General features: G+C 40.6%; 1 protein-coding gene and 1 non-coding gene across 6 annotated transcripts; both read left to right on the forward strand.

The window, feature by feature from the left end:
• Positions 1 to 32656: 32656 nt before the first annotated feature.
• Trnal-caa (transfer RNA leucine (anticodon CAA)) lies at positions 32657 to 32731 on the forward strand. The gene has a single exon. It is a non-coding gene; the product is annotated as a tRNA-Leu (tRNA).
• Positions 32732 to 47083: 14352 nt separating this feature from the next.
• LOC126213588 (zinc finger protein 235-like) lies at positions 47084 to 116137 on the forward strand. Of its 5 annotated transcripts, XM_049941443.1 has the most exons (6): positions 49017 to 49064; positions 64702 to 64791; positions 83283 to 83509; positions 93997 to 94034; positions 96621 to 97626; positions 113848 to 116137. In XM_049941443.1, the coding sequence occupies exons 5-6, from the start codon at positions 97562 to 97564 to the stop codon at positions 115067 to 115069; spliced, it is 1287 nt and encodes a 428-aa protein (XP_049797400.1). In that variant the 5' UTR covers positions 49017 to 49064; positions 64702 to 64791; positions 83283 to 83509; positions 93997 to 94034; positions 96621 to 97561; the 3' UTR covers positions 115070 to 116137. The 5 variants fall into 5 exon arrangements, with proteins under 5 accessions (XP_049797399.1, XP_049797403.1, XP_049797402.1 ...); XM_049941442.1 differs by lacking the exons at positions 83283 to 83509; positions 96621 to 97626 and adding an exon at positions 47084 to 47165 and having other exon boundaries at positions 48975 to 49064; XM_049941446.1 differs by lacking the exons at positions 83283 to 83509; positions 96621 to 97626; positions 113848 to 116137 and adding exons at positions 47084 to 47165; positions 113182 to 113627 and having other exon boundaries at positions 48975 to 49064.
• Positions 116138 to 144179: the final 28042 nt, after the last annotated feature.

Raw genomic sequence — 144179 nt, forward strand, 5'->3', positions numbered from 1 at the left:
GGAAATATGAACCGTAATAATGTGAGAATATTGGGTACGGAGCAACCACATGAAGTTGTACAACGTGAGCGGGACTCCCCAAAATGGTTCAAATGGCTCTGAGCACTATGGGACTCAACTTCTGAGGTCATCAGTCCCCTAGAACTTAGAACTACTTAAACGTAACTAACCTAAGGACATCATACACATCCATGCCCGAGGCAGGATTCGAACCTGCGACCGTAGCGGTCGCGCGGTTCCGGACTGAAGCGCCTAGAACCGCTCTGCCACTTCAGCCGGCCGGACTCCCCAAAATTTAATGTGTTTTGTGCAATTTGACAGGGAAAGGTATATTGTCCTTTTTTTGCGGGAACACTGTTACAGGAAGCACATACCTCGATATGCTTGAGAACTTTCTTTTCCCACAGCTGGAGACTGATTCGAACGACTTCATTTACCAACAGGATGGGGCACCACTACACTGACATCTGAATGTGCGGGAATTTTTAAATCAGAGGATTACTGAACAATGGATCGGTTGCACTGGACCGAATGATTCAGCATTACATTACTGTCCTTCAAGATCACTGGACCTGATTGTATGTGATTATTTCTTGTCGTGGTTTATAAAAGACTCTTTTTATGTGCCTCCATTACCAATGACAATGAATAAACTGAGACATCGCATAACAGCAGCTGTGGAAGCTGTAACTCAAGACATGCTCGCTCCAGTGTGGGAAGAACAACTTGAATACCGCATTGACATATGACATACATCTCAAGGGGGGCATATTGAACACCTATGAAAAGTTTTGAAAAATTAAACTTTTGTAGTCTCCCATTCATCAAGAAACATAATTCATTATATATGTTTATTAGTTTCAGAAATACAGATGTGCCAAATCGAATGATTCTTTTTGATGCACCCTGTGTATCTGTTGCTGCATTTGTTATATGATATGTAGGACCACCTTTTTTTGGCTTTCTTCTTCTCATTTCAAATGAGTTCCTTAAACTTACAGGAGCATCATTTATGCTACATACGTAGAAAAATAAAGTTTACAGGAACATATTTCGTTTTGAGAATTAGATTTTCACTCTACAGCGGAATGTGAGCTGATATGAAACTTCCTGGCAGATTAAAACTGTGTGCAGGACCGAGACTCGAACCCGTACGGGACCTTTGCCTCTCGCGGGCAAGTGCTCTACCATCTGAGCTACCCAAGCACTACTCACGCCCCGTCCTCACAGCTGCAGACGCGGTACTGGTAGAAGTAAACCTGTGAGGACGGAGTGTAAGTCGTGCTTGGGTAGCTCAGATGCTAGAGCACTCGCCCGCGAAAGGCAAAGGTCCCGAGTTCGAGTCTCGGTCCGGCACACAGTTTTAATCTGCCAGGAAGTTTCATATTTTGTTTTATTTATTTTGCTTTAGCATGATTTATTGACTCAGTCAACTATAAACGACGTTGTAGGTTTCAGGAATTGTTTATGTAATAAATGTAGGGATCCCACAGCACTGAATCTGAGGCCCTCTTAACTTCTGCCACTGGTCTGAAACATTAAATTATCTAACAGCCTCTTCTTACACTTCACAGCCTCTTTCATGACTGTATTCTTTTCACTAAAATGTAGACATTCACGGCCGGAAATATCATGTCCATTATAATTATCCGGGCTGTTATGCCGTGGTCGGTTGATGAATTCTGTGTCCATTCTTTTTCCCTAAGAATGGTTTCATGACTGTAATATTTTTCCTTAAGAATGGTTTCATGATATTTAGCAGCTCCGAAATACACTCCTGGAAATTGAAATAAGAACACCGTGAATTCATTGTCCCAGGAAGGGGAAACTTTATTGACACATTCCTGGGGTCAGATACATCACATGATCACACTGACAGAACCACAGGCACATAGACACAGGCAACAGAGCATGCACAATGTCGGCACTAGTACAGTGTATATCCACCTTTCGCAGCAATGCAGGCTGCTATTCTCCCATGGAGACGATCGTAGAGATGCTGGATGTAGTCCTGTGGAACGGCTTGCCATGCCATTTCCATCTGGCGCCTCAGTTGGACCAGCGTTCGTGCTGGACGTGCAGACCGCGTGAGACGACGCTTCATCCAGTCCCAAACATGCTCAATGGGGGACAGATCCGGAGATCTTGCTGGCCAGGGTAGTTGACTTACACCTTCTAGAGCACGTTGGGTGGCACGGGATACATGCGGACGTGCATTGTCCTGTTGGAACAGCAAGTTCCCTTGCCGGTCTAGGAATGGTAGAATGATGGGTTCGATGACGGTTTGGATGTACCGTGCACTATTCAGTGTCCCCTCGACGATCACCAGTGGTGTACGGCCAGTGTAGGAGATCGCTCCCCACACCATGATGCCGGGTGTTGGCCCTGTGTGCCTCGGTCGTATGCAGTCCTGATTGTGGCGCTCACCTGCACGGCGCCAAACACGCATACGACCATCATTGGCACCAAGGCAGAAGCGACTCTCATCGCTGAAGACGACACGTCTCCATTCGTCCCTCCATTCACGCCTGTCGCGACACCACTGGAGGCGGGCTGCACGATGTTGGGGCGTGAGCGGAAGACGGCCTAACGGTGTGCGGGACCGTAGCCCAGCTTCATGGAGACGGTTGCGAATGGTCCTCGCCGATACCCCAGGAGCAACAGTGTCCCTAATTTGCTGGGAAGTGGCGGTGCGGTCCCCTACGGCACTGCGTAGGATCCTACGGTCTTGGCGTGCATCCGTGCGTCGCTACGGTCCGGTCCCAGGTCGACGGGCACGTGCACCTTCCGCTGACCACTGGCGACAACATCGATGTACTGTGAAGACCTCACGCCCCACGTGTTGAGCAATTCGGCGGTACGTCCACCCGGCCTCCCGCATGCCCACTATACGCCCTCGCTCAAAGTCCGTCAACTGCACATACGGTTCACGTCCACGCTGTCGCGGCATGCTACCAGTGTTAAAGACTGCGATGGAGCTCCGTATGCCACGGCAAACTGGCTGACACTGACGGCGGCGGTGCACAAATGCTGCGCAGCTAGCGCCATTCGACGGCCAACACCTCGGTTCCTGGTGTGTCCGCTGTGCCGTGCGTGTGATCATTGCGTGTACAGCCCTCTCGCAGTGTCCGGAGCAAGTATGGTGGGTCTGACACACCGGTGTCAATGTGTTCTTTTTTCCATTTCCAGGAGTGTACATTTTTCATCCTTTGTTAGATAATTACGAAAATCATCGGCTCCCAGATCGTTAGGTAACAGAGAGCTTTAGTTATTTCTATGCCTGTAGCTTTCTCTCAGCTTCTTGGGCCTCGTTATCTCTAAAACAGCCAAGACTAATCCCAACTTTTGTTTCCATGTAAAACCAAAGGAGATCTCGTGAAACATAAAAAAAAAATGGAACGAAATGATCGTTGGCATTCGAGGGAGTTCGGCCGCCGTATTGCAAGTCCTTTTTAGTTGACGCCACTTCGGCGACCTGAGTGTCAATGACAATGAAAATGATGATGGACACACAACACACAGTCCCCTGCTGGGAATCAAACTCGGGCCCCCTGTGTGGTAGGCGGTAACGCTACCACTACGCTTTCTTTCTTTCTTTCGCTTACGCCATAGTCCTGCTGCGATTGCAGGGTCTGCGTGGTTACAACGGATTTGGCAATGTTAGTTGTAGGGATGGCCGGATGCCCTTCCTCCCCAGGACAGAATCAGTGGGCCCCAACTGTCTGCGTCTAGTGTAAATCGTGAAACAGTGCAGACGCGTTGCAAATGTCCACGACACGTGTAACTGAGGCAGAACGTGGGGACCAGCCCGGTATTCACCTAACGGGATGTGGAAAACCGCCTAAAAACCTCATCAGGCTGGCCGGTGTCGTTAATCCGCTGGGCGGATTCGATCTGGGGCCGGCGCACCTACCAGAGTCCAGGAAGCAGCGCGTTAGCGCTCTCGGCTACCCTGGGAAGGCTACCACTACATTATGGAGCGTAAAACATAGACTTAGATAAACAAATAACTGTACCGAGCGAGGTGGCGCAGTGGTTAGCACATTAGAGTCCCACTCGGGAGGACGATGTTTCAAACCCACATCCGGCCATCCTGATTTAGGTTTTACATGATTTCCCAAAATCACTTCAGGTAACTGCCAGCATGGTTCCTTTGAAAAGACGCTGCCGATTTCCTTCCCCATCCTTCCCTCATCCGACGAGACTGATGACCTCGCTGTGTGGTCGCCTTCCCCAAATAACCAACGACCGAGCGAGGTGGCGCAGTGGTTAGACACTGGACTCGCAATCGGGAGGACGACGGTTCAATCCCGCGTCCGGCCATCCTGATTTAGGTTTTCCGTGATTTCCCTAAATCGCTCCAGGCAAATACCAGGATGGTTCCTTTCAAAGGGCACGGCCGACTTCCTTCCCCGTCCTTCCCTAATCCGATGAGGCCTATCACCTCGCTGTCTGGTCTCCTTCCCCAAACAGCCCAACCAACCAACCAACGAAATCACAACAACAGTGTGGCACTGTAATCACCGAGTGCAGTCGGTGGAGACATGTGTGGGCTGACACGAAATTGGTCAGTCCGTTGGTCCGCCGATAAACTGGTGCGTGTGTAGGGGCCTTAAACATGCGTACTGTATCAATCGCTCCACACAATGCACATACTGCAAGCTCGACAGGCATGCACAATCAAGTATTCGGTGCAAGAATGCTTGACCACCTGTAGCGCAATTTTGCAAAGCTTTAGGAAAGTTCAGACTGTTTGAAGGACGATGGATTTCCAACGACGGAAATGTGTCAGGTCACCTCTGTAGCCGAGTGGTTAAGCCAGGAACGGTAGCTCAGAGTGTTCGGTCAGAGGACTGCCTGCCTGCCTTCTGTGATTGTAACGGAAAGAAAACTGCGTGAAAATATCGTCGACTGAATTCGAAAGATGGCATTCAGCATCAGCACAGAACCAATGACGACAAATCAGCGGAGAAACAGATCGAAAGAAAGAGGCAAAAAAAAGTGGTTAGCGTCTGTGCCATCTGTGTGGAGGGACCAGCGTTCGATTCCCGGTGTCTCTTGAAATTTATTCTGAGTTGGGGAGGTCTGGGGAGGAGGGTCCACTCAGCACGGTGAGATGGCTGAGTGCAGAAACAGCGCCATCTCCAGTCCAGGACCCACCTGCCGGCAGTGTTAGGCTGGGGTCGACTGTCGGGTTGATGTCCGCACTGTAATGCACCTCTTTCTCCGGGGGACAAATATTAATTATTATCAGTAGTCATATATTAAGCTACAAATTATCATTTTAAACCTGTGTGGTCTCCCTGGTGTGCCTAGTCGACCACAAGTCCCCGTCACGCTGTTCACTCTGACAACAGAGAACATACAGGGCTGAAGACATGGTGTCGTGAATAGTAGAAGATAGAATTAAAATCATGTAGGCTGTAGGCTGGAAAATTATTGCTACAGATCAAGCGAGGCGGACGTGACCAGACTATCTCATGTGTAATGTGTAATGTGTACTCGACTAACAAGAGCGGAATATGCAGTATCACGAGGCTCAAACACAGTTAGTGGCAACCCGTGGACACAGCAAACAGTGGAGAATGGCTAGTTCATCACGTAGGCATCACATGCCGCCGCGTGACTAGCCTACTCAGGGCTCAAAGTTCGGGGTGCTAGAACCTTCTAGAACCTTCTAGAACAAGTGGTGCCGGGTGCACTAACCCCTATAAAAGCGGACAGCCGCTAGATCGAGGGACAGTGATGGAGTGAGGTACTTAGGACGCCGGTCCACGTTAGTCGGCGTCGGGATGCTGCAAGAGTTGCAGGAGAGTATTGAGCACAGCAACAAGTAGGGACTTAGGCTGAATCGACGCAGCTGACAGTCTGGTGCGCTCGCCTCTGCTGTATTAGGACTTAGGTTTGGGAAGTTAGGAATGGCAACTGCAGAGCCAGATAGACAATCATTGGAGACTGTATATAGAATCTTATTTAAATCACAAGTGCCCGGGGTACTTCCAGTATAATCGTTCGATACATCAAGTGTTCATACATGAAAGCTTCCCTAAGATCCTATCCGAGTTCCGTACTCTAGCTCACCTTGCAGGCTTCTCTACAACGGAGCAGTGAGGAGTTGGCGGCGCACACCACCGAGACCTCATGCCAAGTAAGTTCTCTGACGCGCACCAACGCAGTCCTTCCACTCCCTCTCAGGACACGTCAGTGGGACACGACAACGGTGAAAGAAAGGCATCGTCACAATATGAGCTTAGAGTAATATAACTTTCTTACCTTTATTGGTCGTTGTTGCACGCTCGTGGTCCAGTGATGAATCTCGCCATCCGCTGTTTGTTAAATCAATTTGAGGTCCAGGGTGTGTATTCTGCTGCGTTAAGAACTGACTATTTAAACTTCCAACTTTTATTTTATAAATGCTGATCGAGACGATATTCAATAATTTTCAGTGTAACAGCTTTTCCATTACATCATTTCGTCCCCTCTATCCTTGACCTTCTCAAAGCAACCGTATTACAAGACGTCTCAACACCAACTGCCCATTGTCTCCACACCTGCCAACAACCGGCTCCTGTTCACAGAGCTTACAAACTGTGCAGTACTGCCAACCTTGGTGGTATATCGATATTTTACACATCGCACGTATACATATATGAAAACGTAGTATGAAAAATGAAAAGTGTTTATAATATAGTTCTGTGGCAATACACCTCACGATGGTCCTCATATTAACAGTTATGTAACAAAATAATAATATGTTTATGCTTACGTAGTTAAAGTTCACTTGCTCCTTCAAGTTGATTGACGGCACCGCACACCTCGCTAGCCGGTGGTATCGGTAGTTTCAGTAGTCCGTTACATTACAACATGCCCTAAAATCATAATCGATCCTCCCACCACCCTGTAGACAGCAGTCGGCCAGTGGTAACAGGCCTGAGGCCCAATCCCCGACTGGCGTTTACGTTTACTCAAGCATTAAGCACTGGATACACAGAGGTAAACAAACTGCCATTTTGACTCCCAATCTGAGGACAGTGTCGTATACTTCGCGTGGTGTAGGAAAGTGAATCAGCGAATTTCGCTTTATTTTATTGTTCCGCGACGTCAAATGGTGTTTCCTTGTGTGTATTACTCTCTTACAGTCTGGGTGATTGACGTAATGTTTATCAATTGCTCACCTATGTTCGAGAGTAACAGTTAAAAGCATTAGCCACTAGCGAGGGGTTACTTAGTTAATTGCTTTTTCAGTCAGTTTGATATTGCCTTGACTATCTGACCTAGCACCCAGTACTCTCTTTAATAACTTGCTAGGCTGCTTTAGCTTTATTCCCAGATTTGCGAAACAGTTTGTCATTTGAGAGTTTTTTTTTTTTAATAACCTCTGATAGATTTCTTTTAAAGCTTTTGAAACAGTCAGTAAAACTGCAAGTCCCACTTGTGCTGACATGCAATTTTTATGTCTGCTGTATTCCATTTTAACCTTATTCCGTAACTGCTTACGAATGCGACTCTTACTTACCGTAAACTTAAGTGGGTGCACCATACATAAACCAGAAAATACGCTACTGCTAACCCATTTTAACCGTGTTTGGTAAATATTTATAAGAGCAACGTATGGCTTACATGTAATGTAACTGAATGCATCATATTATAAATGCTCGTCTAATCACCTACTTTAATTTAACATTCAAGCAACAGAAATTAGAAAACAACATAACCAATTCGATTAGACAAAACATTTAACATGCCTGCACTTCGTCTCTTCAAGTCAATCGTAAGTCAATTCATTTACTACGCTGTGATATTACCTGTGCAACGAATGTACATTTGATGGCCTTAAGAGCATATGAAAAAGTGTACGTGTTCTGTATATTTTAAATCAGGGCCTTCAATGTGGGTTTCAAAATGGCGGATTGTTCAGCTTGTATATAGTGCTCCAGTGAGCATACCAAAGTTAGGCCTACCACTTCCTTATTCCATGAAAATATGAGACATCTAAAAAGACTGTGATCAGCTGACCAATAATTCCTGAAATACAAATACTGTGGTAACGGAACTTATGATGACGTGATACTGAATTAATACACTTTGCATCCGAATAATGTTTATTAACACTTTAAGTGAAGTACAGTAACAAATCGTGCTTATTACTTGCATTTTATTTGTATATTTCACCTGAGCTTCACACAGCTGCTTGTTATGTAGTAAAAGTCTACGCATGAAATAAATAGATTACACTTAAGAATCATTGCATTGGCAGTAGTACTATCCGAAACATTTGTTCGATCACATGACCAGTAATGATGTAAGACATTTAATTAATGTAGGCTTGAGGGTGTCTCTCCTATGGGTTGTCAGACACTTTTCCTTTGCTCTTTCGACAGAGGATTGCAATTTATTTTTTGCATCGTATAGCTGGAGTTTCCACAAACAAAAGACTACTCCTCAGGTCTTTCATGTGACGCCCAGTGATGACGGAAATAGTCGATTTGTTTCTCATTGTGAGGAAAATGATCTTTTAAAGCGCGATTTTATGTGACACTTTGGACTGAGCAGTTCGAGATTAGCCCAGTGCATTTATTTTGTCGATATGTATTAACAGGGTCGTTTATTATTTACTTTATTTATTTATTTATTTCATTAACAGTACAGAGTAACCAACCACCTTGGAATGTAAGCTGAGCCGGATGCTTCTGAATCTAATAGCAAAGACTTCTCATTGTTACAACCTTATTGGTATACAGTTGTTAATGCTGTTTTTAATAATATAAAGAACTTAATACACACTACTGGCCTTTAAAATTGCTACACCAAGAAGAAGTGCAGATGATAAATTGGTATTCATTGGACAAATATACTATTATACTATAACTGACATGTGATTACATCTGCACGCAATTTGGGTGCATAGATCCTGAGAAATCAGTACTCAGAACAACCACTTCTGGCCATAATAACGGCCTTGATACGCCTGGGCATTGAGTCAAACAGAGCTTGGATGGCGTGTACAGGTACAGCTGCCCATGCAGCTTCAGCACGATACCACAGCTCATCAAGAGTAGTGACTGGCGTATTGTGACAAGCCAGTTGCTCGGCCACCGTTGACCAGACGTTTTCAATTGATGGGAGATCTGAAGAATGAGCTGGAAAGGGCAGAAGTCGTTTTCTGTATCCAGAAAGGCCTGTACAGGACTTGTAACATGCGGTCGTGCATTATTCTGCTGAAATGTAGGGTTTCACAAGGATTGAATGAAGGGTAGACCCACGGGTCGTAACACATCTGAAATGTAACGTCCATTGTTCAAAGTGCCGTCAATGCGGACAAGAGGTGACCGAGACGTGTAACCAATGGTACACCATACCATCACGCCGGGTGATACGCCAGTATGGCGATGACGAATACACGCTTCCAATGTGCGTTCACTGTGATGTCGCCAAACATGGATGCGACCATTGTGATGCTGTAAACAGAACCTGGATTCATCCGAAAAAATTGACGTTTTGCCATTTGTGCACCCAGGTTCGTCGTCGAGTACACCATCGCAGGCACTCCTGTCTGTGATGCAGCGTCAAGGGTAACCGCAGCCATGGTCTCCCAGCTGATAGTCCATGCTGCTGCAAACATCATCGAACTGTTCGTGCAGATGGTTGTTGTCTTGCAAACGTCCTCGTCTGTTGACTCAGGGATCGAGACGTGGCTTCACGATTCGTTACAGCCATGCAGATAAGATGTCTGTCATGTCGACTGCTAGTGATACGAGGCCGCTGGGATTCAGCACGGTGTCCCGTATTACCCTCCTGAACCCACCGATTCCATATTCTGCTAACAGTCGTTGGATGTTGACCAATGCGAGCAGCAATGTCGCGATACGATAAACCGCAATCGCAATAGGCTACAATCCGACCTTTATCAAAGTTGGAAACGTGATGGTATGCATTTCTCCTCCTTACACAAGGTATCACAACAACGTTTCACCAGGCAACACCGGTCAACTGCTGTTTGTGTATGAGAAATCGGTTGGAAACTTGCCTCATGTCAGCACGTTGTAGGTGTCGCCACCGGCGCCAAGCTTGTGTGAATGCTCTGAAAAGCTAATCATTTGCATATCACAGCATCTTCTTCCTGTCGGTTAAATTTCGTGTCTGTAGCACGTCATCTTGGTGGTGTAGCAATTTTAATGGCCAGTAGTATGTAACAGTTTCTCTGAGGTTACAGCAAATTAAATGCTTAACAATTGTTAAAATGGTTCCATATAATTTGTTACTACCTAGTTGATGAGAATATAATTTGTATAATGCAAATGTCAAAGAAAAAAAAAGGAAATGTAACACAATGAGCGTGGAAAATAATTTGTAGCATGTAGAGAGAGGTGATATGCTATATTTGGATGTGTAATACAGTCTACATAGCATCTTGGTTAATAATGGCCTATTTCTACCTATTTCAGATGAGAAGGTCTCAGTACAACCTCGAGGTATTCTCATCTGAAATGGTCTGTGCTCCCCTCACCTTAACAGGGACAGTGAACCACGAACAAAAAGTCCTACTCCAGCAGTGACTGAGTTGCACTGCATGTTTGGCAGTACAGTGCACGCAAAACGTCATGGCCACTAGATGCGCTAGGGAAGTGAGGGGAGAGTGGCAGTGGTGGGGGGATCGCTCAGAGCGCTGTAGGGGAAATGCCGAGCTCTGAAGAGGAAAGTGCCGTTCTAGGTTGAAGCGTATGGCCAAATTTTTGTAAATATTAAGTGGTGTCCCTCCACGCCCACACTTGCATGGTAACCATTCAAAAAGTTGTGTCACCTGTACTTTTGTTAGAATCTACAATGAATTCCGCCGAAAATGCAGCGATTTATTTCCGCCTGGCTTCTTAATCATTTGTAACTTTCAGAGAAGCCTCATGAGTGATGAATTTTGAGTAAAACCTACACATTTCTCTGGCTGCCACCCCAAAATTTGTTTCTTTTGCCAAAACACAGTGGACTTTACGCAGTCTCACCTCACTAATGTGTTTTGCAGGCACAACTGTGAGAGAACTCCGAAACAGTGGTATATTAAGTTTATTACATGGGGAACTGAGAGAAAGTAAAGTCAGTAGCTTATGAAAAAGCACATTCTCGGTGCAAAAAAAACATGTTATTTCTTCATGTATGTTGTTCCAAAACACATCGCATTCCTCTTACCAGCTATCGATGGCCTTCAAAAATTTCATTGAAAAAGTCTGTGGTTAGTGGAATAACATGGTAGATAGTGTCGGAAGTCCCATGCGGCTTTTCGCGGATGATGCTGTAGTATACAGAGAAGTTGCAGCATTAGAAAATTATAGCGAAATGCAGGAAGATCTGCAGCGGATAGGCACTTGGTGCAGAGAGTGGCAACTGACCCTTAACATAGACAAATGTAATGTATTGGGAATACATAGAAAGAAGGGTCCTTTATTGTATGATTATATGATAGCGGAACAAACAGTGGTAGCAGTTACTTCTGTAAAATATCTGGTAGTATGCGTGCGGAACGATTTGAAGTGCAATGATCATATAAAATTAATTGTTGGTAAGGCGGGTACCAGGTTGAGATTCATTGGGAGAGTCCTTAGAAAATGTAGTCCATCAACAAAGGAGGTGGCTTACAAAACACTCGTTCGAATTATACTTGAGTCTTGCTCATCAGTGTGGGATCCGTACCAGATCGGGTTGACGGAGGAGATAGAGAAGATCCAAAGAAGAGCGGCGCGTTTCGTCACAGGGTTATTTGGTAACCGTGATAGCGTTACGGAGATGTTTAACAAACTCAAGTGGCGGACTCTGCAAGAGAGGCGCTCTGCATCGCGGTGTAGCTTGCTCGCCAGGTTTCGAGAGGGTGCGTTTCTGGATGAGGTATCGAATATATTGCCTCCCCCTACTTATACCTCCCAAGGAGATCACGAATGTAAAATTACAGAGATTCGAGCGCGCACGGAGGCTTTCAGACAGTCGTTCTTCCCGCGAACCATACGCGACTGGAACAGGAAAGGGAGGTAATGACAGTAGCACGTAAAGTGCCCTCCGCCACACACCGTTGAGTGGCTTGCGGAGTATAAATGTAGATGTAGATGTAGATGAACAAGGTTTTGTGTAGTACCTATATGGTGAACAAAATATTCTTTCTGTGCTATCATTTGCCAAAATCTCATTTCGACATCTCAAACTGTTTGTGAAATACGAGGAATGTTGTAGGTGTAGAGCCTTGTACCAAGGAAATAAGGGAGAGGATGTTATGGGTGGCCAGCATCCTCTTTCTACAACACAAATGCTCACGTAGATTAATGCCTTCTTTATTTACATGAATTATAAGCTTTTATTTAACCGGAATAGAGACCACACATTGTGGTACAAGCACTTCAGTCACTGTCCTCTGTTCTGGGGACGTAGTGCAGACCGCCGGTTCTGGCTTTAGCGTATTGCTCCATCGTTGCATTTGGTTTATCGAAAAGTGTTTGCTGCCAGACCTTCTCAGAGGTCGATTCCTGAAGCACCGTCTGTGGCCCCTTGGTTCTTGTAAGATATGTGTGTTCTAAAAGGAGGTCTAATGGCCAGTAGTTCAGTGTAACGCTCCTTCAGCCCATGCCTTCTGTGGGGATAATCTGCCTCAGTACCCTTGTGTTTTAATATTGTATTATTTATTAGAATACCTTGTAATGCCTACATTAATGGTTAATAGTTCTGGTCGCCTTTTGGAATAAATCTAGCAGTGTAGTGTTCAGTAGATGTTAAGAGTTGTGTTACAAAGTTTGCCATCATCTTATTTCACCCGTCTGGTGATCAGTTGCTTGTTATTAATTGACCTTTGCTATTGTATTTGCTGTTATACAGGAGGTTTCTAATTTTTTTAATTTATTACCATTCTTGGCGTGTAAGGCCTTCAGCCGTGATTGTGGTCATTTGCATTAAAATTCTAATTTGGTATTTGTATTTACGCAGTAAGCCTGTAAAACCTTATTTACTGCCATTCCTGGCGTCTGATGCCTTCTGCTGTGTTTGTGGCGACTTGCCTTTAATATTTCAGTACCTGTAATTTGTAAGTTGAAGCGAGTTTTCAACAATTCTTTGTTTATTTCCATTCCTGGCGAGTAAGGCCTTCTGCCCAGAACACAGTGGCTTGCTTTTAAAACATTATCTGCTGTCTCTGTATTTAATGGTGATTTGCTAAATTGTAACTCACTGAAAACAACTATTATTTACACAGTTGTTTATTCCTTCATCAATTATGTGTGCTATTTTTATGTATTGTTGAGTCTGGAATTACTGCTTTAAAATAAATTGTGTGTAACTGCAAAAGGCCCCATCCACAATGGTAACCTAATCTTGCCTTCCCTTGACCATCAGGTTTCACTTAAATTTACTCAGTTACGACATGAGTAACATTAAAACAACAAGTAGATCAGTTGTTGAAATCAGTACTTGATTCCAGCTGTAGATATTGTTGAAGCAAATCACAGACGCTGTAGAAATATTTCGTCACTACTCACTATGATGAGGACAATGTGAGCATCGAAGTTAAAAGTTTTGTTAAATTCTCAATACTTTGGCAATTGACTAATTAATACCGAGTCTGTAGGGTCACGTATGGTGCCCTATAATAGCGTGACACACACTTTTGTCACTAGATTTATTTATTTAATACCTTACTGGAGGACTTTTTGTAAAAAAAATGTTCAAATGTGTGTGAAATCTTACGGGACTTAACCGCTAAGGTCATCAGTCCCTAAGCTTACACACTACTTAACCTAAATTATCCTAAGGACAAACACACACACCCATGCCCGAGCGAGGACTCGAACCTCCGCCGGAACCAGCCGCACAGTCCACGACTGCAGCGCCTCAGACCGCTCGCCTAATCCCGCGCGGCGGCTTTTTGTAATCAAGAAATATATTTTACATCTTATTTCGTAGCGCCTTGGTCATACGAATCTCATTTCCTTTTGCATACCTATAGTCTACCGCCGCATTATGCCGTTTTTAGCACATCAAGCTGTCACTTCACGTCAGGCAAATATAATGGATGCTGCATGGCAAACCTCCCTCAACTACCATTGCTTACGTTATCCCTTTTCTGTTTACGTGCGCTACACATTTATCACCGAATATAACTCGCAGTAGGGTCGTCCGCTTGTGTTCCGCCACGTCACTGGAACGCCAGCACGTGACACAGAAAGTCACCCAACCAGCATCAGATGCGCATAATGACACTGCACTCATACTGAACACACTAAATCACAAATGCAGATCCCTGAAGTGCAAAGCCGAATTTATATCTCCATCAATTCTCCGTTTCCTGCAGTCGACACAGCTTTGTCACTGCCTTACCGACTGATTGCCACCATTAAGATTTCATGAACGACTTCGCTGTCACGACAACTCTATGATGGCAGACATCTATAGCTAAGTCTGTCTGTTTTGTGCTTGTTCATCGGTGTTGCCGCATTCATTCACAATATGCAGTACGTAATTCGATTCGTCCTTTTACTATATATTCAATTTATGAGTTTACATATGAATTACATGCGAGGGTAATTAAAAAATAATTTCTGTGTCGCAACAGGTAACGCTCTGGCTGGAGGAATTGTTTCCTGTATGATTCCATGCAAAACGCAAGACTGCTGTGTAGTGTGAGCTTTTTGCTCTTTCTTTACCTAAGAAAAACACGAGAGTAGTAACAGTAAGTCAACTTAGTCATGAATTAGAGCCATAGTTCATAAGAAATACACTACTGGTCATTAAAATTGCTACACCATGAAGATGACGCGCTACAGACATGAAATTTAACCGACAGAAAGAAGATGCTGTGATATGCAGATGATTAGCTTTTCAGAGCATTCACAAGGTTGGCGCCGGTGGCGACACCTACAATGTGCTGACATAAGGAAAGTTTCCAACCGATTTCTCATACACAAACAGCAGATGACCGGCGTTGCCTGGTGAAACGTTGTTTTGATGCCTCGTGTAAGGAGGAGGAATGCGTACCATCACGTTTCCGAATTTGATAAAGGTCGGATTGCAGCCTATCGCGATTGCGCTTTATCGTATCGCGGCACTGCTGCTCGCGTCGGTCGAGATCCAATGACTGTTAGCAGAATATGGAATCGGTGGGTTCAGGAGGGTAATACGGAACGCCGTGCTGGATCCCAACGGCCTCGTATCACTAGCAGTCGAGATGACAGGCATCTTATCCGCACGGCTGTAACGGATCGTGCAGCCACGTCTCGACCCCTGAGTCAACAGATGGGGACGTTTGCAAGTCAACAACCATCTGCACGTATAGTTCGACGACGTTTGCAGCAGCATGGACTATCAGCTTGGAGACCGTGGCTGCGGTTACCCTTGATGCTGCATCAGACAGGAGCGCCTGCGATGGTGTACTCAACGACGAATCTGAGTGCAGGAATGGCAAAACGTCATTTTTTCGAATGAATCCAGGTTCTGTTTACAGCATCATGATGTTCGCATCCGTGTTTGGCGACATCGCGGTGAACGCACCTTGGGAGCGTGTATTCGTCATGGCCATAGTGGCGTATCACCCATCGTGATGGTATGGGGTGCCATCGGTTACACGTCTCGGTCACCCGTTGTTCGCGTTGGCGGCACTTTGAACAGTGGACGTTACATTTCAGATGTGTTACGACCCGTGGCTCTACCCTTCATTCGATCCTTGCGAAACCCTACATTTCAGTAGGACAATGCACGAACGCATGTCGCAGGTCCTGTAAGGGCCCTTCTGGATACAGAAACTGTTCGACTGCTGCCCTGGCCAGCACATTCTCCAGATCTCTCACCAACTGAAAACGTCTGGTCAATGGTGGCCGAGCAACTAGCTTGTCACAATACGCCAGTCACTACTCTTGATGAACTGTGGTATCATGTTGAAGCTGCATGGGCAGCTGTACCTGTACACGCCATCCAAGCTCTGTTTGACTCAATGCCCAGGCGTATCAAGGCCGTTATAACGGCCAGAGGTGTTTGTTCTGGGTACTGATTTCTCAGGATCTATGCACCCAAATTGCATGCAAATGTAATCACATGTCAGTTCTAGTATAATATATTTGTCCAATGAATACCCGTTTATCATCTGCATTTCTTCTTGGTGTAGCAATTTTAGTGGGCGGTAGAGTAATTTGATTCTAAGTCAGTGACATAGCTTTGTGAGTTGCTCCAAATCGTGTGTGTTCAATTGCTTCACAGCTATGCTGTGCCTGGAGTTAGAGGATCATGCTGTGTAATTTCACATGTTAAATACCGCTGCTATGCATTTGTCTATTTCCTCACAACAGGCATTTTTCATTGCTGGCGATCATTTTATTAGGTTGATGCAAGCATACTATAATTTCTGAATCACAATCAGATGTAAACAGTGGGCACTATACACTTCCAAAGAGCTATATTGCGCATGTATTACAGAGAATCTACGTTTTTCTTTGGTGCAGAAGGAAGTAGTTTCATAATCTTAAAGTTTTTCACGGTAGGGAATAGTATAGAAAATTGCAGGATGGCTGTATGTCAAATGTTGGATGTATAGGTACTGCACTAGAGCATTAAGAGCGTTGCATTCTGCACAGCTAATATTTCAGAAACCACATGGCATTAACACTATAGTGCGTTTAAGTGAAAAACTGTGTAGCCTTAGGAGCTGGTGTGTTCATGTTCTACGATAAGTTTGCTCTTGCCAATACCTTCTTGGTACGCTCTCCAAGCTCTAGAACAGTACTCCAGAATTGAAATCACATTTTATTTATGTAAAATGTTTCAAAGTATGTCCTTTAGGTGCTCCATCATTCATAAACCATACATTTATTCTTGACTGTCTGTTATATCTCTGCAGCACTCTCATATCTACTATACACCAATAATGGGTGCTATCTTCCTGGAAATGAACACATCTGGAGAGATCTTGTGCCCTTGGACAGGTGCAATTAGTAAGGCTGGTGTGGAACAGCAGTTATGGACTCAGCTCGCTCTGTCCCTATATGAGATGTGGAATGTAGGGGGGGGGGGGGGGGGGTAGTACCCTCCTACTGATGATCTGTTGCAAATTAAATCGGTGACTTTGTTGCAGGGAGGGTTGGTCAAAGACAATGCGGGGATATCTTTCGATCTTCGACTTTATCCTACGAATGCGAGAATGCTTTGTGACTCCCATCCACATAGGAGGAGATGGCAAATCGTAATATAATATTACTGAATTGGTAAAGTCTTTCTTCCCTCCACCAGTGTGATTGACAACTGATGGTGCACACTACCCATGCTCTATGGGTTTAAATCCTGTAGAATACCTCCCTGTTCCACATATGGTTATGCATTGTAAGTAACAAAAATGAAAAACGCGGTGTCCAAAGATTTGGAGGTCAAGATGCTACCACGTAGGACGCCAGAACAGCTACCATATATCTGAGTGCAATATGCACCACGAACATGAGGAATTAATGCTCTAGGTCTCTTCGAAAATGGAACACAGAGACATCTGCTGCCCCATCACAGTGGAAGATCGCATTAAATGTAGAGGTGTTTGGACAGCTGTTTGGAAACGTTTCACAATGCCAAAAACTCTTCCAGTTGCCATATGCTTCAATAGCTTCCACATTTTTGTCAATAAGAAACACTGCCTCTGTATTTTATTTCAACCATCCTGTGTGTTGTGGGAGCAGCGTAGTTTACATGTGATGTCCAGCTTCCTGTGAGAGCCAATGGATCGGTACATAGCTGTAGTCATACACTACTTCGATGTGTTATTGCAAAAACCAATGTATCAAACTGCTTATGGAACAATAACACAAGAATCCTCTCTTCTGACTGATAGTCTGTGTGCTATGACCTTCCTTCAGTACAGGCGACCAAACCTTACACTGATCTGTGTCTGCAACTTTCGATCACTAGTCACCTACTCCAGTGGACCAATACATTTATATTTAATGGGATCACCACACTGGTCGATGTCAACAAGGTGACGATATTGTTTCCGATATTTCTGGAGAAAGAGGTACTGTAACATTTTATTGAGTTCCCTCCCACGTTAAGTTAGCGAAGTTTTTATAGTTCGTAGGTTTACTTAGTAGGGTGTTACATAAGAAAAAGCAAAGACAGGGAGAGACAGAGAGACTGTGCTGTCAACAAAAGCTTGGACACGATTACAGTGTCACATACCTACCACAGAAATCATAGGAATACGATAAAGGATATTTGGACAGTACAGGGAGATATTTATAGACAGTCATTCAGTATCGATGAACTCTAGATATTATGCTTCTGAATTTCTTTGTGCAGTCCATGTATACTCTGCATGGTTGTGTATTTCCTCCTGTACACCAGTCTGCTATTTTTCTTATTGTGATAGCCCTCCACTAGGCATGATAGATGGAGCACCAGATAGCCTTCTAATTAATGGAACAGTACTGTCGGAAGGTGATGGGATTTGGAGATAAATAGCAGGAATCTATAACCTGGTGTTTACATCTATTACTCTTAAAATCAGCGGATTCAAATGCTATATGTCAAAGACTGGAGGATTCGTGAGAATACATCAGGTAAGAGATATTCTGATGGAAAGAGAGTTGAGAAGTGAGCTCTATACCTTTTCTCCTAAGTATTGTTAGCATAGGTCTCGTGAAGTGACTGCAATAAGTAAAGACACATTCAGCAGCAGAATTCCGTCTTTGTTCTCTCAATAGATGAGAGACATCATTTTCCCATGAGTTTTGTCTGCCTTAAACAGGATGGACTGACATCTTGATAGGTAGACTAAATTTACATCTATATGCATACCTCACTAGCCATTGTACAGTGAAAAACGAATACACTGTGCCACTAATAGTCATTTCCTTTCCTATTCCACTCTTAAGTAGAGACATGGAGAAAGACACTGTCCAAATTTTTCTTATCTTCATTTTCTGTACATACAAACCGAGCGAGGTGGCGCAGTGTTTATCACACTGGACTCGCATTCGGGAGGACGACGGTTCAATCCCACATCTGGCCATCCTGATTTAGGTTTCCTGTGATTTCCCTAAATCGCTCCAGGCTGGGATGGTTTCTTTGAAAGGGCACGGCCGACATCCTTCCCTACTCTGATGAGACGCATGACCTCGCTGTTTGCTCTCTTCTCCGAAAACCACCTCCACCACCACTGTACATAAAGTGTATGTTGGTGATGGAAGAATTCTTCTGCAGTCAGCTTCAAATGTCTGTTCTCTACAGTGTTCTTGGAAAAGAACATCGCACTCCCTCTGTGAATTCCTATTTGTGATCTTCAAACATCTGATCACCAATTTGACAGAAGCCAATAGGAATGCTTCTATAGGACTGTATTCTTAGGGATGCCTTGGTCTGCAGACCCATATACATTTGGGATGTGATGGTCAGAAGATGTGTATTTCCCTGTTGGTCACTGGGTCAGCCTTTCTGGGATATATCGAAAACACATCTCAGAAAGATTAGATTTGCAGGACGGATGAGAGGGAGCATATTGTTTAACATCATGACATGTACCTCAGTGACATTTAAGTACCCACTCCTTCAGAGAAGGTTAGGACAACTTTTGAGAGTGTGGAATCTTTATCAGCTGTCCACTATGGTGAGTGGTGGGATGTTGGATGGGAGCAAAAGAGCCCTGATGTGAGGGCAGAGGTGGCGGTGGCAGATGTTCATATGCAACCCCATGGTGAAGCGCTGATGGGAGAGGAGGCGGTGCTGGGATGGAGAGGAGAATGAAGCATTTTACTGCCCCCATAGACTGATAGGTCTCAACAGGATTCGTTTGGCAGTGGTATACCAGAATTATAAGTGACTTGCCTCCACCAGCATGACAATTCAACCAATAGACAGAATGCAGTTAGTGTTGGATTTCTTCAGATACTTGACGACGCTTACCACCCATTTTGGTAATAGGAGAAGTGAATACCTAGCCTATGGGGAGCCTCCAGAGACGTCACGAAAGCATCTGTAATGGTTACCTGGTACATGCAATTTACTACAGGAAAAAAGTTATACACCATGCAAAGGGACTCCCATGATCAATTTAATTAATTAGTCAATCAGTTTGATATCAATGACGTGCAGGTGGAAGTGAGTGTGAGAGTACCACAGGTATGATGCGAGAGTTGAAGTGGTAATCATTGTGATGAATGGTTTAATGGAATTTCATTCTCCTACTTACAGAGAGAGAGAGAGAGAGAAGCTCATCCTGTAACAGAGGTAGAGTATGCTCTTAGCACTCCGCCATGAGGCAAAAGTGAGCTTAATATTCCAGTCCTGTGGTGCAGGACGTGGCAGATATTAAACTGATAATAACATATTTTCCTACCCGACGAGAGAATACTTAGAGGAAATGTGGCCTATGCCACATTGTAGCACATGATTTTCACAATAATTAATGATACTTAAGCGTTGCGAAACCACGTTTTTGGTCCGATTTCTTCTGTCTTCGAAAATAATTCGTATGAAATGGAAGAATCTACAATTTGCGTGGCAAATTCGAGGTGTATTAACAAAACAACATCTCCCTTTTGGATTGGGTAACGTGGATTTTTTAAACTGAGGAGTCTGTGTCAGTGGTGGAACTGCAATTTAGTCCATGTTTCGCCTGCTTGTCTCTCATTGTGCCACGGTCAGCGGCAGGAATGGTCACGAGGGTATGGCAACTGGAAGTCAAGGCTTAAAGGCGGTCGCCTCTTCAAGTAGCACGATACACTCAGTAGATGGCTCTCAACCACCGTGGAGGTGACTGGTTTCGTTCCCCATTGATGTTGCTACAGGAGTCCCATATATGGGGGCAGAGATGTATAGGCGTGCAGGGACAGTGGGTCACTCTTGTGATATTCTTACCCCTCCTGATGTTTCTTCCGGCAACTATTCACTTGCAATTTCTGAAAATATTTCTCTTGCGGAACAGTGGTTTTTTATTATTTATAAATAAACATGTCCCCCCCCCCCCTTTGAACCATGGACCTTGTTGGTCGGGAGGCTTGCGTGCCTCAGCGATACAGATGGCCGTACCGTAGGTGCAACCACAACGGAGGGGTATCTGTTGAGAGGCCAGACAAACGTGTGGTTCCTGAAGAGGGGCTGCAGCCTTTTCAGTAGTTGCAGGGGCAACAGTCTGGATGATTGATCTGGCCTTGTAACACTAACCAAAACGGTCTTGCTGTGCTGGTACTGTGAACGGCTGAAAGCAAGGGGAAACTATAGCCGTAATTTTTCCCGAGGGCATGCAGCTTTACTGTATGGTTAAATGATGATGGCGTCTTCTTGGGTAAAATATTCCGGAGGAAAATAGTCCCCAATTTGGATCACCAGGTGGGGACTACTCAGGAGGACGTTGTTATCAGGAGAAAGAAAACTGGCGTTCTACGGGTTGGAGTGTGAAATGTCAGATCCCTTAAACGGGCAAGTAGGTTAGAAAATTTAAAAAGGGAAATCGATAGGTAAAAGTTAGATATAGTGGGAATTAGTGAAGTTCGGTGGCAGGACGAACAAGACTTCCGAACAGGTAAATACAGGGTTATAAATACAAAATCAAATAGGGGTAATGAAGGAACAGGTTTAATAATGAATAAAAAATAGGAATGCCGGTAAGCTACTACGAACACCATAGTGAATGCATTATTGTGGCCAAGATAGATACGAAGCCCACGCCTACCACAGGAGTACAAGTTCATATGCCAACTAGCTCCTCAGATGACGAAGAGATTGATGAAATGTATGATGAAATAAAAGAAATTATTCAGATAGTGAAGGGAGACGAAAATTTAATAGTCACAGGTGAATGGAATTCGATATTAGGAAAAGGAAGAGAAGGAAAAGTAGTAGGTGAATATGGAATGAGGGTAAGGAATGAAAGACGAATCCGCCTGGTAGAATTTTGCACAGAGCATAACTTAATCTTAGCTAACACTTGATTCAATAATCATGAAAGAAGGTTGTATACGTGGAAGAAGCCTGGAGATACTGGAAAGTATCAGATAGATTACACAGGGTGGTCCATCGATAGTGACTGGGCCAAATATCATACAAAATAAGCACAAAACGAAAAAAACTACAAAGAACGAAACTCGTCTAGCTTGATGGGGGAAACCAGATGGCGCTATGGTTGGCCCGTTAGATGGCGCTGCCATAGGTCAAACGGATATCAACTGCGTTTACTTTTAAATAGGAACATCCATTTTTTGTTACATATTCGTGTAGTACGTAAAAAAATATGAATGTTTTAATTGGACCACTTTTTTCGCTTTGTGATAGATGGCGCTGTAATAGTCACAATCGTATAAGTACGTGGTATCACGTAACATTCCGCCAGTGCGGACGGTATTTGGTTCAAATGGCTCTGAGCACTATGGGACTCAACTGCTGAGGTCATTAGTCCCCTAGAACTTACAACTAGTTAAACCTAACTAACCTAAGGACATCACAAACATCCATGCCCGAGGCAGGATTCGAACCTGCGACCGTAGCGGTCTTGCGGTTCCAGACTGCAGCGCCTTTAACCGCACGGCCACTTCGGCCGGCGGACGGTATTTGCTTCGTGATACATTACCCGTGTTAAAACGGACCGTTTACCAATTGCGCAAAAGATCGATATCGTGTTGATGTATGGCTGTTGTGATCAAAATGCCCAACGGGCGTGTGCTATGTATGCTGCTCGGTATCCTGGACGACATCATCCAAGTGTCCGGACCGTTCGCCGCATAGTTACGTTATTTAAGGAAAAAGGAAGTGTTCAGCCACATGTGAAACGTCAACCACGACCTGAAACTAATGATGATGCCCAAGTAGGTGTTTTAGCTGCTGTGGCGGCTGATACGCACATCGGTAGCAGACAAATTGTGCGAGAATCGGGAATCTCAAAAACATCGGTTTGAGAATGCTACATCAACATCGATTGCACCCGTACCATATTTCTATGCACCAGGAATTGCATGGCGACGACTTTGCCACTGGGCACAAGAGAAATTACGGGACGATGACCGAATTTTTGCACGCGTTCTATTTAGCAACTAAGCGTCATTCACCAACAGCGGTAACGTAAACCGGCATAATATGCACTATTGGGCAACGGAAAATCAACGATGCCTGCGACAAGTGGAACATCAGCGACCTTGGCGGGTTAATGTATGGTGCGGCATTAAGGGAGGAAGGATAATTGGCCCCCATTTTATCGATTGCAATCTAAATGGTACAAAGTATGCTGATTTCCTACGTAATTTTCTACAGATGTTACTACAGGATGTTTCACTGCATGACAGAATAGCGATGTACTTCCAACATGATGGATGTCCGGCACACAGCTCACGTGCGGTTGAAGCGGTATTGAATGGCATATTTCATGACAGGTGGATTGGTCGTCGAAGCACCATACCATGGCCTGCACATTCACCAGATCAGACGTCCCCGGATTTCTTTTTGTGGGGAGAGTTGAAGGACATTTGCTATCGTGATCCACTGACAACGCCTGACAACATGTGTCAGCTGATTGTCAATGCACGTGCGGACATTACGGAAGGCGAACTACTCGCTGTTGAGTGGAATGTCGTTACACGTATTGCCAAATACACTGAGGTTGATGGACATCGTTTTGAGCATTTATTGCATTAATGTGGTATTTACAGGTAATCACGCTGTAACAGCATGCGTTCTCAGAAATGATAATTTCACAAAGGTATATGTATCACATTGGAACAACCGAAATAAAATGTTCAAACGTACCTATGTTCTGTATTTTAATTTAAAATACCTACCTGTAACCAACTGTTGGTCTAAAATTGTGAGCCATATGTTTGTGACTATTATAGCGCCATCTGTCACAAAGCAAAAAAAGTGGTCCAACTAAAACATTCATATTTCTTTATGTACTACACGAATATGTAATAAAAATGGGGATTCCTATTTAAAAAACGCAGTTGATATCCGTTTGACCTATGGCAGCGCATCTAGCAAGCCAACCATAGCGCCATCTGGTTTCCCCCTTCAAGCTATATAAGTTTCGTTTTTTGTAGTTTTTTCGTTTGATGCTTATTTCGTGAGATATTTGGCCCATATTTTTATACAATATAAGGCACCTATTTCTTTATCTGTTATTATCTTTCACGTGATCATTTTGTATGTACTCTATTGTAGCAACTGCTGGATATCCCGTGTGCCTGGTTGTCTATCGCTGATGTAGTTCGGTGTGCAGTGGGCAGAGCATCGCGTATTTAAGCAACAGCTGCATTGTTTTCCTCAGCAGTTAGCGTTCGTGGAGTGGCGCCTCTTGCTCCGTTCACAGCCACAGTCTACTGTCACGGGTATAATTTCTTCTTTTATTATTTGTCATGTAAGATGTATTTTGTGTATTATTACATCTCTCTAATACTGTTGTATGTACATATTTCAGTCTGAGTCCCGAAGATGGTGTAAATAGACCGAAACCGGTAACCTCACCAAAAAAAAGTTGCTTGCAGTTGTTAACGTTGGTGTTCATTTGTAAGTAATATTCACTAGTAGATCGGCAGGAAGCTTATCCCCCGCCCTCAGTGATTGCTTGCTGTTCTGTCATTATTACCCATCCTTCCCGCATAGGGCTTTTGGGTATACTCGCTGGAGCAACTGTCTAGTGCTAAACTAAGCAAAAATATCCTCTCTACACCCTGCAGTTACTGACGAAACTGGATAGAGCTACCGTATAGTGCTTGATCAATGTCAAGTACCGCTCCCCAACTCCTGTGCGTCACAGCCAGAGGAAAAAAATTGGATTTACCAGCCAATTTTAGAATATCCCGCCAGTAGGAATAGGGGCATTAGACTGCACCAGTATTCTAGGTCGGCCATCTTGATTTCGGGTCATAATTTGAATTTCCAGCCATTATTTTCAAAGTAGGGGGAGAGGAGGGACAGGGATTTCCTAGACAGGCAGTGGGGGAATTGACCACAAGGGAATATCTCATGATGTCATTAGGGTGGGTTGATTAATTGATCAATTTAATTAAATTGCATAATTAATTTGATATCAGTTTGATTTCAAAAGTTTCCTTGTATCATTATTATGCCACTACTATCAAATGGTTCAAATGACTCTGAGCACTATGGGACTCAACTGCTGTGGTCATCAGTCCCCTAGAACTTAGAACTACTTAAACCTAACTAACCTAAGGACATCACACACATCCATGCCCGAGGCAGGATTCGAACCTGCTGTGGTCATCAGTCCCCTAGAACTTAGAACTACTTAAACGTAAATAACCTAAGGACATCACACACATCCATGCCCGAGGCAGGATTCGAACCTACGACCGTAGCAGTCTCACGGTTCCTGACTGCGCGCCTAGAACCGCGAGACCACCGCGGCCGGCCCACTACTATCGTTCTTGGCTGCCACAGGCCCAGTCTACCCGACATAACATCACAAAAGAGCCCTGAGGTCTTCCATGGAGTCTGTGTAGATGCGTTTGCTGACTATTCAATGGGTCATTGTCGATGTCAGCACGTTTTTCCAGTGGAGACCAGCTTACATCACGAAGGAAAATTGCCACCTCTCTGGAACTATCGCAACTATTGTAGCTTCCTAACAAATACAGGATTATTCAGCCAATCCATATTCTGTTCAGGGTATGTAGTCCTGTGAATGTCTGACAGATTTGAATATAGTCCCATGCTGGTAGCAGCTGCATTCGATTTGTCATATCACATATTGATATCTCCTTACCGGCGCCCTTAAGCTGGCACCAGAATTGCAAGTTTCCATCAGACGCTGATAGCGGTTGAGCACCATTGGGCCTGAGGGAGCCTGCATAACTCCAGTGGGTCTGGACTACGTGCACCCTCTGCCACCATGACATAGGACAGCTGTTGGCATCCAGACAGCCAGTTGCACTTGGAGTCTCTTCACTACCTGATGCTACGTGGATGCTTCCTAGTCACAGCTCTGATACCGTCATTCGTGATTTTGTTCAGAGGGTCTTATCTGTGTCGACATTATGACAGCAGGACTCTGTTTCTTGCTACATTATTTGTAATGAGTGTTCGTATGCTTGGAGAAATGCAAGCTAAGTAAATCTTCTATTTACTATATGAACTTGTTTGCTAATCATCTCTGCTCCTATCGAGCTTTCCTGCAACGACAGCTGCTGCACCATTCTGCAGCCCACCTCGCGTTACCGCTGTGTGTGAAATTGTACACAACATACCTGGCGACAAGTCATCGTGCCTACTATAGCGCTCTTCAAGCCTTCAAGTTGACTTTACCTTGTTCTGTAGCGTTTTTGATTGGTTTTTGTTGTTCTTGATTGTCTTTTGTGTTTCCAGTGTTATCGTTTAGGTCCCGAGGTTCCTGCTTTTGTACCCTCTTTTTGCTTTCTATTTTCTTATGTGTCTTGTTACTTTGTGTGTTGCTTAATTGAATATGGATACTAAGCCACAATCACCTACTGCGTCACTTGCAATTGATCTAGTGCAGTTTATTCAGTTTCAGAGCCAACAAAAAGCGCAACCGCTTCACGTGTTGTGTCAATTCACAATGACGCAGACAACTTCACACAAGACAGCAGGCCCAATGGCAGCACCACTGCCTGCATTGCCTATGTATGTGCCTCCATTTTATGAGTTTGATGACGTGAAGGAAAACTGGACAGAGTACTTCGCACAGTTCAGCACACATATGAGGTATTGACAAACATTCTTATTTCTCGACCATGGTGGGAGTGATTATTTATCAGCTGGGCGCTGAGTTGTTTCCCCCGTCCCGCCTTGAACAAACGCAGTTGGAGAACTTATTGCAGGCGCTTACAAAGTGTAATCAGGACACGGTTCAAGTGGTGGCTACCCGTTACAAATTCTTTAGGTTGCATAAGCAACAAGGACAGACACACTGTAAGTGGGTGACTGTTACAAGGCCTTGCTAGTCAGTGTACATTCAAATATGACTGTCGCTATTATTACAGTGACACAATGGTTCGTGATACCATGATGCAGTATGTAGGAACAGATACTTAAACACCCATGTCCTTTCTTGCAACAGATTCTCCAGATTCTAGCCTGTCAAGAATCGTCTGAAAGCGCAGCAGACAGTTTTGAGGAAGCGACTGTCTGTTCTGTAGACTGCCATGGTAAATAGGCTTCACTACGAGCTCGCAAACAGTCATTTACAGTTATCCCTTGCTGAGCCCAGAAGAATTGAAGGATAAATTGGGTGCTGGTCGTCACTGTCAAAATTGACTTGAGTGACGCTTACTTGCAAATAATTCTGGATCAGCGCTCGCTGGAAGAAAAGATAGAAGCAGCTTAGAGCATGCTACGCCCTATCTACTTCTTAATAGTTACGATGTTTTTAGGGATGGTATATTTCTACTGGCGGAATTTACATGGAGAAGCTGCAATGCATGTGTGGCTGACAACAGCTTTGGCAGGCCAAACAACGTATTCACTGCCAATTGACAGAAACTAAGGAGATAGAGTGCACTTTGAGGTGGATAATGGCTAGGCAACGTAAGACGCTTCTTCTGACATACCAAGTGAACTCGCAATTGGTGATATACTACAAAAGTACGATAACAGTACATGTTAGTTGCTTTGTTCTTTTTTTTACTCAAAAACTAACTAATTCCCGAGGTGGGTGGAGTGCTTAGGATTGGGAGTTACAATGTACTAGGTAATAATTCTTTTCCACCCTAATGGGGAAGGAAGGCCCTTTGCATTTTATACAGACGAAAAGCCCATTCGCATTGCTTTTACGAGGCCTAAGGAAAACTTTCCCCAAAATAGTTTCGGCAGTTAGAATTTATTAGCCAATTTTCCGCAGATGTGATACACGTTAAAGGGGTTGACAATATGGTGCCCACTATATTTCAAAGCTCAACGAAGTTTTCTAAGAGGGCTGCCTAGAAGGTAATGCACCGCATTTTATTCACCGATAATTCTTTATTGAACATAATCAGAATTACACACGAAAGAATGGTATTATCTACACGCCCTACTTTTCCACGTAATCTCCATCCAGTTCCATGGCCTTCCCCCACAGCGAAACCAGGGCGTGTATGCCCTGTCGGCACCAGTCCTTCTCCTGGTGCAGGAGCCAGTGCTTTACTTTGTGAATCATCGCTTCATCGTCCTCAAAACGTCTTCTACGAATGGCATCCTTTAATGGCTCAAATAAGTGTAAGCCCGATGGGGTTAGGTCAGTATTGACAGGTGTGAGAGCCATGGGTGGTCTCACCGACCACTGCAAATCATGGGGCTCCACCGAACCGCCTTCTGATGACATCATCCTCCTTGCCCAGTGGCTAACTGTAGTTCTGTCGACAGCAGATGCACCAGCGTTTGCACAAGCGTTTGTCACTATTCCCCACAGTTTCTTTTCCTGCAGTGAGAAATTCAATGACGACGCATTGCTTGTAACGTACATCACATACAGACTCCATTTTGAAACAATCCTACAGCCTCACTATCTGTTGGAAGTGACAGAAACTTGATGTGCTCATTCAGGAGACTTCAGGTAATACATACGTGAAGTTTCACATTCGTAGCATTCTTTTCGGCTAAGAAAAAAAAATGCGGTTCATTGCTTTCTCGGCAACCCTCGTATGCCATTGACTGTGAAAAATTCATATCAGGACAAGCAGCAGACATGCATTTAGGGAAACTCATTTGAGCGAAGACATGGGAATTCAGCTGAAGAAACTGTATTCAAAGGGATCGGAAACTTCATTGCAGTGTAATGTCTCTAAACTACCTCCCACACCGTTTCATGCCTGCTGCTGTTTTTCACAAGCAAGTGATCATCCCAGTATACAATGATCCTGGAGCTGATACCACAATTCAACTTGTTAAAGACAAAAACTTTTGGCCAAGTACTGAAGAAGTCCGTTGCTTATGGACTAGAGCATGTGTGGTGCTCTAGGTTGCAAAAGAAACCACGATTTACTTTAGTCAATAGGTCATTTTTATGGCACCGCACAGCATAATTTGCCACCTGCCTCCAGCAGAAGGGTTCTGGTAAGTCTTCATTACAACTGAGTGATACACCTGTTGGGTTAATGCGAATCCATCTATGTACATTTCTGTGGGAAAACCAGTCAAAACTTTCCTTACTACATGACCCACTTGGCTTGACTGTCTGGTGCACATCACATAGGACCAAGGACAACAGTTCGAGTCACTGTTATTCAAAAAATGGTTCAAATGGCTTTGAGCACTATGGGACTTAACATCTGAGGTCATCAGTCCCCTACAACTTAGAACTACTTAAACCTAACTAATCGAAGGACACCACACACATCCATACCCAATGCGGGATTCGAACCTGGTTGTGTGGTTCCAGACTGAAGCGCCTAGAACTGCTCGGCCACCCCGGCCAGCCCACTGTTATTCCTTGAACTGGATAAGTTGTGTTGTTTTCACCATCATCACCCAATCAGCTGCCACCCAGATAGCTACGAGATGGTGGAGCACTGGCACAGGGCGCTAAAAGTTGCACTTACGTGCCACGATGCATTCTGGATGGTGCCACTAGCACTGATGTTACTTGACTTGCACATAAAATAGGATATTAATGAATCACCAGCCAAAGTGGTCTACAGGGATCACGACATCTCCTGACGGAATTCTTTGTGCCATGACAGTCACCATTACTATTACAATAGGTGAAACATCTAATCACCAAGATTTGCCCTACACAACGCACTAGCATCTTTACACAGAGAAACCAAGATTTTATCAGCAAAGTCTCACAAAAGTGTTCACACATAATGTTAACCCTTTGGCTGCTGCAACCGTGCATCCATTTAGCTGGGTCGAGCGCGCCATTCAGGCCGCCTAATCCTGGTACCTGCGCTAATGGCTTTCCCCACGGACCGTTTCCTGCAGCTGAGCTCGCCACTTAAGCTGTATTTACTCTAGCAAGTCCCTTGCAGAAGTTATTGCTGCAAGTTATTGCTAGCCGCTTGCAGCTGTGTTTTCACAGCAGTGCAAGAATTAAGCAAGATTCTTCCGCAAGTTCTTTGGCAAGAAGCTTGTGTCAACAACTTGGTGATACAGTTTACATATGCTTTCAGTACCACTACGAGTGTCAGCTGAAGTGTAAAATGACAAGTAGGTGGGTGAGATATGCTGCAGCTCTTGTAATTGTAATGCAAAACGTGAAAAAGAAAAAGAGAATTATTTGGGTTAGAGAATAGATAATGAGAAGATCGCAAAATGGTGCCTGTAATAACTTTTTGCAAGAACTTTGTATCGAGACAATGGATACTTTTGAAAACTTTTGCAGAATGTCCTCAAATGATCTGGAGTATTTGTTGATGTTATTAGCGCCTGTCATATCAAAACGAGACACAAACTTCGGTACTGCTATTTCAGCAAAGGAACGTTTGCTAGTCGCTCTATGATTTATAGCTACCGGTGAGCTAGGAATAAAATAGGCATTTCATTTATTTATGTGAAACATAGAAACAAAAAGAGTTTGAATTTTCAAATCTTTTCTTTGTAGGAGACTCATGCAAGTCCCTAATGTGCTTGTTTCATATTCCCGTCAGCACGATTTCTCTGATCGTACCTGATGTATGTAGAGGCATTTTTAACGTCTGGAAAACGGAAAATTATTTGAAGGTATGTAAAAACACAACAGTGAAATTAAATTTTTATTGAAATAAACTGCATTTTACAGAATGATATGCTTATAAAAATGTTTTTTTTCCAATGCTCTTAAAATGGAAAGTGACAAGCTAAGTAAATAGAACATATAATAATTACACATCATCTTTTTCTAGACTCCTAAAACAACAAGCGAGTGGATGCAGGTGGCAGGTGACAAAGGGGTTGTGTCTTCAAGTTATACTACTTTCTATGTACTTCTTTTATAGATGTGACGAATATCGACAACATTTCATTTAATGCGCTCATCTTCTTCACTCTATCATTAAAGTCTCGGTTATGCACGTTCCGTATTTCGGGGTAGCTCTCCATGGCTTCAATAAAATGTTCTGTATCCTGCTTCATACATTCCCGTTTCTCCTCCATTTCTGAAATTTGTTTGCATCTAATACGTAAGATGGTTGAATAAAATTAAGTCACCACATTAAGTAAAATGTTAAATATGAGTGTTCTGCAGACGTCATACTTACTATAACTTGCGCTTCCTACTTGCAGGAAATAGAAATAAATCCTAAAAGCTGCAAGTTACTTGCAGATACTTCTTGCGTGGTGTTCACACTGGAAGCGGAAAACGTGCAGCAAGCCACTTTCGCAATAAACTGCTACGGTCGCAAGTCGACTTGGCGATATGTTTACACTCGCAAATCGCGCGGCAAGTTCCTCCCCGCAAGTAACTTGCTGCAATAACTTGCGTGTGTAAACCGAGCATTGGTAGCCAAGCACGCCCTGTGCTGAATATTTCTCGAGACAGGGCGTTCGCGGGTGTCTCGCCTTCTGAGTGTGATCACTGACACACGATGTATCTCGATACTTTTTCCATGGCTTTGAATCTGCAGATGAATTAGTGGACGCACATGATGTGCATTGAAACTGCTTATGTTGCTAAGAATCACTGTAATAAACGATATGTAGAATTAATTATTGTTAGCTTTGCCGTCTTAAGCTTACTGCAGTTAATGAAAAAGAATTTCACACTAGAAGTGTGTCGATTTTATTTGCAAAACATCTTCTGTGTTCACTGGTTTTCCTGCTTCATATTTACATCTTTTGCACACCACTGTTTTCCCAGTCTTCATTAGCGGAGGTGGACATCTAAAGACGACAATAGCTGGCAGTCTTTTTTGCCATTTTGGGCTTTTTCTTCCGCTGCATTGGCACTGTCTCGACTTCCATAGGTGAGGTGAGCTACAGTGCCAATGCAGCGGAAGAAAAAACCGAAAACTTGAAAAAATTGTCAGCCAAATGTATACAAAGGAGTCATCTTGAGATGTCAACCTCCGCTAATGAAGAGAGGGAAAGCAGTGGTTTGCAAAGGATGTAAACATGAAGCAGGAATTCCAGTGGGCACAGAAGATGCTTTGTAAGCAAAAGCGAAACGCGTCTAGTGTGAAATTCTTCTTCATTAATTGCCGTAAGATGAAGATGGCAAAGCTAACAATAATTAATTGTTAGAGCTGCTGCGGAAGATGGCCATGCAAACAAATGTGATGTTTAAAACTTCCTGGTAGATTAAAACTGTGTGCCGGACCGAGTCTCGAACTCGGGACCTTTGCCTTTCGCAGGCAAGTGCTCTACCAACTGAGCTACCCACGCACGACTCACGCCCCGTCCTCACAGCTTCACTTCCGCCAGTACCTCGCCTCCTACCTTCCAAATTTTACAGAAGCTCTCCTGCGAACCTTGCAGAACTAGCACCCCTGAAAGAAAGGATATTGCGGAGACATGGCTTAGCCACAGCCTGGGGTATGTTTCCAGAATGAGATTTTCACTCTGCAGCGGAGTGTGCGCTCATATGAAACTTCCTGGCAGATTAAAACTGTGTGCTGGACCGAGACTCGAACTCGGGACCTTTGGCTTTCGCGGACAAGTGCTCTACCAACTGAGCTACCCAAGCACGACTCATGCCCTGTCCTCACAGCTTTACTTCCGCCAGTACCTCGCAGGAGAGCCTCTTTAAAGTTTGGAAGGTAGGAGGCGAGGTACTGGCGGAAGTAAAGCTCTGAGGACGGGGCACGAGTCGTGCTTGGGTAGCTCAGTTGGTAGAGCACTTGCCCGCAAAAGGCAAAGGTCCCGAGTTCGAGTCTCGGTCCGGCACACAGTTTTAATCTGCCAGGAAGTTTCATATCAGTGCACACTCCACTGCAGAGTGAAAATCTCATTCTGGAAAAAGTTTTTCAGTTGAATTTCCATGTCTCCATTCATGTGACCTCCTCTGTCTGCATGTTGGCTGCTTGTTCTGAAACGAGTTTTTGACTATCAGTGGTATCCCCCCATTGAGCTTTGAAAACTAGTTGGCCATCATGTTGTCAGCTCCTTTAAAGTGTTTCATATCTGTAGAAAGTTGACTAATAAATTCTATCTCCCAAAACAATGTTGGGGAAAGATTTCTTTAGGCCTTGTAAAAACAAAATAATAAGCTTGTTTTTTGTGTAAACTGCAAATAGTATACAACAATAACCCACAAACAGTGTCACTCAAAAGGGTAAAACCAGCTTACCTGTTACCCAATGACCAGCTACCAGCTCAGCACAAATCTCGTTTGTCACAAAAAGCAATGAGCGATTTTATCATACACAGGTGGCAGTGACACCTATGTCGCCATACTCTACTGAGGACACCCATGACACATGTTTGCATAAGAATTGATCATCAAGTTTGCCACAAATTCCCATATGTTTTGAATGTGTGCTCGACTACAGAGGGGAGGGGGGGGGGGGAGGAGGAGGGAGATATCGGTAGGAGCTACCCTGTAGAGGAAAATGTGTCTCAAGGTTGACACATAGTCTTTGTCAGGCACATTGCATCTCTGTTGTGCGTGAAGCAAACTATCAGCTCACTTTGTTATATACACACAAACTGTCTTTTTATTTTGGTACAAGTACAGTGGAGCATAGTTGCAAGTTCTGAAGAAATTTTGGTTCTTGTTTAGCATTTTTAACCGTGTGTTGTTCATTGTGGTTAAAATACACACAAGTATGACCAGTGACACATTGAAACAGTAAGTAAATTGCATCTGATAACAGTTTGGTTTTTTTTAATCATATTTTACCATTACCTAACATGTACTTGTATAAAAGATGGTTAAAATTATTATTTCATGAACAGAGTTGCTTCGTGTGCTGATGGAAATTCATTGATACTGATCATAGCCAATTGGATGGTAGTAAAATGGCTATGGTTCAAATGGCTCTGAGCACTATGGGACTTAACATCTATGGTCATCAGTCCCCTAGAACTTAGAACTACTTAAACCTAACTAACCTAAGGACAGCACACAACACCCAGCCATCACGAGGCAGAGAAAATCCCTGACCCCGCCGGGAATCGAACCCGGGCGTGGGAAGCGAGAACGCTACCGCACGACCACGAGATGCGGGCGGATGGTAGTACATGGTAGACATTGAGAATAACTGAACCTTATGATTTCTTTCAGCAGGTGATACAAACTGATTACATTTTTTTAAAATATTCATATAACCTGAATAATAACTGGTTATTATGAATTTTAAGGTTGGTTACTGATTTTCATATTTGTTCGTTGAATTAAAAAAAAAGTAGATGTGTTGATGCACTGACCTGTGGTGAAGCCTGAGCCCCATTTTAGGGTTGAAGTGTTACAACTTGGTTGTGAGTTTGTGAAGCCACGAATGAGAAAATGTAGGTGTTGATGGACTGACCTGCAGAATACCAGTAACCCAATGCGAATGGTTGGAATATTACAGTGTGGTAGTGAGTTACCAGAGCCAACGAAGCTCAAGACGACAGTATGGCTGAAATAAAAAACTGATGTGTAGTGTAGCCTGAGATATATGTTCGACATTGCAGTAACCTACTTGTGTGCCTTATTTCAGATTTTTCCAGAAACTGTGACTAAGTGATTAAACTGTAACCTAACAGAATAAAATACTTGCTAACATTATTTATGGATGATAGGAGATTTTGAATGAGAATTCAGATTTGAAGTCGACAGCTAGCTTTCTAAATGCATTTTTATCCAGAATTTTTATTTAATATATAGTTACCTGTTTGTTGCTATAGCAGTCATGCAACAAAAATGACATATGCCATCTAAACAATGATTTCAGTTTTCTTGTATCTGTTGTCAACAGGTAAGTTTTGTCACTAAATTAGTAGCTTTGATTTGGCGCATAACTGGCACATATATCTTAAATAAAAAAACTTTATTCTGTTTGTTAACTGTATTCAGCCTAAGATGAGTAGCTTTGTGGTAGGTATTTTCTGCTGACCATGAACATGAATATCTTTTTAAAAACTGAAGAAGGAGGAAACCTGTAGCCCTGCCAAGAAAAAGAAACTGAGTGAGTCAGCACAGGTGTAGCAGAGTTGTAAAGTTCCAGTATTGGGTTTTGATACTAACTAATTAATGAATATACACTGTTTCAACATATTCTTTGAGCTATCATTTTGCAAATATCAAACGTAAACAAAATTTTAAGTGACAAAATAGGCTTAAACCTTGTGAAAGGCATTTTATTCTGTATTTTGGCAATTACTTTCAATCAATTCACAGTTTAATTTTCTATACAAAACAGTGACAATTATTTTGCAATGCATTCAGTATAGGCGTGCAGATATTCACAATACTGCACAACTATTAGTATTTTAAAAATTTCTTTACTCCAGCATAATAAAATAATTTTCATTTTTAGTCACAAATTATACAGTGAAGTGGCAACAGAAAATTTATTAGTGCCACCAGATATCGAAAGCTGTATTTCATCTTACATCAAATTCCATCTGAACATAAAACTGTTCTTATAAACACAAACGCTGATTTACTAGGAAATATACTATGCCCAACACTACCAAATTCTGAAAATTCTCAAAAATGCGCTTTTATTAAAGTTTGCATATACGTAAATTCTGGATGAACGACTTTTTGAATAAAGATGCTATTGCTAAAAATGGTATAATTAATTTGGTGAAATAGGATAATTACTTGAATTTCTTTAAAATTTGATAGAAGCTTTCATATACACTGTTAAGCTGGGATATCATACCTTAATACACATCACCCTTTCGGAGGTGACTGCCTCGTTTTTGTTTGTAATACGTTTTGTAACTCAGTATATATTTTTGTAACGCTGTTTTGGTTGAGATTTTCAAAGACTTCTGACTGTCATGAATAAGGTAATGTTTACTAGTATGGTCGTAGGGTCTACAGTTGCTGTACAGTTATTCATAGTATTTCAAACCTGTCTTTACGAACGCTAATAAATATCGCCACATTAGTACAACTAGGTAATTCCTTTTTTTTTTTACTTTTGAGTCATTAATACATGTATACCATGTGCTACAACTAGTAATCTCTCAGGATTTACTGTTGGATTACAATACTCATTTCAACAAATATGTAAGTATTGTACTTGTGAGTAATTCTCTGCTCAAATAGATATCCTGAATTGCCCAGGTGTTCCATAATAAGAACTGTCACTGACGAGATAACTGTAATGCCAGAAGTAGATATCATGAACTACATAATTTAATACCTAACCAGCATACACTGTTGAAATATTTATATTGCCTGTGTTTGACAGTAATTCGTTTACATTGTCAACAATGTCTGATAAACATTTTCCCCCAATTCTTTCAGTTTCTGTCCACTTTATGCTGTAAAGAGTGAATAAATCAGGTGTGTTTTTTGATTTAAGAACTGTCTTATTGTTTTAATTTATTAATTCATAGTTCCAGAGGAAATATGTGATGGAATTTGTTCTACAGAATTCAGAGTCTTGTGCTCACACGTGTTATAATATTATTCTGAAACACTGCAACTTTGAAATTAAAATTTCAGTGCTTTATATCTCTTTTCTGTTTTCTTCATTTTCTATGTACACTAAGTGGAAACTTTTTTTTTACTTTTTCTTAAGCTGAAGAGTAAGGAATGTTTTAAGTATCGTAATAGACAATACACTAAAACATGTTTCTGTTTTTCTGCAAGTAGCCTTGATTCTTCCTGTTTTCAGAGTGATAAACCACCTGAATCAGTCACTTTGCCTTTTACTTTGCCTCCCAGTGGCGACAATCATGGTTTACATTCATCATCAGGTGTCTCTCCTCCTGTTTTGGACTATCAATGGATCAGATGAAGAGGGACAAAGATGAGGAGAAGTTAATTTGAAACATTTAAAACTAGCTGGTGGCAACAAAGCAGGACGTGAGCCTATGGAGAGAGCCATTAATGATGACATTACTGATGTGCAGCCTTTTAATGAACAGAATTTAGAAGCCATAAAAGAAACACCTGCAAGTGCAAGCAATGTCATAGGAAAATATAAACATCAAGAACACTGGGATAGAAGTACTTTCAGTATCAGGTGGTAGTGCAAAGAATCCTACATCTCATCCAGGGAACTCCATTTTCAGGAGCCTACATGAAAGATCCATGTTGAAACAACTGCAGAAGAAAGTGTCATAAGAAGTTCATCTGTGGAGAAAGGCAGAACATTTTTGTGAGATATTATAAATCAGAGATTTATGAGACAAAAACACAGGCTTTATTTGCAGTAATGGAGATAAAATCTTAAAAAAACTAGTAAATGAGTGGACACAAAAAACTTCGCTGTTATATACTACTTGCCATGACGAATGGAATCAATTCAAGTCTGTAGGGCCTCATTTCTTAGTAAAGTTGGAATCGGTAAAAGTGTTGTGGTTCTACACCTACATGTATACGCTGCAAATAACGTTGAGGTGCATGCCAGAGGGTACATTCCATAGTACCAGCTATTAGGATTTCTTGCGGTTCTATTCAAGTATGCAGTGCAGGCAGAATGAATGTTTCAATGTCTCTGTGCATACAGTAATTATTCTAATCTTATTCTAACTATCCCTATGTGCATGATATGTAATGAACTGTAGTATATTGATAGACCCACCATTTAAAATCAGTTCTTGAAACTTCATTGATAGACTTTCTCAGATTAGTTTAAGTCTATCTTCAAGAGCCTTCCAGTTCAGTTCCATCACTATCTCTGTGACATTCGCTGATGAATTAAACAAACCTGTGACTATTCACACTGCCCTTCTCTGTATACATTCAATATCCCCTGTTCGTCCTAACTGGTATGAGGACAACACATTTGACCAGGCGCGGCTCGTAATTAAAGGCTCTGAGGCGGAGCCGCCCCAAAATATATTTTAGAGTAAATTTCGCAACAAAGTATTACATAATTTAAATTATCAGGACGAATTTCTCATATTTCCCATTCCGATTAAAACAATGACGCTCAACGTTTTTGGAACTGTTTGTATCGATAGATGTTTTCCGAACGGTTAGTAGTGTTTAGACTGCGCCTTGGAACGTCCATAAGCTGCATGTAGTAGCGGTTTGGGGGCGTGGCTTCTACATAGTACTGCTCTTTATGGGCGACACGAAGTCTCAGAGCTTGCAGCCTAAGGGTGTCATACCAACCACCACACGTTTTTCACGTTCCACTATCTATGTAATAAAGGAATGTAGAGTGGCTGAAACTTCGCTATCCAATCTCTGTCTCTGCACATCTCTACTAAGCTTCGATGCGTCATTAATGGACGTTTAGTATTATTGTTTTGATAATGCTTTACATAGTTGTTTTGTTTCTGCCATTGGCTATTTTATCCACATTTAGAATAAGTTTGCAAATATCCCGCCAGAGTGCACTGGACTACAGTAACATTACAGTACTGCCATCTAGCGAGAGTTTCATAAGTGATTAGAGGACAATGCGCGCGAAATTTGTCCCGTTACTTTACATTCCTTGCTTGCTGATGCTGACTGCTTTTGTTGATACCGTATGATATTAGCAAGTTTCTTTTTCGGAGTGTATTTTGCAAGATTTTAGTGAGTTTTACTTGCTTGTGAATATCTGCGACATACCGCAAGTGTGAAACAAGCGCAATTTAATAGGTAAAAACTTGGAACACGCCCATAGGATGAAAGTGAAAGAACTTGATGCACCCAGACCCGATCTAACGATCAACCAAGAACAGAAACAGTGCAAATCTAGGCAAGGATACAAACGCAGTTTTAATAGAGCAATGTATGATGCACCTGAGTGGTTGTGTGGCTGTGAAGTCAAAAATGCATTTTTCTGTTTCACCTGTCTTCTTACAAATAGTACTGATAGTGCCTGTACTGAAACTGGTATCACTGACTTAAAGAATTTTCACGCAAAGGTGAAAAAACATAATTCCAGCGAAAAACATTTAAACGGTTTCATTGAGTTTTCAATGCTAGGGAAAGTGGACATTATGTGCCAATTAGACAGTGCTTACCGCCGTAATATAAAGATATATAATGAAAATGTATCAAAAAATCGGTATATTCTGGGTAAACTGATAGAATGTATTAAATTTTGCGGCTAATTCGAGCTTGCCTTAAGGGGACACGACGAAACAGAAGATTCCAAAAACCCAGGAATTTTTCGAGGATTAGTCAGTCTTATGGCAGAACTGGACTGCGCCTTGAAGCAGCACATTGAGAAATCAGAAAACCGTGTTTTCTTAGGCCTGTCGAAGACAATTCAAAATGAACTCCAGGAATCAATTTTTGAGGTATGCCTCAATCGCATCAGGAGTGAACTGTCAAAGGCAAACTTTCTCGTAATAGAAGTTGATGAAACTACTGACTGTGCAAATTTGTCACAATCGGTCCTAATAATTCGCTATGAGCTACTGGGACAAATAAATGAAAGATTTATTTCCTTTGTACGCCCAAAAAGTCACAGTGCAGACGATGTAACTGCAGCTGTTCTCTGCGAGCTAGAGAAAATGAATGTACATGAAACACCTGAAAAACTGATAGCTCAGTGTTACGACGGTGCTCCTGTTATGAGTGGCCATAAAAGTGGAGTTCAAACTAGAATTAGAGAAATGTACAGGAATGCTCACTTTATTCACTGTTACGCCCATCAGTTAAATTTAATTGTTGAACGTTGTGTGACGGGCAATAAACAAGTGCCGGTCTTCTTTAGCAACTTGAAAGGAATTTCCACCTTTTTTTCCCGGTCATCTAGCCGTACAGCCATTCTTGACGAAGTAGTGAAGAAGCGCATTCCTACCTCTCCTCAGTCCATCAGATTGAATTTTAAGTTACGGAGCGTAACCACTGTGTACAAATACCAAAAGGAAATTGTTGAGTGCCTAGAGAGAATTATTGATGATGATGCCAGTGGTTACAAGACAATAAACAAGGCCACGGGACTGAAGGGTTTCCTGCAAGACTAAGATTTCATCTTCTGGTTAAATTTTTTTAATACAGTAATGCCTCATTGTGACATTCTCTTTAACCTACTGCAGCAGAGGAATATTGATGCAGTGAAAACTGTTGAATATGTATCGCAATTTGCAGATTCTGTCCAGCAAATTAGGGCCTCACTTGAAACTGACGATCACTGGGAACAGGTAGAACCAACTGCAAAATGGGGACGTTTTACAGAATCAAGAATAGTGTGTGCACGAAACGTTTACGACCTCATCACAACTCAGATCAGAGAACGATTCAGTTTCAATGATCACTTATCAATTACACAGCTGTTTGATCCATCGTTGTTTGCAAAACATAAAACTATTTTTCCGGAAAAAGAGCTGTTAATTTGTTCAATTTACAATCTTCAGATCTACGTCAAGAGCTGAACGTGTTGTACAGCCGAAAAGATTTTATGAGGGCGTCAGGTGCTTTGACCTTGTTGAACTTGGCTCTGAGCACTCTGGGACTTAACATCTGTGGTCATCAGTCCCCTAGAACTTAGAACTACTTAATCCTAACTAACCTAAGGACATCACAAACATCCATGCCCGAGGCAGGATTCGAACCGGCAACCGAGTGGTCACGCGGTTCCAGACTGAAGCGCCTAGAACCGCACGGCCACACCGGCCGGCCTTGTTGAACTTTCTTTACGATAACAATCTGGCTAAAGCTTTTCCTGAAAGTGTAAAACTTCTGCAAATAATAGTAACCTTCCCTATGACGACCGGAGAGGCAGAACGCTGCTTTTCTATGTTAAAGCGAGTGAAAACATTCATGCGCAACACTATGAATGAGGACAGACTTGTGCACTTGCAATGTGTTCCCTAGAAAAAGAATTACTGAATTGACCAAATTTCAATGAAATGGTCGTAGACCATTTTGCTGCGCAGAAGGGGAGACGAGCCGACTTCGTCTATAAACAAATGAATTGAGGTAAGCAAAAGTGCATTCATAATTGATGAGAGGTAATTTCTTTATATTAAGTCCTACTCAGCCTATTAAGTGAAGTGAGTAAAAAAGGGTAGTGTCATGTTTAGCCAGTGATGACATTTTCCAAAACGAATTACTTTTGGTACCGGTACAATGTGTTGCGCTACAGTGTCATATTTTATGTACTTTAGCACAACAAACCGTACTAAAAATGATGTATTTTGGAGAGATCTTTAGTACGCTATTTCACATAAATGCATATTTTCATAATAAACAATAAATACGAACTGTTCGCTTCTCAAACATGTGAATTAATATGGCAGTTGCACGGATTGCTCATGTCACCCAATCACGGCACAAGACCTGTGATGTCACCAAAACATCACAGTATCGTTATGCGAACTCGTAAACTTCGAGCTTTGGAGGTAAACCACAATAAACGCCTTAAGTTTAGAAGTGAAAACACCAAAAATATTAAGCAGCCGCAAAGTTAGCATTTATCGCATTAAAGATCTCTCCGAAACGCGTCTTTTCATATGATTTGCTGCAAAGTGTCAGAAAATGTAATGATGACGTATTAAAACACTAACCAAAGATTTTAACTCGAAGTTAGCTTCTAATGATATTTAATACCTGATTATAGAAGATACAGTACGTAAAATTATAGGTAGAGAGTGATCTACCGTCCCCCCTCCCCCCGAATTCTTAGTTGTTTATGTCAGACTAACCTGTAGCGTAACCCGAAGTCTATGTTGGCTCCGATCGATAAATGCCGCAGCCTTCCCCAGTATAGAAACCACGAGCCACGCCTGCATTTGACCAATATTCTAGAATCGATTGCATGAATGATTTGTAAGCAATCTCCTCTGTAGACTGGCTGCACTTACCTAATATTCTACCAATAAACTTAAGTCTACCACCTGCATAACCCACGACTGAGCTTATGTAATCATTCCATTTCTTATCCCTATGAAGTGTTATATCCAGGTATTTGTATGAGTTGGTCAATTCCGACAGAGACCCACTGATATTATAGTCATAAGATACTATGTTTCTTCGTTTTGTTAAATGTACAGTTTTACATTCCTGAACAATTAAAGGAAGTTGCCAACCTTTGCACCACTCTGAAATCTTATCAAGATCCGATTGAATATCTCTGCAGCTTGTTTCAGATAGTACTTCATTATAGATAACTGCATCATCTGCAAAAAACTCTATGTTACTGTTAACATCGTCTGTAATGTCATTAATATGCAACATGAAAAGTAAGTGTTCCAACACATTTCCCTGGGGCACACCTGAAATATCTGAGGATGGCTCTCCACCCAAGATAACAGGTTGTGTCCTCTGTACAAAGTTGTCCTCAGGACAGTCACAGATTTCACATTGTACCCCATATGAAAGAACTTCTGACAATAAGCATAGATTGGTACTGAGTCAAATGATTTTGGAAATTAAGAAATACTGTATCTACCTGATTGCCTTGACCCAAAGTTTTCAGTATGTCATTTGAGAAAAGTTCAAGTTGGGTTTCACATGTTCAATGTTCTCGTAGTCGACGCTGGTTGACTCTGAGTAGGTTATCCTGTTCAAGTTACTTCATTATGTTTGAGCTCAGAATATGTTCTTGTATTCCACAAAAAATAGATCTTATAGCAGTGAAGAAAAGAACATTGGAAAACGCAGTTGAAGAAGTCAGCAGGGCCATCATGTAAAGAAAGTTAGTGCACTAGAACTTTGGGATAATGTGAGGAAACACAATGAAACTTTCCAGTGGATTACTCTCACTACTTTCACCCAAGAACAAAAATAAAATTGGTAGATCTGTCATTGGTCCCTGTACAAAGCTGTGCATACAGAAAATGGTCTTAAAACAGCTAAAGACCATATTTACAGAAAGATATTTTCAGAGGATTACGGTCTCTGTTTTCATCATCCCAAAAAAGATCAGTGATGTCTATGTATGGCCTACAGTACCGCTAGAGTCAATAAAGATGATCTTACATCTAATTATAATGCCCACCTTTTAGAAAAAGACAGGGCTTGAGAGGAGAACAAAAAGGAACAAGAGCAAGCCCAAAACTTATATGGGACCTTTGTAAGTTGTAACTTCTTTTTCAAAAAGTTTTGTTGGCACCAACTGATCCCAACAACAATGCTTTGCTTTATAAGCATCGATTGAACTCTTTTAATTTTACGGACCATGGAATAAAGTCGAAAGAAGGAGATTGTTTCATGTGTTCAGGAACAGAAGGAAAATGAAGTACCTGTTCAATAACAAGCTGCTTGTATGGACACTGAAATCTCTACCTGCAATGGTAAAGCACATTTTAGCAGGGAGATTAGAATCTGATGAAATTTGTTGCTGTGATGTGATTGTCAGCTGTTTAGGAAACACTTAAGCTAGCATTAATCAAAGAATGGAAAAACTAGCCCAGAATACACTGATTTAAAATTCATGTTTATTTGTCATGCTGAAATGGAATGTAACTCATTGCATCAGGCAGTCACTATAGCGTAAAAAAACAAAGTTGGTAAGACTGAACTGGAATGCTGGCTGGAAGACTATTGCTGAACATGCAAGAACAAGGGATGACTAACCTTATGTTGTTGACAAAATAACCCATGAAAAGATCATCAATTGGAATTATCATGTGAATCGCCACATGCCTATTAAGAGAAAAGATGTGTGCAGCAAGGGAGTCAGGTGTCTGAGACCGAGTGAGGTGGCACAGTGGTTAGCACACTGAACTCGCATCTGGAGAACGATGGTTCAAACCTGTGTCTGGACATCCAGATTTAGGTTTTCTGTCATTTGTTTAAATTGCGCCAAGCAAATGTGGGGATGGTTTCTTTGACAGGACAAGGCTGATTTCCTTCCTCATACTTAACAAACTCTGAGCTTGTGCACAGTCTGTAATGGCCTTGATGTCGACAGGACATTAAATCCAATATCCCTTCGTTCTTCGGATGGTTAAGGATGTTTTGGGTAAACATCATACAACAGCATCCATTTGTTATGTGATTTGAAGAAAACTTTAGTGAAGAGTGTAGGGCTCTGACATGTATCAAGAAAACAAGAAAAGTCAACAAAATTTAAAGTCAAGCATTGAATCTTTGTACATGTCTATCCATCCTGTAACAAAGGAAAACCACAACAATACGATGTCGCTATTCAAGTCAGTGCTTTCCACACTATGAGTGGATTGTTGGTCATCTTGCAAAAACCTACAGACCAAAGAAAACCAGAAGGATGTCCTTCATCTCATCAGAAGATTCAGTGAATGTCTTCTGATATTGACGGATGTTTTTGAAATTTTATAATATGTTGTGAAAAAGTGACTGAATAACACCGTATTTCAGAAGATTCGACACTGTATCGTATGGGTAACCCTGCTGTTCTTTCAGGTCTATATTGCCCAAAATGGTTATAAACTTCGTTTCTTATTATTTAAACATGAAAATAATTTTATGAAATTTGCTGAGTTTGTCTGAAAATGTAAGCACAGTGTATGGTTCAAATATTTTTGAAACATTTTAATTCTCTGGTCACAATCCTTAAGAATTACATATGTAGTGTTCAAGTCAGTGTGACCCAACATTAATATGATTACTCTAAAGTCAAATACTGACTGGTTGTCTCATATTTTACAGTAGTATCACTTTCATTGGTCATAATTACTCTCAACATTCAAGAAGTCAACAAAGGCGCTGCATTTGCTAAATGGACTTGTCATTACAAGTTGTCAACTGTTCGAATTACCCTTTGTTTGTGCTCAGTTTGTGTTCTCTATCGATTGTGATCAGTCTGAATTGTGACATCATGTCGATTACATCACTGACTGATGCTGAATTGGAAGAATTAGTAAACAGCTCAAGAGACAAAGTATCACTTTCCATGTTCGAAGATCATGTCAGTAATACATCTGAAAGCGAGTATTCTGATGACATTGACGATAGTCCAAAGCCTGTTCAAAGTAGTATGCAGACTTCTATTTCTAAAAATGGGGACATAGAATGCTAGTTGCAACCACCAGGGCAAATAGCAGCCTGCCTGCTTTGAACGTCATCAGGAGTACCCTGGGAGTTACCAGGTATGCAAGCAGGAGAATAAATGATGTAAAAAGCTCGTTTGAAGTATTATTTTCTACAGAAGTTTCAAATAACAGAGTTGTAAAATATTGAGGGGCAACGAGTTTATGGTAAACAATGGGCAAACTTTGACGATTCTCTTTTTCATGCATGTTTAGGACTCCTATTCCTTGTGTGTGTATAACATTCACAAGGGGAACCTACAAAAAGTTTGTGGGATAAGGATACTGGTCGGAACATATTTCGAGCAACCATGTCTCTAGAAACATCCTGTAAAATGTCGCGCGTCTTGCGGTTTGATAAGAAATCCACAAGAGAGGAAAGATGATGTACTAATAAACCGCTGCAATTCGCAGTATCTGGGAAAAGTGGTTAGAGGCTCTTCCTAAACTGTACAGTCTAGGAGGAAATGTGACCGTTGACGAGCACCTGATGGCATTTAGGGGCCACTGTCCATTCAAGCAGTACATCCCAAGCAACCCAGCAAAATGTGGAGTCAAGATATGGACTCTGTGTCACAGTCAATCTTCATTGGCACTGAAAGCCCAAATTTATACAGGAAAGGAGAATGGAGCGGCGACAGAAAAAAATCAGGGAATGAGAGTATTGCTGATCTTACCTCTGCTTTGCTAGATCAGGATATACATGTGATAATAAGGGACAGGTGTTCCTGAAAAGGAAACTGATAATGTTAGGAACCACAGGTAAAAATAAGCCAGAGCTTCCACAAAATATGACCAATAGCGGGATTCATAGCTCTTCATTTTACTTCACAAATGACACTACAGTGGTCAATTACATTCCTAAGTGGAACAAGAATGTTGTTCTAATGACCACTCTTCACCACAGTGAGAAAATAATTGAAAGGGCTAATAAGAAGCCAAAAATGATTTTAGGTTACAATTCAACCAAAGGGGCTGTAGACACCCTCTATCAGCTAGCAGGTACATATAGATGCAAACGAAATACCAGTAGAAGGCCCATGTTAGTTTTCTAGAGTATTCTTGATGTTGCTGCTTATAATGCATATGTCTTGTGGACTTCGATTGTCCCTAACTGGAATGCAAGAAAATTGAGTAGAAGGAGAATATTTTTGAAGGAACTTAGAAAATCACTGTTTGCAGACCACATTGCATCATGTAAGCATTTTCCAAGAACAGAAAATTCTTTGAGAATGGTTAGGAGGATCCAAGACCCTGAAGGCGTGGCAGATGTGGCGAAATCAGTAGCAGCAAAAACTTTACTAAATGTGCACAGTGTAAGCTCTGTCTTCATCCAATAACAGTAAAACAAACATGTTGTGCAGAAAGTGTAATAAACACGCATGCAAAACACACGTCACTTACTTGTGTCCAAACTGCAGTGAGGAAGAAGGAAAGAAAGTGATATGAGCAGACGGACAGGTGGTTATTGAGAATGACTTTCTGGTGGAAATGTCCGTTGCTCCTAATATACCCTGCATGAATACTAGAATAATAAATTACCTTAAGCGACGTTCTGTGCTATTGTTATTATTATTATTACTTTTATTATCATCGCTATGATCGTTAACAATATACTGAAATATGAGAACAATGTCGATGGCATACAATTGTACGAAAAATACATGTGAGTAGATTTTTCAGCATTTCATTATTTTGTGTCGTATTGACCTGAAGAGTACATTTGTGTAGTAAAAGTGAACAGAACAGCAGGGATAAAACAGTTATTGCATATTTTAATATTGCTATGCATTTCTTTGAAATAAGTATGTTTATGATAGTTAGCGACCTCATGTAATTTGGAAATCACATCATGTGCAGTAGGTCAGCAAATATACATACCATTTTTTTATTTAAAAGAAATCAGATTTGAAAGGAAAAACAGAACAAATCTAAAAGTACAGTATTGGCCTTTTCTAACTAAATGAGCCATGAGACCACAATTATTTCAATCACTTTGTGTACAGCTTTCAAAATTCCAATAAATTTTCAAAATCGTTTCCTTCAATAACAGTTATTGTAATTTATGTAGGTGTTGTACTAATATGGCGGAAAGCATTTACCAAGGAGATAGAATAACCTATAGTGTTTTGCTTTTCGCATTTTTTATTTCCGGTCTTACAAATTAGCCGTATGGAGATTCTTCCATAATGTTTATCTTTCAGCATACAGCACTGTGTTCTGTCTTGCTGCAATATCTTTGGTTTTGGTGTTGCATGATTTTAACCTGTTGGCATCTCGTGGTTTTGAAGAAATTTGTGTGTTACATCTTCCAGGTAATAAATAAGCCTTTGGAAATTACAAAAATCAGTAAAAGAAACACTAAAATTTGTTTGGTGACCAAATTAACTCGGTATTTCTTTTCTATTATGATTACAGCTGATGTTGATGAGTGTACTCGCGAATATCTTGTGATAACACTGTGGTAACTATTCCTGACACGATTTTTTTCTAATTTTATTAGGCGCACGTGAATGAAACTTTTCAGTATTTAATGGTGAACATTACTTATGCCGTGCCTTGTGACTGTCTGGGATGCTGTGTGAATGTTGTAATTTTTTCAGGTTATGTTTATCACAACCGAACACCTGTGTTGTTTTCTGTGGTCTTATAAGTTTTCGAATGCAAAAGGTAGGTAATAGTTCCTAAACAAGCAGTTTAGTGTGCTTCGTGTCTACATGGTTCATCCATTACGAAAATTACTAGGTCGATATTGTATGGCGTCCAGTCCATTGCTTACTGTTTGGCCTTGTCTTGTAAACTCGCTGTATGTGCCTTCGTAAAAGAGACGTTGAGATTGTGACATGTTGTCAGAAGTTACTGGAGCAGTTTCTCCACGCAATGATCTCCAGCGAAAGTGAATGTCAATTTTGTGTACTCCGTGACTGACGAGAAAAGGTGGACAGTGAAGTTCGCACATTCACCAATTTAGCATGGTTATGTAGAGTTGCGTAATAATGTTTGCGAACATAGTTTGCTGTGATCTGATGCAGGGATACAACTGCTGCAGATTGTAGAGCTACCGTTAAGCAATTTTACAAATGCCCACACCTACAACATTTCATAGTTTGGATATGTTCGCGTGAAAAGTAATGCTTTGGAAGGTATTAATTGTGTTGCATTTTCTGTTTATTTTCAGTGTGCTTTGGTTATTTATCTTTCTTGTTTTCTTCTATAGCTTGGTAAATCGCGTGTAAATACCAGTTTTAATGTATTTTTGTATAAGATTATCATAACATTATTTACAAAGTGTCAGAAAATTTGGCCAGGATGAGGTATTAATTAACCGAGGTGTAATTTCTCTAACAAAAAGCATTACACACCATCACAACTCAACAGAACATTCGTCATCATTATGGTTAGTAGGAACTAGTTTCATTAAATCAGTTTTGTAAGGAAAAACTAACAGATGTTAAAACTTGATGGTAATCAAGAATCAGAAGTTCCACAGTGCATTGTACAGATTGCAGTATAAGTGTATGTTTTTCTTCAGTGAGTAGGTAAAGATTCCAGAGTATCAGTGCTTACTGTGCTTACTCTAAATTGAGGATACAACTGTGAATGAATGTAGATGAAGAAACTTTCAAAGTAAGACCTATGTTAAAAATGCATATTCACTGGTTGGCGAACATCATTTGCGCATCAGCCTGAAATTAACACAGCAAACAAAGTGTTGAATAAAATGTTTGGTTTTATTCAGTAGTTTCACTAGGGTGTATAGATTGCTTTAATTAATCATAATGTTGAAGTTACTGTACACACAAAAATTACATGTCTTCCATAATTCTCTCAGTGGCACAGTATACCATAAGCTTGTATTACAAAGGGATGGCAGCAACAATTGATACTATTCGGTTTCCATTGAATGTGATTTTAAGATTGAATGTTGTCTCTTCATAACCTGAGAAGTGTGAATGAATTGATATCACTGAACAGTCTTTTCCTCATCCACTGTTTTGTGTGTCCTGTGTAATCAACCATTTTCTGCACCCAGTAGGGGAGTGAAAATACTGCCTTTGAGTTGTACCGCATGGTAAGAATGGAAATTAAGTAAAACTGTTTTTATCTGATTGCTTGTTTTTCAGATTTGTTGAAGTGCAGCTATGGACCAGAAGCCACCTGTGTGGATGAAAAAAGAGGAAACAGATGAAGTACCAGCTGAGCCAGGCTCCATGGTAAGTGGCTTACTTGTACTTCTTACCAATGTTTCATTAATCTATTTGTGCAGTATGGTGTGTGAATACATGCAATTTGTGTCATACTACTGGAACCACGAGTAATATAGTCTACTAAAAAACCAATGTTTTTCAGTGTTAAACATGACTTTTTTCACGGTTGAAATGAGCTTTGTGTTGGAATGTCACATGGAATTGAGGCAAGGGTTACAATTTAGTGTTCAATAAACAGGGAAAATATGTTGTCCCTCATAAAATTTTTACAATTATTCGGGCTGCTGGCTAAAGTGGTGAAATACTGCATGTGTCGGTAGGACATGCAGTTGGCAAAAGTTACAGCGTCTCAGATCAGGGGTTGCTCCATGTGGCGGTGCCATAGAGACAACCTATGGTGCTCCATAAGGCATGGTACCTGTTTCGAAGGTCTAGGTTGGACATGAGAGAGATTGTGTTGATGATGGATGTATTATTTTTGCTATAGATCCTCCCACAGTTTTTGTGCACATGACACTGGTGTGAGAGAGAGGATGGTTTTTGTTTTGTAGGGAAGTTTGTTCTGAATATATTAAGTACAGGGGTAAGTTGGGTGGGCGTGAGGTGGTGGTGGTGGTGGTGGTGGTGGAGGTTGACGGGTTGCAGTTTGGAAAGAGGAAGTATGGGAGGGGTAAGTATCTGGTTGGTTTATGGGTGTGGGGGACTGTTGTATCCGGGGATGGTTTTTCAGTGTGTGTTTTTAGGGGTTTGGAAGGGTGCATGAAAAGGGAATTCGTGGGATTAATTGAGAAGTGTATAGAGGAGGGTAGCACAATAGTTTCCAATGCTTTTTCATCTTATAGGGTTGGGCGAGAGGGCTATCATCATGTAGTTGTTAACCATAGTTTACAATTCAAGAATTGTGAGACTGGAGCATGTAGAAATACGATAGAGGGGTTGGAGGAGGGGGGCGGTTAAGTCAGTTATTGGGAGGGGGAAGAGGCGCTCCTCTAACCTTCGGTCTCATTTAGATGAGTATTGTTGCGGAACAGCATCCCTGGGGACTATTGCATGTTTTTTTTTTTTTTTTTTTCTTTTTTAAGGGCAATTAGTAAAAGAAGGGATCGGTTAGTAGGACATGTTCTGAGACATCGAGGGATCACCAATTTAGTATTGGAGGGTAAAAATCATAGAGGGAGACCAAGCGATGAATACACTAAGCAGATTCAGAAAGATGTAGGTTGCAGTAGGTACTGGGAGATGATGAAGCTTGCACAGGATAGAGTAGCATGGAGAGCTGCATCAAACCAGTCTCAGGACTGAAGACCACAACAACATAGTATTGGTGTTTTGGTATAGTGAGCTGCTCTTGACCCATATAGGGCACTCTACTGCGTATAAAGCAAATGGTCACTGCTTTTTACTTTGGTGGCCATTTCCTGTGCCTGTTCAGTGTAGTGGAAAATTTGTCTCAATTCTTTGGGTTAGTATTACAATAACCATTGGTTCCATTCACTCCTTTGTTCACCAGACCCATATAGGTGAAGGGAAGAGTCTGATTCCAATGTGTTGTCGTCGTTAAGGGTGTTTCGCTATCATGAGCTGAAGCTGACCTATACAGTGTGGTCCATTGATCGTGACCAGGCCAAATATCTCACAAAATAAGTGTCAAACGAAAAAACTACAAAGAAACAAACTTGTGTAGCTTGAAGGGGGAAACCGGATGGCACTACGGTTAGCCCACTAGATGGGCTGCCATAGGTCAAATGGATATCAACTGTGTTTTTTTAAATACGAGCCCCCATTTTTATTACATATTTGTGTAGTACGTAAAGAAAAATGAATGTTTTAGTTGGACCACTTTTTTTTCACTTTGTCATAAATGGCTTTGTCACATATGGCTCACAAATTTAGACGAACAGTTGGTAACAGGTAGGTTTTTTAAATTATAATACAGAATGTAGGTATGTTTGAACATTCTATTTTGGTTGTTCCAATGTGAACTTATCATTTCTGAGAATGCATGCTGTTACAGCGTGATTACCTGTAAATACCACATTAATGCAATAAATGCTCAAAATTAGGTCTGTCAACCTCAATGCATTTGGCAAAATGTATAAAGACATTCCTCTCAACAGCGAGTAGTTTGCCTTCCGTAATGTTCGCATGTGCATTGACAATGCACTGACGCATGTTGTCAGGCATTGTCGTTAGATCACGATAGCAAATATCCTTCAACTCTCCCCACAGAAAGAAATCCAGGGACGTCAGATCCGGTGAATGTGCAGGCCATGGTATGGCGCTTCGATGTCCAATCCACCTGTCATGAAATATGCTATTCAATACAGCTTCAACCACATGCGAGCTATGTGCCGAACATCCATCATGTTGGAAGTACATCGCCATTATGTGTCATGCAGTGGAACGTCTTGTATTAACATCAGTAAAACATTACATAGGAAATTGGCATACATTGCACCATTTAGACTGCCATCAATAAAATGGGGGCCAATTATCCTTCCTCCCACAATGCTGCACCATACATTAACCCGCCAAGTTCGCTGATGTTCCACTTGTCGCAGCCATCGTGGCGTTTCTGTTGCCAAATAGTGCATATTATGCCAGTTAACATTACCACTGTTGGTAAATGACACTTCATCGCTAAATAGACTGTGTGCAAGAAATCTGCTGTTGTCCCGTAATTTCTCTTGTGCCCAGTGGCAGAACTGTGGTATACTGTGTTTCTGTCAGCAAGGTAGTTTCCAATAAACTATTCTTTGGCCAACAATTATCTAACATTTTCAACAAATGTCCATATCAGTTTAATGATTTTCTTTCTATGTTGTCGCTGTTTCATTTGTCCTCATTTCAGCTCTTACTTCAGCATTACTGGTTTTTTCAGTCTTGATACGCTGGTGCTCCTTCATAAATAATACATTTCCAGGACTTTGTCTTCTGTTGAGACCAACATGTAAAACCCATAGTTCTGGTCGATAGCATAGGACTGGTTTAATCTTTCTATTAGGAATGTTCTTGTCCCACCAAAACGAATTAATGGCAATGGAATAGTTGTAAATAGTGTGCCAAGGTAGGGTGTATATGCATTTTTAAATAGTTTTGCCAGAAATAAGTGTTCAGGGAAATAAAAGGTTTTGATGTTGCTGTTGTCTGATTCAGATATTACAAGTGGTAATGAGTGACAAATGCAAGACATTTCAGTACCTGATCCCCTGCACAGATGCCTTACAAATGGCAAAAGTGACAGGATTATCATGAATGAGGAAAAAATGGAGAGGGTAAACTGAAGTTGCTTTGTTAAAATTAAGTGACAGCGAAGTTTTAAACATTATATACTGACAGTAGGTGGGCAGAGTACACATTGTTGGACCAGGAGCAGCCAGTGTAGCAAACCACATGAACAGACGGAAGCATTCAAGGAACTGTGAAGGGATAACCTGAAATATATTTAAATGTTCAATAATTACAGGAGTCACAAGAACACTGTGGAGTCATTTTCAGGATTGCAGAACACAGTACCTGCTAAACCAAAAATTTTTATCCCATACTTTGCCTTCAGTGTGAGTAACTAGCATTCTTAAAATATCACAGGGAGAATTAGAAACATAATATGGTCCTTTAGGTTGTTTTCCACAATATACTTCAATATTACAAGCGAATAATGTTTTAGCATCTGATAAACCAAAAATTTTTATCTATACTGTGCTGCTTTGTTCGGGAAATGCTGAACAAAAGAACAGCGACCCCGGAAAGTTTGCAGCATTTCGTCTACTGTCACAAGTTGTCCTACACTATATGCGTTCTTGCATTTCACCACAAAAGCTTCCAATATTTGCATTATTGCAGCAAGTTCATCAGTTACTCTTCTTTCTTGCCTTATACTCTAGTTGACAAAATCCATCCTGGATTTTCCATTCTTTGATTACAATATTGGTTTCCACACAGAAACACACAGTAAAAGAAAATTCTTGACACAAAGATATTTATGCACCTGCTAATAATGCTGCTGCAGAAGTGCTGTACTAATTATGAACGCATTATAGCACCCAATAGCTTTCATTTACAGCAAATGCAATGAGAATTCTTCAGTTGAGTGGCCAGAAAAATAAATTTGTGTGGCACTGTTTTTGTAAGGATAAACTAGTGATACTAGACATGCTGAATTCAGGACAAGAATTTCAGAAAAATCGTGGAACATACATGGATGTAATGAGAGGCCACTGAAAGCTAAAACTGTACCAAGAGTGTGACTCCAACTTTAAACCACATGACTAGGAAGAGTGGAAAGTAAACGGCTGTGAATTTGTACTCTACTGCGTATAAAGCAAGTGGTCACTACTTTTTACTTCGGTGGCCATTTCCTGTGCCTGTTCAGTGTAGTGAAAATTTGTCTCAATTCTTTGGGTTAGTATTACAATAACCATTGGTTCCATTCACTCCTTTGTTCACCAGACTGGTGTGACATTTGATGACAGCAAAACAAAAGCCAAAGTTTTAAATTTCACATCATTCACACAGGAGAATCATGCAAACATACCGTCATTTGACACTGGGACATACTCCCATATGGATTGCATAGTAATAAGCATCCCTGTGGTAGAGAAACAATGGAAAGATTTTGAAGCAAATAAATCACCAAGTCTGGATGGAATCCCAGCTTGGTTTTATAAAGAGTACTGAACAGAATTGGCCACTTACCAAGCCTACATTTGTCAGCACAAAGTCCCAAATGAAGGTAGAAATGCACTGTGACTCCAGTATATAAGAAAGGTAAAAGAACAGACCCACAAAATTACAAACCAATATTTCTAACTTCAGTTTGCTGCAGAATCTTCGAACATATTCTCAGTTTGAATATATTAAACTTTCGTGATTCTGAGACGCCTATGACCATGAGTCGGCACAGTTTTAGAAAGCATCGCTTATGTGAAACTCAGCTTGGTCTTTTCTCACATTACATACAGTGAAGTATGGATGAAGGACAACAGGCAGATTCCGTATTTATAGATTTCCATAAGGCATCTGACACGGTGCCCAATTTCAGGTTGGTAAAAAAGGTATGAGCGTATGGAATAAGTTCACAGATATGTGAGTGACTTGAAGACTTCTTAAGTATCGAACCCAGTATGTTATCCTTGACTGTGAGTGTTCATCAGAGACAAGGGTATCATCAGGATTGCCCCAGGAAAGTACGATAGGACTCTTTAAAGTCAGTACCACCATTAGACTGTTTTTTGTATTTGCAATGGTACATTTTCACAATCGTGATTTTGGCTTTAAAGTGCCATTATCAAGTGTTTTAATGTTATACAGTGCCTAAGATTGCATACTGTCATATTTAAAATACACTATTAGACACATTGTCTAATGGTCGGTATTTCTGGTAGTAGGAGGTAGGCTTTTACCAGAAATATGTTTCTAATAGTTTATTTTAAATATGACAGTATGCCATCTTAGGCACTGTATAACATTAAAACACTTGATAATGGCACTTTAAAGCAAAAATCATGATGTGTAAATGTGACACTGCAAATAAAAAAGTCTAATGGCGGTACTGACTTTAAAGAAATATATTATGACTGTGGCCCCACATTATGAAAAAATATTATATGATACGACTGCTGCTGATCTCTATATGTGAAAATGATTTGGTGGACAGGGTGGGCAACTAACTGTGGTTACTTGCTGATGATGCAGTTGTGTATGGTAAGATGTCGAAGTTGAACGGCTGTAAGATACAAGACAACTAAGACAAAATTTATAGTTGATGTGATGGATGGCAGATAGTTCTAAATGTGGAAAATTGTAAGTTAATATGGATGAGTAGGAAGAAAAAAACCTGTAATGTTCGAATACAGAATAAGAATATTTATTAGCCATTCAGTATTGGTAATGTTCTGCTTGAGGCAGTTGAGTCATTTATATATCTGGGTATAAAGTTGCAAAGCAATATGAAATGGAACAAGCATGTGAGAACTGTGGTAGGGAAGATGAATCGTTGATTTTGGTCCGTTGGAAGAATTTTAGGAAAGAGTGGTTCACCTGTAAAGCAGACCACATATAGGATGCTGGTAGGACCTATTCTTGAGTGTAGCTTGTGTGTTTGGGACTCATCATGGGTCAGATTGAGGTAATACATGGAAGCAATTCAGAGGCAGGCTGCTAGATTTGTTACCAGTAGGTTCAAACAATATGTAAGCGTTAAAGAGATGCTTTGGGAACTCAAATGGGAATCTCTGGAGTGAAGGTGATGTTGTTTTTGAGAAACATAATCGAGAAAATATAATGAACGAGCATTAGAATCTGATTGCCAAACGATTCTACTGCTGCCAACATACATTGTACAGAAGGACCACGAAGATACAGTATGAGTAATTTGGGCTCAATTGGAGGCTTATAGTGCAGATTACTGTTTTTCACTTATTCTGTTTGGGAGTAAAGGAAATAACTAGTAGTGGTACAGGGTACATTCCACCACACACCATATGGTTGCTTGCAGAGTATCTATGTAGATGTAAATGCAGATGCCATACAGTGAGCCTTTCCTGTGACTTTTGGAGGATTGCTAGAGGTGCAAGCAAACACATATCATTATTTTTATTTGTACAAATTTAGGACAATTTCACAGTTAAATTCAGGTGTAAAATAAGTAATTTTATAATTGATAAAGCATCCATAATCCACTACATCAGTACCATGGCTGTAGTATTGGGGAGGAGGAGAAAGTTGTCATGATGGAGGAGGAGAAAGTTGTCATGATATTTCACATTTTATTTTTGTACAATAAATATATGCCATTGTTTTATTGTTTTGCAAAATGATGGAACTTTTATTTAAGGAAAACTAGTTGAGTATTGGACATTTCCTGGGTATTTAGTTACTCCAATTCCAACTTCCTGCACCCATATTGTCTGTCCATCTGCTACTCTCTCTGTCCATCTGCCCCCAGGGGGCTCAGAACTCTTGTTAGTACGTGACTGGCTAGCAGCCTTTGTAGCATTACTTTTCTTTTACAGCAAGTGTACACTTCCACAATCCATTTTCCCCTCCGCTTCTCCATCACATGCAGACCCTGCTTGCACCTGGTTTATGATTGGGACGTGAGTTTCCACTTCTGGTATTTTCTACAACTTTTCATTAAATAAATACATGGTGCCCATTGTTGAATTTGACCTGCTAAAATTTCTAAAATTCTCCAGAAGTGTGGATCATGAAAAGATCACCCAATGCTGTTTATGCTCCAGCTTTGCACCTATGCCTTTAATAAGGTAATATAGCCAAACCCAAGCATGGTAGCCATTCTGTGGTGGTGGTAGGGGCATGAAGTACCTGCACAGTGGTAGCCACCTGACCAGACAGGTATCACACTGTTGGTGCTTGAACTGAAAACTCCCCCTGTATGCCAAGGAGTATGTGCTCATGATGTCAGGAGCACAGGGACTCCGAGCAACAGATTACTGGCCAGGTAGCCATTGCCTAGGCTGGGTGGCACCCATAGGGAGAGCCCATGTTCGGGGTGGGTGGCACCATACTCGTACAATCTGACGATGAGCTACGTGTGATCCTGTAGTGATGAGGTGTACACTTTGTCCATCGTGTACATAGGGGGCCAAAGGACAATAGGGTTGCTGCTAGAGACTTCATCTTGGCCTCTGAGGGTAATTCATTGCCTGGAAAGGTCAAAGTGATGGTATACTGATTGGTAGGAAACCATATGTTCTCCTCACCCCCCCCCCCCCAAATGTGCTGTTTCAAGTGTGTGAAATGTATCTACATATTTTCACATTACAGCATGTGCCTTGTTTGTAGAGATTGTGGACTAGTGCTCTCCTCTTCCTGCTTTCCTCACATGTACTTTGGGATTGATGGCCTCCTGTCCACTTGGTACATTGGACTCCACCTCCCAGCTGGAAACGAATCACCATCCTCCAGCTTACATTGCTAGGAAGGGGTCTCTCAGAAATTTCCTTCCAAGATTTTTGCCAGTCTAGAACCTCACACCAGTCAGTTGCTAAAGGAGCCACATGCTGCTGGTAACAGGGCTTCAGTCATTTTTATGTGAAACTGATTCAGAGAAGCCCTTATCATCAAAATCCTCTAAGGGGAGGAAAGACAAGGAAAATTCCTACAAGGAGAAGGACCGTCCTGTGGCCCCCATGCTACAACATGTCTGTTCATTTCCTTTGGCCAAGGTGGAGTTTCCAGCAGCCTCTGATGGCATAGTTCACACCACACAATGGAACCTGGAACCTATATATGGGCGTAAATAGCCTCCTTGGTCCCTTCATGGCCTCACAGCATGTCAACAACATTATTCTCCAGGGGAATTGTTTCGGTTTTTCCACTACCTGCCAGAGCTACATCTTTTAAGCACTTCCCGTGGCTTCTGCACTGCCCTTCAGGAGATTTTGTTTCGAATAGTGTGGACCTTAGCCCTTTGTGGATACTGGGGATATTATGATTATCAAGCTACCTACGACAGGCAGTCTGGAGGAGTTAACCCATATGTTCTAGACACTGTGTAGCGAACTAGATTTCAACCCCAATTACCCATTGTGGGGTGGAATCATGATCACTGTTCATGGTTAAGACCTTGCAAACTTACTGGCCTCACTTGATTTTTGCCCTTTGAATGCTGGTACCCCACACACTTCAGTGTCGGGTACGGAACTTTCTTGGCCATTGACATTTCCATTTCAAGTCCTTTCCTTCTCCCATCCATCCACAGGAAAGTCCACAATGACCTGTGTGGAGTCAGCACTTCCTGATTTTTCCTGTCCCCCCTCAGCAACACTACCCTGGATGCCTGCCCAGACGAGCACTGGGGTGCTTTTGCTTCTGGTGTCCCCCTTGACTCCGCTCCATGTGGAGATACCATTGAGGCAGTCCAGAATACAATTACTTCCATTGTTTTGGCAGCTGATTTTGCGATCTCCTGTTCCTCAGGCATGGCCTGACACAAGACAATACCTTGGTGGTCATCAGAAATTGCAGAAGCCATTAGAGATTGTAGGCAATCTCTACAGTGTCACAAGCAGCACCCATCGATGGAGTATATCATTGTCATTAAATGGCTGTGTACCCTTGTCAGCCACCTGATAAAATGATGGAAACAAGAATGCTGGAACATTAAGTTTCAACCACTGGATAATGTACCCCTCCCTCTCAGGTTTGGGCTAAGATCAGAGGTCTCTATGGATACCAGACACCTGTAGTTGTACCTGTAGTTGTACTTGTTATTGCCTTGAATGGTGCTGCCTACAGATGAGGTGTCGCAGAACATTTTGCTGTGCATTATGCCCATACCTTGCATCTGAGAATTAGCCTTCAATGTTCTAAAATAGTGGTTGGAGAGAAAGCAATAATTTCATACTATATGCCACCTGGAGCCATATAACACTCCATGCAATGAGGGGGATTTCATCAGTGCCCTAGCCCACTGTCCTGATACAGCCCAGTGGCAAACCGCATTCACAACCAAATAATAAACCACCTATCAGTGGACTGTCAAAGTCATATACTTGTCATCTTTAACTGTATCTGGAGTGAGGGCGAGCTCCCCTCACAATGGCAAGAAAGAATCACTGTTCCAGTGCTCAAATGGGGTAAGCACCATCTAGAGAGGGTAGAGAGGGACAGTGATCACCCAATAAGTCACACCAATGTTATCTGTAAGTTGCTTGAATGCATGCTGAGCCGGCGGCTGTGTTGACTCCTTGAGTCTCGGGGTCTTCTGGTTTAGTCTCATGTTGGTTTTTGCCATGTCCTTTCCACCACTGATAATGTGGTTTACCTGGAGTCTGCCATCTGAACAGCTTTTGCCTTACATCAGTGCCTTGAAGTAATATTCTTTGACCTGCAAAATGCTTGGGACACCACATGGTGATATCACATATTTGATACCTTACACTAGTGGGGTCTCCAGGGTATGCTCCTGATTTTTATCAAGAATTTCCTGTTGCCCCAGATGTTCTGGGTTCGAGTTGGTGCTTCTAACTCAACCCCCCCCCCCCACCTCCCCTCCTCCATATACAACAGAAGGGGATATCTCAGGGCGGTATATTGTGTGTCACTCTCTTTCTAGCAGCCATCAATGTCTAGCAGCAGCTGTGGGGTCCTCAGTATCACCCTCCTTGTACGCTTGATGACTTTTGCCTCTAGTGTTTATTCCTCTAGTGTGGATGTTGCTGAACATGCCAGCAAGGCACCATACAAAAGGTGCACTCATGGGTCCTCACTCATGGTGCTCAGTTCTCAGCCACCAATACTCACATCATGCACTTCTCTCTATGCTGTGCCATTCATCCACAACCAGAATTTTACTTTGATGACCAACTACTCATTTTGGTGGAGACTTGCAGCTTTTTAGGACTAGTTATTGGTTTGTGGTTGGCATAGTTTCCCCATCTTCACCAGTGTAAGTGAAAGTGCTGGTTTCACCTCAATACTCTTCGCTGCTTCAGTAACACAGGCAGGGGTGCAGATTGCACAACTGTTCTGCACCTTTACAAAGCCCTGATACAATCCTGTCTTGATTATGGACGTCTGGCATACTGTTTGGCATTACCCTCAGCATTGCAGATACTGGATCATTGCAGGGTTTGACTTGCAAGAGAAGCCTTTTGAACTAGTCCTGTGACCAGCTTACTCATGGTGGATAGGGTCCCTTCATTGCAGATCAGGTGCCAACAACAGCTTGTCAACTATGCTACCCATGTTTACAACTCCCCGAAGTGTCCAAACTACTGTCCTCTCTTCCCAAAAACGGAAATCCACATCCCGCAATGGTGACCTGGATCAGGGATTATGATCACAATCCACATCCAGGCCCTCCTATGTACACCTCTGTGGTGCATCCCTTGGTCACAGCTATGTCTTGATCTATCACAAGGTCTGAAAATCCACATCCAGGCCCTCTTATGTACACCTCTGTGGTGCATCCCTTGGTCACAGCTATGTCTTGATCTATCACAAGGTGTGAAAGACTTGGTCTCTCAAGGCCTTCCACCACAAACTTTTCTCTGTCCTTTATGCATCCTGGTGATCAGAAGTAGTCTATACTGGTTGCTCGATGACTGCTGGTCACGTGGGCCTTGCTTATACTTGCACAGGACATACTGAACTCCGTTTCTTGCCTGATAGCTGCAGTGTTGTGACTGCGATGTTGGTAGCCATCACTTTTGCTCTTCAGCATATCCATACCTTAACCGATAGGTCCTTAACCCATCTGCAGTGATTGCTTCAGAAGTTTGCAAGCCTTCAACCAATATTACCCTCACCATCTCTTGGTCATTGCTATCCAACGTTCCCTGTACGCCCTCGAACAATATGGACTCACAGTGACTTTTGTTTGGACTCTGGGTCACATTGGGATCTCAGGGAATAAACTCGCTTATAGCCTGGGCAAGCTGGCTACCAATAAACTGACTTGAGATTAGTGTTCTGAGAGCAGACCTCCAATCAGTATGAGACCATGAAGTTTTAGGAATTTGGAAAATGGAACGGATTATTGTGACTTATAAAACAAACTACGGTTGATGAAGGAGATTATGAATCTGTGGAGATCCTCTATGCAGGCCTCTTGCAAGGATTCTGCTGCAATTTGCCAGCTCTGCATCAGCCATACCTGGCTGACTTAGGCCATCTTCTCCAATGTGAGGACCCACCCCACTGTCATGGTTTGTATTTGACAGTGGTCCAAGTTTTGCTGCTGGACTGTCACAACTCTTAATGTCCCTGACTTGCTGTCCCTGTTATTAGATGATGCATCAGTGGCTGACTTAATTTTATGCTTTATTCAAGAAGGGGACTTTTATCAATCTCCTTAAAGGAGCGCCGTGTAACTTTACAGACCCACTGAGGTGTTGGCAGAACACAATATTGCCTGCTACACCCAGAACGGGCTGTGGCTATCTGGTCTTGCAGGGTGTATATGTGGAAAAGGATAAAAAATTCCCGGGTTCTTCCCGATTAAGAAACACACTTTCTCCTGGGTGAAAATACACTTTTTCCATGTTAAGTGAGAGTATCCTTTCCTGGGGAATCGGAAAATGTATCAGTCCTTTGAATGGTGTAGGATCTCCCACCCCTTTAGGAAACGAACCCCATAAAAAATGTGTTTTCGAAATATTTTTGATTTGCAGCAACATGTACGCTGCGTATTTTTGTATTACAAATGTATATAATCAAATTCCACCAAATACAGAACGTTAATTTCTGAAGCATTGAAATAGAGATCGCGATGCGCTTTTGTAAGCCAATCGTAGCTCATGTCACATGATCTCACCTGCTGATGGTAGCAAATATTCATCGCATTTACATGGGGCACCCAGAACCTGATTTCATAAACTGGTCTCCCAATACTGCTTCTGGGTGATCATGTAAACACTTCAAAAACGATTCATGATATCTTCTTCTGTTTGCCAGTTTTCCAATGTTGCAATCAATTTTCGCTCCCATGTAAACGCAGCTCCCATGTAAATGTGCGCGGGCTGCAAGTTTTCGTCTTGTTTTTAAAAAATTTGGCTAATATTGATGGAATGGCTTTTTGTGCAGTGAAGGATAAGTAGAAATAGTAGACTGAAGCTGTTAATACCTCGTCTAATTGAAGAGAAATAGCGATTGCGCCGACTAAGGCAAACTATATCTGCTGATTTCCAGGCACCATAGTTAACTGGGCTAGCAAATATGCTTCAGACAGCGAAAAGCGGTTTCCAAAATTCGGTTTTCATCTTTCAAAAGACGTGTCACATGTAAATGTAGTGATCGGAGCATAGGACACGTGATGTAGTCAGCCTATAGCAACATCACTGTTAAGTAGCGCGAACACACAAATAGGAAAAGTTAATGGTAAAAATAATGTACATAGTGTAGCTACAAGAAAAGCCAAGCTTTCACACACAATATTTGTAGTTTGTACATTGTTACACTTTGATACATCACACAAATGTCCCAGTAAAATTTTAAGTAATGACGTAAATGTCTGGTCTTCTGGGCTTGAAATTCTTGGCCCTCAAAGTATTAAGCATTAAATGAGAATCAAACGCTTTGCGATTTTAAAAATTCAAAGCACCTTTGCACACATAACATAACTCATATTGTGTAAAATGAAATGTACTTTGAAAGTAACACTTTTCAAACCACCAATTGAATTATTTTCCCGTGACCTATTAGAATTCATTTCAGCAGATGTCAGAAAATGCCAGAAAATGGTGTTACTGTGCCTGTGCTGCTACTATGATGTAGGTAGTTCGTATATTCGTACTTATATAGCATTAAATGACCTTACATTATGCCATAAACGAAACAGGACATCAGAGGATACCTCAAGAGCATCGGAATTTCATAAACGATAATAAAATACATAATTCGACTTACATATCACATTCGTATCTCCAGATTAACAAAGACATACACCCTAAGCTGATATGAAACTTTTCAGTGTGGTTTTTGGGATGCAAATTTTCTTGGAGTACCAGTACCGTATTATCTCATGTTTAGTTCTTTATTATGAACCGTATTGTCTCATGTTTAGTTCTTTATTATGGCGTAATGCCATATGTCCCAAAAGGTAAGAACGTGCACTTGAAATTCCACAGACAATTGACACTAGCCAGTAGTGTTTCCAATAAATTGACTGTCTTTGAGGAAAAGATTAATCAAAGCCATTTTTTTATCAAATGTACAAAAATAACCTCAGTGTTCTGCAAGGCAATTAATGCCCGGCTGCCAAAAACATGGAAATAAAATAAAATCAGAAAACAAACTAATACCATATTTTAACCTTCCATTATTATGTGAATGTATTTTAATTCACTTTATAGCTTCCGGCCACATAAATCTGTTTTGTTTTCATTTGACTTGAGAGCTGTAAACCAGGAGTATCAGAAAAACACGAAAAGTAAACATGGTTCACATGGAGACTAACCCTCGTCCCATTACAACTCGGACTGCTCTGCGCATTTGCAAATCTGGCAGCTTGGCCACGCAAAAAAAATGTTTCTGGGTAGCATCTGCCTGCTTGTTGCTACTGCTGGTACAGCTCATGTCTTGTTACCTTGGATACAGCTAATAGTCACACTTCACGTAGCCAGAAGTGGGAAAAAGTACTGCTCATACACGACTCAACTGCGTATGCCCATAAGCCCACTGGAAACTACTCAAATGAATCTAATGAAACTTGTGATGTCACGCCCATCGGAAGCAGTTTGTTGTTACGAATTATTACATAGCATTCACCCTAAAGCGTTTGGCACGTTTTGCTGCTTTCAAGCGCTTGTGTGTGCATTCTGTTTTGTTGCTGTAAATGGCGCTTTTCCTTTGCAACTTAATTTTTTTTCTTGTTTTAATTTTATTGCTGCAACATTACATTGTAGTAGTGGGCTAAAGTAAAATTCTTTGTTAGAGTATCACTTCTTACCAGTCAAAACTACAAAAATTTAACTGAAAAGGAAAACAATGAGAAATTCTTGGAATTCTAAAAAATTCCGGTGTTCTTCCCAGTTTTCTCGCCGATGAAAAAATTCCTTGGTTTTTCCCAGATTTCCCTGTTGTCTCAGAGTGTATACACCCTGTCTTAGTGGTCCAGTCTCGTCCTCACCCTACCTGCTCTTTTCTTGTTTTTCCCCCTCTCACATGGTGTGTTAGACTTGTTCGTAGTCTTTCCTAAGCACTTATTGTGTGGAGTACCTCTGGCGAGTGGCAGGGGCTGGGGGATGTATGCACCCCCATTGTATATGCTCTCAAGGGGCTTCTGGCTGCTCCCTTGATGGGGAACCTTGGTTGCCTTTCTTCCTTTGTCTCTCTTCCTGCTTTTGTCCCTTAAGTCAGTTTCATCGACTTTAGTAGACCTTTGGGTTTTCTTTCTCTGGGTTTTGTGCAGTAGGCTCTCTCTTCTCTTCAGTCATTTGGACCTGTCTGTTCAAAGAAAAAAGGACTGATCATCTAGCAGTTCGGTCTGTTCAATGAACCAACCAACGACCTCTGTCCATCTGCTGTGCTCTCACTGTCCATCTGCTGTGCTCTCACTGTCCATCTGCTGTGCTCTCACTGTCCATTTGCTTCTCTCTCCCCCTACCCCTGTTCATCTGCTATGCTCTCTGTCCATCTTTGCCAGTTCCCCCTGTCACTGTCCTTGTACCTCCCCCTCCTCTTTTTCATATTCACACACCCACCTCCATAGGAGGTTGGTAGTACTTACCTTTTTAGTATTTTTGTCTAGATAGTAAGTTATATGTATATCTAGGTTGGTTGAAGTCGATCCAGTGGTTTGAGAGGAAATGTGGAACATATATCCACGTCCATAATATTTATGAATACTGTGTATATTGGTTGCTGCTCGGTGTGCGAAAAATAATTTTGGTTGTTATTTGGTGGACAATCTCTTACTGATGTGCCTGGCTTTCAGAGTAAACAAAGCTTTGGTTTCAAATATTTGAATTGTGGCATCCACATATTCTGGCTGCCTGGTCGTAACTGATGAATTGAATATGCATGATTTTGGCCTTGTCAGCTTCTACACGAGATCTGTTTGAAAGTATTCTCTCTCTCTCTCTCTCTCTCTCTCTCTCTCTCTCTCTCTCTCGGAGAGGGCCATGTAAGGAAAGGACATGAAAGCCTTAAATACAATTTTTTTCCTTTTTTTCAGTTTCCTGAAGACCCAGTAATAATTGAAGAACCTAGTGTTGGAGTAAAACAAGATTCAGAATTGAAACATGAGGATGGCTCTGATTTTAATGTAAGTTTTCACAGAAGCACTGTATTGTCCATTAGGTGTATTAAAAATGTCATGAAAGGAATATGGGACATTCAAATTAAATTATCATGGATGGTGAGCAGTTGTAACCTATGGTAACAGCTATTTTGAAGAATTTTGGAGGAATTTCAATTGACTCAAGTTAGATGTGTTACATGTTGCCTGTTACCACAGTATTCATGTTTTTATTAACTATTACTCTTTCATTAATGTTGTATTATGCCAGTATGTTATGAATGCCTTAAATACGTATTTGGTACCAATATAGCAAGGAAGCCTTCCTCTTCGAAGTGATTGTTAATTTAGTTATCTGCCTCTGTGTCACAGTGCTATAACGGAAACTTGCAAGTAAGATACGTGGCGGGTGTATGTTTTAGACTTTGCAGTCAAAAGTATTTAAATCATCACTGAAATCCTGCATTTACTGTATGTAATTCCTTATGATTTTTCCCCAGTACATGACATAAATTTGCATTGTTTCCTAATAAACATGCACTGAAAATACGTGGTGTCAGAGGAGGAAGTTATGTAAATATCATTAAATTTGGAAAATGTTGATTGTAATCTATGGAATGCATATTAATTTGATTAATGACCAAAAAGCATTCCTTTTATGAGTATATAGCTGGCAGATTATTTGCATCTCTTACATATGGGAGTGTGACCACCCAAGAGAGCAGGCCGTAGTGCTACTGAAATCAGAGTAGAGTATACGACAGGATAAGAAAGACAAAGTATGCCAATATAACTCTTACACAATGGTGGATAGCAAAATGAGAGATATTAGAACTGATTTTGAAGCATTGTGACACTCCTTCTCCATATGAATCTCTGTAAAGCTGGATGATACTGATAAAAAAAGATTAGTGATAGTTGTTTCGTACATACAGAAGTTAGCAAGCAGTTATAATTCGGAGATTGTTTTCTTCTTTTAGTTTGTTGAAGGTCCATTGGGAATCTCTTGGTTCACTGATTTTATCAAGGAGGATCCTGAACTAAATGTGGAAGTCAGTGTGAGTGAGAGTATTATAGGTATTCACATCTCTGGCACTCCATGCAGAGTCAGAAAAAAGTCTTCTGTTAACTGTGTAAAGTACAGGATGCGTTGCAGTGGAATTGGCCCAGATTGCGAATTGTCTGGACCGTATTGCTATATATAATTGTAGAGCATTCATGTACTCTTCCAATTGACTTGCATATCACCTATTATTTGCTGACTGTTGTGAACAGAAGCGGAAGAGGACTGGTGACTGGTATAGTCCCATTTTCTGTAGCCCTTGTTGATACCAAATGTGTTGTTTAATGGCTATGTGTGATGGATACATTAGCTTCACATTTGGACAAAGTGTAAATTCTAATAGTGTAAGTCATTTGAGAAATATTCCTCTTTCCAAGAACTTCAAAATCAAAAGAATATCAGTCTTTCTTATATTATGTATGAGTCATAACTATTTGTCAGTTAGTACCAAAAATTTTTTGGGTTTTGAAAAAAGAGCGAAAATTTGTATGTGTTAAATCACCCTTGATACCTTGGCCACAACCTATATATATTGTGGCTACGTCTGTGGTACCTCTTGCATTAGTAAGAAATTATTCAGTCTTTTTAATGTCAAATGCTGGGGCTTAATGATGCAGAAAATTGGGGTTGGCCATTTTGATACTGGCTGATGGCCAGCAAGATTCTGTATCATTTGTGGAATTAGTAATTTTACTAGCTAATTGCACAAGAAGCTAGATCAATAAATTTAAAGTCGTTGTTAATTGAACTCCTGGAGTGTGTGATTTACATTTTCTAAAAACCAGCAGAATTGGTTCCTACCTCAGATTTGCTCCTTCTGCATTAGACATTTGTTTACCAGGCTTAATTTTGATGTGCATTTATGACATAGTCTCATTTGCCTGTGTGTTACGGTTTTCTAGATTGTAATTGCTGTTATATGTGAAGGTGGCATTACTGAAGAAGATAATAACAAAAGAGACGCATCATCTAGGAAATTAAGTCAAGAGATTAGATTTTGGGATCAAGAAGTTGTATTAATTTTTGTCACTTGCATGCTGTTGAACAGTAATTATCAGTTGTTTTAGTTTTTCTGAGGTTTTGGTGATCTTGCAGACCAATACACATGTACTACTAGCTGAAAGACGATGTTCTGCAATAAGATTCCAGCAGCTAGATGTGATTATAGGCTGATGTGGCATTGCTTGAAAGACTGAACATTGAGGTCAGTTTGTAATGGCAAGGTTTAAGAAATGTAAGACATAGTCTCAGAAGTATTTCATATTTTGCAATGCTGGTTATAGCTGCCCAAGTCTCTGCCATCCACTAGTTGCATGGTAGGTTTAAGGCTCTAGACTGCTGATGGTTGATTTTTTTCATGTTGAGAATTTTATTTGCTATAGTGACGATATGGAAAATAGAGGTTCCCAAATGTGTTTAGTGAGATGGAGAAAATCGTCTTTTGGAACCATCATGTATCATAAGGGAAAATGGGTGGCAGAAATTTGGGTTGGAAGCAGCTATTTCTGCAAATGAAATCAGCAAGTGGATTATGATTGCATTAGAGAACAGTAGTGCAGGGACTCTGCAGTGTCTAATTGGACAACAGGTTGAGTATCAGACTATTGTATGTTAAGATAAATGGGAGAGTTAAGACCTTCAGCCACTTCCAGTAGAACACAACTAATTTCAAAATGAAGTTTAACACAGTGGAGGGATATTGGAAAGAAATAGTGGGCTAGGGGGTGAGGTAAAAGAGATCCCAATGTTCTGCTGAGTCATCAGGATGGTTTCATATTGAATAAACATGTAGTTAAGCATGGGTGTATCTTTCATTCTGTTATTCAGTGACGTGGGCCCCTTCATGTATACCAGGTGTACCGGTATGAAATGAGCTTTTTTTTGTGAAAATGAAACACTAATTTTGAATTGAAAAGTAAAAACATTTCATTCAAAGTATTGACCATTGCTTTCTATACATTTTGACCACGTTTCTGGCAATTTGTGGACACCACGCCAATAGAAATGTTCGTCTTTTGAAGCAAACCAATCGGTCACCCAATTTTAAACTTCTTCGTAGGAATCGAAGTGTTCCTCAGCCAATGTGTGTCCCATTGATGAAAACAAATGGTAGTCGGAAGGGGCCAAGTCAGGTGAATACGGCGGGTGGGGTAGCAGCTCCCAGCCAAGTGTTTTGTATCCTGAACCAGTTTTGCTTTGTGTGCAGGTGCATTGTCATGCAAAAAAATTGCTTTGCCATGTCTTCTGGCCCACTCTGGTCTTTTCTCGATCAATGCATAGTTCAAATTGATCATTTGTTGTCTGTAGCGATTAGTATTCACAGTTTCACTGGGTTTTAGAAGCTCATGATACACCACACCTTTCTGAGCTCACCAAACACAGAGCATTATCTTCTTGCCGAATCGATCTGGTTTTGCAGTCGATGTTGATGGTTGTCCTGGATTAACCCATGATTTTTCCCATTTAGGATTCTTAAAATAAATCCATTTTTCATTGCCAGTAACAATTTGATGCAAAATTGATTTTCTTTCATATCTTTGAAGCAAAATTTGAAAATGGTTTTTCGGTTTTCCATATGTCTTTATTCAATTCATGTGGCACCCATTATCCACACTTTTTTTCCCATAGCTTTCAAACGGTCGTAGATTGCTTGTTGTGCAACATTTAGCATTGCTGCCATTTGCTTCTGACTCAAAGTATCAGGTTCATCCAATATTGCTTGCAATTCGGTGTCTTTGAACTTTTTTGGTGGTCTTCCACGTTCTTCATTTCTTACATCAAAATCATTATTTCTGAACTGTTGAAACCATCTTTTGCATGTTGCTTCTGATAGAGCATGATCACAATATGCCTTGACAAGCATTCAATGCAACTCTGCAGCACTTTTTTTCAAATGAAAACAAAAAATTAATGCTTTCCACAAATCATCACTTTCTGGTACAAGATTCGACATTGTTAACATGATGAAAACATATGATGTTGTTTGTTCCATGACTTGATATATACTAAATATCTTTGACAGATGCCATACGAACCAAACAAAAAAAAATTAAGGCTCGTTCATAACAAATGTTCCCTATTGACACATTTGTATCTTAACGCTCATTTCATACCGGTACACCTAGTATGTGTAGAGCATTAGGGCATTGTTTTGCCGTTATTGTTGTAGAGTGGATGAATAGAAAAATTTAGTTTCCAGTAGATATAGTGTATCTAAAACCATAGTTCAGTACTAAGATAATAGCCATATTTTGACTAAGGGGTGCAAGTTCCACTTAACATTAGTGTTTATGTTGAATGGGTTTCAACTTTGGCAATAAGCAGACAGTTGATACAATTTCTGTGTAAAGGTGTATTAATCCTTTGTTGGAGAAGCAGTTAAGAGGCAGGCTCCTAGATTCGTTACTGGTAGGTTTTGAACAAAACACTTAGTGTCATATTGATGCCTTGGGAACTCAAATGGGGATCCCTGGAGGGAAGGTGATGCTCTTTTCGATGAATGCAATTGAGAAAATTTAGGTAAGTAGCATCTGAAGGTGACTGCCAAACATTCTGTTGCTGCCAACATACATTCCTCATAAGGAGCACTAGGATAAATTGAGATTAGGGCTCATATGCAGGCACATAGTCATTTTTCCCTCATTCTGTTTGTGAGTGGAATGGGAAAGGAAATGGATATTAGTGGTACGAGGTATCCTCCACCACATGCCATAAGGGAAATTGCGAAGTATCGCTGCAGGTGCAGATAATAGGTAAAATAAGTAGCTGAGTGATGCTGCAGGAGCAACAGTGATATTTTTCACAGTAGATAATGTACACACACACACACACACACACACACACACACACACACACACACACACACACACACGTACATAATAAATAATCTATTAGTAGCTCCCATAATGAGCATTGTGAGTAGATTAGCACTAGTCACAGTTGCTGGTTGTCAGTATACTTCACAGAAGGAAATTGCTGTGGCAGCTTCTCCTTTAAATTTGCATTGTGGCTCATTTTACATCCAACCACATCACCATTTAAGGAATCCAATGTGTAAATCAACGAATGGACAAATGAATAACCTTCACACACCATCTTTAGCAAGGTATAGGTTACAGTGTTGAAAGAAAATTTAATTTTATTAAAAAATGCTAAAATGTATAATAATAAATGCAACACATGAATACAAATTTAGGTTTTTGTATTTTACTAAAATAAATTATGCTTATATAAGCAATTCCTCAGGATGATTAAAATCATAAAATTTCACAAGGCTATAATTGTGGCATAAATGAACATAGAGGCTTGGTGCAGATTTTTACTTTTGCACATGCCTGCAAAGCCTTTATTTACAAAAGAATGATATGATTTTTCAGTTGTATATGATTTATATGCATACAACATTAAGGTTCTTTTCATAACTATGTTTACGATCAAATTCTCCATTTACTGATCACAAATATCATTTTTTTTAATATACTTAATCATCAAGACGATAGCCTTGTCCCAAGCTTTTGCAAGCATTTCAGGAATTCCTATAGTCACTGCTGTTACCATGTACCATCATAGTTCACCCAAAGTTGTTTGAAAGGAAGCGCATATGAGGTCAGTTAAAAAATTCGGTAACTTTGTCCACAAAATCTTTCTATGCTTACCTTTTACTTGTTGCTCGTTGTCTGCTTTGAAGTGCTCTCCTCCACAATTGGTACACCACTCCCAATGCCTTTTACACTTCCAGAAGTTGTCTTGGTATGTTTTTCGCTGGATTGCGTGAAGCATCACATGTTTTTTTTAATTTTTTTATTTCGTTTAGTTTCATAAATCTTCGTTATTTCAGTGGGGTTTTCAACTTTTGAAATAAAAAAGAAGTCCACATGGGCTAGGTGTGGAGAGTACAGAGGATGAGGCAGCACAGTGATTCAGTTTTTTGTGCAGTTGTTATACACCAACAGGGATGAATGTGCTGGTGTATTATCATGATACAAGAGCAATGAATTATCTCACCATATTTCAGGCTGTTCTCACATTTTCCCGCAGGTGTCACAACATGTCCCAATAGTACCATTGATTAACAGTTTGTCCCTATGGCACAAATTCATGAAGAAGTAATCCTTCATAGTTTTTTTTTTTTTTTTTTTTTTTTTTACTATCAGCATGGCTTTGATGTTTGATCTGACCAGATGAGCTTTTTTCGGCCTTAGAGAATCTTTCCTGATCCATTGTGAATTATGAACCGTGGTCTCAACATCACAACTGTAGACCCACGTATCATCATCAGCTATGATTCTCTTAAGAAACATCTCATCCTCATTTGCGTGATCCAAAAGCTCTTCTCAGATTGCAAATCTGTCTGGTCATGAGCTGTTTGATGAACTTAGCCACAACACGATGTATTCCAAGATGCTGTCAGAATTTCATGACATGATCCAACTGAAATGGTACATTCTTCTGCAGCCTGTCAGACACTCAATCTTTGATTTGCGTGCACAGTTTCTTTGACATTTCTGACATGAGCGCCATGGGTAGATGTTGAAGGGGCCCTGAATGAGGGTCATTTTTACATCTGTCCAGCCGTTTTTAAACTGCATAAACCATTTCTAACACTGAGTACAGCTTAAGCACTCACCACTATAGCGTTCCTGCATCATTTGGTGTGTCTCTGTAAAGGTTTTCTTCAGTTTCACGCAAAATTTAATGCAAGCTCATTGCTCCTGTAACTCTGAAATCTCGAAATTCACAAAATGCGTGACACAATGTTCTACTTAATACAACACTGAACAATAACTAAAGACATAAGATAATGGAGCTTACAGCAGTTACACATTAAACTTAGGTGTGTGCATGGGTGCCAACTGCTTTCCTGTCAAACACACCATTCACTGAAAATTACGAATGTTCCAGAATTTTTTGAACAGTTCTCTGGTAGATGGAGCCTTTCATGAACTCCCACAAATAAAAAAAAAAGATACTGTACTGTGAGATCAAGCAAATGTCAAGCTCAGATTTGCAGCCCCTTACAGCCAATTGATCTTCCTGGCATCTCATAATTAAGAAGTGCTCTTTTATGCAGGTTCAGAAGCAGTGGTACTACATCCAGTTGAAAAATTATATTTCTGATCATTTTCTATTCCATCCATTTCCAGTCCGTTTATGTGTTTTCCAATTTTATCCATATTCTTTAATTTGTTGCATAATTCTTCAGATTCAATTAACTCACTAAACTGTTCCTTCATAAAATTTTGAAGTTGAATAAAAAATCATAATAATCACCAACTAACTTCCTGTTGCCTACTGCACAGCACATTAGCCTTACTGTTGTTACTCGTTTTGAGAACAGTAGTTGAAAATTAATGAAAAGAACGTTTATGTGTACCTTAAACCCAGCTGCTCTCATAGTTCCATGCTGTTAATGCCTGTTGGTTTGTTTACATCAGATAGGTTTCTCATTGGTTGATCACCTCCTGCCACACTGACTGAATTTCTTGATTCTGCTTCATCCTAATGGTTCTCTGCAAGGCGGCCGTTAAAGACTCATTTTACTGCCATTGCAGTAGTCCTCTTCCTGGCTTCTTCTCCAATTACGTTCTTCGTGTAGTGGCTGTTCATATAATTTGTCACTGGGATATTTGGGAAATATTACTAATTTCCCATAAAGTTCTTTTACATATTATAATTTTTTTTATAACAATAACGCATATCAAATGCCCATCCTTAACCTAAAAAGACACAGCTCAGATGACAGCTGATCATGTGTACAACTGGTTTACAGGTACCAGTTTATCTTAATCCCACAAGGATTCATTTTATATGATTTCAAGCAATGAAATATGACCTGCTACAGGTCACACACTAAATGAAATGTATTGCTTACAGTGTGCTTGGATTTCAAATTTAAATGGTCAACAAATCGATAAACTTACCAAGTTGATCCACTCAGTGCCACTCACCTACAGACAATAATGACGACTTGTTTTGGATTTTTCATTTGTTCCTGGAATTACCTAGTGGGGCAGCCCACTACAAATAAATAAAATATCTATATGGTTTTTTAACATAAAAACCAATGGGAGTTATGTACTGGCATGTATTTGCAAGATTCTGTAGGTCTTTGGAGAGGTTTATGCAATGTTCAGTTGTCAACATCACATTGCATTTTTACTGCATGCTGCTTTATGATACATATTTATTCCATGCCATGCACTATAAGATTATCCTGTAAGACAGTACTACGCGAAACCATGCAAAGTATACTATGAAGCATTTCAGCAGGTTGACGCACTAGAGGAGTGTTGATAATTTCAAGGCAGAGAGTGCTTTCTGTTTACTCATTCTCATGCTGGTGCCTCTTTAATCTATTATCCATCTGCATGCCCAGGAACTTTACACATGAATCCTGATCCAGTCCTCCTACTTGTATCTTTAACTCATTTTGATTTGTTTGGAATGGCATGATGTGTGGTTTTGTAAGTATAGAGGTTGAATTTTTCTGTACTTGCCTGTAAACCAATTGCAATCAGGGCCAGTATTCTCCTGGATGATCCTGGTATGAATGTGTTTCACTCGGTTAACAGTATACTGTGCCAAGAGCAAACATTACAGTTTTTGAAGGGTCCTCCAGTGGCTTTAGCATAACATTTATGTAGTCAAGATGAGTCAAATGCTGAACCCTATGGAACATCGACCAATATGTTTCCCCATTCTGAATTCAGTTTTCCTCTGAAGGTAACATTTGTTACTATGAGGCAGTTTTTGGTTGCTAAACTATGATTCAGTTCTTGTAACTGTAATTCTTTTAACACCATAACATTATGGCTTCCCAAGGAAAGGGGAAATCAGGATTGTAATTTGTCAGTATGTTTTCCCCACTTCTGTAATAAGTGTTTCTGCTACATATTTTAAGCCTTACTTTAAAGTCAGCACAACATTTTAGTAATTAGGTTGTTATGATCATAACAAGAAGAGTTCCTGCTTCTGTCACCAGATGATTCCTGTGATCGATTTGACAGATCACTTGATGGAATTGATGTCTGCCGGTCGAGTATACACTTCTTGACTGAGTGTAATGGATGTAATTTCAACTGTCACTTTTTCTCACCAGTAATTTCAGCTGCTGTTACGAAATTGTTTTCATGCAACAAATTTTTTCAATTTTTTATAAATATTAGGTTGGTACATAATTTTGTAGTACATTGGTTTTGCGTGTTCGTATTCTGGTTTCTGTGAGTTTATTTATCAATTGTCTATTTTATTTGTAGTTCACTGTTGCTATTTGAGTATAAATGTTGTCATTTGGCAAGAGAAAGGGAACTTTGGTCACTAGAATGTGGAGTACCAAATGGAGAAATCAGAAAATTGCTGACATATTCTTCAATTTTAGTTGTGTACAGGGGTAACAGTACTGGAGACAGTGAGAAACATTTATGCCATGTACGTACACAATGCCATTGGACAGAGCTCAGCAAGAAAATGATTTTGTCATTTTAAGAAGAATTGTTTTGACATTAGTGACCCTCCATGTTCAGGAAGACCTTGTGGGTTAGAAGAAGATCACCTAAACATATTAATCCACAATGATTCACATCAGTGTGCTCAAGAGCTGGCAAGTGTGATGAACTGTGACCATTCCAGCACTGTGTGACATTCTCATGTAGTGGAGGGGGTTCAAAAATCAGGAATATGGATACCACATGCTCTACACCAAAATTACAAAAACCAGTGGTTGGCCATATGCACATCTCAGATTGCTTGTCCTCGGTTTGCTTGTGAACAACACCAAACATTCCAGTCCTGTGCCATTATGGTGATAAGAAATGGCGTCTTTATGCTGAAATAAGGGAAAGAAAGGAATAGTTGGGCCCAAAGAAAGCAGTAACAAGAAGTATAGCAATGGTGTGGTGTACTGTGAATTGCTTCCCTGAAGTGTAACCACTTGTTGTTGCTGACATTTACTGTCAACAACAGACACATCTTGCAGACACATCCAAGAAAGATGACAAAGAAGATTGTCTTAAGTGATGCCACTCCATGATAACCCCCACCCACATTGTGCTTGACTGACAAAAAACTATGCACAGGACTTGGGTTTTGAAGCAGACCCACACCCACATTATTCATCTGATCTTGCACCCTTAGATTTTCGCCTTTTCTGCTCGGTATCAAATAACTTTCAAGGGACTTCCTTTCTAGATGAAAATGCACTCTGAACATGGGTTGACGAGTGTTTCACCTCAAAACCATGTGACGTCTACAGTCACAGAATGAAAAAGTGACCCTGCATGGGAAGACAGCTGTAAATAGTACAGGAGAATGTATCATTGATGACTAAAGTCACTGTTATGGGTATCTGTTGGTGTATTAAACTTCTGGAAAAATGCCAAGAACTTATACACCAACTGAAGAATACTTGCTGCAAATCGACACATCTACATAACCTTTTTTCTTTGTACTAGTAAACTGTGTTTCCTTTCATCTCTTTGTAACAGGTATGTCTAACGTTTAAAATAACACTTGGTCTGTTAAGCCCAATGTCTGGTATAGGTATTGTGAACACAGATATTGTACATACCTTTCCCAATTAATTTAACTCGGTGTATCTGTGCTAAGTGTTTGATGATCAGTCTTTAGTTGTCAAGTTCACAAAGCATTTAATATTTCCTTAAAATAATTTTGATCCCTAAGTTAGTCATTGAGAGGTTAATGGATTCGGGCATCATTGATTCTTACAAAATTTGAGGAGTGTGTGAGTTGTGTGTTTCACTGTTGCACAACATAAAGGGTAATACTCCTATTCCGAAATGGAAAGTTTCCTTTCTATTCTGTTCACATGATTTTAATGAACAGCCCAGAGGATGCAGTAAAATATTTTGTAGGTTATCAAAAATGAGCAAAGTTTCTAAAAAAGTAGTTTTGTATGAAGAAAATGCAATGAAGACTTGACAGAACCTCTAAATTGGTTAATAAATTTGTTTGCCTCATTGGAGAAATGACTGAAGCACTCAATATTCACCAATTAATGATTGAAATAATTTGGATTTGTGGCATGATCAATTCACCTGGTAGTTTAGTGGACAGATATAAAAGGAGTTCATAATGAAATAAAACTGTAGGCTTACTCGTTAAAGGTCAGTTGCATCAAAAGTAAAATTCCACTGAGTAAAGAGCAATTCAGTGTTTCCTATTGGGCAACCAGGCTTTTGAAAAATAAGGTTCATTATTTGTTATAGTAATAGTTCCTTTTCTAAATAATAGATAACACGTTCAGACAATTGATTGTGTGGAATTAAAGATAACTTATGAAAGAATTCTTAAAAATTATGTTTAAAGCATAAAATGAAATGTTTCATGCAGGACATGAAAAGTACCTAGTGCCACACAAGAATATAGAGATTCTAGAAATTCTTTGAATTACAATCTTCCATGCAATAATTGTACCTAAACCTCAAAATCTTGAAAATAAATATTAAAAACTGGTCTCATTTGGAACACCCTTGGTTCCGTACAGGACTCACACAATTCTTGTTGTAACTTTTGGTACTCCACAAAACTGAAGGTATACATAAATTATACAATTTAAATACAGATTTATCTTTCTATATGGTCATATGTCCCAACTCCAAAGATGTAAGTAATGACATAAATTTCTCTTTTGAATAATAATTGTATAATTTATTATTGCTAAAATTTATTCAGGTCTAACAAAAGGGGTGTTATCACTTTTGAGTTACGTGAATAAATTCTAGTCTTTTGAAATGGATTTTTAAAACATTACCGTAACTTCTCAATTTTCAGAGATGCCATAGAAATCATTTTATACCTTTCTCATTTAAAATGGCTGCAGTGACAAGCACTCCAGGATTATTAGATCAACATACACATCTATGCCAACACCTGTGCCAGTGTGTCTTCATCTGCAGCATCTGATTCTTCACAAAAAAAGAAAAAAAATCGTTTTACACTTCTGAATAGCCAGCACATCTTTGATGGGGTGGATCCTCAGTTACAACAAGATGCTTGGTAATTTCAAACTTCAGGGTGGTTGTGACAGATTATTGTGATTACTTAAGGTAGAAAATAAAGATAGTTTGAAATAACAGTAATAAGCTTGACCTGAATGTAAGTTCTTATGGTGTGAATGTCTTCCAGCACTACTTCAGACATTAGTTGAGTACATGCCATGTCATATTGCAGCACTTCTGCATACATGATATTACTCAGGTGTTCCAGTTTCTTTGGCTCTTTAATGTCGGTCTGTAAAGGAAAAAAACGAAAGGTACTCATATGATGCAGGCTATAAATTGAAAGTAATAGCACATGCAGAACAACATGGAAACAGAGCAGGTATGTAGCATTTTGGGCTCCACCAACAAAGGAAAGCCGTTTGCAATTGGCGGGCTAGTAAAAAAGAATTGGAAAAAAATTGAGAAGGCTAAATATGCTAACAGAGGACTGAATTTAAAATGACAAAAACGGGATGCTGTCTTACTGAAATGGATTCAAGGACACCGTCAAAATGCCATTGGTGTTAATATATAAATAATTCAAATACATGCTTGTAAGCTAGTACTAAAGTGGAACTTAACATATTTTAATGGTGAAGTTGGTTGGGGATACAGGTTTATGAAGCATCATGGACATAGCATGTGAACCAAAACCAAAAAAACCTTGGAAAAAGTCACAAGAAAGTGAAGAGAAATTATGGACAAAGCTCCTCTGACATTTGAGGTGCTGAGTAACAGAACTGTTGCCATTAAAGGTGCTAAGAGTGTAACTATAAAACAAGTGGACATGAAAAAATACAGTACACTGTTGTGCTTTCATGTTGTGCTGATTGAACAAAGCTTAATCAAGTGGTCATTTTCAAGCACAAAGTGCCAAACCATCTGAAATACCACCAGCTGTTGTTCACGTATATGACAAGGGTTAAATGGAAAAGGCCGTTATGAAATTCTGGTACCGTGCGCCGCGGATTTTGAATCCCCGCCAGACGTCATGGACATCGAAGACCCCTAGAGATCTCTGTGCTCTGGCGGCGTGCGCCTCCTGGCCTGCATTTAGTGTGGGGTGCCACAGTGGAACACGTGGTTCCAGTGGCCAATATCGACGCCACCCATGGAGTATTTAAGCACCTGCCTCTTACTCAGCCATTGAGTCTAATCTTGCATACGTCTCTTGGACACATCGCCTTGCGTTAGACAGCTTACTTACTTTCTTGTTCTGTGCATGAGTGGATGTGGTTGTTAGGTTTCCTTGTGACTCCGTTGTTTTGATCTTGTTGTTGTTCGTTCTGTCCTTCGTTGGTCATATCCGTCCTCTCCCGGTGTGTTGTTGTTCGTGGCCCGCTCTGCGTATCCTGCCGCGCTTTCCGTCATTTCAACCCCGCGACCGTTCTGGTCGCAGTTACAACAGAAATTATGGAGTAATAGTGTGTGAGAGAGAAGGAAAGGTGCTTTATTGAAGAAGAATTCTCTTTTTGTGCTGGATCAGTCTTGTAGTCATTTGAAAATTTTGTGAAAGAGAAATTGCAACAGAGAATTTCAGAGGTTGCAGTTATTCTGGGAGGACTTACTTCACAGTTGCAACCTGTTGGTTCAAGAAATAAATGATTTAAAGTGTATGTGAGAGGGGAATGGAACAAATGGATGATGGATGTGTTAAATGTCCCCTTGGTTGCCACCTGTGGAGATGAAATGAAACATTAGGACAACAGTAGATTTGTTCAATTAATTTCTTTATTCTGGCCCACATCTGTAGTACATCAGGGACAACTTGGTGGAGGTGTCCATTTGCCTCTCGTGTGAAACAATAGATATCCAGCATTGCTGACAGCACAAGAAGAATGGCATCACACAAATGCTGCTGTCAGTGACGTCTCCAGCTGCAGTCATGATGACAGTGCAGTGGCATAGCTGATGATGGCCATGAACTTGCTCCAGCAACCAGGCAGCTCCCTCATTACACATGTTATCGTCGAACAGCGGACTCTGTACTGCATTCTGGAATGTTGCTCCAGGTGTCACAGGCCAATGGCATAGGCAGTGATGCTGAGACAGGAATCATTTAGCACGTAATCTTGCACGTTTCCACAGGGTCCCTTACCGTGCTCCTTAACTCAGACTCCATGGAACTTATTTCATTACTAGGCTTGTTGCACAATCACATCTCTCTATACCCATCTTATAAGTGAAAATGAACCAGTTATTCTTATTGGTACCCATTTGTTCATTCGGCTTCCTTCTGCTGCTTTTAATGCTCAGGACATCCAGTCCATTGGAACCTCAACTATGGCCGGGTCCAAGTTCAGTCCTGTGCTTCATCTTCTATGTACTAAAACAAGGACTACACTCAGCAGAACATTTGCCAATGCAGTGGCTGGTATGACAATAGTCTGTATTGTCTCCCAGTAAGGGTTTTCCCTATATGAATTTAAATGCTGCAGTAAGGTTTTCTGGGAGACTCATCCTCCCTGCTGGTTCAGAAGCATTTGTATAGACTGCATTAAATCTGGCACTTGATTTAAGCTGGTTAGATTTGTAGCCGGTAGCACTTTCAAGGGCTCCTGCGGCCAGTACAAATGCAGCTGCAAAATATACTGGTGAGCTGTCCCTGGAATCATGGTGGGCAGACAGAAGTCAGCCCCATTCCATTTAATAACAAACCACTCCCTTTTAATTCTAGCTACCTTGCTGACATAAGCTTCCCCTGCTCAAAACAAGTGGCCACTACCACCATATTGTCAGAGCTAGAGTACAACCAATGCACCTCATCCAGCTGAAAGTGCAACTGTGGGTCAATCGCTTCTTCATTGCATTCTCTTACATCTTTTGTTCCATTAACAATTTTACTGTGCAGAAATCCTGCTGCCCCTCTCTTATTACCATATTTGGACAGACCGTGTCATCCACATGGTGGCAGTCTAGTAACTTTGCTTCCTTCATTTGTACATACCTTGACTGTCTTTTGCAGTTAATGACAGTCACTGCATTTTTACTCTTACAGATTTCTTCAGCATTTGCCACCTGACGGGCTATGCATGAACTATGTAACAATCTTGATGTGCTTGTTTACCTGCTACTGGTGTAGAAATTAAACTAGAAACTTTTTCTCGATCAATTCTCACTGATACTACTCTGAAACAAAAGATCGAGATTTGTGCTTGGGTTTTAAAGCCAACCTCATCTCCAGTGGTATTTGCTTTGGTATTGTACTTAGACCCTCTGAATACAGCTCTGGCAGCAACAATCTTACTGCTAGCTAACCTCGTACAGGCTACCACATAGCCTCCTGTAGCTCTGCTACTTTCGCTCATGCTTACCAAACACTGTCTTCCATGGACTGCAACCTTTTGTCAGTACTATTTCCCTATCAAAGACTTTTGCTTCGTTTTGTAGTTCCCTGCTATTTTGATTATTATGTGATATTGCTACTTTTCTGCATAAGCTATCTGCATTTCTGTGCTTTTTCCCAGGTTTATGTATAACTTCTAATTCAAATTCACTTCATCTTACTGCCCATTGTGCCAACCTACCGGAAGGATCCTATAACCCCAACAACCATTTTGATGCCACATTATCTCTTATTACTCTAATCTTTTTACTGTACAGTTAACATTTGATATATGTGATTCCATAAATAAGGCATGGTAAGATATGGTAAATCTTTCTCTGTTGCACAATAATTTCTTTCTGCAGAATTTTCGTAAGCTACTGGATGTTCTACGCCTTCTACCTCTTGTGACAACATACAGCCAAGTGCATGTTTGATGCATCACATGATAAAACAAATTCTCTATTGAAATTCAGAATATCAGTATCAGACTAGATGTTAAAGCTTCTTTTAGATCCGCAGAAGCATGCTGGCATTCTTCTGACCACTCAAGCGCAGTACCCTTTTTTAACAATTGTTTCAAACAAGTGCAGTATTCGTAAGTCATTTTACGAACCGGCGGTAATAGTTCTCAAGTCCCAGGAATAATTGCAACTCCCTTACACATTCTGGTACAGGAAATTCATTTACAGCTTTAACTAATCCTGCATATGTCTTAACACCATCTTTTACTTGTGGTATGACCTAGGTATGCAAACTCTTCCATCACAAAATTACACTTTTCCATACTCAATTTCATTGATTTTAGCCTTTGGAATACTTCCCTTAATTGCTGCGTATACTGTTCCATGTCACTCCCATAGTTGATTACATCATCGAAATACACTAAGCAGTGCAGTGATTTCAGACCTCTTAGTACTCCATTCAGCAATCTCTGAAACCATTTCAGGTGCAGTTTTTAATCTGAATCTCATCCTTATAAATTGGTATTGTCCCTAGGGTGCCAAAACTATTGTTGTGGGTTGATCCTGTGGTGCAACCTCTATCTGGTGATAACCACTCTTCAAATCCATCATTGAAAACTATTTGCATTGCTCCAAACTATCCAAGGTTTCTGTGATGTTTGGGAAGGGATGAGTACCCATTATGGTTTTCTCACATGGGTGTCTATAATCAAATCAAAACCATTCTTTCTGAGTGTCATCCTGTGATTTTTTTTTTTTTTTTTTTGTACGGTGACTATTCCTCCCCCCCTCCACATGGACTATTACTTTCTTCAGTTATTCCATCTTTCAGTTGTTGACCATTAAATTGCTCTAAAATTGGCAGGAAGTGCTTGGGTATTCTGTATGGTGATTCATTTCCCATTGGTATGTGGTGCTATGTAATAAGTGTAGCTGGTAGTGGCCCTTTTGGAAAAATAAATCCTTAAATTCCAAAGTAATTTTTTCATCTGTTGCTTGTAGCTTCCTTCCAGGTGCTTCAGTTTTTCTCATGCTATTTCAACAGTGTCCGACAATTATCCATGGCTGATACCCCACATGCCCCATTCCTCCTCCGAGATGTCATCTTAGCAATTAACAACCGCTTTGTTAATCCTATGTTGTCTGCACTATTGATAGAAGCAGGTACCTTTTTTCACTCTTTATATACTTCATTCTTTTCTAATGGTTCCACCACCCACAAAATTCCTACTGGTAAGCTAGACTCAACACTGACCCAAATGAATTTCCCAGTAGCCTTATGTACATTATTGTGCAAGTCAAGCCTTAGTGTGGTTGTACATGGTTTAATTGGTTCATCTTTTGCTACAGACTCCTCTCATGATATCGCTACACTGGCAATGGCTTCACTGTACTGAAACAATTTCCATCCAGTTCCACCTTATGTTGCTAAAGATTGATTATTGCACAGTGCTGATGTAAGAAGTCTAATCCCAGAATCATGCAGTAGCCATCACTCATGTGAGTCACAATTTCTATTCATTGTTCAAATTGAGCCATATCGAGGCAAAAGTCTACATCCACCGATCCTAATAGTGTGACATCTTTATCCTCAACTCTACACAATTTGTACCGTGGTGGGTCCCATTGCTTATATTTCACCAGATCACTACTGGCGACTGACACAAGCACCCCTGCGTCCAGTAATATAATGCAACCCTTTGTTCCTACTATTCCTTTTATTGCACAAGCCGCCTCTGCATACAGTTTCATAGCATCCAGTCTTACTGGAAACAACCGTACATGGACCTGGAGCTCGCATTGGTATTTAGCACCTTATTGCTGCCTGGTTCTGTATTTCTAGAACTAGTACTTTCTCTTACTTTATTCATATTACCCTGAGGCGGATGACAGTGTCTCCTTGTGTGCCCTTTTCGTCCACACCTGAAACTTTATATATATTCTGCAAATGCTGTCCATTTTTCCTGCATTCCAGTCAACAAATAGATAACTTCTCACTCAGTAGCTAACTGCACTGCTGTTGGCAAATCTTTTGGGGCACCTTTCTACACAAATTTTTACATTTTTGGATGCAACTATCTTAAAAAGGCATAGAGGACCATCTGCTCAGCTTCTAGCAAAATAATGTAATTTACTGCAGCATCCTGCCCTATTTTGTAGATACATCCATTAATTTTCCTTATCCTATCTGAAAATTGTTTCACACTTTCTGTATTTTATTAAGTTATTACCCCAAATTGTTCCCTTTAGCAAAATGATACATTTGAGGGTGACATTAGATTTGGTCAGTTGATTCCATTTTTCCAGCCCTAAGCTATAGTACATAAGGAACAGCTTGGTGGAGGCATCTGGTTGCCTCTCATGTGAAACAATAGATGTGCAGCATGCTGATAGTACAAGGAGGGTGCTGAGTGTGGTGTCACTTGAATATTGCTGTCAGTGACATGTCTGGCTGTGACTGTGATGGTAACACGGTGATGCAGCTGATGGTGGCCATCAATTTTCTCCAATTTGACTCAGGGTGGGCTGTCCTGTCTTGTGGTCGAATAGGCAGTTGGCCGTGTTTTGCTTTGCAACGCATAACACCCTCCCCTGCCTGTGGCTGGCTCTGTTGCAACTCACTTCCACTCTGGCAAATTTTGTGACTGAATACAATCATTATGTTACAGATGAAACGCAACATGAATTCACACTAAAGGCAGCTGTTAAATGACCTACAATCAAAGAAGTGTGTCTGTGTATAAAACAGTTGTGGTGTAGAGTGAGAGGCGACATTGTTAAATCTTTCAAGAAGTTTGGCATAAGTAATGCTCTCAATGGTGGTGAAGAATATCTTGGGTATTAAGAGGACGATCATGAAGAACAACGGGAAGTATGATTATCGGGGGTTTTAAAGGTCAGTTTGGTTTCATAAATTAAGGACTTTTTCAGTCTGGATTTGCAGTCTATTATTAAAAGTGGTGAAAATGATAATTTTAAAAAAATTCTTAAAAACTAACGTGCATATTACAGTCCATACTGTCTTACAATCCATAAAATATGGTACTTGCAAGTTATTAGCCCTGAAATTGATTCAGCTTGGAAATTTTGGCCATAATTCTAATATTTTGCATTTACAACCAACTGAAAGTACAGCTTTTAAACATGCGCGTGGACAAATTCTCTCACTCTGCCCCAGTGGATCTGCATGATGTTAAGAGCATCAATTACTATACTGTTGAGGGAGTAAAAGGTTTGTGAAATACTGTTTTGTCATTGCCTTTGTTTTATTCATTGTGTAAAAGGGTGTGGTCTCTAACCTGTAACTGGTGACAGAGATTTCTTTGTTTGGAACATTCTCATGTTGCAATTCACAAATGCAGTGTAATTGAATGAATGTGATGTTAAAGTATTAGTATAGCACTATTTAGCTATTAACATTGCCATTGGGTGTTAATTTCCTTAGAATTTACTGCTGCCACTGTTACAGTGAAGTACATTTTGCAGGAGATGCGCTGTTCTTAACGTGATTGGCAAGATTAAAATAAAGATCAAAATTAGGTAACTTCATTTCATAATAATTCTGAATTTGGTTAGGTTATTCGTTTAGGTTTTGTGTGTGTGTGTGTGTGTGTGTGTGTGTGTGTGTGTGTGTGTGTGTGTGTGTGTGTGTGTGTAGCTTCAGAGTATATATCCAATAATGCTGTTAAAATAGTACACTATTCGTTCTGTGTGTGTGTGTGTGTGTGTGTGTGTGTGTGTGTGTGTGTGTGTGTAGCTTCAGAGTATATATCCAATAATGCTGTTAAAATAGTACACTATTCGTTCTGTAAACTAAACCATTCTGAAGCAATTGTGTGCAGCATGCCACAAGATGATTATGGCAAAACTGTGAACCATAATAAGTGATTTAAATGGCAGAGAAGTGGAATGCATGTAAGCCCAGTATCACCTTATTTTGTGTGACGAGACAGGTCAGTGTGATGCAATGGGTGTAACACTGTTGCAGAAACAATGCAAAAAGCATGCCAAAAGTAAACGAATGTAAAATGTACAAGACTGGCTATCTTTTACAGAAGTGTGAAATTGAGCACAGACTTCAGTGTGTGGTGCTTACAATAGTTTCCACAACAACACTTTGTTTTCAAACCTGACAGAAAAGCCAGAGAGACATTGGTCATATGTAAAGTATACTAGCAACAAAACACAGTCAATGCCTTCTCTGCATGATAGTAATGGAAATACTATCAATGTTAGTGCTACTAAAGCAGAGTTGCTGAACACAGCCTTCAGAAATTCTTTGACCAAAGAGGTGAAGTAAATATTCCATAATTTTAATCAAGAACAGCTGTCAACATGAATAACTTAGAGGTAGATATTCCCGAAGTAGTGAAGTAACTTAAATCACTTATTAAAAGCAAGTCTTCAGATCCTGGCTGTATACCAGTTAGGTTCCTTTCACAGCATGCTGATGCAATATCTCCATACTTAACAATCATATACAACTGCTCACTCGATGAAAGATCTGGACCCAACGTCTGTAAAGTTGCACAGGTCACACAAATGCTCAAAAAAGGCAGTAAGAATGGTCCACTAAATTACAGGCTCATATGATTAAAATTAATATACAGCAGGTTTTTGGAACATATATTGTGTTATTGTTTTCAAACATAAGAGAATGGTCAATTGGCATATAGTCAACATGGATTTAGAAAACATGGCCCTTGTGAAACACAACTAGATCTTTATTCACAGTGTTGAGTGCTATAGACAAAGTATTTAAAATTGATATTGTATTTTTAGATCCAGAAATCTTTTGACATGGTACCTAACAACCAGCTCCTAGTCAAATTGCATGCTTGTGGAATATCGAAACTGGATTTGTGATTTCCTGTCAGGGGGTTCACAGTTCGTAGTAATTGACAGAAAGTCATGGAGTAAAGCGGATGCAATTGCTGGCATTTCCCAGGGTAGTGTTATATGTCCTTTGCTGTTCCTTATCTATGTCAACAATTTAGGAGACAATCTGAGCAGCAGTGTTAGGTTCTTTGCAAATTATGCGGTCACTTATCATCTAGTAAAGTCATCAGGAGATGAAAAAAAATTGCAAAATAGTATGGAAAAGTTACCTCCATGGTGCAAAAATGAGCAGTTGACTCTAAATAGTGAAAAGTGTGAGGTCATCCACATGAGTGCTTAAAGGAATCCATTAAATTTTGGTTACATGATAAATCACTCAAATCTAAAGGCTGTAAATTCAACTAAATACCTGGTTCCAGAAGAGAACAGTAGAAATAAGAGAAGAGTATCAAGCAAGAAAGAAAGAAGCGAAAACTGGTGGCAGAGGAGAGAAGAAAGTGGATGGAGCAGTGGACCAGAATGATGGATGAGGATAGTTGAAGGTTCAAAAAAGGTGTTATATGAGACCTTACATGGGGAGAAGTGGAACAGGCATAGGGCAAGATGGAGGGATGGAAGTCACCAAGTCTGGATAAGCTAAGTGTAGAGATGGTGAGAGCAGCAGGAGAGGTGGGGATACAATGACTATCTCAATGAAAATTGTTTGGAGACAGATGATCCCAGAAGACCGGAAGAAGGGAATAGTTGTCCCACTCTTTAAGAAGGAAAATAGAAAATAGTGCAAGCAGTATTGGGGGATAGCATTGATGAGTCATTGTGCAAAATTTTTGAGGAAATTTTTGAAGCACTAATTCGGACAAAATTAGAAGGAAGGATGAGAGAACAACAACATGGTTTCAGAAGAGGAATGTCCACTGTGGGTCTAATTTATGCTGTAAGAGGACTGCAGGAACAGCATTATGAATATGGAATAGATCTACTAATGACCTTCCTGAACATTGAAAAAGCGTGTGATATTATACATAGAAGCAGTGTGTGGAAAGTTCTGGAGAACAGAGGAGTAGCAAAAGAGATTATTTGGAGGATAAGAGAAATGTACCATGGAAGTATGAGCTGTGTGAAAGCGAGAGGAGAGAGACCAGCTGGGATTGAACAGAAGAATGGCTTGAGGCAGGGAGGAGGAGGAGCTTAGTGTTTAACGTCCCATCGACAACGAGGTCATTAGAGACGGAGCGCAAGCTCGGGTGTGGGAAGGATGGGGAAGGAAATCGGCCGTGCCCTGTCAAAGGAACCATCCTGGTATTTGCCTGAAGTGGTTTAGGGAAATCACGGAAACAATTAAACAATTTTTTCAGCCTTCAGTTGCAAGGTAATTTTATTCGTTTACCTAGGTTTCGATTCCAGTAATGGAATCTTCTTCAGAACCTATAAATTAAACCACATACAGACATATGTTACTACTACAATGCATTATCAGTCTAATGTTGAATATTAAAGAAATTGGGATACTTACAAAAATTAAATTATTTTGTGAGCCAAACTCTGCCCATGTCACAGATTAAAAATTAACATTAACGATGCATAATCATAAGATTATGTCAGTCAAAATTAACACCATTGAGGCGAACGTGGACGCTACGCCGGCCAGAAATAAGGACCACACGTAAGCGGCTCGAAAACTAGGCGTTGTGAGCCGTTACGCGGCGAGGCTGGCCGCGGCCAAGCGCATGCGCAAGCGCAGGGGCGAGAGACAACTGTCTCAAAATTACTTAGAGCAACTATACATATAAGCAAAATGTGACTGAAAGCCGTCCTAAATTGGACAAACCTATCTATTAGTATAGCAACATTAAACAATTTTTTTTATATATATATATATAACGTAGTACAAAGATACACATGTACAATTGCATTATAATAAAGGGACGAAGCAGATGGGGAAAACAGCATCGGTCATTCGAGGCGGACTGTTGGTCAACTCCACTGGAGTAAAGGTTGGAATCCTTCGAAATAACTTCTATTTTTTAATTGCAGCTGATCATTAAGTAAGTTGTCTCTATCAATACTAAGATGTTTAAAAATTTGCAATTCTTCGAGGGTGTCTAGCCTACATCCCTTTACTTCATTATGCAAAAGCTCTGCGTCTTTTAGAGGCTTGGGAGCATGCGCCTTTTGGACCAGATGTTCAGCAAATGTAGATCCTCGAGTTCCATCACCGCTTTTTGTCGGCAGATGCTCTTTAAACCTAACAGACAGGGCCCTTCCTGTCTGTTAGGTTTAAAGAGCATCTGCCGACAAAAAGCGGTGATGGAACTCGAGGATCTACATTTGCTGAACATCTGGTCCAAAAGGCGCATGCTCCCAAGCCTCTAAAAGACGCAGAGCTTTTGCATAATGAAGTAAAGGGATGTAGGCTAGACACCCTCGAAGAATTGCAAATTTTTAAACATCTTAGTATTGATAGAGACAACTTACTTAATGATCAGCTGCAATTAAAAAATAGAAGTTATTTCGAAGGATTCCAACCTTTACTCCAGTGGAGTTGACCAACAGTCCGCCTCGAATGACCGATGCTGTTTTCCCCATCTGCTTCGTCCCTTTATTATAATGCAATTGTACATGTGTATCTTTGTACTACGTTATATATATATATATAAAAAAAATTGTTTAATGTTGCTATACTAATAGATAGGTTTGTCCAATTTAGGACGGCTTTCAGTCACATTTTGCTTATATGTATAGTTGCTCTAAGTAATTTTGAGACAGTTGTCTCTCGCCCCTGCGCTTGCGCATGCGCTTGGCCGCGGCCAGCCTCGCCGCGTAACGGCTCACAACGCCTAGTTTTCGAGCCGCTTACGTGTGGTCCTTATTTCTGGCCGGCGTAGCGTCCACGTTCGCCTCAATGGTGTTAATTTTGACTGACATAATCTTATGATTATGCGTCGTTAATGTTAATTTTTAATCTGTGACATGGGCAGAGTTTGGCTCACAAAATAATTTAATTTTTGTAAGTATCCCAATTTCTTTAATATTCAACATTAGACTGATAATGCATTGTAGTAGTAACATATGTCTGTATGTGGTTTAATTTATAGGTTCTGAAGAAGATTCCATTACTGGAATCGAAACCTAGGTAAACGAATAAAATTACCTTGCAACTGAAGGCTGAAAAAATTGTTTAATTGTTGTACATTTCACAGTTGCTGACACGCTGCAATATGTTAAAGATTTGTAAATCACGGAAAACCTAAATCAGGATGGCCGGAGACGGGATTGAACCGTCGTCCTCCCGAATGTGAGTCGGCTTGAGGCAGGGAGGTGCATCTTCACCATTACTCTTCATGAGCACAGTAGCACAAGTAATTGGTGAAGAAAAGATGAAAGCTGTGGTATTTACAGATGATATGATGATTTGGGATAAGGAGGAGGAAGTACAAGACCAGTTGGACATATGGGAATGAACAGTACAAAAATATGGGATGAAATTTAGTATAAGTAAGAGTGAGATAATTATCACAACAAGAACAGAGGAGAGAGGAACAACTGGAATAACAATTTATGGGGAACGATTAAAGAGAGTGAACAGTTTCAAGTACCTAGGAAACAGGAATATGGACTAAACGACAAAGAAATCGAGTGGGGAGAAAAGCAGAAGCATTTTGGAAAAGTGGCAGAACCCTGAAATGGAGCAAGGGTGTATTCCAAATCAGTAAAAAGTTATATACCATTCGTACTATGCCCCAATCCTGACATACGCATCTGATACCTGGCTTATGAAAGGCAGAGAGAAAAGCAAAGTACAAGCTAGTGAGATGAAATTCGTGAGGAACAGCATTGGAGTGACAAAGATGGACAGGTTAAGAAATGAGATGATCAGAGAGTTAATGAAGGTGGAACCATTACGGGAGGAGGTAGAGAAATCAAGACTTACATGGTATGGGCATGTTAAGCAAATGGAGGAGAAGAGGATACCCAGGAGGATACACGAGATGAAACTGTAAGGAAAGAGACCAAGAAGAAGACCGAGAGACAGATGGCAGAAATTAGTGGAGGAATGCATCCAAAAGATAGAAGACTGGACAGCCTTCTCATTGTTGAAGAAACTTGTGAGCACAGTCAAGGCGTTGCTCCTGTATCCATCAGTCAGTATCCAGGGGACCCTGCGAGCACACCCCTTGTGATAACCCAACGTTTCAATGAAAGTTCTTTAATTTGTGCTGTGGAAGCTTCAGGAATATGTTCAACAAGTTCACGAACAATGATGCTCCGATCTTTGAGCAGCTCACTATTGATCTTATGGACAATCGCGTCCGAAACCTGAGGTCTTCTACTGCATTCTTCATCGTGAACTTCCGTGTGACCCTCAGCAGAAGCCCTGCACCATTTGTGGACATGATGAACGGACATGCACTCTTCACCATAAACCTCAGTCAGTGGCCGATGAATTTTCATGGACGGTAACTATCTTGCATGGAGAAACTGGATTACTGCTTGAACCTTGCACTTGACAGGTGCGGCGATCACCACTTCCATCTCTGATGGCTGCCAATCCAACATTGAGGGATGTAGCGAATTGTGGATGGGGAGCTCAAGAGTGAGGGAACCACTGCACATGGCACTGTTGTTGGATTTTGCCTAGCACCTACCCTCAAGGATGTAGCTCATTGGGAACCTTACGTATAGTACACCCTTCATAGATGACTAATGCAAAATGAACACAACTAGATAATGATGTATTGAAATGGATTCAAGGGCACCATCAACATCACATTGGAATTAATACAAAAATAATTGAAATACATGGTCATAAGGTAGTGCTAAAGTGGTATTCAACAGACTTAAAGGGTGGAGTTTGTTGGTGTTACAGGTTTATGAAACTTCGTGGACTTTGGATGCAAACAAATACCCAAACACCTCAGAGAATGCCACAAGAGTATGAAGAGAGAATAGTGTTGTTACATTGCTTTATTATTCAGCGTCAAAAGATAACCTGTGCAGAACTATGTGAAATAGCAAATACAGACAAAACTTCTCTGACATTTGATGTGCTGAGTAACAGAACTGTTGCCATGAAAGGTGCTAAAAATGTAACTATAAAAACAAGTGGACATGAAAAATTGCACTACACTGTTGTCTTTTCGTGTTGTGCTAATGGTACTAAACTTAATCCATTGATCATTTTTTTGTACAAAATAATGCCAAAACCTTCTGAAATACTGCCAGGAGTTGTTCATGTACATGAAAGGGGTTGGATAGACAAGGCTGGTATGAAATTTAGGATTAACAGCGTGGGAGAGAAGGAAAGGTTCTTTATTGAAGAAGAGTACTCTTGTGCTAGATCAGTTTAGCAGGCATTTGAAAAATTCTGCATGAAAAGAGAAATTGAGACAAGTACAGAGCTTTGAGTTATTCCTGGAGGACTTACTTGACAGTTGCAACTTCTTGGTGTCTCAATAAATAAACTATTGAAAGTGTATTTGCTAACAGACTGGAACAAATGGATGAAACCCAACATGAATTTATGCTGAACAGAGTTTTAAATGGCCTGCAATCAAGCAAGTGTGTCAGTGGGTAAACAATCATGGCCTAGAGTGAGGGAAGAGATAATAGTCAAATCTTTCAAGAAATGCAGCATAAGTAATGCTCTCGATTTCAGCGAAGATCATCTTAAATGAGAAGATAACAACAATAATGTAGAGGAAGAGAAAAAAGAGAAAATTGAGATGACAATTTTCAGGAATTATAAAGAACTATTCAGTTTCATAAACTAAGAATTTTTTTAGTAATGCTTTGCAGTCTAACAATAGAAATGGTAAAAAAAAAATTTTAATGTTGCTTGAAAATTGTGTGTCTTAGTCCATAGCATTTTATGGTCCATAGGATATGGTAGTTCTCTTCTTTGAATGAGTTATGATGTGATTGGCAGAGCTCACATCACACACTGTAGTTAAGGATTCCTGCTGCTGTCCATAGGGGCATCAGATAGCCTATAGCAATCTGCATAACAAAACAGTGGTTGTGTGCTGATACTGTTGTTCATTATCTGCTTCGTTCATCTCGCTGTGGGTAGATACAGTCCTACTACAGTAGCACTCAAAAGTATTTTGTAAAAAGCATTAGTTATGATAAGTGTGTAATATAGAAATAACTGCCAGTGGATTATTAAAAATTATGTAATTGTAATCCATTTACTACAAATGTACATACAGTTTAAACAGAAATAATAATTCTGATGACCCAAGAGTAATTTGTAGGTCTTATATACATATAAAACTATTTTGGAACCTCAAGAGCAATTCAGCAAATCAGTGTTTTGTTACATAGCCATAGGCTTCGAACACAGCAGTGCCTCCAGAATTTCAGTGTATGATCTAGAGACACTCGGCTTTCCACCATCTCAAACACCCGATATTTTAAGTACGAGAATGAGAGAGTGGAGATGTGTCCACCTCGCCACCGGTTTCTGTATGTACAGGATGAACATGTATCGGAAGAATACTGCAATAGTGACGGTCGATCAACTCTGACAAGTGTTTGCATCGTGTGCCGTGGAAGCTGTATGTCCAGTATAAGGAGCAAGCATGCTCTATTCCTTGATGGTGTAACGACTGTATTGTTGTGAGCAAATGAATTATGTGTTGAACTAAAGAGAAGCAAGAACTGGTTCTATAGTGGTTTTTAAACCAAAAATATTGTACTTTTATCTGTTAGTATCGTATGGTCCATGACAGGTTTGACTAGTGCGAGTTGAATGCTTGTGTGAAACTTGTGTTGTTTTACTGTGGAGACGAAAATATAACAGAGTTGAACAAAAAGTATCCTGAAAGTGCAGAATTATTTCAAGAGTAGAAAAGGAGTCTATTTTGAAATTCCTTTAACCAGATATAGTCTTCGGAGAAGAAGGGTTTGTGAATATAGATGCAGCTGTCTGACCCGACAAGACTAGCTGCACATAATATGTGAGTCCACTGTGAGAAACGTGAGAGTCTTGCACCCCAGTACCACACTGTCTCCTGTCGTCCGAAAACTGTTAGAAGTTGTACAGCTAATAGGCATTGAATGCAAAAACTTTTGTGTGTGCGTGTTAGCTGCCAACAACTTTTCTAAATTTTCTAAAGTCTTTTTCCTACCAGTTTTCCATTTTTCTTACATCTATAGTTAGGCAGAAATTTATAAATGAATACATTTTCTTCCTGGACTGTTAGTCAATATATTTATTCAAAATTGTTATTTTGGAGTTGTACCATTCTCAAGTGACAGCTCATTGTGTTGTCGGAGTGCATCATAATTCCTTTTCAGACACCACTTTCCTTGTGTTAACCATGTTTACAAATTCCATATTTATAAAAAGACGGGAGTGTTTGCCGTCTATATGCCTACAAAATGACATAGCATTTCATGTAATAATGTCTGTCAAAGTCATGTCCTACTGCCCTTTTTCATTTGTACTCCCCATGCACCAGGTGTGACATTTAGTAACTTGACTTACTTCTTAGTGGGGTGTCACTTGAGAACGGCATAATAGTCAAAATTCCATTAGTGAATAAATACATTTAATGGCAATGGAGACAGAAAGTGTTTTAATCTCCATTGTCAAGCAGTTTGAGGATTAAAATGTAATAAAATTTTTATACTCTTTCTGTGGTACTTCATCAGATTCTTCTCAACATTGTGCTCAAAAATGTTTTACTTTGTCTCCATTGTTCTTGTTATCCTGATTTATTGGTGTGTGTGTTCATGAATTATTGTCTGTCATTTACATATTGAAATGTTACAGGCAGAGTGTTTCTGAAGACACTGAAAAATTTGTAACTGATTGTAATACAGATTTTCCATTTATGAATTCAGAGCATAGTGTTGGCATAGCTCTATGAATTTCGTTTCTGTTGTCCCTGTGAAAAATCTACAGTTATCAGAAAGTGGGATTTCTTCTGTGTATCTGATATTTTTTAATGCTAATATTTTAATTTGTAGTAAATTTACAATATCCAAGAGTATTTTCAGTTTGCCAACATTTATTAGTATTTGTATATTTAATGTTCCAAGCCCGTACTTTATTTTGGGTTTCAGTTTTATAGCTGGGTTTAGAAGACACTCCTCACCTTTGCAAGTTGTTTGTCAGCTGCCAAGAACACGAAGGTCCAAATGGATCACTTGTTTTGATGGATTCACCTCTCTGTGAATAACAGTTTTCATAATGAAATGAGGAAATGAAAATTTTCTGCTAGGTGTAAGTGCATGACAGATGTAAAATGTCTTCGGCCACTTTTCTTTTGAATCATCTAGTGGGAGGTATGGTAAAACTGAACCACTGGCTTGCATAATTATTTACAGGACCAAAAACATAGGGTGGAAATGAAGTGGGAATTCTTACTGACACACTGTTCAATAACTGCAACAGTTTATCATGTTATCTTTAATGCAATTTTTAAACATCACATACAGCAACTGATTGACCAGTCAGATGTTGGTAGGTGTTAATAGAATTCTATTTATTTACTCTCATCAGTTGTGAATCACTGGACATTTTTTGAAATATTTCAGGTGGCAACCTCAACAAGGTATGCATCAAATAGTGAGAGGTAAGTTTTCATTATATACAGTGGAACTTTTTGAGTAACATAAATTTTTACTTACTGTAAGTGGAAGTAATTCAGATATGAAATGCACTTCTGTAATTATTTAGTGTTACAGACAAGCTACAATGTAACAAGGCAGTATGGTCAGTAATGCTATTCTCTACAAGAGCCATTGTGTGTTCATTTCTAAATAAATAGAACCAACTTACAATAACCGGCCGCGGTGGCCGTGCGGTTCTAGGCGCTTCAGTCCGGAACCGCGTGACTGCTAAGGTCACAGGTTCGAATCCTGCCTCAGGCATGGATGTGTGTGATGTCCTTAGGTTAGTTGGGTTTAAGTAGTTCTAAGTTCTAGGGGACTGATGACCTCAGATGTTGAGTCCCATAGTGCTCAGAGCCATTTGAACCACCTTACAATATGCATACAGGAAAATGAAATTTCATGTGGAAGTCAGCAGCTGTAGTGTGCTTAATGCAGAACATCACATGAAAATTACTGAAATTCAATAGATTCATCTTCATGGACACAAGCTAATGTTGTACTACTGTAGAACAAGACTGTAGTTAATTCACTGCCATGGTATATTAAAGAATATAGTGTTGAACAGCTCTTTCAATGTGCTGCAGTCATGCTCAGGAAACACACAAGCTTGTAGTATTTACGGTTTACAGCCCATCAAGAAGTACCTTAAGTAGCTGGAGACAGTTTCAGTAAGGTTGTGAAGACGTAACTGATGAATACCCACTGATCCTAGACACAGTAATATTGTTTCTCTGTCATATAGTCCTGAGGGCGCCTGGATGACTTCCACTTGCGAAAATCTGCCACAGAAAAATTCCCTAAAAAGACTAAAGGACGTATTGCAAGAGCCATTGCGTATTTGCTTTGAGACCCAGTGGCCATTAATGTTTTAGGAGGCCAGCCATGCTGATCAAATTTATACTGATCATTACATGTAGGTCATAGGAGGAAAGTATGTTTTCATAGAATTGAAATAAAAATCCCCCCCTCCCTCTCCCTGGGGGCTCACCACACTTTGAGTGTGCTTGGGTGCCATGGGATTCGTAGTCTTTGCAGCACCTCTTCCTTTTCTGTGCTGAATATCTGTTCTGCTGTTCTTTTCTCCTGTCCTTGGGGTACATGTTTTGGTTAGTTTCAGGAATGTGTTTCAATAGCCTGACATCGGAAGAGTCTATGATTTGTTTTTCCTTTCTCTCTTCGTTCTCCCTCTTCCCTCCTTCCTCCGCTTTGGTGTTTGGGTTTCTTTGTTTCTTCTTCCTCCCTGTGCATTCCTAAAGGCCAGCCCAGCCATTTGATGCATAATAGGCAACAGGGTAGTGCGTAATTGCCAGCCCCAGGTCAACAGGTAGGTTGGTTGATCTGGGAGAAGGGGACAAAACAGCGTGGTCATCGGTCCCATCGGGTTAAGACAGGATGGGGATGGAACTCAGCTGTCCCCTTTCAAAGGAACCATTCTGGCATTTGCCTGAAGCAATACAGAGAAGATCACAGAAAACCTAAATCAGGATGGCCAAATATGGGTTTAAACCATCTATGTGAGTCTAGTGTGCTAACCACTGCACCACAGCTCTGTGAAACCTCATTCTCGTTTACATATTGGTACTTTTCTTCTGGATACCAGTTGTGAGTTTAAGCCCAAACTCTGCTAACAGCTTCGCTCCTCCATGGATATCCTGTTGGTGTTGAGCACCATTGTATGCGGAATTCTTCATGTGCTGTTACTTGCATTCAGCTCTTTGAGTGTCTGATCGAGGGAAAAATCCGCACTTATCTGATCAGTTTATTACTGCAGTCCATTGGGTAATGAAATAGGTTGATGCAAACCTAGTGCACACATGCACTTTTTTCAGTCATTTGATTGAGTAATGCTTCCCTCAAAGATTAAGGCAGGCTATGAAGATGGGATCAGTTGCTAGGACATGTTCTGAGGCATCAAGGGATCATCAGTTTTGTTATGGAGGGAAGCATGGAGGGTAAAAATCGTAGAGGGAGATCAAGGCATGAATATGCTAAACGGATTCAGAAGGATGTAGGTTGCAGTAGTTACTCGGAGATGAAGAAGCTTGCACAAGATAGTGTAGCATGGAGAGCTGCATCAAACCAGTCTCTGGACTGAACAAACAACATCATCATGCAGTCATCACAGTCTGATCGTGCGTCAAAAGTGGATGTGTTGCTGCCAGTGTCAACATTATAACCACACTCGCATGCCCTGTCAAAACATGGCCAAATGTTTTATTTGTGGTAGAGATGTTCACAAGGGTGGTTTCTCACCTCCTTCTCTCCTCTGTATCAATTCTAATGGCGACCGTGCCACCTCATCCCATGAATGGCTCGTTTTCCTCGATGAGTGGGCCATCTGGAAGATAAAGGTCAAGGAAAAACTACCATATCCTGTCTCTTGCACATTGTTAGCTAGTCAAGAGCCCTTTATTTTAGTACCATTCTTGCTGTGCATTGTTGTTTCACAAAGAATGTAGCCATGCAGACTTCTGACCTCCAGTTCAGAACTGCAGTTCTGAAATTACCCAGTATCGCATTAGTATCATGATCTTCTTCTCCTGCAGGTGTGCAGCAAGCTGCCAGATTTTCGCCCCGACTACAAAATCACCTGCTACATCACTGGCAGGCCAGAGAGGAGAAGAGGAATACTCCTGCGAAGACATTCTACATTCCTCCAGCCAACACACATCAGTCATCGACTGCCAACAAGGCTCTAAGAAATCAAAGAAAGGCAAATTGTTTTGTCCTTCCCAGACTTAGAGATCCTTCTCAACGGCCCACCGCATGATACCCTCATACAGTTGGCCTCCCTTGGGTGGTGCACACCACCCACAATTTTTCTCCCTTGGAATCGGCAGGCTGACCCACGGAGAATGCTGATGCCTCCAGCCTCTGCACAATGTAGCAGTGTGTCTTTGAAGGCTGGCGCTAAGCATCCATGGAGGTGACTACCATTCATTTGTCCCCTCCTCCCCAATCCCTGTTATGACTCTTCCCCAATGGAACATAGGAAGCATTAGATCGAATAATGAGGAACGCAAAGTCCACTTGTTTTCTGCTTCCAAGAAACAAAATTGTATCCTGGCAGCCTCCCACATTTCCTTTCAGTCCACTTTGATATTCCCCATCCCAAGGACAGCAGTCAATCTCATGGCGGAGACATACTGGTCTTGCAGGATGATGTTTGTAACCAAAGCATCTCATGGAACACCTAGCTGAAAGCTGTTGCAGTCTGCATTTTCCTTAATCATTTCACATTTCTCTTTTTAATGTCTACTGCCCTCCATCATTCACTGTCACCAGGGGAGACTTAATTCAGCACATTGGTCAGCTGCTCCCTCACCCCGTTTTGCTGCTTAGTGACTAATGCCCACTGTCACCCTTCAGGCCGTTTGAGAACGTCTCCAAGAGGTTCCCTCTTGGCAGACCTCAGTTAAAATGGAGCACACACATTTCAGACTGACTGCTACAACTGATTGTAAACACAGTTGGTAGCTTTCTAAGGATGACTGGAGGCATTACCGCTTTCTGGCAACCTTCGACCAACATTTCCCCAGCTGTGATAAGCAGGTAAAGTATCTTACAAATGTTATCATTATTGCCACAGAATGTTCCATACCTTCCACTTCATGTTACCTCAATGTGTACCACTCCTTAGGTGGACTGATATGTACAATGATGTGATTCGCATACGGAGACATGCTCTCCGCATTTTTAACAATCATCCTGTGGTGGTGAACTCTATTCATTATAAACAGTTGCATGCACAGTGTCATCGCATTCATCATGGTACCAAAAGAGCTAGCTGGATTTCATTTACTCTTTCTTTTAACAGTTTCACTCCCTCTTTCATGGTGTGGGGCAACATCTGTTCACTCTCTGCAACCAAGCTCCATTCCTTGATTTCTGGTATGACCATGACGGATGATGTCATTGCCCCCTATTGCTATCTCCATCACCTAGGGCCACTACTTTGCGGAGATTTATAGCTCTACCCACTATCACCCCACCTTCCTCCCTCAGCAATGAGTGGAGGGGGGTTAACTGATACCTTGTCCTCTCAGAATAGTGAATGCTACAATCTCACCTTTACTATGAGGCAGCAAGGCCGTGCTCTTAATTCATCCCAGTCTTCTGCCCCAGTACTAGACGATGATCACATTCAGATGCTGCAGCACCTTTCTCTCATGGGAAAGCATTTTCTCCTTTGTATATACAGTCACATTTGGGAAAAGGGCACATTTCCCAGTTGCTGGCATGAAGCCACTCTTATACCCATACCTAAGCCCAGTAAGGACAAACACCTCCCTTGTAGCTACCATCTTTTTCTCTCACCAGCTGTGTTTGCAAGGTGGTGGAACATATGATTCATGGACGGCTGGTTTGGCAGGCCAAGTCTCGCTATCTCCTGACCGCTGCACAGTGAGGATTTGGAGTGCACTGTTTGGCAGTCATCCATCTCGTCATTTTTCAACAAATGCCATGAATGGTTTCCTGCAGAAAAATGAGGCTGTGGCTATGTTCTTTGATTTGGAGAAAGCCTGTATCAGCTGACATCAGCTGGAGGACTGGTGGGCTTCTGAGGCCACCTGCTCCAATTCCTTAATGAGTTTTTAAAGGACTGAAATTTCACAGTACATGTGGGTTCAGCCCTGTCAGACACCTGTATCCAGTGGAAAGCGGTGTCCAGGAATCTGCCTGAGCTTCACCCTCCTCGCTATAGCCATAAACCCTGTTATTCACAGATAGTGGATCAGAATACCTTCCTCCATTTGTACTGATACCTCATCTGTTCAGAACCAAACTATGGGTGTTTTGTGTATTTCTCTGCATGTCTCCCCACCTTATTGTGTCTTAACATAATCCACCATTGTGGAATATGCTTGGCCACTGACGCCTTTTACACTAGCCCGGTTGAGAGTCTACTCAGAAGCTACTGGGGCACCACTGTCATACCAGCTTGATATCTTTCTCAGTGGATATATGTCCTGTTTCTCTGTCATGCGTAGCCACCCATCATATGCCCACTTTTCCAAAAGTGTTCAAATGTGCGAGAAATCGTAAGGGACCAAATTGCTGATGTCATCAGTTCCTGGACTTATACACTACTTAAACGAACATACACTAAGAATGACACACACACACACACACACACACACACACACACACACACACACACACACACACACACACGCACACCGATGCCCGAGGGAGTACTTGAACCTCCAGCAAATCCATGACATGGTGCCTCAAATGGCGTGGCCACTGCACACGGCCCCACTTTTTCAATGACTACCTTGCCCACCATATGTGGCATGCCCTTCTTATGTTACCTCCCGAAGTTCACTTTCGGCTATGACTCAAGAGATAAACTTTGTGGTACCTGCCAATGTCCCAATGGGTTCGAACCCTTCATCGCCTTGGCTTTGTGTAGCAGTCTGTGTTCATCTTGGACTTCATTGGCTTCAATTTTATAAGCAGGACCTACTGTAGGAAAAAATGTATATATAATATGTGCTAATATGTCATCAAGGTACAAAAGTCATTGCGATATTACTCTACATAAATTGTACTGACTGGCAGTATGTAGACTGGTTGATTTGACTCATAAATTTTATCGGTATTGTGCACCATCACGTGTCCCTTCAAGAAACCTACTAGCCGTGCTATTGAACATTTATTACTAAAGTCCATAATATTTCTGCTTTTAACTGATGAGAACATATTAACATTTGCATGTAGCTCAAATCCTTAAACAAATTGTTTTTTGTATACATATAAATCATCAATCTCACAGTACCCAGGAGGTATTGTTGCAACTCCCCTGCTCCGTATTTATTATTAATTCAGTGACATAAGCTATGCTTTTTATATTCCTAGACCAATCAGTGATATAATGCACTACCCTCTGCTGAGATCTTTTGGAGGAAAGTACTTTTCTTTTTAATTTAGACCAATGTTCTTTCAGTGTGAATGACATTAATCACAACTTTAAATTATGCAGAGATCTGTGTACTGCTTGTTTTTATGCAGTTTTTAGTATAAATATCAGGCAGAAGTATTTTTGGAGGTATGAATTAAGTTTTGGTAGTGCCTTAAATTGTACACCTGGTTTCTGTCAGTGAGGTAATGACACAGTTCTTCAGACAACCTTATGTCACTGAGACGCTTTTCTTGTATGGTTTTAAATATAGGCCTTTGCCGATAGCTTCCATGGTCATATCATGCATTTCAGCTTCTTGTAATTGATTTTCAGCATTTTCGGAATTCTTTACTGCTTGAGATATGGCAGTGGCTCCCCCCTCCCCCTGCAAGTCATCAACCAGTGGCTGTAAGCCCAGCAAATGGAGGGATTAGAAGCAGAACTCTTCAGCCAGATGTCTTTGGTATTGGTAGGACCCTGGGCATTTTAACAAGTCATTTCCTTCCCCCTTTCTGGTTCAAAGCACATTTTGCCAGTCACCACTAATTAGATACAATTTCTTAAACATCTCATAGGTTTTTTCTTCTACTTTAGTGTGTGACAAACTGCTTTCCTTATTCGTTCGAAAGTTATTCCAGTACCCAACTTTAGTTTGACACACATTGCCTTATCAACCACTAATCCAGTGATACGTTGTCCTATACCAATATCCTTCACTTGACTTATCTGTCTAGCCTCATCAGTGAATATTTATTATGTCAAGGGGCATGCCCTTCTTATGTTACCTCCCGAAATTCACTTTCAGCTATGGCTCAACAGCTAAACTTCGCAGTAAACAAATCTCTGCATCATTTAAAGTTGTGATGTAATGTCATTCACACTGAAAGAACATTGGTCTAAATTAAAAGAAAAGTACTTTCCTCAAAGACATCTCAGCAGGGGATAGTGAAGCATATCACTTACATACACTTTTGACACGATAAATAAATAAAAGTGAATATTTGGTCTGCAATATGATGATCTTTATTTATAGTGTAAACAGTGTTGTGTTCTTTGCATGTATTGTCCAATACTTCAAATCCTTTCTCACCATAAGCTAGGAACTCTTGCAGTTTTGTTCAAGGGCCACAGAAATTGTATCCAGAGATACAAAATTTGAATGGAAGATTCTCAAGAATAACACCTTCACCTATCCAGAGATGTTTCCTTGCATTCAAGTCACACTACTGCATGGTTTGGGGTTTACTTTCCTGATTGCATAGAAAAGTGTGTGTGTGTGTGTGTGTGTGTGTGTGTGTGTGTGTGTGTGTGTGTGTGTGTGTTCGCCCAATAATTGGGCTTTGTTGAGAAACTGAGCCATTTCAACAATGCCCTGTTCCCTCAATGTCTTAGGACTTGCTCTGTGAGGAACACCTTCAGTTCAGAACTTTTCTGTAATTCCTCTATATTGCTCTGCGACATCAATAGATTTCTTCTTAATTGTGTGCTGAGTAATGCAGTTATACTTCTCAATAAGTTGTGGTAATATGTTCAGCCATTTGTACATACATTGAAAACTAAATTGCACCCACATTCAGTTTTTATCATCGTGTTCAACAGTCTTGGCCTTCAAACGGGAGATGGATGAATAGTCATTAATCCCATATTGTTCCATTTGTACTTTGAAATGCCTATTGTAAAATTCACCTCTATAATAGGTTTGAATAGTGTGGGGGAACTTACTTGTTCCAATCTGCAACAGACTACTTGATGATGTGTCTTTCTAAAAGCTTGGATGTGATCAATAATATTATGTTCTTTTGACCTGCATCCCTTGAAGCAGCTGAAGTTGTAAGCAGTCATAATTTAGCTATCATTGCATTCGGAACATCATAATGTATGTACTCTGGGGGAAGATTGTTCAGTCTTTAATGCTGAATCTCAACCAATTTACCTGCACTATGTGCAGCTGCTAGTGTTGATTTAATTGCATTCTGGTATTTGTCATTTTTTGAGATTTTCATTAATCCTTTTGGGGTCTTATGTGCATTGGTTATGTGTAATATTTGAATATATGTTTGTATACTTTCAGGGTATCCTTTTTGATGTTTCCAGTTTTCAAGAAGGTTGACTGTAATAGAAAATGCATTCTTTCAAATTCCTTATCCCCAACTCTGCATTCTCAGTAAACATAATAAGTGCATACCTAACACTTGTGGTTTTGTCCTAGTGACCCCACATGTTTGCTGTAACTCAGGATTACTGTACCAGTAACAGTCTTTACTGTGACTTCTTCTTCTTTTCCTCCTCCTCCTCCTCCTCCTCCTCCTCCTCCTCCTCCTTTTCTGCTTGTCAATAGTGTGTCACAGCACTTTTGACCTTTCCTATTCCATTAATTTAGTGTTGATTATCTCAATTTTTCTGTCAAATAAATGAATGTGCTTTGCGCTCTCTGAATGAATGTGCAACATGTGTGCAGCTTTACTTCTAGTCTACAGTATGTTGATAGTTACTTTTTGATGGACTGGGTTTCGTGAAGAATGTCACTGAAGTTTCATTTCTGTTGACCCTTTTTCAATTGCCTAATTTTATCTATAACCAGAAAGCCATACTGTGAGTTATTCCAGCAATCCCCATATGTAATGAATTCATTGAGTGACATGTCATTTCCTACATGTGCTTGGTAAATATGCTTTAAATTCAGATTGCCCTGTTTGAAAGCAATAATAAGGTTTGTGTTATCCTGGGCCAACTGCTTTGAGATCCTTAAGGAAGTATGTCTCTCTGAAATAAAATAGGTAAAATTGCATGTGGCGACCAAAGCAGAAATATCTGCAGAAATATCCGATTTTTCACAAAGACGTCACCAAATATAAATTAGCTGTTTGGCTTTTTTCCAGTGTTGGAATATCACTGCTTCTGCTGTTTCAACTCCTATATCATGTGTTTCTGTGTATTTGCCATGCCAGCTTTATGAATAGAAACAGTAATCCTGTGTTCCGACATGAGCTGAGTTGGTGACTCTTAGCTCACAGCTCCAGGCAGTGTTGTATTCAGTCACAGGATGTCGACCACGACCCACATGGTGCCTGACCAGTCTACTACTGTGGCCACCTCAGGCACTGCCGACAATGAGGTTGACCTCTCACTTGTGGTTGGAAGTCATTCCAGTGTGGGCGGCAGCAAAACACTTTCCGAGGGGCCAATCCGAGAACCTCCCCAGCTCATCTGGTGAATAGATTTCAGGTGATGTCTGTGGTTGATGAAGTCGCTTGCCCTGTTTCGGAGGAAGCCTCTCAACCTGCAAGATCTGGGTATTCAGAGGGTGGTATTACTCATATCTGGGAGCTCTTAATGGCACCCCTTAGGGATATGACTTCAAAGGAGACGAAGGAATCCAGTGTTCATTGCTGTTAGTAGTTGTTTACCTTGGCATGAAATTGAAGTAGATAGTTACTGTGAGTTAGTATGTGTAAAGTTTATACTTGACACCGGAATAAATTAACAATTGGTTCCTTTTACCGATATTCTGACTCATATGATACAGTTGCTGAACAATTCAAAGAAAACCTGAGTGTCATTTCAAATAGGTACACCATCCATACAATTATTGTTGGTGGTGACTTCAATCTACCTTTGATATGTTAGTGAAAATGCGTGAATATTGGTGGTAGGCATAAAATGACATCCCAAAACATACTGACTGCCATCTCAAACTTATTCTGAACAGTTAGTTCAGGAGCCCACTCAGTGTGATAATGGTGGCAAAAACATTGCCTGCTTTAGGTCTTCTGTGATTTCCCTAAATTGCTCCTGACAAATGCTGGGATGTTTCCTTTGAAAGGGCACAGCCGACTTTCTTCCCTAATCCAATGAGACCAATAGACCTCGCTGTTTGGTCTCCTCAAACAACCCAACCCAACAGAGCCTGACCTCTTAATATTCCTGACCAAACAGGGAACATGGTGGCAGATACAGGGATTAGTGACTACTAGGTTGTTGTAGCAAAAGCAAATACTGAAACATCCAATTCATCAAAAATAAATGCAAGATGTATGTATTTAAAAAAAGCAGATAAAAATTCGCCTGACACCTTTGTAACAGACAGTCTCCACTCCTTCAGATCTGACTTTGTAAGCTTAGACCAGATGTGGTTTAAATTCAAAGAAATAATATCAATTGTAACTAAGAGACATGAACGAAATAAATTAATAAGAGGTGGTATTGATCGCCCAAGGTACACAGAGCAGGTCCCAAGACTATTGCAGAAAACGCATGCCAAATTTAAAAGAATGCAAAATCCTCAAGATTGGCAATGTTTTACAAAAGCAAACTTGAGTGAAAGAGAGGGTTTTATTAGCTTCCAAAACGAAACTGTCTTGAAATCTGGCACACAACCCAGAGAAATTCTGATTGTATGTAAAGTATACTAGTGACAAGATGCAGTCAATACCTTCACTGGATGATAACAATGGTGGCTGTTATTGATGACAGTGCTACTGAAGCAGGGTTATTAAAGATGGTTTTCCTAAATCCCTTCACAAAAGACAAAGTAAATATTCCAGAATTCTAATTGAGAACAACTGCTTATATGCGAAGCTTAGATGTGGAAACCCCCAGTGTAGCGAAGCAGCTTAAGACACTTCAGAAAAGCAAGGCCTCTGGTCCAGATTGTACACCAGTCAGGTTCCTTGCAGAGTATGCTGATACAATAGTGCCATACTTATCAGTCATATAAAATTGCTCAACTGTAGAAAGATCCGTTCCCAAAGACAGGAATCTTGCACAGATCACACCAGCACCCAAGAAAGGAAAAACAAGTAATCCTCTGAAATATAGCCCCTATCACTAACGTCGATTTGTAGCAGGATTTTGGAACATTCACAGTGGGTGAAGACCTCTAGGAACACGATTTATTGATAAATAGCCAACATGGATTCAGAAAACACGATGCTTGTGAAACACGACTAGCTCTTTATTCTTCTGGAATAAATAGTGATACGGACAGATGATACCATATTGGTTCCACATCTTTAGATTTTCAAAACACTTTTGACACTGTTCTTCACAAGTGACTTCTAATTAAATTGCGTGCCCATGGAGTTTCCTCCTGGTTGTGTGAATTGATTCGTGATTTCATGTCAGAAATGTCACAGTTCGTAATAACTGACAGAAAGTCATCGAGCAAAACCGAATTCATACCTGGCATTCCCAAGGATGTTTTATAGGCCCTATGTTGTTCCTGATTTACGTAAACTATTTAGAAGACTGTGAGCAGCTCTCTTAGATTGTTTGTAGATGAAACTGTTATTTACCTTTTTTTAAATGATGATCAAAATGAATTGCAAAGTGGTAGATAAGACACCTTTATGGTGCATAAAATGGCAATTGACTCTAAACAGTGAAAATTGTGATTTCATGCAGGAGTACTAAAACAAATCCATTAATCTAAAAACCGTAAACACAAATATGTAGGGATGACAGTTATGGATAACACATTGTAACAGTCACATACAAAATGCCCTGGGGAAATCAAAGTAAAGACGACTTATTGGTTGAACGCTTAGATTATATAACATGTCTCTTGAAGATACTGCTTGCACTACACTTATCAACACTCTTCTGGAGTATTACAATGCAGCCGGCCGCTGGTGGCCGAGCGGTTCTGGCGCTACAGTCTGGAACCGCGCGACCGCTACGGTCGCAGGTTCGAATCCTGCCTCGGGCATGGATGTGTGTGTTGTCCTTAGGTTAGTTAGGTTTAAGTAGTTCTAAGTTCTCGGGGACTTATGACCTCAGCAGTTGAGTCCCATAGTGCTGAGAGCCATATTACAATGCAGTGTGGGACATGGAAAAGTTCAAAGAACTTCATGACATAAAAGAGATTGTATCACCATTAAAATACACACACAGCAGTGGTTGTCTTAAAAAAAAGCGGTTTCTGCAGTGGCAAGCCTTTCTCATGATATTTTAATCACCACATGTCAGAATGTGAAAATATTTTGTTGGCACCCGTGTGTCTAGGGAGAAATGATCATAATAATAAAATAAAACATAACTTGCATGGGAAGAAGTTAAGTGTTGGTTTTACCCGCACGCAGTTGGAGAGTGGAATAGTAGAGAAGCAGACTGGAGGTTTTTCGATGAGCCTGTGCCAGGCTCATAATTAAGAATTGCAGAGGAATTGTGTAGATGTAGGCGACTATTATTCATCATTGTTATAATTGTATATTTTCAAAACTCATGCAATTAGGACTTTCATGTGGTGTGGCTGATTATTGTCTCAGAGCCAGAGGTGGCATGCAATTGCTGTTTACATAATTTCTGACAACATTCTCAATAAATTTTCTAGAATACAACAGCAGGTTTCCCCAATACCTTATACTCAGACCACCCATTACATCATACTGTTGACAAAACCTAAATTCTGCATAGAAATATTAATGCTTAGAACAAAGATTTAAGAATAGCAGACAATTGTTTTTGATAATAAGTACTTGCATTCGATGCCTTCATCAGTCTGTAAGGATGCAACCACTGTGAAAGAGTGCTGTGCACAGATCTATAAAAAAAACTTACAACCTCTTGCTAATGTAATAGCAACAAACCATAATGATAGGTATAGGTAGACCAATGTTTGAACATTCCTTGCATGGGCAGCCATTTTAACAATTCTGTACATATGCAACACTTCATACATGTTAGTTGTAGCATTGTGAAGTCATGGGTGCAGAGGCATAAGTTGCATGGGGCAAGTGTTGTTTCATACAAATTGCTGGAGCACAGAAGCCAGGGTGGGAGTGGTCATGACTGATAACAGATGCTCATGAGTGAAATATAACATGCATACAAAATGTAGCTGAATGCAGAGGGGAAGGCTGCTCAGAATGGGAGGTGCTACATGCATAATTAGGAGTATCGCAATGAGGGGGCAGGAGGATCTACCTACTCTTCGATTCATTTTACCCATTTACCCAAAATCCCCCTCTTAAAGGCGTCCCCCGTAGCCTGTTATCCCCCGTAGCCTGTTACCCCCCCGTAGCCTGTTACCCCCCCGTAGCCTGTTACCCCCCGTAGCCTGTTACCCCCCGTAGCCTGTTACCCCCCGTAGCCTGTTACCCCCCGTAGCCGGTTACCCCCCGTAGCCTGTTACCCCCCGTAGCCTGTTACCCCCCGTAGCCTGTTACCCCCCGTAGCCTGTTACCCCCCGTAGCCTGTTACCCCCCGTAGCCTGTTACCCCCCGTAGCCTGTTACCCCCCGTAGCCTGTTACCCCCCGTAGCCTGTTACCCCCCGTAGCCTGTTACCCCCGTAGCCTGTTACCCCCCGTAGCCTGTTACCCCCCGTAGCCTGTTACCCCCCGTAGCCTGTTACCCCCCGTAGCCTGTTACCCCCCGTAGCCTGTTACCCCCCGTAGCCTGTTACCCCCCCGTAGCCTGTTACCCCCCCGTAGCCTGTTACCCCCCCGTAGCCTGTTACCCCCCCGTAGCCTGTTACCCCCCCGTAGCCTGTTACCCCCCCGTAGCCTGTTACCCCCCGTAGCCTGTTACCCCCCGTAGCCTGTTACCCCCCGTAGCCTGTTACCCCCCGTAGCCTGTTACCCCCGTAGCCTGTTACCCCCCGTAGCCTGTTACCCCCCGTAGCCTGTTACCCCCCCGTAGCCTGTTACCCCCCGTAGCCTGTTACCCCCCCGTAGCCTGTTACCCCCCCCCGTAGCCTGTTACCCCCCCGTAGCCTGTTACCCCCCGTAGCCTGTTACCCCCCGTAGCCTGTTGCCCCCCTTAGCCTATTGCCCCCCTTAGCCTATTGCCCCCCTTAGCCTATTGCCCCCCTTAGCCTATTGCCCCCCTTAGCCTATTGCCGCCCTTAGCCTATTGCCCCCCTTAGCCTATTGCCCCCCTTAGCCTATTGCCCCCCTTAGCCTATTGCCCCCCTTAGCCTATTGCCCCCCTTAGCCTATTGCCCCCCTTAGCCTATTGCCCCCCTTAGCCTATTGCCCCCCTTAGCCTATTGCCCCCCTTAGCCTATTGCCCCCCTTAGCCTATTGCCCCCCTTAGCCTATTGCCCCCCTTAGCCTATTGCCCCCCTTAGCCTATTGCCCCCCTTAGCCTATTGCCCCCCTTAGCCTATTGCCCCCCTTAGCCTATTGCCCCCCTTAGCCTATTGCCCCCCTTAGCCTATTGCCCCCCTTAGCCTATTGCCCCCCTTAGCCTATTGCCCCCCTTAGCCTATTGCCCCCCTTAGCCTATTGCCCCCCTTAGCCTATTGCCCCCCTTAGCCTATTGCCCCCCTTAGCCTATTGCCCCCCTTAGCCTATTGCCCCCCTTAGCCTATTGCCCCCCTTAGCCTATTGCCCCCCTTAGCCTATTGCCCCCCTTAGCCTATTACCACCCTCTTTAGCCTATTACCACCCTCTTTAGCCTATAACCCCCGCTTAGCCTATTACCCCCCCTCCCCTTAGCTTATTACCCCCCTTAGCCTATTACCCCCCCCTCCCCTTAGCTTATTACCCCCCTTAGCCTATTACCACCCCTTAGCCTATTACCACCCTTTAGCCTATTACCCCCCCTTAGCCTATTACCCCCCCTTAGCCTATTACCCCCCATAGCCTATTACCCCCCTTAGCCTATTACCCCCCTTAGCCTATTACCCCCCTTAGCCTATTACTCCCCCTTAGCCTATTACCCCCCCTTAGCCTATTACCCCCTAAGTCTATTACCCCCTAAGCCTATTACCCCCTAAGCCTATTACCCCCCTAAGCCTATTACCCCCCTAAGCCTATTACCCCCCCTAAGTCTATTACCCCCCTAAGCCTATTACCCCCTAATCCTATTACCCCCCCCTAATCCTATTACCCCCCCTAAGCCTATTACCCCCATAAGCCTATTGCCCCTGATAAGCCTATTACCCCCCATAAGCCTATTACACCCCCTAAGCCTATTACCCCCATAAGCCTATTGCCCCTGATAAGCCTATTACCCCCCATAAGCCTATTACACCCCCTAAGCCTATTACCCCCCCTAAGCCTATTACCCCCCCTAAGCCTATTACCCCCCCTAAGCCTATTACCCCCCCTAAGCCTATTACCCCCCCCAAGCCTATAACCCCCCCCAAAGCCTATTACCCCCCCAAGCCTATTACCCCCCCAAGCCTATTACCCCCCCAAGCCTATTACCCCCCTTAGCCTATTACCCCCCTTAGCCTATTACCCCCCCTTAGCCTATTACCCCCCTTAGCCTATTACCCCCCTAACCCTATTACCCCCCTAACCCTATTACCCCCCCTTAGCCTATTACCCCACTTACCCTATTACCCCACTTAGCATATTACCCCCCCTTAGCCTATTACCCCCCTAAGCCTATTACCGCCCTAATCCTATTACCCCCCCTAAGCCTATTACCCCCCCTAAGCCTATTACCCCCCCTAAGCCTATTACCCCCCCTAAGCCTATTAACCCCCACTAAGCCTATTACCCCCACTAAGCCTATAACCCCCCTAAGCCTATTACCCCCCTAAGTCTATTACCCCCCCTAAGCCTATTACCCCCCCTAAGCCTATTACCCCCCTAAGCCTATTACCCCCCTAAGCCTATTACCCCCCTAAGCCTATTGCCCCCCCCCTAAGCCTATTACCCCCCCTAAGCCTATTACCCCCGTAAGCCTATTACCCCCCCTAAGCCTATTACCCCCCATAGCCTGTTTACCCCCCAATAGCCTGTTTACCCCCCAATAGCCTGTTTACCCCCGATAGCCTGTTTACCCCCCCATAGCCCGTTTACTCCCCCCATAGCCCGTTTACCCCCCCCCATAGCCCGTTTACCCCCCCCCATAGCCCGGTTGCCACTGCCACCCCCTCAGCCCGTTTGGCCTCCCCCCTCAGCCCGTTTGGCCTCCCCCCTCAGCCCGTTTGGCCTCCCCCCTCAGCCCGTTTGGCCTCCCTCCTCAGCCCATTTGCCCCAACCCCTCCTGGCCCCTTTCCCTCCTTACTAGGCATGTCTTACACCCCTTTCCCCCTCTTGACCCCTACTGCCCTCTTAGAACTCCCTCCTCTTGCCCCGTCACCTCCTCTTGCCCCGTCACCTCCTCTTGCCCCGTCACCTCCTCTTGCCCCGTCACCTCCTCTTGCCCCGTCACCTCCTCCCCTCTCACATTGTCATGAAGAATTATCGGAATTCCTTTTCCTTGACCAAATACACACCCTGGTTAAGAAAGTTTAAGTCTTCCACATGGAATGTAGTGGCTGTTGAGAAGAAAGGCTGTGCATTTCCTGAAACGTTGTTTTACCAGGACAATAGCTACACATTGCAGGAATTTTGCTGAAAGAAACCTGCGAAGAGGCCCGATGTCAATAAATGTGCTAAAGAATACAATCAAGAATTTTGGAGAAACAGTTGAAGTAGGTGATGCAGCAGGAAGGGGAAGGTGTCCCATTTCCGTTGAAGTTGCTTTTAACTGTGGCCAACCATGCAGCAGATGCCTCAAATTGTGCAGAAATTGCTAGAGTTGTCACAGAAATCCCTCTCTGCCCTGGTTTAGAGTTCAGAAGTTTTTTGGCAAATTTTAGACTGATTTCTCTATAAGAATTGGAATGTGCTCCAAAAGAAGCCCCAAGATAGCTACAATGCAGTGACTTTGCTCTTCGTTTTTTGGCATGAATAGAAATGGTTGACATGTGGCTCAGGAATATTAGTTGGAGGGACAAAGCATATTTTACTCCGTACATGGGTTTCTCTTCTACCACAAGTTCTGTAGGAACACCACACTCACATTATGCATTTGTGTAGTATGGTTTCACAAGTGCCTTCATTCTCAGTACGTGTTTGTTCGAGACGCACCTCACAGGCCTGTTAGATGCACAGTGACATCTGCACTTCATAGGTACCTTGTTATGCAACACATTATTCCAGCATTTCAAGAACACAGCAGTGTCTGCACCATCATTTTCATTCAAGAGTGGGGTGACACCACATGCCAGTTACCAAGTTATAGACACATTTTGCAAAACCTTCAGTATTGGTCACATTTTTTAAGATGTGTGGCTTTCGCAGTTTGACATTCAGTAAATTTAGAATAAAGGCACTGACATCTCGCAGACATACTATACAAGTTCTTTGATTATCATTCAGCAGGCGTTTTTTATCAGCAGTTTATGTTTATTCTGATTATTGCTATGTAATAATTGTGACTTCTGTTAGTGTCTTGTAATGAAATTGCACAATATTGGAGTGTGTGTGTGATGTCTATCTCACCATTCAAAACTACCAGAAAAGAGTTATTATTCTCCATGAGTTGTGAGAGTAAGTGAACCATACTTAAACATACATTTTGCATAAATGATTGATAAAGTTCTAGATGACAGTCGTATTCATCAAGATTACCTGATAGAAACTGGTGGTACAAATTCAGAACGCAAACTGGATGATGACGACGACGACGACAGTCGTATCACCATGATTACAGCTTTTATGGTCAGGGAAACTCTTCAAAATGAAGGAATGTACAACCACCAAACAATGTTTGTATAAGACAGTATAACGTTGCTCTTGAGGATTCCTGGCCTGTGAATTAGTGGTAAAGCATTGGATAGGACTCCAGACGTTCATCAAGTAAACGGATGTACTTTCCACTAAAGATATTTTAGATGAGATTTAACAATGATAACTCAAAATTTTGATAATATAAAACATATTTAAAAGAGTAGATCTTTAGTGCATGATATTGATGTTTCTGATATAAAAGCGTTAATAGGTGTTGTATTCACAGCAGTCTGCAAATGTAGCATTAAATACATTGACAATCCTTTCGTAGTAGGTGGAATTAGATGTAATATTTTTCACAGTACTGTAAGAAACTGTTTCTGTTCAAAACTGCAGCGCCTTAATTTGAGACTTGCGAGAAGGAAAGATAGGAATGAATGAAATAAAGGCAACTGCCAAAGTGTGAAACTTTTTCACTGATCTACTGCAAACCATCAACAATGTTACTGTCCAGGCTGTACTACATGTGTTGATAAAATGGTTGTGCATTTCTGTGACCACTGTGTGATAAGTTTATGGGTGTACTTGCCAAGAAAACTGCTGAAGTGGAGGGTAAATATTAAGTGTATGAAAGACACCAGGACCCAGTACTTACATATCTATTTGCTGACTTGTAAAAATAAATTGGTAATTAACATCCAAATTTATTTATCCTTCAAGTTTTCCAGAAGTTCTGTTTCTTATTCTTGGTTGTTCATGAAAGACTGGCACAGCACAAGAATGATAATTAAAAGTTTTATTTCTGGAATCTTAAGAAGCATAGGGGAGTACTTATTTGGAACGTTATTTGCATTTTCCCCCTTGTTCCTTATTAATATTCAGCTGCTTCATTTCCATCTGTATGAAAATACATGTTGTAACTAGTTGAATGAAAAAAATTCAAAAATTTAAGACAATATTTAGTGATTCATTTGTTAACTTATGAAATCACAATGTCATTTCAGTTAAAAAAATCGTATTATACCAGTTAAGATTTTAAAAACACTCGAAATTTGCTCTATACCATGCCAAGGAAAACTATATGTATATCCAAGACAATGCAACGTAGTCAGAAACTACTCTCAGAATAGAAGGAAAAACACTGGAGCACGCATGCCCTCACAAGTTAGCAATCTTCAGTTCCCAACATGATGCGCATAATGTGATGCTGAATGGTGTCACATTTCCATTCTGTGGGAAAAATTGCAGGCAGATTGATGGGACCTGAATACTACAGGGCCATCATTGACAGTCAGTACAGTATGTTAGCCTGCACTGTGTCTGATGATGTGGCCATTGATATGCATGTCTGATTCAGTCAGGGTTGTTCTCGAATACCACATGACCAGATGTTGGGAAGATGTACATATACGATTATTAATGAAGCAATAGAAATGAATTAAAATTCCTGCTGCAACTGGGACTCAAACCCGGGTTTTCTTGCTTCCTAGGCAGAAATGCTAACTGTTACACCACCACAGCAGTATGGTTAACATTTCTGCCTGAACTACCAAAGTTGAGTGTCCTCCCCAACACAAACTTCAAATCATATCTTTTCCTTATTTTCCCTTACATTGTCACTATTGCCAGGTAGATAAAGGAGGGACTTTAATGTCTCGGGGGAAAATGTAATTATAAGATGCACATATGTTTCAAAATGACTATCTGTAAGTATACTGGCTAATTTATAACTGTTTCCATCCTTCCAGGCAGTATTTCCATTTGCTCAAGGCTTCACATAAGCTGCAGTGCCAAAACCAGTCATAGAGTGAAAGTATCTGTAAATGTGTGTCATTCAAATTCATTCATCTCTCTGCAATTTCTGTGTTAAATTTTTTTAATGATGACATTGTTTATTCTTATGAACAGTCATTACCCATATGATTGACAACTATACTAGATATCCAGTAAAGATATTGGTGCTTTCACTACTTCTTGACTCACTAGGAATCAAACGGCAAAAGTTCTGTCTTATTTGGAGAAAAATTATGTATTGGTGGTTGCACCAATTTCTTTCCAAAGGTGTTTCCAAAACAAAGGTACTTGCAGAGCTGTCATGATGGAAGAGGAACAGTAAAAGAATTGTAACAATTGGAAGTTAATTATTTTAAGTATGCAAAAATTCCAAATAAAATCATCAGTGATTATTATTGAATTTTCTCTGGTTATTTTCTTTTTACCCACCTTTACTTCGTCAGTTCTTTCTTTCTGGTAGAATATTATAATTTTAAATCGCTAACATTTACTCAGTTTGTAATTTTGTATGCTCGTATGTCTATGACTTGTGTCCTATAGTCCTGGAGGTCTGGACACTGAAATATAGTTTCTATGCCTTGTATATATCAATATTTAACATTCTCCTCTTCACTCCTCAGATTGATTCAAATTACTGGTGGGAGCTGTGGCATTTCGTTTGAAGAAACTGTTCGCCATGGACTGGTCAAGAATGAGCTGGAGAGAGACAGAGAGAAGTCAACACACGAGTGTGGTACTCATACACAAGAATTAACCATGGATGAGGATTGCTCGCTTAGCACCAGATTTGAATGTAGTATGAGGGAACAGGAATTCAATGTATTTATTTGTGATGTCTGCCTACTGTGCTTTACTTCAAAATATAGACTCAGAAAGCATGTGGTCATGCACATTGATGGCATGCAACCTCCTACATATGTTTGTAAATCCTGTGGTGAGGTATTTCACAGTAATGTTAGCTTGAAAAAACATTTGAGAATGGGTGAGAATTGTCGAGTCCTAACAGCTGGCAATCATGAGAAATATGGCTGTAGTGAAGAACACGAGAACAGTAGCCTCTCAGACAGTGAGCCAGTAGGTTCTCTCACAGAACACACTGAGCAATCTTCAGATAAGGAATCTTCAAAAGCTTCAAAAAAGTCCTTTAAAGACGCCCGTAAACCACGTATGACACAGAAGCTGAGTGGTTATGGAACTTTATCTACAGCTGGTGCCCATGGTGTTAGACTTACCACAAAGAGACCCCACAAATGTAATATTTGTGGCAAGTTTTTTGCTGTGCGAAGTAATCTCAAGAGACACTCATTAATTCACACTGGACTGAAACCTTACAATTGTGATATTTGTGGCAAATCGTTTACTGAGTTGGGTACTCTCAAGAGACATCAATTAATTCACACTGGACTGAAACCTTACAAATGTGATATTTGTGGCAAATCTTTTGCTAGATCATGTTCTCTTAAGCAACATTCATTCAAACACACTGGTGATAGACCTCACGAATGTGACATTTGTGGCAAATGTTTTGCTCTGACTGGTGATCTCAAGAGACACGCGTTCTTACACACTGGGCTAAGACCTCACGAATGTGGTATTTGTGGCAAATCTTTTGCTATGTCATGTGACCTAAAGAAACATGCCTTCTTACACACTGGGGAGAGACCTCATGAATGTGATGTTTGTGGCAAATCATTTGCTAGGTCAGTTGATCTAAAAGCACATTCACTATTACATACTGGAAAGAAATCGCACACATGTGATATTTGTGGCAAATCTTTTTCAAGGCCAGGTTATCTCCAGAGACATGTATTAACTCACACTGGAAAGAAACCTCATGGGTGAGATATTTGAGGCAAATCTTTTCCTGTGTTGTGTACTCTCTGGAGTCATGCATAACTTCGTATCAGAGAGAAGTCACAAAAAGTGTTGCTTCAAGCTAATAGGTTTCTCTGGTTGGTGCCCTTAAGGCTTATAGAATTAAGGATATGACAGAGAGACATTAATTATGTAATGCCTGTGAAATAACAAAATGTTCTAAGACTGTGAAAAAATATGCAATAATGTGTACTATAGAGGGGTCACAGATAGTGACAATACAAAAATCCGTAACATGAAATGTCATGAAACTGTAGTACTAAACTGTACACCAAAGTGAATCAAACGTGTTTTTGTCATTTACGCTGCTATTTTTCTATTCGATAAATCTTTAAACTATGTCAGTAATTGTAAGTACCTCTAAGCAGGCAAGCCCCTGACCTCCATGTTTTGTGATGTTTTGAGCCCCAGCAACTTTCTGCAGATGTCCACAGTGGTAGCATACAACCACCCAACCAGCTTCACTTTCGAGATGCTAGTTCCCAGCTGTCAGACCAGAACAATCTGTTCTTTCTTACAGTCACTTATGTCGATAAATTTACATGTTTGCAACTCACATCATTGCTAGAATAATTCGTTGTTGATCTTTGTTCTGCTTATATACTTGTACTCACCTTACTGCATCATGTGCCTGCAACATGTGGCATTCAGTGTCCTGGTCGACAGTGTTAATAAATCCTTGTGCTTGTCAATGCATAGTCACACAAATGAGACAGTTGGTAAAGTATGTAGTCTACAAGTTCATCATGGTTGGTTGCCCATTACACCAATGCACAGTAGCTATATTTTTGTGAAATTCCTAAGCTCTGATCATGAATCAGATATAAGGTAGATAAGTGTTAATGCACCAAAGCTCTTAATTATTTATTTAGCACTACAGAAAATGTAATAGGTAAACATTTAATGATATAGTTTGATTGCAGGTGTTGGTATACACAAGAACACCACTTGGGAGAGCTCAGAATGTGATTACTGGTTATTGAATTTAATCCAGTTGAATAATATTTATTGTACTTAATAAATACATCAAATGAGCGTTCTTATTTATTGTTTCTTGTGTTATTTTAAGATTGTTCATTTTGGATATTTTTCTTACTTTCTGTAAATAAACATGATATTTTTTGGAGTTCTGTAAATAAGCTTTGTTTTTAAGTTCAGAATGATTTTTATTTTTGATATTCTAAGTATTTGTTATTAGTGAAAGTGGTTTAGTATGTCTCATCATACCTGTAACAACTTAAGATAATTATCATTAAGTGATTGACATTGTGGTGGCCATGCGGTTCTAGGCACTTCAGTCCAGAACCGTGTGACTGCTATGGTCGCAGGTTCAAATCCTGCCTTGGGCATGGATGTGTGTGATGTCCTTAGGTTAGTTAGGTTTAAGTAGTTCTAAGTCTAGGGGACTGATGACCTCGGATGTTGAGTCCCATAGTGCTCAGAGCCATTTGAACCTTTCTTTTTATTGACATTGTTCAGTTTTGCTAGACTTTAACAATAACAATTTTTAGTTATGTGATTACATTTCATTCCATCTTTCTCGTGATAGGACAACTTCAACTGCTGTATAAATTATTCGTAACTGGGTACATCAACATACACTTGTATTAAATTTTATTTTTCAGTAAAAGGAAAGCACAAGCAGGTTTAAGGGGAGTTGGATCGTCCCATACCGACAATGTTAAATTTAGTGACTTGGCTTCCCTGTATTTCATGAACCATTGATATGAAACTTTTGAAAGACATTAAACTGTATGTTCTGAGTCTACTGAACTGCCATAATTGCACCTCAGCCACTGCTTTCGGAAAGGCAATTGTTTAATTACGTGGCTGACATTTTGTGTATTTTTTGTGCATTATCGGAAATAATTTTAATTGTACATAACAATATGTTCTTTTAGTTTAGTTGACTCTCGTTATATATGTTATTACTTCCTAAAAATTCGAATACTCTACTGAAAGTGGTTTCTGAGATTTAGGGAAAAATGCAACAGAAAATGTAAATTTTCAGGAACAGCTTCTTAAGTTTCAAAAGCCTGTAACTCACTTAATATATGCTTCATTTTTTATTTTTAGTCAAAGGCATCCTGCACCAGATTGTATATCACCCTCTTGACCTTTTTCCAAGTTTTTTTTTCTTTCTGGACCTCTTTTTCCATTCTAACTCTCATTAAGGACAACAGTCCTCTCTGCATTTGTTACTGAAAATACACTACTAAATGTGGCGACTATACATTATGAATCCACAAGAAAAACAATGAAAATTGTAGTAGCATATTAAAAGAAGCACCACAGTATGCACTGAATATCCATGTGTGTCAGCTAAGGAAGGGTAATATAGTGTTCATCTGTATGTCAGGTGTAAACAGGAAATGAACATCATGTTCTGTTGTGTGGATAACCAGTAAAAGAAATTGATCTGCCGACTGCGGTGGTCATGTGGTTCTAGGCGCTTCAGTCCGGAACCCTGCGCCCGCATCTCGTGGTCGTGCGGTAGCGTTCTCGCTTCCCACGCCCGGGTTCCTGGGTTCGATTCCCGGCGGGGTCAGGGATTTTCTCTGCCTCGTAATGGCTGGGTGTTGTGTGCTGTCCTTAGGTTAGTTAGGTTTAAGTAGTTCTAAGTTCTAGGGGACTTATGACCACAGCAGTTGAGTCCCATAGTGCTCAGAGCCATTTGAACCATTTTTTTGGAACCCTGCGACTGCTACGGTCGCAGGTTCGAATCCTGACTTGGGCATGGATGTGTGTGATGGCCTTAGATTAGTTAGGTTTAAGTAGTTCTAAGTTGTAGTGGACTGATGACCTCAGATGTTAAGTCCCTTAGTGCTCAGAGCCATTTTTGAAGAAATTGATGCATGGAAACAATACATACCCATAAATACATGAATGTAACTGCCTCTAATAAAAACATAAACTAAATAAATCACAACTGATGAACAACCCATTGTATAGGAACTGTCAATGGCAAGAGAGTTGTGGGACATGGGATCCAGAAGTGCACAAGAATCGAGCGTATTGTTGAATCGAGAACGAAGTATTGTGCTTCAAGACAACTGACCTGTCTTTACTTCCATAATCTAACGCTCTGCGGCCACTAACACGCTTAGAGACATACTTCCCAAGAGAGGAATGGAAGGCATGCCGAGTCAGATCAAAACCTGATAGCAAAGAGCAAGTCAGATTGGTCCCAGGTATGCTCTATGGCCCCTTGCGACTCTTCGCAGATATCTGATTAGTTGGAGCAGCGTTTTCTAGCTTCTCCTAACCAGCAATGTTTCTGTGAAGTGTTGCATCTTAACATTCTCTTTGCGAGCATGGTATGTGTGTGAACAAGGCATGCACTGCTGACAAGATACAGAAGTAAATAGTACAGAACCGGCCTCTGCCTAGCCATAGCTCTACAGCGAAACAGTTCAGTTATATAAAGAGATACCTTTGAAAAATTAGAATTCTGCTTGAAATAAAGCTTTTCACCTTGTCAGTTGGTCCACCATGCACACTTATTTTCCCCTCCATAGCCGCAGGTTACTGATCTGAAAATTACAGACGTATTTGGTGAATGATTGAAAATATTCCTTTGGATGAGTAGCACTTGCTAAGGGATGCTTTGTTCTAATCGGAGTGACAGAAAAATTGCTGAATGTACTAAAACAGCGGACAGTGATGTAAAGCTTGTAAGAATGTTATAAAAAAAATAGTACAATAATTTAGATGTTGAATTCATCAATTTTGGTTATTGTAGAAAAATGTGACCAACTGAAATGATGCAGTGGTGTGGTGGTGCAGTGACGAAAGATGTACCAACAATGTACTGAGCCAGCAGGGACAGCAAGATGCATCATTTGGGCAGTGGCGATGCTGATGCAATGGTGATGGCTGAGCACAGTGATGGAGTATTGTGGTCAGAAACTAGAGGTGTACATGTTCCGCTTTTAACCCGCCCATGCTTGCCCGGTGGCCAGGCGGGCAGGCCGCCGCGCGTTGTCAACAGAACGGGCAGGCTGCTTCACTCCCAGCCAAGCCAAGCAGAACCCAACCCGGGCAGGCTGCGGGAAACTTGCTTGCCTGCCCATATTACTGCTGAGCTGCGCTACCCAGCCGTTTAGTCTGCGCGCTTCATTGTCGCACTATGAACGTTAATTAAAAGTTTTTATTTTACCTCAGCACCAAAAGACAAACCCTAACATTATATATATATATATATATATATATTAATTTCAGGTCAAAAAATATTGGGTTTTATTTGTACATTCTTCCTTTAAGCGTATATTTCGGGCTTATTATCTATATAAATAAAAATGAATTGCCAAATGAGTTGATAAGCGTAAAACTCGAGAACGGCTGGACCAATTCGGCAATTTTTTTTTGCTGTGTTCGTAATTCTCAGGACAAGGTTTTTATGAAATAAAATTTTTCGAAAATCGACCGAAAAATTGGAAAATTTGAGAAAAACTGAAAGTGTGTTTTCATTGTGTCCGTGTGTTTGTATTGTATACAATCTTGATGAAATTTTGCACATTATACTTGAAACTAAGAGGAAGGTCACAGTCTACTTAAAATTTCGTAGGGTGCATGGCAGAGGTTACTTTACCTAACGGAATTCGGCAAATTGTACGTTTTTATTCCGATCTTGATGAAATTTGGCATACTTGATATTCAAAGCAGGATGAAGGGCGCTGTCTGCTTAAATTTCTGAATGGTACATGGCGGAGGGTACTTTACTTACACACTTCTACACCAACCTACAGTTTTATTCTGATCTTGAAGAAATTTTGCACACTTGACCATCAAGAGGAACATTACTGTCTACATATTTCGGACAGTGCGTGGAATAGAGTACCTTACAAAAGATTTTGACATCGTTTGCGGGTTACCATGAAATCCTTCTCCCTCTATACTGCTAAATGGTCCCAGGTCCTTAGCACACATTTCGACGCCCTTTTTGGCCACTAAATCTTTGCCCTCTTTCAAGATATTTACGGGGTGAGGGAACTGCTTGTCAAATTTGCACACATGTCGTAACATACTCGAGGTTCCTAAATAAGTACTTAAGAGCTTTTTACATAGTTTGCATTGAGACACACCTACCGATTTATTTGAAGCGGCCTCATAAACACACGAAAACGTTTCCTATGGGGCACTTGTTCTCTGTTTCGTTACCAGCATGTATTCGCCAGTTGTCAATTTTTTTTAATCTCACTAAAGTCCGACCTATTCATTGTGCTGCCCCCACCGTTGCGATAAATGTACTGCCGACTAACTACCTGGCTACTCTAGTCACGGTAGCTTGAAGCGCAACCTGTTGTAAGGCGCAGCAAGCTGATCGGGTCCCGTGAAGCTTGACAGGCCTGCGGGAACCCAGGTAGCCCGGGCTTGCGGGAGCCCAAGTCGGTCGCATTACCCACTATGCCTCAGTACATGCGTACTCTTGTGTTTACGTCGCGGCAGGCTGACCTGCATGAATGGTTGCAGAGGAGCTAGGGGCAAGCAGGCTGCAATGGGAATTTGTACACCTCTGTCAGAAACGACAGCATTGGGGCACCAAAGATGGTTAAAAATTTTGAAGATCTAACACTCCATCAGTGGGGTGCGTCAGCAAATCATGGTGGGGTATTTCGATACAAAGGAGATTTAGCATAATAATATTGCCAACATCTTTTTTTCCTATAAACTATGTAGTTTATTGTTGTTGTTGTTGTTGTTGTGGTCTTCAGTCCTGAGACTGGTTTGTTGCAGCTCTCCATGCTACTCTATCCTGCGCAAGCTTCATCTCCCAGTACGTACTGCAGCCTACATCCTTCTGAATCTGCTTAGTGTATTGATCTCTTGGTCTCCCTCTACGATTTTTACCCTCCACTCTCCCCTCCAATACTAAATTGGTGATCCCTTGATGCCTCAGAACATGTCCTACCAACCGATCCCTTCTTCTAGTCAATTTGTGCCACAAACTCCTCTTCTCCCCAATCCTATTCAATGCTTCATCAGTTATGTGATCCACCCATCTAATCTTCAGCATTCTTCTGTAGCACCACGTTTCGAAAGATTCTATTCTCTTCTTGTCTAAACATTCATCATCCACATTTCACTTCCATACATGGCTACACTCCATACAAATACTTTCAGAAACGACTTCCTGACACTTAAATCTATACTCGATGTTAACAAATTTCTCTTCTTCAGAAACACTTTCCTTGCCATTGCCAGTCTACATTTTATATCCTCTCTACTTCGACCATCATCAGTTAGTTTGGTCCACAAATAGCAAACTCCTTTACTACTTTAAGTGTCTCATTTCCTAATTTAATTCCCTCAGCAACACCCGACTTCATTCCATTATCCTCATTTTGCTTTTGTTGATGTTCATCTTATATCCTCCTTTCAAGACACTGTCCATGCCATTCAACTGCTCTTCCAAGTCCTTTGCTGTCTCTGACAGAATTACAATGTCATCGGCGAAACTTAGTTTTTATTTCTTCTCCATGAATTTTAATACCTACTCCGATTTTTTCTTTTGTTTCCATCACTGCTTGCTCAATATACAGATTGAAAAACATCATGGAGAGACTAAAACCCTGTGTCACTCCCTTCCCAACCACAGCCTCCCTTTCATGCCCCTCGACTCTTATAACTGCCATCTGGTTTCTGTGCAAAATGTAAATAGCCTTTCGCTCCCTGTATTTTACCCCTGCCACCTTCATAATTTGAAAGAGAGTATTCCAGTTAACATTGTAAAAAGCTTTCTCTAAGTGTACAAATGCTAGAAACGTAGGTTTGCCCTTCCTTAATGTAGCTTCTAAGATAAGTCGTAGGGTCAGTATGGCCTCACATGTTCCAACATTTCTACGGAATCCAAACTGATCTTCCCTGAGGTCGGCTTCTACCAGTTTTTCCATTCGTCTGTAAAGAATTCGCGTTAGTGTTTTGCAGCTGTGACTTATTAAACTGATAGTTCGGTAATTTTCACATCTGTCAACACCTGCTCTCTTTGGGTTTGGAATTATTATATTCCTCTTGAAGTCTGAGGGTATTTCGCATGTTTCATACCTCTTGCTCATCAGATGGTAGAGTTTTGTCAGGACTGGCTCTCCCAAGGCTGTCATTAGTTCCACTGGAATGTTGTCTACTCCGGGGGCCTTGTTTCGACTCAGGTCTTTCAGTGTTCTGTCAAACTCCTCACGCAGTATCATATCTCCCATTTCATCTTCATCTACATCCTCTTCCATTTCCATAATATTGTCCTCAAGAACATCGCCCCTGTATAGACCCTCTGTATACTCCTTCCACCTCTCTGCTTTCCCTTCTTTGCTTAGAACTGGGTTTACATTTGAGCTCTTGATGTTCATGCAAGTGGTTCTCTTATCTCCAAAGTCCCCTTTAATTTTCCTGTAGGCAGTGTCTATCTTACCCCTAGTGAGATAAGCCTCTACATCCTTACATTTGTCCTCTAGCCATCCCTGCTTAGACATTTTGCACTTATTGTTGATCTCATTTTTGAGACGTTTGTATTCCTTTTTGCCTGCTTCATTTACTGCATTTTTATATTTTCTCCTTTCATCAATTAAATTCAATATTTCTTCTGTTACCCAAGGATTTCTACTAGCCCTCGTCTTTTTACCTACTTGATCCTCTGCTGCCTTCACTACTTCATCCCTCAGAGCTACCCATTCTTCTTTTACTGTATTTCTTTCCCCCATTCCTGTCAATTGTTCCCTTATACTCTCCCTGAAACTCTGTACAATCTCTGGTTTAGTCAGTTTATCCAGGTCCCATCTCCTTAAATTCCCACCTTTTTGCAGTTTCTTCTGTTTTAATCTACAGATCATAACCAATAGATTGTGGTCAGAGTCGACATCTGCCCCTGGAAATGTTTTACAATTTAAAACCTGGTTCCTAAATCTCTGTCTTACCATTATATAATCTATCTGAAACCTGTCAGTATCTCCAGGCTTCTTCCATGTATACAGCCTTCTTTTATGATTCTTGAACCAAGTGTTAGCTATGATTAAGTTGTGCTCTGTGCAAAATTCTGCCAGGCGGCTTCCTCTTTCATTTCTTAGCCCCAAACCATACACACCTAGTATGTTTCCTTCTCTCCCTTTTCCTACTACCGAATTCCAGTCACCCATGACTATTAAATTTTCGTCACCCTTCACTATCTGAATAATTTCTTTTACTTCATCATACATTTCTTCAATTTCTTCGTCATCTGCAGAGCTAGTTGGCATATAAACTTGTACTACTGTAGTAGGCGTGGGCTTCGTATCTATCTTGGCCACAATAATGCGTTCACTATGCTGTTTGTAGTAGCTTACCCGCATTCCTATTTTCCTATTCATTATTAAACCTACTCCTGCATTACCACTATTTGATTTTGTGTTTATAACCCTGTAGTCATCTGACCAGAAGTCTTGTTCCTCCTGCCACCGAACTTCACTAATTCCCACTATACCTAACTTTAACCTATCCATTTCCCTTTTTAAATTTTCTAACCTACCTGCCCGATTAAGGGATCTGACATTCCACCTTCCGATCCATAGAACGCCAGTTTTCTTTCTCCTGATAACGACATCCTGTTGAATAGTTCCCACCTGGAGATCCGAATGGGGGACTATTTTACCTCCGGAATATTTTACCCAAGAGGACGCCATCATCATTTAACCATACAGTAAAGCTGCCCTCGGGAAAAATTACGGCCGTAGTTTCCCCCTTGCTTTCAGCCGTTCGCAGTACCAGCACAGCAAGGCCGTTTTGGTTAATGTTGCAAGGCCAGATCAGTCAATCATCCAGACTGTTGCCCCCCTGCAACTACTGAAAAGGCTGCTGCCCCTATTCAGAAACCATACGTTTGTCTGTAGTTTATTGTATGAAAGTTAATATGTCGAAATTATTGAAAGATAGATTACAAACTGATTATATATCCCTAATAAACTGATCTCATTAAAACAACAGTAACACTATAACTGTTTTATTAAATCTTGATTCATAATACTTCTCAGTGAGACTAATATTGATAAATAAATCGTAAGTCATTGGTTTGGTCCTTAACCAAGTAGAATATAATGCTCTTTAATATTACAAAATACATAGAAAGGGAAAATTACACAGCAAAAACAAACATATATTAGCTTCTCATCCCATAATGCTTAGTCACAAGGTAGGGCCATGACTGAATTGCACCAGGTTCCAAATTGCCTGTAAGTATGATAATCTCAACAGCTGCTGCTCAAGCATAATTGGTTTGGTGATCTGAATAGTTCAGTTTCCTCCATCAAATGATTCATAAAGCTATTCTGAGGACAACTAGAGTTACTGGAAGAGATGTGATGCAGGGGGTGTGCAGGTATTCCAGCTTATTCCATTCACTGATGTGTGTAGGGGAATGTTCAAGGGTCACTTGCCATGTTCCCACGCTAATAATTCATCAATAGTTTGCAGAAGGTGAGCCTTTGATTTATGTGGTAGTGTAGAGAAGCTGTCATTTGGTGCCAGCATGAAAGGTGCCTCAGGCAAATATAGCAGATAAAGTTAAAAGCTATTTCATGTGTAAGTTAAGGAGCAGATAAAATAATAGAGGGTATGATACACTATAATAAGAAATGCTGAATAAAAGTCCACAGTTAGAGAAACTCAATAAGTTTGAGGCATAAATGCATGGTCATAATAGAGGACAGCTACTACAGTTCGCTGTATGAGAGCAAGGGAATGCTGTAGTTTCCTGTAAAAAAAGAAATGCAGTTTCACAATTCATGACACTAGTGCAGGTAGGACAATGTAATAATTAGTGGAATGCACAATTGAAACTCGAGCTATATGACAGATTCTGTTTCAGTATTGTTGCTAACAAGCGGGATGTCCTTTGTTTGCCAAACACATTATAAGCAGCTGCTGAGGCGACTGTCAAAGGGAAGGTGACAATACTCAACCCTGCAACTGGTGCAAGTTATGGGTGGTGGTATCTGTGCATTTAATACACCTACAGATCATGACAGCTGCACCTTAGCAGTAGTGTAATAAAACAGCGAGGTTGACTCACACCTGCTGCACTTGCGTGCTGATACATGAAATTGGTTATTAGTAAAGGTTTTAATGAAGATTTCGCTTGTGCAGTAAGTTAGGGCTCAGCTTCTATTGTAATCCTATCTGAATGATAGCGTGCAAGGTGTTAAAATGCAGCTGTGTTGCGTGTGTGCTATACAGAAACAGCTGTAAAGTTTTGGTTACTTTCGAAGTAGTCAGTTTTCAGAATTCCTTGTGTAGTTAAGTCGTTCTGGATCGAGTTTTGAATTTCCTAATGTTGTTGCAGTTCCAGCTCAGTGGCTATACTATGTATTTGTCAATTGGTTGCCAAAAGATTGTCATCAATGTGAGTCAACTACATGTGCTGGTATACTAAGATTTCGTGATTCTGTGAAACAAAGAATATAGTCTTGGGGAGATCTTTATCGAAGCGATCTGCATCAGCCTGATCAGGATTACGAAATTTGTCTTCAACACAGCCGCTCCCATATTAAACCACAGTACAGCAGATCATTGTTGGAACAGGATGAACCATTTCTCCAATGCAGTGAAGGAGAACTAAGTCAACATTAAAAGGTAGAGGAACTAGGAAACACGGTCTAGTTGTTGCTTTCAGGATGCAAGTGTCAGCAGTCAGGTGGAGGCAATTGCAACAGGTTAGCTAGGTTCGATTGCTTCGCAATCAAGATGATTAATCATCAGTATATATAGTGTGTTGACAGATGCTAGTTGTTTTGAACCTTTGCATAAGTTCACAAGTTCGTTATTCTTTCGAAAGTGAGTAATTCTAACAAGGGAACCTCCCCATCGCACCCCCCCCCCCCCCCCCAGATTTAGTTATAAGTTGGCACAGTGGATAGGCCTTAAAAACGGTACACAGATCAATCGAGAAAACAGAAAGTGGTTGTGTGGAACTATGAAAAAAAATAAGAAAATATACAAACTGAGTAGTCCATGCGCAAGATAGGCAACTTCAAGGATAGTGTGAGCTCAGGAGCGCCGTTGTCCCATGGTTAGCGTGAACAGCTGCGGAACGAGAGGTCCTCGGTTCAAGTCTTCCCTCGAGTGAAAAGTTTACTTTCTTTATTTTCGCAAAGTTATGATCTGTCCGTTCGTTCATTGACGTCTCTGTTCACTGTAACAAAACCGTGCGATTAGTAGACGAAAGGACGTGCCTCTCCAATGGGAACCGAAAACATTTGATCGCAAGGTCACAGGTCAACCGATTCCTCCACAGGAAAACATGTGTGATATATTCTATACGACAATGGCGACGGCATGTGCGTCACATGACAGGAATATGTTGTCGACCCACCTTACTTTTACACTTGGCGAATGGGTAAAAAGATTCTTCTACCTTGCCTGATTTAGGTTTTCTTGTGGATGTGATAATTACTCCCAAAAAAGTGATGAAAACATAAGAGTTTGTCACATAAACTGCAACAAATGAATGCAACAGTTTCACAGTCTCACAGTTTTCCCTGTGCTCTGTCAAAAAGTGTTTTTAACGTTTTCAAATTTTTCCCTGTGCAGACCGTCAAATCCTGCATATATCCAAGCAAATCTAAACATGTCCTGGAATTTTGGAGAGCGAAGTTGATTATATAAAAAATTAAACTTTTCACTCAAGGGAAGACTTGAACCAAGGACCTCTCGTTCTGCAGTTGCTCACGCTAACCACGGGACCACGGCGCTCCTGAGCTCTCACTATCCTTGATGTTGCCTCTCTTGCACATGGACTACTCAGTTTGCATATTTTGCTTTTTTTTTTTTCTTTTTTTTTTTTTTTTTTTCGTAGTTCCACACAAAGTTGAGGGTACTGGTTAAAAGTATATAAGGCATTAAAATATATAGGAAGGTGCAATAAGAACGGAGGTGAGCTAGGAAGGCAGTTGTAATCAACTTCCAAGCTCACAACCTCCCAAGCAAACTGGCCTGTGGTGCACCATATAGGGTAGTCTTGTTTTATGTGATAAGCTAAAAACAGGTATTCACAAAAGTCACTTTTTGAAAAAGACTGTTGTATTATAGCTATTGAGGGACCCAACATATCCGTGCTAGTACTAATTAGATTAGACAAAAGAACAGTTGCAGAACATGACAAAATCAAATTAAAAATAAAAATACAGACACAGGAAATAGGTGACATAATGTACCACAATTACTGCAGCTTACATTGAATCATAAAGGGATGTAAAAGGAACGACTGGGGCTTGTTGCTAGATGAATCATGTCATCAGCATGTCAAAGTATAATGAATTCTACAAGTGGTAGGAATCGAAGTGTGTGTGCTGCTGCCATACAATATTTGTGCCGTGAGCCATAGATATTTATTCTGCTTTTATAAAAGTACGTAACAGTTAATGCAATGTGAAACTGAGCAGAAATGCCCATGAATAAGTGGGTTAATAAAATGCCTTAAAAAAGGCGAAACATTTAAAGTTATGTGCAGTGATGGTGAGCAGTACGTTAATTTTGTATGTGTACAAGACATTGGGTTGTGTTCAGCTGCATAACTGTTTACAGTGTGCTGTTTGTGAACGTAAAACTCTCTATGTATCAGTGGAAATGAAAGGGACACAGTAGTAACCTGTATCAGTAGTGTCTGCTTACTGACAGATGGGGAAGCACAGAGCAATGGAACAGTGTACATGAAGCATGCTAAATGTTTCCATGAACAGAATGGTCATCATCACACGAGTATGCATTCACGTAACCAAAATAGCAGTGCCTGACTGGCAGGTAAAAAAACGTTACTGGAGGGACAAGTGCACAAAATTACGGGTTGGTGAGTATATGAGCATAACTCATGACATTGGTGGCGGACAAATTGGAAAAAGACTTCATTATTCATATTTTTCTTGAAGGAGTGGGCGAGGTTAAAATTGATGCAGTGCAGGTGCATCAGCTGGGATCTGTTTCATAAAAGTGATTCTGTGCTGCTGAGTGCCACGTTCGATTCAGTGGAAGAAGTATATAATGTCCAAGGTCCCAATTTGCACAACAAATGCCAGGTGATGAGTAGTGTAGGACAAGTAGGCTCCAGTATTACTATAAAAATATTCTAAACAGACAGATACCCAGTTTTCACAGTTGAAACAATGTGGAACATTATTGCCCGTGTAGACAGTGTTCAAGGCAGTGTCAGTGGTAGATGAAACATAATGAGTCAAAATAACACAGTGGTGCTGGAGAGAGAACAACCCACTCAGGCCACACACTGTTTAAGTGCCCAATAGCGAACATTGTGTTCCATGGTGTTTGTCTTGTGTGTGAGAAGAGGCACTACAACCGTAATCGAGGCACTGTAGTTCTCACTGCGCAAGTGAGTCATGTATGTTTTTGCATGACAGCAAGATCAAAGATGGCAGAAAGGCCGTAGTACGAAGACGATTCAGAAGTAAGTGCTTTGACCAGATTGGTCATGTGAACCCGAGGAACAACATTTGTTTGCACTGTTGTTGGCTCAGAAATTATGCCTGTGATTTTAGTGGAAGTCTAAATATTGTTGTCAAAGTATTTGCTTGTATCCGAGCCATCCAGCCACCACATTCAATGCCAACAGATCCTCAGAATATAAATCTGTATGCTAGAAAAATAGCCAACATGTCGAAAGCAGATCTGAAGCGGTTCTATTGTGATGTACTTCGGCTAGGTATGTCTACTGATTGGAAGAAAATTCATCTTTTAGTGGATTCATGGTGTTCTAACAAAGATCTTGCACTGTCTTCTTGCAAAGTACTTGATGGTGAAGTTGTACAGAAAGAACTGGTGCCTGAAAGATCTCCAGAAAATATCCAGCCTCAGCATATTCATTTTTTCAGACACTAAAAATCTTATGTTTGTTACGTAACAACACGATCATTATCGAGACACAAGAACACATTTGGCATCATGATAGTTTTCTGGCGCTGCAGGCATTTTCCGTATGTCAGTTCAGCACTCCTCATTTAAAGAACTTGATTAAGTATGCTTTTTATAAGGGTGAATACCTGGATGACAAACCTGGAATGTGGGTAGCATCAATGGATTGTTGCTTCTATTCATTGGCAAATGATGAGTGTGCAATGTATGAGGCTATCACTTTTGTAAAATGTGCCCATTGTGAGCAGCCTTTCTGCCCATCTCACTGTTTATTTGATGAATTGTACATTGATTGTCTTTTGTAATAGATTTTGTTTGAAGTCAATACCAAGTCACACACGTTTTACATCACAATGTATATTGTTTCTTTTCACTGAATTGTTCCTTCCTTTATATTCAGATATCCAAGTTCTTACCATGCATTGACTCATGTAAATACTTGAAAAGGGCATTCTAGCGATTTTGGTGTCATGATTCCAACACTTTACTGATACTTTGTGGGTCCTATAGCTCCTAACTGCTTATTGTTCTGCTCCTAATGTTTCACAGTTTTTGTACTTGTGACATAAGCTTTCAGAAAATACATGGGTTTCTGGCAAATTGGAGAGAAGATTTACGTGTCACATGCCTCCTTTTTCAGGCAGAGAGAGACTGCAGTCAATTACACTGCAATCTGTAAACAACTGTAAGTGACCAAAACTTATGGACGAAAGTCAATGTTACAGCACATTAGATATCTAATAGGCAAGTGCTTAACTTTCAGTCTGTAATATCAAGTAGACACTCTGAGTATCAAAATACTCGTAATATCAACAGGTCACAAGAATCATTTCCTCATTAATAGATATTGATAGGCAAATATACATTTAATTAAGAGAAACCTCAAATATATATAAGAAAAAAAAATCAGAAGAAAGATTGCTATGATCAGCTACACTAACATGTGTTGACTTGAGAATTGCTAAGGCATGTATATACCAGTGCGGGTGATGTAGAATAATTAGCAACAATAGGTTGGAAGTAGGTGTAGTTGGCGGTAGATGGCAAACGTTGAGTTATTCCAAAGCTGCCAGTATCTAGTAATGTAAGAGGAAAGTTACACACTTGGAACTTGAAGTAATTTCACTTATTTTACGTTATTTTATAAATTCCTTCTTAGTTTTCAAATGTTCTTCTTATTTCTACATTAGTTTTACGAATGGTTGCTGTTGACATGATTTACTACTACATGCATAATATGAAACATTGTATGTCGGTATGGTTAACGAATATGTACAACCTGTTTAAACTTTCTGGATTAACAGGTCAAAAATTCGTTGCAATAAATTTAATATAATTGCATTGCTTCAAATATCACTGCATCTTGTAATGCATCGACATATTCGACGTATTTACGTCTGTTACCTGACAACTTTAACCTCCCTACTTAGCAGAATTCCATGTGGCCAACTGCAAGCATGCCGCATATTGCTAACATACTGTAAGAAAGTGGTAACATTTCCATTTGGCGTTCCCGAAAAAGTAGGTATAAAAGAGGCTGCAGGGAAGCTGTTCGCAGTGTTTGCTACAGATGCTGCAGAACTAGCTGTAGGGTTTCCTAAAAAACTTGCAACAGTCCTACAGGCTTTGTGCTCAGTTTCTTGCCTTCGCACCTATTATTCACACTATTCCTGTAGCTCTAATTTCAAGGTAAGTGTATTAACTTGTTCCTCTGTCATTCCCAGCAGCATCTAGTTCCGTCACTCTTGCACTCGAATCGCTCCAGAATGTGTATAAGGGTTGGTTATAAAATACGGGAGAACAGTTACTTAAAAACCACGTAACTTTGATAAAAAAAGGTGACAAAATATTCTCGCAGAGAAGCGGCGACAGTGTGTAAGTATGCATGGCTAGCGGGACTTAATTTATGTTTTCGACAGGCAAGTGTGCATCGGTGGCGACGATGACTACAGCAGCATCGACGTCAATAACAGCACGTCGACGGCAGGGACGATGACCAGGACTCTTGGAAATGGGCAATAGATCCATGGTATCCACAGAACTCTTGTTGGAAGAAGGGGTAACGTTGGCAGTGGTGGGTCAGGCGGGACTGGCACCCACAGCGATGTGGTGGCACTGCGGCTTAGAGAATGTGCCCATGTGGGAAAGGTGCTGTCTGTGGCCACAACATTGGGGAGTAGCAGCCCACACAAGTTCTCATGCGGAGCAGCATATGTGGATGCATCTAAACGACAAGAAAGGTTGGGAAAACGACTTACGATGTAGTCTGGCTGAGCTCACCACGTGTCTATGACAGTGTAGTGTAGTGTAGTTGTGTGCTAACAACGTGCAGCATGCAGGAGGCTCCATAACATAGACATAATGAAGTGGCATCCATCTGCAAAAGATAACATTCATATGCCAAAAAGGACAGTGAGTCCGAATCCCACAGCTCACACCCACATTCAGGAACTGGTGATGGCAAGGCAGTTTTAGGATGCGAGTGTCTGGGAGTGCACGAAAATTCAGGGAACTGTTCAAAAGAGACCAATGCTGTGTGGTTCAAAACAACTGTTTGGTGTTCATTTCTGAAATTTACCTCTAATGGATACAAGTGGCACTTGGGAGGCCATTAACAAACTGACAGGCATATGGCTAAAGACAAGGATGAGTGATCCAGTCAAAGGTTAGCTGCCAAGAGTGAGTCAGCTCAGCCCCCACGTGATCATTCACAGTTATGTTTGCTTGCTGGAGGGTTTTCTAGAAGAGTTCCCATGTCAGTAATGTTTCAACTAAGCACCACCTCGTCAGCACCCTCACTGTCAGAATGATATGCATGTGAACCAAGCATGAGCTGGGGACGACATCCAGTGGTAACTGGTAGCAAAGCACCTAAGCATGTCTCTGCAGTGAAACACATTTCGGCTGCATAAAGGAGGAAACTTCGAAAAATAAAAATTTTTTCTAAAATAAATTATTTCCCATTCAGTTCATCTGTCCACTAAGCATACCATTAAATCAATACAAACTTCCAGTGGTCACAGCTTAAGGTTGACATGAACATGTGCCCACATAATGTGAAGTGACCAAACTTTGACACGCTGACATTAGAAAAAGAGATGGTACTAAGTCTCCTGCACCCACAGGCATCAGACCATCCATGATGCGTCCCCTTTATGTAAGGATTCTGACTTATGAATGCCAGATAGACACCCATCCAGAACACCATACCAGCCACACATAAATGTTAAAATGCAATATGAATGCCATGCAAGTGAGTCAACTGTTGGCACCATGACGTTGGTTCAAATGGTTCAAATGGTTCAAATGGCTCTGAGCACTATGGGACTCAACTGCTGTGGTCATCAGTCCCCTAGAACTACTTAAACCTAACTAACCTAAGGACATCACACACATCCATGCCCGAGGCAGGATTCGAACCTGCGACCGTAGCAGTCGCACGGTTCCGGACTGCGCGCCAAGAACCGCGAGACCACCGTGGCCGGCCAGGACGTTGGTAAATTTAACACTATGGGAAAAGCATTCTGACTGTATCATATACACAGTATAAAACTCCAGTGCTTTCCCATCACATGTATTATCCGACACCAACACAGAACAGAACCCCAGGGGCGCAACAGATGGCAGAACCAAGTGTAAAAAATACTATAATATAAATCTGAATGCAGAATAATACCACTTCTTATCCTTTATTGAAAGTGTGGGCTTATCCACTAGGATGCAATACTCTGAAAACAGAATATGCAAATATTAAACATGCCTTAATTTAGTTTGTTTGTTAAGGGCTATCTTCAGTTTATTTCCAGACGTTAAGCGTTAGACCTATAGGCTGTATATGCAGGTTTTCTTTCGTAATCTCCTGTAATCTGTGGTTATTAAATGCCAAATACAGAGAAAGGGCTGAAAAGATTATTCACTGCAGTGTGCTCTATAAAAGGTGGTCCATTGATACTGACTGAGCCAAATATCTCACGAAATAAGCATCAAACCAAAAAGCTACAAAGAACAAAACTCGTCTAGCTGGAAGGGGGAAACCAGATGGCGCTATGGTTGGCCCACTATATGGCGCTGCCATTGGTCAAACGGATATCAACTGCGTTTTTTAAAATAGGAACCCCCATTTTTTTTATTACATATTCGTGTAGTACGTAAAGAAATATGAATGTTTTAGTTGGACCACTTTTTTCGCTTTGTGATAGATGGCGCTGTAATAGTCAAAAACGTATAAGTACGTGGTATCACGTAACATTCCGCCAGTGCGGACGGTATGTGCTTCGTGATACATTACACGTGTTAAAATGGACCGCTTACCAATTGCAGAAAAGGTCGATATCGTGTTGATGTATGGCTATTGTGATCAAAATGCCCAATAGGCGTATGCTATGTATGCTGCTTGGTATCCTGGACGACATCGTCCAAGTGTCCGAACCGTTCGCCGGATAGTTACGTTATTTAAGGAAACAGGAAGTGTTCAGCCACATGTGAAACGTCAACCACGACCTGCAATAAATGATGATACCCAAGTAGGTGTTTCAGCTGCTGTCGTGGCTAATCCGCACATCAGTAGCAGACAAATTGTGCGAGAATCGGGAATCTCAAAAACGTCGGTGTTGAGAATGCTACATCAACATCAGTTGCACCTGTACCATATTTCTATGCACCAGGTATTGCATGGCGACGACTCTGAACGTCGTGTACAGTTCTGCCACTGGGACAAGAGAAATTACAGGACGTTGACGGATTTTTTGCACACGTTCTATTTAGCGACGAAGCGTCATTCACCAACAGCGGTAACGTAAACCGGCATAATATGCACTATTGGGCAACGGTAAATCCTCGATGGCTGCGACAAGTGGAACATCAGCGACCTTGGCGGGTTAATGTATGGTGTGGCATTATGGGAGGAAGGATAACTGGCCCACATTTTATCGATGGCAATCTAAATGGTGCAATGTATGCTGATTTCCTACATAACGTTCTACCGATGCTACTACAAGATGCTTCACTGCATGACAGAATGGCGATGTACTTCCAACATGCGTCAGTGCATTGTCAATGCATGTGCGAACATTACGGAAGGTGAACTATTCGCTCTTGAGAGGAATGTCTTTACACGATTGCCAAATGCATTGAGGTTGACAGACATAATTTTGAGCATTTATTGCATTAATGTGGTATTTACAGGTAATCACGCTGTAATAGCATACATTCTCAGAAATGATAAGTTCACAAAGGCACATTTATCACATTGGAACAACCGAAATAAAATGTTGAAACGTACCTACATTCTGTATTTTAATTTAAGAAACCTACTTGTTACCAACTGTTCGTCTAAAATTGTGAGCCATATGTTTGTGACTATTACAGTGCCATCTATCACAAAGCGGAAAAAGTGGTTGAACTAAAACATTCATATTCCTTTATGAACTACACCAATATGTAATAAAAAATGGGGGTTCCTATTTTTAAAAAAAGCAGTTGATATCCGTTTGACCTATGGCAGCGCCATCTGGTTTCCCCCTTCAAGCTAGACAAGTTTCGTTCTTTGCAGTTTTTTCGTTTGACCCTTATTTCGGAAGATATTTCGCCCAGTCACGATCAATGGACCACCCTGTATATATTATATGGACGCTTCTTCTCATTTGGCCTAATAGATTTGCAATCACACTGTAGGCACTCAATCTGACAAACACCTATATTACCATAGGTTGAACTGGTCTGTCTTCATGTAAAAACTGTTGTCCATTGTTCTTGGGGATAAAACATGTAGCTATGACATTTAAGGCTTTCAGTCACCTATATACCTTACACGAGATTGGTCCATAATACGTTAGTCTACAATATTTTTTCTTATCATCACTCTTAACGATAACCAACATTGTACTAGGTGGGAATGGGGCCCCCTGCATTTGGGCAGATAGGGATATAACGACTACACTATTGTGCTGTCTGAAGCTGAGTATAAACAGAAAGTGAAGCAATTATTGTGGGTAATGGTGTATGCCTGGTTAAATTTGGTCTTATTGGCAAATGCACAGAGCAAATCAAAAAAGTACTTATACGTATCAGATTGGTATTTGATCAGTGCCACCACTGTAAGGGGTGTATTCAAGTTGCGTAAACAGTAACCCTTTTAAGACATATTATTAACACCACTGATAGTCTGGGATGTTAGTTGGCTAGGGATCTGAAAGATATCCTTAAATGAGGATTTTTATTCGGAATCGAATATAGTTGCAGATCAGAAGCAAATTATTGAGCATCTACAGGTACTGAACGTACCAAATAAGCAGTACTGGCGTACTTTGATATGGGAAGTACATATTTCAACATCCCAACTCATGAAGTTCTTGACATCATGGATAATAATCTCCAGACTTAGAGTAATCTCGAGTATAACTAAAAGGGTGTGCTGATAAATATAGCCTCAGAATTATTTATGTGAAAACTCTCAAAGCTTTTTTTAAGTAAAACACCCTTTGCTAACATTCTACATCTTTATCATTCATGTCTGCACATTTATTTCCGGACCTAGTCACCCTGGTGATGAACACATATCTCTCAAAAGAGACCAATATGTTGATGTCATCAGGGCAGAATGTTATACTTCGTTGACAGGTACACGAATTTTTAGAGATTCTACTAATTTGTTACATTCTTTTGGAAGTGTCTCTTTTATTTCTAGTTCAGCATCATTGTAATCAGCCCATCTGACAAGAGAAACTTCAGCAATGGAACTCCAAGTAAAAATTACAGTGAGATCACATCCCCAAAAAATTATGTATGGTACCTTAAGAAACCACCAAGCATGTTCAGTGGATAAAGCACTTCATTATTCTTACTCTTCACTTTACCATTATTAAGTATATGTCCTTCCATACTTATTTTATCATTAAGAGATGAAGCCAACTCAATAAAACTGATGATGGAATAAAAGGATACTCCGTTTGAGACATCACATTATTTCCTTTCTTCATGGCTATAAAATCAAATTTTGCCACATAATTATCAATTATTTTTTATTACATTTTCCATCATAACTTGGGTAATCTGTACTAGCAGCTTCAATAATACTGAATCTAAGTACAACTATGTATGATTAGGCTAAAACCATCCATCTTTTATGTTTATATTAATTTCTATAGCCTTGTTAGGAATATTTAGATTAAAGAATTTACTATCCCATTTCTAAAATAGCTATCACAGTAGCACCATTGAACTCAATCAGTTTATCATTTCTATTAGGTAGAATTATTTCTAATTCCTGTGTTCACTCAAAAATTGGAATATATGTAGGATAATGTGTTCATGAATTGTAGCTCCACTAAATTCGGCACTAAGCTCGAATGAAGCAATAACATAAGTTTCTTGGTTAAAATGAGCAGTATGTTTCACAAACAATCCATCAACTAGATTAAAATCTATGTTGAGTAACTAAAATGGAATAAATTTAGGAACATCATTAGCAACAGCTTTTTCATTAGCTTCAATAATTAGTTGCTAAATCCAGGCACATTTCCAATACTATCTTTTATATTCATATATAATTTAACATCACTCTCAATAATAATTACCGAGCGAGGTGTCGCAGTGGTTGGCACACTGGACTCGCATTCGGGAGGACGACGGTTCAATCCCATCTCCAGCCATCCTGATTTAGGTTTTCCGTGATTTCCCTAAATCGTTTCAGGCAAATGCCGGGATGGTTCCTTTGAAAGGACACGGCCGATTTCCTTCGCAATCCTTCCCTAACCTGAGCTTGACTCCGTCTCTAATGACCCCGTTGTCGACGGGACGTTAAACACTAACCACCACCAATAATAATTATATTTAAAATTTCATCTCCTTTATTGGGAATACTTGGTTGGTTGGTTGGTTGGTTGGTTGGTTGTTTGGGGGAAGAGACCAAACAGTGAGGTTATCGGTCTCATAGGGTTAGGGAAGGATGGGGAAGGAAGTCGGCCGTGCCCTTTCAAAGGAACCATCCCGGCATTTGCCTGGAGCGATTTAGGGAAATCACAGAAAACCTAAATCAGGATGGTCGGACACGGGATTGAACCGTCTTCCTTCCGAATGCGAGTCCAGTGTGCTAACCACTGCGCCACCTCGCTCGGTGAATACTTGGCCTTTGGGGTGGAATGAATAAATTTTTCCAAGCTTTTCAAACTATGTTGGCCAACCAGAATTTCTATTGTTTCCCCCTCACAATATAAATTATTAGTTTTTGTGTAATATTTAGAGTTAAAAATGTTGTATAAAAACCAACTAGTGCAACATAGCTCTAATTTTCTTTTATAGGTAGAGTGAATTTTTTTAAGTGCAGATGATTTACCACTAAACTGAAATAGGCGACTTATTTAATAGTAATACAAATTTATTTAGTGAAATGAAATCTGATTGGAAACCAAAAATAAGAATTCCAGGGAAGAAATCAAAAAATAAAATAGTAAGCTTTAACCTAATTCTATTTGATGTACTATTATAGGTCCAAGGGGTCGTGGAAAAATAACATTAATGATTAAAGTTAAATTATAGTTCCAGCATGGTTAAATTGGAATAAGATAAATCACTTGTATGTTATTCGAGAAGTTGAGATGAACCAGGGTATCAAGAATCTGTAAAAATATGTAAAAAAGTTTAAGGTAAAAGTAATGAGAAGATTACTATGTTTATTGAAAACAATGATGAAATTGTACCTCTACATAAATGCCAAGATCATTCACATGTGGTATTGGGTTATTTCATTCTTGAAGAAAAGATGCAGTTAGAGAATATTTTGTTAGAGAAAGACATAAAGGAATAAATTGTTTCTATTTAGCTCTGACATATCCAAAAATATCACATCATTTACTGTGGGATAATCTAAATTTTTAAAATATTTTGGACAAGGTGATACACATTTAAATCATTTAAATAAATAAGTTTGTTGGTGGTGATTTAAAATTTGATAATTTAAAAAAAATTGTAGCAAATGTTGGAATGATCAGTTTGATCATTTTGGATTTTTTTCTAAGAGATGTGTGCTAGGGAACGTAATGAAGGGAAATACAGATACTCTATATAAGTTTTCCTAACCTAGTTTTTTCATCCAAATTTAATGAGTACCTTAAATATAATATTGCATATCTGTTTGACCATGGTGATGGTATTTTACTTTAACATCTACATAAATTTAATGAAGCTCTTGGTTATATAAGAAAAATTAGGAAAAATTGGTGAACATTATACTAATTGTTCATGGACTAGTAAAGAAGCTAAATGTGGACCAGGTACATGTGGTTGCTGTAAAAGCAGACTCAATTACCTCATCAATTTTTGTGAATCTACACATTAAAATAATTTCATTAAACTTTTTGTCATTAGTAAATATATTGTTAAAAATCTAAATGAAGTAGAAAAAATTGAAGAACTGGAAGAAGGATTCAAGTTTTCGCAAATACAACAAACAACAACAATACGAAAAAAAACAGAGAAGAAGATCAACCTGGTGTTGATGCTATCTAAAAAGTTAAAGAATGTCTTAAAGGATTAGGTGATAATGTGATGAAAGCTATTGAAGAAAATAGAGATGTTAAGAAGCAATAGGCTCCAAATCGTCATACACTTTTAGAAGAATATGAAACTGCAAAGTAAGGTCAAACTATGAATGGTGACATGATCAGTCTTATAAGTATTACTATATGCTAAATGAATCAGAAGTATAGGATTTATTGACAACATATGCTGAAGAGACTTAAGATAGATAAAAGATAGCTCAAACTGAAGGTGAAATTATAAAAATAAATTAAAAGTGAGAGAATATTAAAGTATACTAATCATAGTGCAGATGAAGTTATTGGACTAGAACCTATTGGTATGCTTAAATATATTGGTAATAAACCAGTAGACTTTGAGGGAGATAGGTTAATGACCAATGTAAAGGAATATGAAAATACAGCTAAATGAATGAATTTGTTAACTAAGAAACACATTATTATAGAATTTGGTGAAAAATTTGCTGGTGATGATTTATCGAATTATACAGATATAATACACAGGGTGAGTCACCTAACGTTACTGCTGGATATATTTCGTAAACCACATCAAATACTGACGAACCGATTCCACAGACCGAACGTGAGGAGAGGGGCTAGTGTAATTGTTTAATAAAAACCATACAAAAATGCACGGAAGTATGTTTTTTAATACAAACCTACTTTTTTTTTAAATGGAACCCCGTTAGTTTTGTTAGCACATCTGAGCATATAAACAAATACGTAATCAGTGCCGTTTGTTGCATTGTAAAATGTTAATTACATCAGGAGATATTGTAAGCTGAAGTTGACACTTGAGTACCACTCCTCCGCTGTTCGATTGTGTGTACGAGGTGCATTCAAGTTCTAAGGCCTCCGACTTTTTCTAATTAACTACTCACCCGAAATCGATGAAACTGGCGTTACTTCTCGACGTAATCGCCCTGCAGACGTACACATTTTTCACAACGCTGACACCATGATTCCACAGCAGCGGCGAAGGCTTCTTTAGGAGTCTGTTTTGACCACTGGAAAATCGCTGAGGCAATAGCAGACGGCTAGAGAATGTGCGGCCACAGAGAGTATCTTTCATAGTTGGTAAAAGCCAAAACTCACTAGGAGCCAGGTAAGGTTAGTAGGAGCATGAGGAATCGCTTCCAAGTTGTTATCACGAAGAAACTGTTGCGTAACGTTAGCTCGATGTGCGGGTGCGTTGTCTTGGCGAAACAGCACACGCGCAGCCCTTCCCGGACGTGTTTGTTGCAGTGCAGGAAGGAATTTGTTCTTCAAAACATTTTCGTAGGATGCACCTGTTACCGTAGTGCCCTTTGGAACGCAATGGGTAAGGATTACGCCCTCGCTGTCCCAGAACATGGACACCATCATTTTTTCAGCACTGGCGGTTACCCGAAATTTTTTTGGTGGCGGTGAATCTGTGTGCTTCCATTGAGCTGACTGGCGCTTTGTTTCTGGATTGAAAAATGGCATCCACGTCTCATCCATTGTCACAACCGACGAAAAGAAAGTCCCATTCGTGCTGTCGTTGCGCGTTAACATTGCTTGGCAACATGCCACATGGGCAGCCGTGTGGTCGTCCGTCAGCATTCGTGGCACCCACCTGGATGACACTTTTCGCATTTTCAGGTCGTCATGCAGGATTGTCTGCACAGAACCCACAGAAATGCCAACTCTGGAGGTGATCTGTTCAACAGTCATGCGACGATGCCCCAAAACAATTCTCTCCACTTTCTCAATCATGTCGTCAGACCGGCTTGTGCGAGCCCGAGGTTGTTTCGGTTTGTTGTCACACGATGTTCTGCCTTCATTAAACTGTCGCACCCACGAACGCACTTTCGACACATCCATAACTCCATCACCACATGTCTCCTTCAACTGTCGATGAATTTCAATTGGTTTCACACCATGCAAATTCAGAAAACGAATGATTGCACACTGTTCAAGTAAGGAAAACGTCGCCATTTAAAGTATTTAAAACAGTTCTCATTCTCGCCGCTGGCGGTAAAACTCCATCTGCCGTACGGTGCTGCCATCTCTGGGATGTATTGACAATGAACACGGCCTCATTTTAAAATGCGCATGTTTCTATCTCTTTTCAGTCCGAAGAAAAAAAATCGGAGGCCTAAGAACTTGAATGCACCTCGTATCGGAGAGCACTGCAACATACATCGCGTTTCTACAGAATGATCTGCCAACGTTGCTCGAAAATGTCCCACTGGAAACGCATCGACGTATGTGGTATCAGTATGATGGTGCACCTGCACATTCCGCAATTAACACTAGGCTGACCCTTGACAGGATGTTGGACGGGCGTTTCATAGGATGTGGAGGATGCATAAATTGGCCAGCCCGTTCTCCTGATCTTACACCTCTGGACTTCTTTCTGTGGAGTACATTAAAGGAGGATGTGTACCGTGATGTGCCTACAACCCCAGAGGATATGAAACAACGTATTGTGGCAGTCTGCGGCGACATTACACCAGATGTACTGCGGCATGTACGACATTCATTACGCCAGAGATTGCAATTGTGTGCAGCAAATGATGGCCACCACATTGAACATCTATTGGCCTGACATGTCGGGACACACTCTATTCCACTCCGTAATTGAAAACAGAAACCACGTGTGTACGTGTACCTCACCCCTCATGGTAATGTACATGTGCGTCAGTGAAAAAGACCAAAAAAAAGTGTTATCATGTGGACGTAATGAGCTGTTCCAGTCTCTTCTGTACCTAAGATCCATCACCGTTCCCTTTGGATCCCTACGTAATTCGGTGCTCTCCAATATACACGATCGAACAGCGGAGGAGTGGTACTCAAGTGTCAACTTTAGGTTACAATATCTCCGGATGTAATTAACATTTTACAATGCAGCAAACGGCACTGATTACGTATTTGTTTATATGTTCAGATGTGCTAACAAAACTAACGGGGTTCTATTTAAAAAAAGTAGGTTTGTGTTAAAAAACATACTTCTGTGAATTTTTGTATGGTTTGTATTAAACAATTACACTAGCCCCTCTGCTCACGTTCGGTCGATGGAATCGGTTTGTCAGTATTTGATGTGGTTTACGAAATATATCCAGCGGTAACGTTAGGTGACTCACCCTGTATAACTCAAATGCATTGTATTCTGAACAGAATCCAAATGAAGTAAAATCAAGTAGGGGTATTAAATACAACAGATCGATAAAACAAATTGTACATGTCTCCTTCCCTACATTATGACAATTACAATCAAATACAGATCATTCAAAAGCAGATGATTTTCCCAGAACAGAAGTAGATTTAAACTCGAATGAGGATGAGAAACAAGGTGAAGGTTTAGTAAAAAAATGCAGACGAACCAATTGAATATATTTGGATGAATGTTTTAGAGATTTATTTGATAGACTAGCAGTTATTCATGGAGAAGAATGAACTGGAAATGGAAATTATCAAAATGAAAAAATGGGAATAACACAAATATTAAGAAATAAATTTTGTGATTTTATTGTCAACAGTCCAAAAGGAATTCCATATTTGATTAGATTTTTGAATACCTTGCCACACGTTTTAAAAAATGAAAAATATGGGAAAGGATTAGTTAAAACAGTAATTAATTCATTACCTTTTGAAATGCAGTTACCAGGCTACTGTTTTTGTGACACAGGGACCAAATTAGTTGAAAGATTAGCTATAGGAGATCAAGGAATAAATCCACTAGATGAAGTAAATCCACTAGATGAAGTAAATCCACTAGATGAAGTTTGCAAAACAGATGATACTGTATATAGAGATTATAAGGATTTAGAAAAAAGACACAAAGCAGATAAAGAACTTCAACCAGCTGCGAATTAGAGAAGCAGGCTTCTGATGCAAGAACTGGAGAAAAATTAGCCGCCGTGCCAGTTAGAAGAACAATAAATGAGAAGAGAAAATTGGTATGGTTTTAGATATGATGCCAGCTGAAGCAGCGTTTAGACTGTGTCTCGATGATGATGGTTGGGGAATATAAAAATTATTAATCTTCACAATAAATTGTATAAATGAAGAACTTCAGCATTCATTGTACTTTTCCACCTAATGGCAAAACCAAATCAAACTCAATTAAAATTAAACTCAATAATGAAAAATTAATTCGTATTTATTATTTTTTAACTGATACACAAAAAGGAAAGAGAGGTAAAGACTAGTGGTAATTTACTCATAACATTAGGTACTGTGAAAAAATTATTAAATACCTAAAGAAAAGGAAAGAAGGCTCAGGGGAAACAAAACATGAGGAGGATTTCTTCCTTTATTTTCGCAGTGTTACCATATCTAGCAATTATTGGTTCACTAGCAGGTGAGGCAGCTGGTATTCCAAAAGCAGTAATGAATATGGAGGAAGGTGATGCAGAATTAGGAGAAGAAAAAAGACAGAATTTAGCAATGGGGAAGAAAGCTTCTCCTGGAACAAAAGAGTGCAAAAAATAATCGATATGCATCCTTATCTATTAAGTAAATCTTATATACAAAAACCTAATGAACAATTAAAAATCAAATACTTCTGTGGTATTTTACGATTGATGAGTTACCTGATCATCTTAGAAAATGTGAATCTAGAATAGTTAATTTACATATATCATATCATGCTGGCCCACAATGGACCTGTTAAAAAAATTAGTGTTTGATTCATTTGGATGAAATATTCGTAAAGACATGGTTAAACATGGTCTTGGCTAGGGTGAGCTGTACCATAATAGACAACGAATTCACACTTTTAATGAAGAAATTTGAGGCCATATGTGCATATTTGTTATAAAATTGATGTCATGTAATTATAAGTTTAATGAAATTTTGAAACAAGTAATTTGACATTTTTGGAAATAAGCTAAACATGAAGAATACTAAAAAATAAACTCAAAAATTAATATAAAATCTGAGTAACTCGAATGTTTTGAATCAAATATAGAAAAATTACTTCATGAATTGCGTAATTTCGATCCAAAAATAGAGAACTTAATTAAACAATTCCCAAAGGGTTAATGAAGGCTTTAAAGGTACTAAAAAGTTTTATTGATTTTGAAGGTAGAAGATTAGTAGATGTAAAAGATCCTGCACATGGTTATAATGCAGTTACTAAACAATAGTTAAAGGAACTAGCCAATCTTGTTACCAAGGCTCAACACTCAAGTATTTTAACACAATTCAGTAATTATGTCACTACAGACTGTCTTAATGAAAAGTTATGCAGATCATACCACTGTAACACATCTCAACAAAATAGTGAAAAGCAAGCATATAGCTCTTACATTTGCTTTTGATAGGTTCAATAAAAATATTTTAGTAAATATATTACAAAATATTTCAGATAATAAACAACTAATTGAATTTATTTTGATTACTGGAGATGAACAAAAAATCTCCAATTTCGAATACGATTTCTGGCCTTAAAGTATTATTGTTGCTGGTAAGAATATAAACAAAGATTTGAAATTTGATGATTTTCATGTTACAGTTAATGTATCTGATAAACTTTATGAAGTAAGTAATAGTAATCAATCAGTAATGGTACACAAATAAAATATTGTAACTGCAATGATAAAAGATACAGTTACAACTCTATTGGTAGATGTAGAATTAATTAATTATATTTGGTGAAATAATTTAAAATCTAATACACTTTTAATCTATGTAAA

This window comes from Schistocerca nitens, chromosome 11, assembly GCF_023898315.1.
Source record: "Schistocerca nitens isolate TAMUIC-IGC-003100 chromosome 11, iqSchNite1.1, whole genome shotgun sequence".
Lineage (NCBI taxonomy): Eukaryota > Metazoa > Arthropoda > Insecta > Orthoptera > Acrididae > Schistocerca > Schistocerca nitens.

Excerpts from the sequence above, each read along its gene's own strand:
- LOC126213588 (XM_049941442.1), top strand. The coding sequence starts at position 48,993 with ATGGACCAGAAGCCACCTGTGTGGATGAAAAAAGAGGAAACAGATGAA. Across the intron at positions 49,065-64,701 it reads CAGCTGAGCCAGGCTCCATG|TTTCCTGAAGACCCAGTAAT; the intron begins GTAAGTGGCTTA and ends CCTTTTTTTCAG. Across the intron at positions 64,792-93,996 it reads AGGATGGCTCTGATTTTAAT|GTGGCAACCTCAACAAGGTA; the intron begins GTAAGTTTTCAC and ends GAAATATTTCAG.